The sequence below is a fragment of the Ixodes scapularis genome, unplaced genomic scaffold, assembly GCF_016920785.2.
Source record: "Ixodes scapularis isolate PalLabHiFi unplaced genomic scaffold, ASM1692078v2 PGA_scaffold2__306_contigs__length_199485367, whole genome shotgun sequence".
NCBI classification, from domain to species: Eukaryota; Metazoa; Arthropoda; class Arachnida; order Ixodida; family Ixodidae; genus Ixodes; species Ixodes scapularis.
This window is the reverse complement of record NW_024609857.1, coordinates 9,079,507-9,201,402: the sequence shown is the minus strand read 5'-3', so window position 1 is coordinate 9,201,402 and position 121,896 is coordinate 9,079,507. Positions and strand designations below refer to the sequence as shown.

Sequence of the window (121,896 nt, the reverse complement as noted above, 5' to 3'; positions counted from 1 at the left end):
TTAAAAAATTTTAACCATTTTTTTTTCATGGGAACTGGGATTTTTTTTATTTAATACTAATTTCTAGATTTGTGTTTGCCATAAAGCATGTGGTTGAGCGACATAGATCCGCCTTTTTGGAAAAACGAAGGAGCAAACGAAGCCAGAACTCCCCTAAACAAAACATTCAACACGCCGTCAATAAGTGCCACAGTTGAACCTCGATTTAACGAAGTCACCGGGACCCACCAATTATTTCGTTAAATTGGGACTTCGTAAAATCGAGGAAGGTAGACCTTGGAGCATAGGCTGCGCGGGAAATCCAAATTTGTTCGTTGAATCGGGAAATTCATAAAATCAGATTTTGTAAAATCGAGGTTCAACTGTATTACGAGGCAAAACATAGCACCACGTAAAAATAAGATCGGCAGCCCAGTTCGGAGAGGTAGGGAGCTAACAAAAACAAACCTGCACGGGAGCGCGCCCAAGTATGCTTGGGTGTGGCACTTAAAGGGTTAAAAATGGTCTTTGGTGAGTTCAGCAACCTTTTAAGCTGAGTAATGAGGCTGGGGAGGCGGCGGCTGGTTTGCACACTTGCCCTGCACTGCTGAGAGGTTTTATTGAAGGGAGGCACATACACTGGCAATGAACTGGCCCAGTGGCCCCTGTGGACAGCTCTGTGACCACTGGAGCTAACACGACGGCTTGCGGGGCATCAGCTTGATGCAGGCTGTTCATTCAGCTGCTGAAGACGTGGCTGGTGGTGTCTGGGACGCGCATTCCATGCTTTCCTGCCTCCAAGGTCCTGCGATGCGGGTCCACTTCAGCGCTTCCTGCGTACAAAGCCGGGAAGGAAACGGACAGCCATTGGCTCCAGGTTTTACCCGTTCCCACGACTGTGCGACTTTCCTCTCGTAGGTCGGATATAGGCAGAAATATCGAAAGTATTTGTAAATTCAAACTCTTCCGAAACAGCACTACGTGGCAATGACAGCCGAAATAGATTTGCGAAAAATATTGCTACACGCATAAAACTTGCATCTGAAAAGTAGGTGAAAACACCTACCAAAATGCAGGAATATCTTTTGTGCATGACAGAAATAGTGATGCAGAAATACATGCTTCAAAAAAGTATTTAAGGCATATGTTATGGCACTAAGAAGTTGAAGGTACCTATTCACGAAAGACAAAACTAAAAAGGGGACCCGGCTCCCGGTATCATTACTAAACTACCATAGTTTACTTTGAAGTTAAACCTCAAGACACTACCACGTTCACACAAAATCTGAAGCATCCCAGATTACTTTTTTTTTTCTGAGCAGTCATGATTAACCCCTGGTAATTGGGAAACAAAAATAAATGAAGGCCGACAACATAGAAGCTTAGAACTGCTACAATTTATTCAAATAGACACAGGTGTAAGTGCCCAGAAAGTACAAAGGGCCCATACACATCAGGTAAAAAAAAAAAAAAAAAATTCTCACAAGTTTTAAAAAACTATATATAAGAATGTCATAACACATGTCTCACTGTCATATGTATCACAGACAAACAGCACTTGTGACACTGTTAACCAGCAATAAGCACACAGATACACAGAAGCAAATAACTGGAAAAAGAAATATGTACATATGCAAGGTAAATATATCTGAAATACCCACACAAGAAAAAATTGTTGCACAAAAAAAGATATCTTAACACAAGTGGAATAGTACCTAAGCAGCAATTAAATGGTGTATAAAAATGTGAGTGCAACTCCATGCAAGTTTGGGTTTGAACACTTCGATAATTTCTTTCTTGAAAATCAATTTACCACATAAGGAACAGCAAAACTAATCACCTCAGATTCATACAATTTGCTTGCCTTAGTTACACTTTCCCACTTCCACAATCTCATTTGTCGCTGATTAAGCTACGAGATACACACCAAAGTATGAATGCTAATAGTAGGTTTTGTGTTTTGTCATATAACAGATCAATAAGGTCCATTCCTCTGTTTTTAAACATGACCTTAGTGAACCAAAAATTTTCAATGTGGGTGCTTTGTTCGAGTTCATGTCAAAAAGAGACACAGCAGCTGTTGCACCAGTCCCTCCAAGATTCTCCATGGGGCATTCCAGTACCCCACGACAGTCCTTTCTCCATAACTCACTTGTTTCCAAAGATGAGGTCTGCGTCAGGAGCTCCTTTCGGGTGCTGATACTTGTGTCTTCTGTCCCTGTTCAGATTCAGCACAACTGGCCTTTGCTGTGCTGCCAGCATTTCTAGAAAAGAAATCACAGTGCAGTTAAATGAAAAATTCTCGTTCGCTCGATTATGCTGACAAAGACCAGGGAGCACAGGCGTGCGGGACACTAGCACAAACCACAGATTGTGTGTGGTTTATGCTAGTTTTCAATGCAGAATGTGTTATGTGCTTGGCACCTAACCATATCCGGTGAGGTGCCAACAACGGAAGTTGACAGGCCGACTGCCAAGCGAACGCTGACTCAGCGCTTGTCTCGTCACTGACTGACACCACTGCCGGCCGAATCTCTTCCTTGAGTGCCTCCATATTACTCCCGGAGGGGGTAAAACATCACGTGTCCGGACATACAGCGGCGCTCTGCTCCGGGCTTCCCCAGAGAAAGAACGCAAGAAAAAGAAACAAAGAGGTAAAGAAAAAAAGCAGACTCCTTTGCTGCAACGGGTTGAGGTACAGTTCCGAGTGTTTGGTTCTCTTTTGCTGCAAGGTGGTGCCAGGGGTCTGCTTAGCGCTACCGCATTCCAATTGTTTTGTTTTCCGTACGCTCCGCCTTCTGCGTGTCACACTCAAACAGGCTCTGAGAAAGTCGCATTTCGTTTAATTTCATTTCATTTAATTACCTCAGAGTGCCGCAACCACAGAATATGGCACCCACAAGTAAGATGTCCATGGTGCGCTCATGCGCTTACCTTGCACGACGCAGGGCTGCTTCGTGCCGTTCAGTCTCCACAGTGTACAGTTTTTCCACCCTAACACATCACATTCTTTGTTACCACTGCCTTTGTCATGCTAGTACAGCAAAAGGGCGGCTTGTTTTCATTGTACACCACATATGTTAGCCAGAACGAGATAGAGCGAAACGAGCGTGCCGCACAAGCGCTACCCAGTATTGTGCCGACATGGACGTCAAATTGGAAATATTGTGCCGATATCATTTTGACCTACACGATGTCTGTGAAATGCTCGATAGATTGCGCCAACGCCATCCTGACACACCGTACCCGCCGCCATTTTTCGTTGAGTCATGCGAGTGTCGTTTGTGAATTGGCCATGCTGGCAAGGTATTCAAATTTCTTGACCGATTCAAGGCTGACATTGAAGAAAGAAAAAAAGATTAGGCAAAACGGCACCCGCTTACTTTTTGCCCGAGGGAAGACAGCCAAAAAGGCAGAGGAAGCTTAGCTGCATTGTCTATGCCCTTTGACCTCGCCTTTTGTTAAGCTCCCCCCCCCCCCTGCTTTTGCGTCTTGGTGTGACTATGAGCGAGCGTAACGGCCACTTCAAGCAAATCAGAGGGGTTGAGCGAGACACGCGACTGCTCTCCGTAGGACAAAAATACTCGGACGAAAATTTGCCATGTGACTCGCTCTGACGGGCTAACTTGAGCCGTAGTCTTCGCTGTTTGCCAAGCTATGGTGATGGTTAGGGGGCCATGTGGGTTCGGTTCCCGAAATGCGCTCTTCAGTGTTCTGCTGCTTTCGCGAATTGCAGTCACGGCCGTCGTATATCATTGTAAACGGCCAGAATATTGTGCTGCGTTCGTTGGACGCACTTCGGCAAAAAACTGCTCATCAGCAACGAGACTTCCGTTGAATGTAGGCGACCTTCTTCTTTCTTGACTCTGTGTTTGCGTTCTCTGTGCTGCCCGAGTCAGATTATGCATCCATCATGGATTACACAATATCACCGTTTTATTCGTAAGTACTCTGCAAGCATTCTTCTGAGAGTAGTCCTGCTTCCCTCTCAATCTCCACGGTCCTTCGTGTTTCATTTACGAGTCTTTCTTGGCATGAAAACACTGCAATTATATTTAATAATTTTCTTTCCGTTACACAGGGAAGCATCAATTTTGTAAATGTGTCAAGAATAAGCTGCGTGTAAAAATAGTGGTTTAGTAAACTTCTGGGAGAAACCGAAGACAATTCTGTTTGTCAGTGTCTGCGATTGATATGCAACGGCCAATGCAAAACAGACTCACAAGATGTCCTGCCGATACAGAGCAGACGCATATGCGACGCCTGGCTGATACATAGTGTATCGGCATGATATCATGCCGATACCTGGGAAGAAGTCTGATCCGTAGAGTATGTGCACAATATTGTGCCAATACTAGACTAATGGCGAAACGAAGGCACGCCAACGCCTGCCAGATATCGGGCCGTGGTGCAAAAGTGGACATTTGGCCGATATTGGAACGGGTTTTCGGCAGGCACAGGCACGACGCTGGCCAAGTATCGCCGTGCTGCCTGGGTACCTTATATGGTTCTCGCGCGATGCAGGACATCAATGAGGCGAGCGGTCACACGGTATGACGTTGGATCACTCTCGCCGGCAAGATTTTCCAGGAGCCCCTTCCAGAGCAGCTGTGTTGCACAGCTTATTGGCTATGGAATCCGACCTCCACCACATCGACCAAGGTTCGAGCCCTGCAAGGACTCGAATTTTATTTTTAAACTTTTGTTCATGACAATTTGTTCATAGAAAACATATCATAAAGCGCATTCTGTGTTACTAGCTTACTGAATAGACCTTCTGACGAGACAGGAAGTGACATCCATCTTTTTCCCCACTGTGCACGGAGTCCTCCCTGCTGACTTGCTATTCTCCCAAACACCGACTTTAATGGCAGTGCCCATCGAGTCTTTACGACATCTTGTATGTACAGGTTGTTTTTCTAGGCTTTACAGATTGGTTTTAAAAAAAAGCCATGAAAGGTGCATTAATGCGGTCTGTGCAGGCGAGTTTTAGGGCCCGGGGTACAAATTATAGGGTAGAAATCTTCATTACAAGTGGGATAATTAAAAAAAATTTGTAAACTTTTTAATTTGTGAAAATTAACATCTTTTCCAATTAGAAACTTGCTGAGCATTATTGAAAACTACTAAATCAGTAATCTTTAGAAAGATTTGGAGTATGTGGGAAACAAAGTTACCTCTTGTGCAACAGGTGCGAAGCCGACGGTGTGAAAACGCAGATGACACGAGACGAAAACGTTGAGTGGGTGCGTTTTCGTGCCCACAGCTTTGCACCTCTTGCAGAAGTGGTAACTTTAGCTCACTACAGTGCTTCCCATATGCTCCAAATCTTTCTCAAATTTACTGAATTAGTGGTTTTCAATGATGCTCAGAAAGTTTCTAATTAGAACCGTATCTACACTACTTAACTAGAAAAGTTAACAATTATTCAACTTATCTTGACAATTGGCTCCCCATGTAATGTCCCCCTAGCCGTATAACTTACCTGCACCGACCGTGTTAGTGTAGCTTTCACAGGTGTTCAGAGAGTTTTTAGTGGCACGAGTGTGAGGACTCGTAGAGCCTCTTTTATACCTTGGTAGTCTTCCTCTTCCTGGCGTTCGTTGATGTTGAGAGTCAGCATCTTGACTTGTTCCTTTTCCGCTCTCTCGGCCTAGAAAGGGAAAAAGCAGAATTACAGGTGTCGGCCACTGACGTACCCCCACAGACAATACAAGCTGCAACACTCGTTTTAGCATTTTTCTTGCCTGCTGTTTCCACAACCTCCTTTTGCTCTCGATTCGCCGAAGTTTAAGGAATGGGACATAAACTTCGCTTTCCCTCCCTTGCTAGCACCACAGGTTCTCAAACTAAATTCCTAAGAACCAATGTAAAATGTAAACCATAAAAAAAAAAGTGCTTAAATTTTTTTTATTTGGTATAAATTATTGTAGCTAGAAAATAGTGATTCTTTACCACTACAAGCATTTTTCAACATGGCAGATTTATTGATAAACTCATCCAATCACTGATAACAATGCAAAAAAAAGACTGTAAATGTAAAGCACAGTTTAATTAAGAACATTTTATTGCCATAATCCCACCATACTAAAAAAAAAAAAGACAGCTGGCTGTTATAGGACATTACTGTCCTAGTTTTCGTTTCTTCTATGTTGTTCTGATTTTGTTGACGTTACATAGCTGACAAAGTACAAGATAAAAATCCAGCTTAATGCTTGGATTTGCTCAGGTGAGCACTTCTTTTCATTGATGTTCAGTCTTCTACAAATCTTTCTTGCTTGGCGATTCTTTGATTTAATTCTTTATTGACTTGACGAGTGCAAACTCCGCGCAACAAACCACATATCGTAAAAATCTCTTTTCTCGTAATACTCTCGGTTTTATTATGTTTAGTAGTCTGGCAACAGACTTGAAGATAAAAACTACAATGCCTCTAGTAAATAGATATACAAATAATTGACCGAGAACGGTGTTTTCCCAGAATTTCGAGCAAAAAATATGGATAAGCGTATTTATTTCTCTTGCCACTGATATTTTGTGGTACATGATCGTTTTACTTGAGGCTACCGTACGCGCAGAAATTATTCAATTTTCATAGGGACCCACAGAGGTTACTCAACGAAGCCTCCTTCGGACTTTTGCCCGGTGTTGCCCGCAGGCAACAAAGCTACTATAACCTGCAAATTCATCTTACAACTGTTTTCTTTTTAGCTCTCTTCTTTTTTCTATTTTGTTAAACATGACCATCTTAAAAATAAATCTTAAGCTATTTTTGTACTACCGTAATATCCCGAGTCATCGCCCACCCCCCAACCGCCTGAAATTCTTTAAAAAAGTGGGGTGGGCCATGTCTCGATGGGTGAACACAAACACTTGAAAAAAAGCGGAAAAAACCGCCTATTTTTTTCTGCGTATCTAGCGCTGATGCACAAGAGATACATCAAACTCAAAACTCAATTTAGTTTCATTGTTCTATAGAAAAAAATGCTCAGCGTAGTCCGATGCTTGCATACGCGCTAGAAACACCGCCGGTCTGCATATAGCACGAACCTTTGTTCCGTGAAAGAATGTCACCATTATGTTCTCCTAGTTAGTAAAAAAAAAAAAGAAAGAAAAGTCTACAAGAAAATAGAAAAACCGACCAGGCACAACGAGCGAGCGAGCGGACCAAAGAAGCGACCAAGAGCAATGCTGGGAAAGCGACCAAGAGCAATGCTGGCAAATACTTTGGCGTCGGGCCAAATCGTGCGCCTTGTCAATTGCAAGCTCTTGCGAAACTTTCTTGTTTGGTGCGTACATATGTGCGTCCGTGCACGGCGGGCTATCAATGCACGGTTGGGACGCTCTGCAAACGTCTGTGTAGGACGTTCCAGCAAAGCTTTATTTATGCTTTGGCTTTGCCTAAAATATTGCACAACCGCGGTCGCGACGGGCGGGAAGAAGGAGCGGGTTCGCAGTGACCTTACTTCGGCGGAGACATACTTTGACCTAACACTCCGCGGTTACGTTAACAAACTCTTATTTTGTTATCTCCATCGTTTTCTTTTCGCACGGACACACGACCACTTTGGGGTCGCTCACGGAGGAAATGCGTAAACAAAAAGAAGTGTCTTTCCCTCCTTCGTTTTATTTTGTCACGGACGTCCTCCGACTGTGAGGTCCCCGGCCTCGTCATTCGGGTAGGATGAGTGTTCGCGGATCCCAGAGTCTGCGCTGGGGTATTTGAAGGGGTGGGCGATGACTCGGTGTTTTTTCGGAAATCGATATTGGCCCAAAAAATGGGGTGGGCGATGGCTCGGGGATGGGCGATGACTCGGGATATTACGGTATATCTCATCAATACAAGGTTAAACACAAAACAAACACACACAAAAAGCATCAAATGATAGACAAACGGTAAATAAAAATATATTTATGGGATTATTCTTGCAAGAAGGGAAATGATCGTAGTAAAACTGGTCCAATTTAAATCCTAATGATATTTATTTTCCATTCTGCTAGGAACCCACGGTTACCCCAGAGTGACCCCCTGGGTCCCTGGAGCTCTCAAACTTCCTCAACCATCCCTTCTCCCACGTAGAATTGTTCTCCCAGTTCAAGCAGCACCTTGACAGATCAGAGCCCCCCATCGATACATATATATGTGGCAAACACTCTTTTGTATGCGCACTACTTTCGACAAGGTCTGTAGTCTTACGCACTGCTTTATTACATCAATACGAGACCGCTGCCACTTGATGCGGACAGGGCTTTTTTGAGGTCAGTAAGTTTAAAAACCCCTGCCACATATTTTGAAGAAAAACTAGCAGGTATGCCAAAGAAGCGTGAAGGATTTCATATTGACACCACGTTTTGATTAGTGAGGCTACCGGGCAACTACCAATGCTTTGAGAACCTACCTCTTCCCTGTCCTTCAGGTTCTGAGCAAGTTCCGAAGAGACGGGTACCTCCAAACTCTTGAACTGTGAAGATAAGCAGAAAACCACATTTGAATCCACCGACCACTATGTTTAGTTTAACCTTTTTCCTTACCTGCGGTTTGTTTCCCTTGCGAGTCATCAGAATGAAGTTCATGGTATTCTTCTCTTCTTCGTGCTTCTGTTCCAAAAGGTTGCTATCTGCAATATACAAGCAACTATAGTTCACTGATGCCCTATATCCAGTGTTGGGTAAAGTACATCTGAAAAGTACTTAAAGTAAAGTACAAAGTAAGTGAGAGGTTATGTACTTCAAGTAGTAAGTATACCGGGCACAATTTATTTGAAGAAAAGCATTATAAATACAATATACAATGTACTTTCAGAGCAAAGTACTACCGTAACATCCTGAGTCGTTGCCCATCCCAAGTCATCGACCACCTAACTTTTTGGGTGAATATTGATTTCCAAATAAACACAGAGTTTTCGCCCACCCCTACGAATACCCCAACGCGGACTTTGCGAACATTTATCTTACCCGAATGACGTGGCCATGGACCTTACGGTTAGAGGACGTTCGTGACAAAATAAAAACGAAGGAAGAAAAGACACTTCACTTTGTTTACACATTCCCTCCTGATTTCCGCGACCCCAAAGTCGTGGTGCATGCGTGCGGAAGAAAGAGGAAGAAGATAACAAAATTAAACATTGTTTTGCTTACAAAAAAGTTTGTTCAAACAGTAAAAAGAAAATGGAAAGATAACACAAGTCATAACTTGATCGCGAGGTTAGCGAACGCCCCATATCCTGGAATGTAACCGCGGAGTGTAAAATCGAAGTCTGTCTCAACCCAAAATAAAGTCACCACGAATACCCAATCAATCTTTCAGAATGTTGCGACCGAGGATGGTAAGGTTGTGCAATATTTGAGACAAAGCCAACGGGTAAATAAAGATTTACTGGAACGCTGCACACAGACGTTTGTAAAGCGTCTCATTTCGAGCTCCGCGTTTGTGATGACGTTCACATCATGCAGCAACGCCGCCTCAACCCGCGTTGATAGCATGCCGTGCACGGAAGCACCCATGTACGCACCAAAAACAAAAATTGCACAAGAGCCTGATCCCTGTGATTGAGGGAGCCCAACTTGGCCCCAACAGCAAAGTATTGGCCAACATGATCACCAGATTTTCCGCTTCCCCAGTATCGCTCTTCGTCACTTCTTTTGCCTGTTCGCTCGCTCGTTGCGCCCGACTGATTTTTCTATTTTCATGTTGACTCTTTTTTTTTTTTAACTAACAAAGAGAACATAGCAGTTTAAGAAACATGCTTTCACAGGACAAACGTTCGCACTGTATGCAGTTCGAATCGTGCATATGCAAGCAACAGACTTTGCAGTAGTAAAACATTCTTTCATGAGCGTTTCTTGTATAAAAAGTTTGAACTAATTTGAGTTTTGAGTTTAATGTATCTCCTGTGCAGTTGTGCTAGATATGTACAGAAAAATGGGTGTTCTTTTAAATTTTTCTAAAGTTTTCTGCTTACCCACTGAGACATGGCTTACCCCACTTCCTTTATGAATTTCAGGTGGCAGGTGGGCGACCGGTGACTTTGGATATTGCGGTAGTAGTACTTTTTAACACTATTTTTCAGGATGCCCTTTCATTCCCCTTTACATTTTTTTTAACTGGTAAGCACTGCTTAAGGGGTAATGGGGGTGCACCAGTTATTTTTGAAAATCGCAGCGAATACTGAATAAAGTCAAGTGGCCACAGAGTTGTAGTTTTACTCTCGCTGACCAACTATTTGACACAGTCAATTTATAAGGCACTTATTTGTATCAGCCTTAGAGACGCCATCAGTTCATCCGGAAAAATGACAAGATGATATCTCAACAGACGATAGCGCCTTTTCAAATAAAAAATACATGTTTTTTCTTTAGATCTGGAGAATGCATTTTGATGTTGGGAGCTGTATTTACTCAGAAAGTACCCCAAAAAATACTTTAAGTGAAGTACAAGTACCTACTCAGAAAATGTAGTTCAAGTAAAGTACACATTTTCTAAACCTACTTGAAGTAGTAATTTAAGTACAATATACTTAAAGTACTTCCCAACACTGCCTAAGTCACCCCTGATATAATAAGGCCATACTTCGCTGTACTTACAGGTCTTTTTTTGGTGGCCACCTTTCAAGCTCATTGGGATGACAATGTCAGCCTGAGGTTTCACAGAATCCTGGCTGCGATGCTGCAGGGAGAGGTACGTAACTTTAAAAAAATAACGCACACACACACAAAAAACAAACTCGGTTTCCTGTCGTGTTTCGCAAATGAACTGCAGTGATGAACTCCAGGGCGCTGCATGCTCTGCGGCACTGTTACACTGTGTGTTAATTTATTGGACTTGCATGTCATTAAATTTAGCAAACGGTGTTGATGTGACACTGTGAGTCACATGCCACCATGACATCATGTCACATTATGACATCACACTGCAGCGTCGCATGACACTGCAATGTCACATGACACTAAATTTCTGCTACATATAACGAAGAAAGTTTTCTCCTAAACTCTGCGGGCCACGAGTAACACATGAACACACCCTGGGTTGCGAAACCTCGCAAATAACGGGCATCGCCTTTGAAACAGCCCCAAGAGCCTCCGGTTAAACGCTAACGACCCATCTTGTCTACGTTTGCATGCACCGGGAAACAATTGCAGCACGCGACGCCAACTGCATCTCGAGGGAAGCCGAGAGACCACTCACGAGGATGCTTTCAGACAGCATCTTGTCGAAGGCAGTCATGAAGTCGTCGTCCTCCGGGCACGGGGCCCGCTTGGTCCGCCTGCCCAGCAGCGTGACGTCCTGGGAGCACTCCCTGTCATCCTCCAAGGCCGCGTCGTCCTCGCTGCTCGAGGCCACCTCGTCCTGGAGTGTCGGGGCAGGCACTCAGCGGGGGTGCTCTAGAGTCACTGGATAAGCTACGCTTAGAGTACTGACACTCCACTTCCCAACCGTTTGGTGGACTCCCGCCTTTTTGCTGCTTAGTGCAGGGCGGGCACAACCGGCGATGGTCGCCATTTCGAAATGCTACTTTCCAACCTTTAGACATGGCGCCGGCAAGCTCCGGCAACATTGTTTTGTTTGTCCCGAATCAATTTAATGTTCCTGGAGAATCGAAAAGTGTTTCCTTCAATTTCAGAAAAAGCTTTGGATGACTGGCAGTCACGATTTTAAGCACAAAAATGGCTGAAGTGTCACTACTCTGAAGCGTTGCTGCAGCTGTACCAGGCCGAGAATGTAGCGACGGAAGAGGAAATACTCAGGGCCTTGAAGGACGGCGTCTCTCGACAACAAGTGATGAAAAGGTATGACGTCAAGAAAAGCACTTTGGCCACGTACGTGAAAATTGAGGCCGAGATCCTACAGGCTTTCGAGAGCGAGAAGTTCGACGCGAAAAGAAAGCGGCTGTGGAATGTGGTGCACCCTAAAATAGAAGAGGCCTTGCTGTGCTAAATCGTCAGTGCACGGGATGCACAGCTCTGACAGTGCAAGTGCGGTGGAGCACCTGACCGCGCTAAGGAAAGTTGTCGTCTCCGCCCAAATGTCGTCCAGAAAGCAGGCGGCAATAACAAATTTCTTCTCAAAATAAAAGTATGTCACAGGGAAACGTTTTCACGCAGTTTTCTTTGTCCTTTCGATATTTCAACTTTCGGATAATTCAGACATTTTTGCCGGTCCCATGAAATCCGAATTTACGAGGCTTTACAGTACTATGCCTAATCCTGCAAGTTGGCGCGAGTGAGGTCTCACTCCTACCCGTCGAAAAGCAGCAATTACTAATATACATTGCAGGAACCTGCAATTTTCTCATATAAAGTATGTCTGTAAACTATGCACTGCACAGTCTCACTGTCAGTGTCAAGCAAAACAAATAAAGCCCCAGAAGTTATTATAAAAGAACAATTCCTATGCACCAAAAAACTCGAAACAACTTCCACGGTCTTTTCCAATCTCCGTTACACGACTTATAAATTGTGCGCGACTTTCTGGATGGCGCGTGGCAATACCATTTTATGTAGAAAACATTCCTTCATGATTGAGCTTGATCTCACAGCCGTGACTTTAAATAAGACACACTTCTAGCACAATGCCACGACACAATTCTTCACTGAACAAACACTTAAAAGAGAGAAATCACGTGCAGAAGACGCCAAAAACCTTATAGTTTTAAAAATAAAAACGATGATAGTCAAAAGTTGTCACAGAACCCGTCATGCAATAAAAGAAGCCTACCTCAAGCGGCTGGCTTTGGCTGCCGCTGAAGACGTCGGTGTCGCCATCCCCCTCCATCTCAACGTCTGGATCACTGCACTCGGCACTGTGGTTCTCTTCGTCTGGATCCTCTGCAAATGCCAATAACCCTCTTGACACGAGAGCTGCACATATTCCAAATCGCTAATCTGCTTTAGGTCTTTCTTCATTGCTGCACACAGATACTCCATGCAACCTGCTTGCGGTACACTTACATTCCATTCCAGTGAGTGTCAGACTAGGAGCATCAAACTTTGTTTGACCTGTGTAAGTGTTGATCCCTTCAATACAAACTACTACATATCACCCTTTGAATGAAATGTGGAGGTTTTTGCAGGATTGTTTCAAAACAATATGAAACCAACTAGCAATGTCCAAAGGTGGTTCTCCTTGTACATGGCGTAATATGCCGTAGAAAGCTTCAGTTGCAACGGTACAATTTTAGATTTACTTAAGGTTAGTCTCGCACCCCTCTCTACTGTGTACAAAACTTAAGATATTGGGTGGTATGCACGAGTAAACATACCTTCTACTTCCTGAATGCAGCCAAGGCTGTCTTGATCCTTTGCCCCCTTGCTGTCAGACTCCTCAGAGTCTAACACTGCCGGAGAGAATGAGAGTTCTCCTAGACACAACTCACACTTTGCACAGGTTAACTTAAGGAAAACTTGTAGCAGAAACTGCTATTGCCCTGCTTAAAAAGAAAAGAAAAAAAAAAAAGGAAATCTTTATACTTTACATTTGACTACAGCGGACGCTATGAGCCATCCCGGCCAATCGAGCTGTGTATGCAGCATGTGACACGCACTCCGCTGCACCCCCTCCCCAAGGTCGAAGGAACTGATGCGGCCTTGGATCGGGTCCGGTGGCTCATAGCATCTGCTGCAGTTGGTCGTAAGGTGAAAAGCAGTATAGCGAAATCGACGTGGCTTAGTTGAAGTCTGGAATGCAAGTGCTGACGAGGGAAACATTTACTTCAAATTTCTCGAAGGAGCTGCAAGAACAGCGGCACACTCACTGAGCTTAGGCTTCAGTTCGGACATTAGGTTCTCCACAACGGCCGTGGACTCCTCCAGGCTCTCGCAGATCCTCATCTTGGGACGCAGGGGAGTGAGCACGTCCTTGATGAGAAAGTCCACCGTCACGGGAAACGGATTCTCCTCCCCGTACGTCTCCGAGGACTTCTTCTGCCAGTAGTACCTCTGACGGAACACGATGACAAAAGCCACGAATATCAAGGGAAAACACGAGAATACCATATTTTTTTCACTACAGGCCACACCTGGTGCATAGTTTGAACCAGGTGTATAGTAACCCCACTTGGCATCTAGTTCACACATAGAAAATTCTGACACACCGCACACCTTGAGAATCGCCCGAGTAATTACCTCACAAAAAAGCTTGAATCGTATATAAATTATCATTAAATACTCCGGCATTCATAAAATTTGTCGCAACTCAACGTAATAAACGATCTAGAAAAATCTGATTTTCGTATAGCCTGCGCCTAGACATTAGTCAGCAGTGCATAAAAATTTTAACTTTTAAACACGTATAGTCTGTGGGCTATAGTCTGGAAAATATGGTAAAACACCCGTAGCTTGGATACTCGTCCTTGGTTTCTGGACTGCACATAAACGTGGGAAGCATCCACATCACAAAGGTTTAAAGCTCGAAAAGGTTTAACGCAAGCGAAAATGATTAGGGGTCAATCAGGTAGAGACATACTTGGAAGAAAACGAGGAAACAGTCCAGTTTCTTCTTGGACGACCCGGTGTTGAAGTATTGACCGCAGGTCTCGAGCAGAATGCAGACAAGCCGGATTCGAAACAAACTGTCTGGCGGATCCAAGTCGTTCAGGGCTCCCGAAGAGTACGGCCCTAAAAGAAGGAGCACCTTCTCCGTGAGGATCATGGGGCTCCAAAGCCCATCCCGGTTCAACTCACCGCTGAATGCGACGCCAAAGGTGATGAAGGAGTAGAGAACCTTGAAGATGACGGACGATTCCACCATGCGGTAGTTGTACAATTCGCCAAGGTAGTGCACAATGCTCACCCTGCGCTGGTTGTACTTGGGGTGATTCACCTGTAGAGCAACAGCAAAGGAGTTGTGTGCTGCTCTGTGTTCCAACCTTAAAGCTGCTCTATTTAACGGCCAACATGAGAGCCACCCTTATGAGAGTATAGATTGGGAAACCTCTAGTTTCCAACAAAGTTTCATTATGGAATGTACCGTAAAAAAAAACTGCTAGAAATTTTTTAGCTACCTGTGTAGAAAAGACTCTTTTTCCAAATTTGAAGTAAACCAAGTAATATTATTACTCTGCATACATCATTCATGGACGTGTTCAGTTGTATCTTACTACTTCTGGGACAAAACACTGCTAGAGCTGAAAACAAACGTGTCTGAAGGTACCACATTCCATATCAGGTTTACTTTCTCTAAACTTGCATTGAAAGAGCTCTACCTCACTCTTTGCTTATAGTATTCCACTGATGGTAGAGAACTGCATTTGAAATGACAGATTTTTCTATAACTTTGGAGACATTGTTTGTGCTGTACTAAACATTGCACAGCAACTAGTTTAGCCATATTTTTCTAGCTATCATATAAGGGTACCTATTACATTCTTCTAACATGCATTAAAGAGAAAAAAAAAGTAATGTACTTTTCAAAATACAAATGTAAAAAAAAAGAAATCAGGCTGAAGATTGCAGAAAATATAAATATCCCATAAAAGTCTTAATTGATATATTGAATGTTAAATGAAAAATAAAAAGATCCTACAGTAACTTAATAAGCAGAGGACAAAACAAAAAAGAGGTTTCTGTGCATGTCGCTAAAAAGGTAACCAGGCAAGTGACCCATTTCAGCCGAGTTCTCTGACCCCAACTACTTTTAGGGCAAATTTAAAACAAAATTCCCCAGGACCACACAGCTTTTCCCTGTTTTCCCTGTTAAGACATATCAGATATAGAGACATGCTAAACCAATGATGAACTCACATATAAACTGTCATTGCCATGTTTCAACTTCATAGCACTCAAAGTTAATAAAACAAATTCAGACATTTCATGATAGTTTCTCTCGTTCTAATGCAATGCTAAAAAAAAAAATTAAGATGATGGAGGTGATAAAGAGGGCAAACAAAATGCTAGGTAAGCTATCAGTTGATGATACAGGCCTTATTTTAATGCTGTATTATGTGATAAATGAGAAATAGTCTGCTTGCAAGATAGTACCTTCATTTAAAATTTTACACTGCCATCTTTCTCAGTTTCAAATAGTGATGAGACCATTTTTATTAGGTCTACAAAACAAAGTTTCCAAAAATTATCTTTTTATCCCATGTCTTTTAGTCAACATTTCCTTCCTGCGAGTATCCTGATATGCCCAGTTCTTTGCGACACCATTATAATACAAACTACCTTCCCAGAAGAAGTGCACACAATGTGAGCCATCTCAAGTGTGTTGCCCCAAGCTATAATACACATACTTCCATGCCAAGCCTGATGTCTTCCAGAACTCCATCTACAACCTGAGGGCCCACTGTTTCCTGAAAAAGAAAAAGAACTATATATTACACTTCTATGGTTGACTGTACAATTATCTACATGAGCTTACCATTTTCCCTCACACATACCATCTCAAAAGTAGCCTAGCTTACAACCTCCCCATAAAGCAACTTGACCATAGAAATATGGCATCGAAGGTATAGCTCATGGTAGTAGCATGCTAAAATAGCAACAGGTATGCAATTCAGATAGAAAGAAAAAAAGCAGAAACTACGCACCTGGTAAGCCACCAATCCAGCTAGCAGGTTGGCAACGCAGCGGATGTTGTAGTACTTCACATTCCAGATGGCGATTAAGCACTTGGTCGCATACGCGCACACGTCAGGATCTTCCCAGTCAAGCTTCCGCATTTGTCGTAGGATCTGGATTAGGATGCAAGGTTTGGGAGTATCTCACAAAGTTCAGGAGTATCTTACAAATCCAACAGTCCAAAAAATACTCCCAAACGCAAGGTTCAGGTGCATCTTAAAAATTAGAGTCCGAAAACTTCCCGAGATCTTGATGGATTACCCACTAACTTGCTGCTTTTCGGAAACATTCTATGGTACTTGCCTAACTTTTCAGATCATGTGAGAAGTTTTCTTTTACTCTTTTGTATATGACATCTGCGATAATCACAAGATTGTTTATTAAAATCGGTCCTGACCTTTTCTGTGTTGCTCTTGGTGAGGTCCTTGTACAGAAGCTTCCTGATGTAGTCATGCAGTGGGGGACGCACCTTCTTGACAGACTGGACAAAGGTGGGAAATAAAATTAAGTCTGCTCGGTTTTCATCACGTGCCCTACGCCCTGAAAATTATGTTTAGGCATTGCACAGGGATGCAAATTGTAAAAGCTATGGGCTCTCACCAACGTCACGGTAGAAGTGCTGTCTATGCAGAAAGGTAGCTTTAAAGAGCGACTGAATATCAACGACAGACCTTCCTCTCAGCATTATAAAAATAAAACGTGCGAGTCTCTACACCAGGGGTCTCAAACACACGGCCCGCGGGCCGCATGCGGCCTGCGACGCTCCAGGAAGTGGCCCGCAAGCATTCCGCGCCTACGAGCCCTCGTTCCCATGCCTTGAACACTACATGCGCCATAAATAATAGTTTTATGTCGTTAATTCATTTCCGCTCAAACGGAAACTCTGCTTTCACGCATTTTGCGCTTACCATTTGGACGGAGAATTTCTTCGTCGAAATACGGCCTTTTTAATCTTTTCCCATGAAAATCAACCTATATGGTAATAATACCACTACTAGGCTACAAGCACGAGCTCTTTGCCCAAAGAGGCACCTCGGCTGCACAAACTCTTCCTCAGCAGGAGCGACAGCCAAAAATAAAGCTATCAGCTCGGGCTCCTGGTGTCAAATAATACGTTTACAATGAAAAGAAAGTTCTAATAATGTTGCTATAAAAATCGTCAGGAAAGCAGAAACTGCCGTATGATAAGGAAGTTTTCTATGCCTGTGGAGCCTAATGAATTGCGTGGCAGGGAAAGGACGGTTTGCTCGTTCTCGTTCTATTGAAAACTGCCAGTACTGTGGTGTGGCAATGTTTTAATTCTTCTTGTAACGAAAGTGTGGGCCTAAAGTAGTCATATATGCGAATGAAGGCTAAAGATGGCAAAACGGTGAGTTTACAAAAAGCAGACGGCACAATAATTTGTGCCTAGAAGATCTCTGGGTTGTCGCTGGGACAGTCGGCTGCTTTCCAACGCAAAACACCACTGCTGTTGTGTTTTTTTGTTTTTTTCTTAAAATAGCAATATTGTCCCCCCCCCCCCCCCCCCCCTTGGCCCTCGTCCATTCGGGGGTGGGCTATCTGGTCCCCACACTCGAATGAGTTTGAGACCCCTGCTCTATGCACTTAAAAGTTTAAATTTAAAACTCAAAGAGTAATGCAACATCCACATTCATTTTTTTGGGTACTCTGGTTCTTTCACAATATGTGGCAGCTGCCACACTAGCACATACATATACATGTGCTCTTTCACTTGTGCTTTGTTGCCCTGCCCATTCATTTAGCCTGAGCTTTCCCAATGGACTCTTTTAAAAAGTCCATCAGGCGACATGGGCGCCTTTGCTTGGACATGTAGCCCGTGATTGGATCAGAGTCCTCGCTGAACACTGACGCAGCACTCGTTTTGAATAAGAGCTGAGCCGTGTTCACACCAAAAGCCGACACAGCCCTCGCGTCCAATACATACTAAGAGCATGTGATCGAGCAACGGCGGACAGGCGTTGGTGCGGACCTCTGAAAAGGGTCTATTGCAGCTCTACGTGCCTCTTCAGAAGGCCACAAAAATGTTTTTTTTTTTTTTTTTTTCATTCATGTTTGAATCCCCTTACTCCGAGAACGACATTACTGCCGAGCAGTTTGAGGCAATCGGAGTCCATGGTTCAGACCGATGTCCTGACACGAGTTCCCGATGCAGATTTGCAACTTGCATGGTTGTGTCGTAGCCACATGAATGATTTCCACAAACTCCCCAACATCCCTACCCAAAATAGGCGGTACTTTAAAAGCAACAGGCATTCTTCCCAAGTTGGCTAACCTTGTAGGGGTGTGCCTCGACTATAGTCACAGACAGAATCAAAATGGCAGGGAGAGTCTCTCGAGCACCCCGCACGTGCTTCGTGCAGTGACACATTCCAACACCCATACTGAATTTGTTTTTCTAACTTTCTTTCTGATTTCTGGCACACTATAGAATGCTTCTTAAAATTCGGAAAAGCAATAGAAACACTTTACAGGCAGGCTAGCTCATTTCAGCTGGATGATACTTACCATTGGTGTCTCGGGGGGATTGCAGTAATAGAAGGCATTCTCAATCATTGTGGTATAGCGACTGTCCAGGGCCTGCACTGCCTTCTTCCTCATCATTTGTTCCTAAGATGTGGTGAAATAAACAGAAACTTACTAGCGGTAAATTCTACCACCGGAGTAAATAGTCCGTGTCTCTTGATAACTCACAAGATAAACCTTAGTCCTCTGATGCGCATCAGGCGACCGAAAGAGAAAGCGGCCACAGGTTTCGAGAAGGTTGCAAGCCATCTCGATGTAATGATGCGTGAAATCAAAGAGCAACATCTGAGGGAAGAAAGGCACGGAGACCCCTTTATAGCATAGGAGTGCTGTGGATACCTAGAATAATAAAATTACAATCTGATGAACATTTCAAGTTCAGACCTTCAAGCAGAAGAGTGCCTCAGACTTGGGGAAGATGTTGAACTTGACCAGTTCACCTATAAAGGAGACAAGTTGAGAAGCTGAGACCCAGAAATGACTGACCAGATTGGTCAAGCGGAAACCCAGACAAACTACTCACCTATGAATCGCACAGTCTTCACCTTGGACTCAATGTTAATCTGGTCCTTCTTCTTGATCTGAATATGGAACAATTGAAATGAGTAATTAAAGATGAAGAAATACTGGATAAATGTTAAGAAAAGCAACTGTAATATATCCTTTTATTGAGGGGATGGCTATGCTTATTCCAGACATCAAATAATGTGACCTGGAGGCCAAGAATTGGAAAAGAAGTGACTTTTGTTACTTGATCATATTCTTTTATTAGGTAATATTGTATAATGACCTCAATAGCTTTAAGTAACTTTACTGCAATAAGGCAGGCATTAGACAAGCAAAAGTGTGGAGCAACTTGGCAGCGTAGCTAACAAATCACACAGCACTCACGTGAAACTTGAAGTCTTGCTTGAGCATTCCGACAAGGTCGTTAGCAACGTCTGGCATGCAGGGTGTGAGAGTAGCAACAAAGCGAGCATAGAATGGAAGAAGGTCCAGCCTGGCAAAAAGAAAGGACAACAATGAAGCACACACAAATTGGGCTGGGTAATGTGAGTCTTACAGCACCATCAGTTAGCACATTACCTTGTTCTGGGCACAAGGAACAGGGCCTTGATGAGCTTGTTGCGGTTCGGTTTGGTGTTGAGGTTCATGCAAAACTGTTCGGCTGCCTGAAAGCAAGATGATGAGGAATGAAGAGTCATAAGAACTGCGAAGATCGAGTCCTCGGTATGGCAAGTGAATATGCTAGTTCCTGTGGAGGATAGTTACGCTTGGGACAAGGTGAAGACGTATGCTACAGCCCATCTCGCATACCTGGTCGACCATTTCCCTGCTGACACAATGCAGCAGCGACGAGATGAAACCGTCGAGCAGGAGTTTGTTGGCCATGCCGGGTCCCGAGCCTGCAGAGGCCTCTTCCTCGGGGGCTACAAATCAAGTTTGAAACCAGCAAATTGAACATGAGTAAAACATGTGCAAATACCACACCTACTAAAACACACTGTGCACTGATCAGGAGCAAGACATTTATGTTTAGTTTCCTGCAGAGCTGGCAAACAGCCAATCATTGCATTCTGTTCAATGAATGACTGTATGCCAATCACAGCAAAGATTTGCAATGGTTGCCTGGCATACAACGAGACGGTGGTACATAACAGAATAACATACTTGGGCAGAAAAGATGCCTTCACTGTGACGCTGACCACAATTAAACATGCCCAGAATTCAGCATATCGTAAAATCCCGTAAAGGCGCCATCCCCCGAGAGATTGCCCATCTCGGTTTTCTGGCTAAATATCCGTAACATAAAATTTCCAAGACATCGCCCACCTCCCGTTTCCATTTGACATCAAGCGATGTTCGGCGGAAATCACATCGACCACGCGATCTGCGGTACTGGTACGTGTGACAAGCTGGTTCGAAGCAGGTTCTCGTGTTCTTGTACGTGATGTGCGCACGCGATATCAATTCCCATGGCACGTAAGTTTGTATCCGGTTTCTGCGAGTTTATCGCACCGTGAAACACAAATCTGTAGCACCCGCAGTCTGCGGTATACTTCCCTGTGACGCGGGAGTTTGTAGCAAACTTTCACGCATTAATCGCGTTGTGAAAAGCGAATTAGCCGTGTCCACAATCTGCGGTATCGGTTCCTATGTCGCGAGGTTTGTAATGGGTGCCCCTGTGATTATCAATGCTTTTTTTATCAAGTTTTGCAGTCTCATCTCCAAAGATAGCCCACCTCATGTTTTCCACCGTTTATCTTTTCATTTTGGGTGGGGACTCAACGGGATGTTACGGTAGATCAATTTTTACAGAAGAAACACTTTCTTGGCTTGATTATGTGCTCAGTTGTTCCCGAAAAATCAGAGACTAGCTATATGCACGCTCTGCGGAAGAACGGATGTACTGGATTCGTTCATAAAAAAGTGAGCAAAGCATTCAAGCCAGTAAAATATTACTATATAACGATGGCACTAGACCCTCCTCGTGGAGCAACACTATCCGACATAAGAAATGAGTGAGCAACAAGCACACAATAAATATGTAATTACGTCTTTCTTTCCCTTTTTTTTTTTCGAGCATTTCAGTCGAGGTAGAAACTGTCCATTCTCTGAATGCAAAGAACAATTCACCTTCAATTTCCTGCAGCAATGTTTCAGTGAGGTCTTTCTCTTCAGTCTTGCCTGCATCTGATTTGCCCTCCTTGTCCTCTTCAATTTCCAGGATGCCTTCAATCTCCAGCTTCTGCAGGTCTAGAACAAAAGCAGTGTGAGATGAACGACACAACGAAGTTACACATTTCCTTTCTCTTCCTTCTCGAAAGATAACACGGCAAATTTTGGAACAGGCCTTCACCTTCTTCAAGAGACACCTCTGCAGGCTCCTCCAACACAGTCACATTATTGGTAGCTTGAGCACTGTCTTTGAATAAAATCTGTAAAAAAAAAAGGAAAAAAGATGCACCAAACTGCAGAGAGTGAGATCCATAACGAAAACAGTAATCCATTAAAAGAGCAATAAGGGCTAACTAATAATGGCTTAGAAGTATAGCACTCTGTAGTCATACAGACTCAATTTCAAAACTACCAACTCGAGAAGCATCTATATGATACCTGTCTATCTGTCAAAATATTATCGCTCTAAGTAATGCAAACTTGAACCCAACATCCCGATTTGAAATATGCTTTCTTTTCAGATCAGTACAATCTTAAAGCTTGAAGCTCCATACCCCAGGTATAAAGGCCTTGAGGTCAGGGAGGCTCTCGTAAAAGCTGCGCGTCTCTTCGTCCTCCCACAAAGAGGTCGTCCCATCAAGCTGCAACAAAATAAAAAGAGAAAGTAATTTAAGTGTCCCAAGCTCTAAAATAGTGGCAATTCTTACCTCTCCGCCCTTGAACCTGTTGTGAACATCTAAATTGGCTCCGTCGCTATCCAGCGTTGTCATTTCTGCAGAAACACCAAAATAACCTATGAAAAAACTGTCTACGACTCAACCTCCCGTCAATAACAACTTGAAAATCAATGAAACGAACCTTCGAGAGGCAAGTCTGGAAGTTCTTCATCAAGGATATCCTGTTCAGAGTTAAGAGAGTTCATAATCAACATTTGAACTTGCTTCATCAGATGCTAGCATCCGATAGGCAACAGCATACGTTTGGGAGAATTCTCGTGAATTAAACAATTACCTCTACAGGGCATCAGAGCAAACATACCGTGTTCGATAGAAAAAATGAAACCCGGCTTTTCTACCAGCATAAATAAATTATGCATCGCAGAAAGTTGAAACTTTGTGAGAATGTGACACTAGTGGTGGTGATAAAATGTGAAAGTTTGAGCACATGCATTACCTGTATAAAACGAATCAAAAGAGAAACAAAATTTATCTACGAGCCGATGTCCAACTAGGTCTAATTACTATTCATCAAACAGGGGTTTGAGATTGTGGGTGCCTGTAACGTTTATTTCAATGGAAAAAAACTTGTTAGCAAGAAAGACAATATTGTTTTCTTTCCTGCTGAAACAAATGCTACAGGCACCCATAATCTCGAATTTATGTTTCATAAAAATCATGGGCCATTCCACTCTGTGAAGCTGGATGAGCAGGAAAGCTGTTTAGCTCACGACACAGAATTTTGTACAAAGGTACAAACATTTTTTTTCATGATCAGGAGAGCGGAAGGAAAGGAAACTAGGCATGCAAGCGCTTGGAATGACGACAAAGAGAGGGCGGTGAGAGCATAGACATGACCGACGCGGGTCACACAGCTGCAAATCTTTGAGAAACCCTAATTATCTAACTGAGAGTCTACAGATCTTGAAAATGGTGCCTGTGGATAACTAATCTGCTGAAAATACATATCCAAATGAGACGTATAAGCTTTTGCAAAGAATGAAGTGATTTTGCATCAAATTCAGGACCCGAGTTTTTGTTGATGCACATGGAAAATCCACGGAACCCTAGCCATAAACAGCTTCGCTGTAACATTAGGCCCAGGTGGACGTCAGCTCATAGAACTTTTTTTTTTTTGCTTTCGATCTAGGTAATGTCATGTGCTCGAACTTTTGCATTTTATCCCCACTGCTAGCGTCACATTCTCACAGAGTTTCAGCTTTCTACAATGCATAGTTTACTTATGCGGGCCAAATAGTAGGGTATCATTTTCTCAATCCAACCCGGTACAAGGCTGCACGAGAAAAATATCTTTCAGCTCGAAGGTAACTGGCACCGCGCGAAACAAAGAAAACAAATCTTGGCGTAAAAAGTTGGTAATCCCGAAGACAAAGTCTGAACCAGAAGCAAAAGAGCCCTTGCTTCCTCATCGCCATCCCCTGCCTCATTGCCCCCCAGGGGGCGTGCGACACCACCCGATTAAGAGGGTTCTGCCACGTTCGTCCGTCTAGTGATCCTGCCGAGGCAAGGAGAAAAAAGGGGGCTCACGGCCAGCTGCTGGGTGCCGGTCAGCAGCTTCTGAAAGGCCAGGTGGGTGGCCTCGCACTTCTCCCTCTGGTCCGTGCTCAGCTCCCCCTTGGTCTGCAGCACTCTGCGGTTGTGCCTCTCCAGGGACTGCAGGTTCTTGTGGTCCCGGAGCAAGTGGCGGCACAGGGACCGAAAGTACTCCCTCAGCAGGGCCTGCACCCCCTTCTGCTTCTCTGGGGCCAGAAACTGGGGGAGGAAGGGGGGGAATCGTGATCACTCGCAGGATGCTGCAGACTTAAGGGTAGGGTTCTGCGTTCATATCAATTCTCCCCAAAAATTAAACCCCGAGCCAGTTTTATCGAAACCGGGGAAAACCGAGAAACCTGGGGTTAGTGCTGCCCTTGAATACCCAAGCTCCAGGGGATTTAACCCATTTAGTGGCATGCCCGAATATACTCTGGACGCTCTTCTGCGGTTTCAGTTTCGATTTGATCCCTGCCCCTCCCAACTGGGCTGTCAATTTTATTCTTACGTGTAGAGCCTATGTTTTGTCTCGCAATAACGGTCGTTAGCGGAATGTGAAAAATTTTGCTTATGGGACTTCTGTCCCGAGTTGTTCTTTTCATTGCTCCAAAGAGACAAACCTATGTCGTTCGACTTCGCGCCTTATGGCAAACACTGAGATCTCGAAATTAGTAAAAAAAAGTATCTAATGTAGTAATAAACTAAACGAGAAAGTCCCAGTTGCCAATAAAAAAAGCTCCAGCTAAAGCCACTTTAAAAGGGTGACTCCAGGGTGCAAGGCAAGGGTGCCACTTTGCATAGTACCGTGTCTCGAAAAGTGTAATTCGAGAAAAAGATCCTAGCTTCGAGGCATGAAGACATGATTTAACTGTGAGGCTATAGATCAATGTGTCTTCAATCAATAAACATACTTCATAAAGTATGCTAGAGTTATTTTCGTCTTTCATTTCGGTCGGTAGGAGGTCGCTTGCTAAAACCACATGGAACGCAAACATTTAACGTTAATATTGCTTATATTTTGCAACCATACTACCCGCACCCCACTTTGATATTGCTGTCAGTGGCATCACTAGGGTTAGTGGCACCCGGGGCAGTAGTCGACCGCCAAGTTGATTCTCACAAAGACGTCGCCAGGTCGTCACCATCCTCTCTTGGCTGAAGACATCGCTCGTCTTACGAACACAAATTGGTGAGAGCTTGAAACACGTGCAAATATCAAGCACGAAGTGCTTGACTTTTGCGTTTTTCGTGCGACCTGCGACGTGCTAGTTTTTCGCTTGCTTCGCACAACCGAGAAAACGAAAAAAAAAAAAAAGAGAATGCAAATGCGGTTGGGTGTAGCCATGTGACCTCCGGCAACTCTCTCCTACTCTACTTTTCTTCTTCGTCCCCAGTCCAGTTTCGATTTCAAACAATTGCATGTTTTTTTTGTTTTTTTTTATTGGTTGCGCATTAGTCACCTAGCAGTGTTTGGAATTGGAGATTTGTGTTTGTCCTTTGTCCCTCTTGTTCCCCTTCTCCAGGGATTATTTCCCTTTAAGAGCTGCTTGCTGACAGGCACGATTACAAGAGCTGCATGCTGACAAAGCACCACGCTGGGCTTTGCATCAATTCTGGCACTAATGAGAGAACACCAGGACCAGACTGGCTGAATATCTTTCTGTGCCAGGAAGCTTCGTTTCTATGAATGGCTACAGGAGCTCTTCTTATCTAGAAGCAAACTCAACACAACCAGTCATTGTAGATGCAAGAAAAAAAAAGTCGCCATTCAAAGTTTCTAACTCTGTATTGTGTCTGCATCCCTTGGTGGTCCCTTGGAAAACAATTTGCAAGAACTAAACAAATATAGATTAAAAGCAGCTTACGTCACTCGAAGGCAGCGCATAGCGGTGTTTCTCGGCCAGCTGACGCACTCTGCGAGAGACCAGCCCGGCGAAGTCATCTCCACAGTGCTTGCAGAAACTGAGCAGGATGTTCAGGTTGCTGTGATCGTCGCGGTCGCTGGTCGTCAGGAATGTCAGCAGGTTCTTGAGCACTGGAAGCCCTTCCTTTTGCGTGAATACTCCGGAAGACAGCAACTGGCAGAAAGTAACAAGCTCTCGTGACAATCGTAAAGCGTCAGAACTCAGGCATACGACAAAAAAAGGCGTAATAGTATTAAAGAACACTTATACTCCTGTAGATGGTTGAGTGTGTTGGTTATTAATTTACGATAAGGAAAGAGGAACATTTAAGACAAACATTTAGGACAAAAAGAGGAACATTTAAGACAAACAGACTGTCTTGTCTGTTTGTCTTAAATGTTCCCCTTTCCTTATCGTAAACCTATACTTCGTTTCACCTTACGACGGACATTGCATGTGACTTTTGGGAAAGGTGCACCGGTGTGCGGGGCAAACAGTCACATGATACGTTCTTAGAGCTGGATTGGCTCCAGTGGCTCATAGCATTTGTCGCGATCCATCGTGAGGCAAAACAGGGTTTAGTCGCTGTTTAAAAGAAGGATACATGAAGCGATTGGAGCAAAACCTCCGACCGTATAAACTGACCTCTGCGAAAAACCTCAAGTCCACCCTTATTTTGCTCAGGTTGGTTGTCTGAAAAAGAGGAAGAAAAAGAGAAGAAACCAATTAGACGAAAATTCACGTCCCACTTGCTCTCCAACGGACATAGAGCTACAGAACGGACATAAACAGTACCGTTGGAAAGAAAGAAATTGCAGAGTAATGTTAATTAATTACGGGGTTCATTGAAATTTTACAAACCTTGTCATCTTTCTTCAAGGGCAGAGCCTTCACCCAATTTTCAAGTAGTTGCGTGGAGAACTCGGCGTACCGCTGGTGCAGTGCCGAACATACCAGAACGGCAGTCTGAACATCAGACATCTGCAAGAAATTATACAAGAAACACGATGCCACTGTTACGCAATCCATAGTGCACCACAAAAGGATGCTGGTTCAATCGACTGTCTAGAAATGCTTCTCAAAATTTCAAAGTCAGAACACAAACCTTTAACTTTGCTTCCACAATTGCAGCAGCCTGAAAGCATAAGGGAAGTATTCCTGTTGAAATTTTCCACATCCAAACACCCAGGGTCCAACAAAAATCGAGCACACCGGGCTTAAAAGAATCCACATACTAGCGACAAACCATTAAAACTGCGGTACTTACAGCTTCACTGATGTACTTTGTTAGGTTAAGCCCGGACATATCTTTCATTAACGAGTCGCGTTGAGCCTCGGTGATTGTTTTCTGGAAATAAGCGAGGACATTACTTTCACTTCAACAAAATTCTGTACAGACTAATCTGTATTGCTCAAGACATAGCCATAAGACAAACTTACCAGTTTCTTAACAAAGGCAGTGTTTTTGCGCAGGTTTGAGTCAAGTTTACTAAAGAAAGCTTCCTCGGGACGGCCACCTGCAGATATTTGACAGCTTAGAATCATGTTTCAAGCTTTACAAGTGCTTGAGGAGACATTGTTCACCTAGTTATCAAAATATGCCATCAAGAAAACAGTTTGTAGCCCCAAGAAAACTTGCCTGCTGCGGCGAGGTTCTTATTCCGCAGATCGGTCTTCAGGTGATGTCTTTCTCGGGTTTCAGCAATGTATAAGTCAAGGAAGGTCTTAAAAAAGAAAAAAAGCATATTTGTTTTTAATTAATTGTTTGTTATGAGCATCAACACTTACTTTTTCGTTCTCTTCAATGGAAGCAGCCTCCTCTTTTGCACGGGTGTCCTGCACATGAGTCACACACAACTGAAGATATTTGGGGTGATGTCCTTTCTACTGAGTGATCCTCCACTGATTGCACCAATCGCAGATGATGCCTCATTCAAAGATATATACACATGCTATAAAATACTAAGCTAGCACCCTCACAAAATTAGGATATGATAAGAAAGTTGGGGCTTTGAAACTTGCTCGAGCCCAGCTCAAACTTGATTTATACATTTTTTGGGAAGCTAATATTACAAAAAAACAAATATGGGGTCAGCACTTGCATGAGCATGGTGGCATGCCTAGTACTTAACAGGGGAATTGAGGTGCTGTGAACCAAGGCTTATATTCTTGCACAAATGTCTATGAGGTGTAATCGACTCTGCCTATCCTACATCAACATTTTGCAGTTGTGTATTTCAAATATCAACTTTTTCAGTTACTGGCATTGATTTGGCTATACCAATTATGCTTTTTCAAATTTTTTTTATAATTGTTCAAGCAGACACAACATTAAATATTTGTCCTGGTTTTAACTTAAGCTACTGTGGGCCACTGTATGCCTAACCTTTCTGCGAATCATTACCAAGGTCTTTGTGAACACAACAAATAAACAATTGTATTAACCCCTTAAGTGCCTTGGACGACCTGAGCTCGTCGGTCACTTTCTGGCTAAAAATGCCGTGGACGAGCTCAGCTCGTCCAGTGGCTTTTCGGTAGCCCTCAATTCCACGGACGAGCTAGGCTCGTCCAAGTAGTTTTGCGGCGCTGATCATAGATGGCAGCAGTCGTTTTAGTTGGCAAATATTTTTTTCGCCTCCGCTGATTTTTGCGTAATAAACTTTTCAAATTTTTTGTGTAATACTAAAGGAATAACAATTCAAAAAAAAAATATGGCACGTTTAGGTTACTTTTGGAAAAAAAAAATTGGCACTTAAGGGGTTAAATTATGTTAAACATTGCATGCTGGAACAAGTAAGGTAATTGAAAGACGAGGCCCAGAAGCCCCACAAGACAACTGGGTGGAAGAAACAGACAAATATATCTCAATCTCGGAGAGTGGAGACAGAAGGCAAAACGCACCACAAATCTCCAAGCTCTTAAATTTTATTCCACAAAGTATGGCGCACTCAGGAGTTAAAACGACTTTTAAAGTATGAAATCTCAATCTCAAAATATTGTCCGTCCGTCCGTGCATTTCCTGCTAAATTTAGTGTGGAAATCAATGTCGTGTGACCTATCCATATATTGTCTCCACTCTAAATTTAGCGGAGGAATTGACGAAACGTGGCCTAAACACCAATTTTGTTTTCTGGATAAATATAGCGGGAAAACTGATGTCACATGACATCACGTCACGAGACATACACCCCAATTCGGTTTCCACACTAAATTTAACGAGAAAATTGATATCATATCACCTGACATCACGTGACTTATGCACAAAGTCAGTTTGCTCGCTAAATTTGGTGGTGAAATTTATAAAAATATGTCCTTTTTCACTTCCTCCAACAGCTGTTTAATGTCTTCTAAACCAATCTCACCAATCTTGCCTTAAAGGGACACTGACACCCCCCAAACTTTGTTTTTCCTTTTTTGTCACGCGATTCATTATGGTGTCGGAATACTACCCAATGAATATTTTGCTACAGAGTCACATATTTTTTTAATAAAGCCAAAAAAACACAACAGCTCGAAACCGAAACTCCCGCACCCCACGGAGAAGTGGAGAGGATAGAGTGAGTGGCGGAAGTCACGTGGCTACACCCAACCTTGCGGGTTTTTCTTTTTTTTTCTCCGCACATAGTAAACGAATTGCGTTCATTCGCCGTGCGATTCCATTGCAGTTATGTTTGTTCCGCTCGCTGTCCTGTACTTCAAGATGAGTTGTTTTGTATATTTAAGTATTGGCAATTAGTAGTGAGTGCCCGTGGTGAATTCCCGTGATCGGCTCCGAAAAGAATACTCCCAAGATGTTGCGTGAAGAGCTGCCCCAGATGTCCTGCATCTGAAAGTGGCATTGTGCGGCAGAGTGCACAAGTTTCCGAAAGATCAAAGGGTCGGGATCATTGGCTGGCTGCAATTCCTACAGAACAGTTACACGAAGCTCGGAAAGCGGACGCTACCCGATTCATATGCTCCTTGCATTTGAAAGTGACTACATTCAGTTCGCAGGTGTCAAAAATGGAATCCCATACCATTTAGTTCAGCGACGTATCGTCCACAACAATTGTTTTTTTTCAGTGATAATTGTAAAAAAAAGAAATGTAAACATCAAAAAATGTTTGACAAAAAAAAAAAAAAAAAAAAAAAAAGGGTACACCCACACCAGGGATTGAACTCGTGCCCTCCGCGTGCGAAGCGGACGTCTTTCCACTGAGCTACTGAAGGAACTCTTTCATGCGTAGTAATGAAGCAGGCCGACTGTATGTCGGAAGTTTGCTGCCGATAGTAATGAAGCAGGTCGATTGTATGTCGGAAGTTTGCTGCCGATTTCCCTTCAATACATGCATTCTCGGCTTGAAGTCGGGCAGCACCACGCATAGGCCACATTCGCACCTCGTAAAGAAACCGTACGCGTGCGTATTCAACTCGAAGTACGCACTTCGTGCTTAACGTTTGAGTGAGCGATGTCTTCAGCTTCGAGAAGGGACGACGACTCGGGGACGTCTTCGTGCAATCGGCCTTGCTGGTCGTGCGTGTCGTACGGGATGAATTTCAGTTCTTTTGATCGACCCAAAATTTCTCTTTCGAAGGAAGACAGAATTCGCCGGTATCGTGAACGACAGTTCTGAAGTAGAGGTCTAACGCCCGTCGTCCGCTGCCATCCACTAGTTCCACGATACGCGAAACGACGCCATGTTGAAAATTATGCAGTGAACGCACAGAATGCTTCCACTGTCTATGCTACCTTTTTTTTTTCGATCAACGTATTTGCAGCTTTTTGGAAACCACAAAAAATAGGTTTTATATATTTTTTTTTTTTAATATGGACTGTGTGCCTTCAATGGCCCACGACTTTGGTTAAATTTGGTAGTTGCATCGAAACCTTAGAAAACGGCCCGTGACCACAGAAAAGACAGTGAGCGCGACTGAAACCGGCCAGTTCTCGATCGGCGGTTTTCGGGCGGAAAGAAACCAAATTTCGAGCCGCAAATTGTGTTCTGGGTAGTTGGGCTCTCCTATGTCACGTACAACTAAAAACCTCGGCGAGCATAAATACCCTGTCAGTGTCCCTTTAAACACTACATTTCATGCATTATAGAAGCTTGGAGATAAAAACAAAAGATGTAAATGAGCTGGTTTTTAAATAGGGACTTATAGCAAACCGTTACCGTGTTCCGCACAACTGGAGCCTTTGAAACACGCTTTTAAGCGAGCACCTCACAGTCACGGTATCACCTGAGCACGAGCTTAAAAGCACGCTTTGAAAGCTCCGGTAGTGTGGTGCGCGGAACACGGCAACGGTTTGCTAAAAGTCCCTAATGATTTCTCAATCCAGCTCATTTGGATCCTTCGTCTAAGCTCATCAATAGGCAAGTTTCTTTGCAACTTACCCTTTGGAATGCCCACACAGTATGCCCATCTATGACTCGTGCTAACAAAAATTTTCCTGCAATGCTGTTTACTCTGCTGCTGGAACCACAGCTTCTACAGTGGCAACATGACACGGCAGAGCTTGCTGTTCTATGCGAGCAAGGACTAAAAATCATCACAGTCGGAGTGAAACTCCTGTCAAGATTAAACAGCATACATGGACAATTGACTCTGCTTATACACCATGACGACCCTTATACCTTTTCTCCTCACAGCAGATTCTGGCTGTATTTCTACCATGGTTATGAGCTTGAGGTGAAACTAACTTTGTAGCCATAGCCTAGAGTTCACCATGTACGAATGTTAGGAAAGTGAAGGCATCATCTGCACATAAAGCTTCGAAACAAAACTTGGATTAACCAGCTTCGCTTACAGCTTCCGTGGTTTCCAAGACATCGCCAGGCATCTCAGCCACCGCATCGGCGTCGGGATGTCTCAGCTGAGCCTGATCCCCATGACTATTGTTATTAGTACCTGCCATGTCCTCTGCAAAAAAAGAAAAAAAATACTGGTTGAAGGTTGAATACGAATGAAGCTTAATGTCGAGCATAATCTTGATGTGGCAGGATAGTGACCTTTTTTACCGTGTCCATTGTTCGAAGGACTGTGGAGCATGTTGTTGTTACAGTGTACTCCGGTTTTTTGGTCCCCATGTTCGACCTGCAACGCCTTTGCCTGTTGACGTCGGCCTCTTTCCTCCCTTTCACGGCGCCAGCTCTTCCCTTTGATTTCCGTTTTCTTCTCGGAATCCTGGCAAAGTGGAATAACAGATCCGCATTTTGCGAAATACGGAACTTGGAAAGCGCTGGCGCGAAAAGTGGCGGCGCGCCGGCATCTCAAATGGTGTTCGAGAAAGCGGCGAATGGTACACGAGCTTACCATGATTTGAGGCGGTAGTGACGGGGTGCCGAAGTTGAATCCTTGCCACCTGTAATGCAGAATTCCAACTTGCATCAAACCGCTCGTTTTGTCATAGTGCGAAGATGGAAGATCAGCGGGTAACCATGAAACGCGAACTGCGGTAGGGGCAAAATAGTAAGCAATTTCAGCGTATGAGGGGGCGATTAGGAAGTAAAAAAATTGCAAGATCGACTGAAGTATAGAGAGGCAGCAAGAATTAAATATCGCGCGTGCTGCTTTTCTGCGAATCACGTACGAGACGTACAGGACCTGGTGCCGAAGTCGTCACATAACTGGTGGCTAAACCGTTGTTTCTTTTGTACGTTCGATGTTCGCTTTCGTCACAGTGCACGTAGCAAAACTTTATCGCATTCTGAAACGATCATGCTCCAAAGCAACATCAACACACGACCATGTTTTCCAATGCTCGCCGCCTAGCGTGTGAAATTGGCCCGCTGGCGTTGGCCCTGTGCCCGCCGCGAAATAGTAAAACGACAACCCAAAAATAGTTTATTTTTACTATAACTTTAAAAATATTTGTCACAAGTTAAATAAAATCAATAAATAAAAATACATTTGCTGCTGCACCACTGCCAGTCTACAACTATTGTCGCACTCTATTATTGCTATCATCATCATCGTTGATAAGCGCGGGAACTGTGTGTGTCCTCCTGTAGCCGGAGAAACATCACTCATCCAATTTTTTTTGCGCAAACTACTAATCCATGGAGGGTGAGATTTTTAACCGTTCATTGTTTACAGCGTTCCACTTCATAATAATAATCCTTATACTTCCATTTTTGTCCGACCCAGAACTGGACCTCGACGCATTAGACGAACTGCTCAACGAAGAACTACCCGAAGAAGCCGATATCACCGAACCTCCCACTCCGATCGTAAAAGATCCCCGAAGAAATGAAACCAACGATGCAGTCAGTTCCAGCGACGATCTTGAGAGAGAACTACGAGAGATGCAAGAGAAGATGGACAGACTTCGTGAGCAATTAAGTAAGAAGAACGCCTCGTCCCCCGCCTGCCGTACAGAGAATAGCTTCGCTGCAACGAAGAGCACACCTCCCGCGGTGGATCCGAACAGCCTCAAGAAACCTCGTGCTAATACTTCGTTAAAATTGCTCGACGAGGACATTTTTTCGAAAGGGAGCGAGCCAGGTGTTACGAAAGCGCCAACATCCGGTAGGAGCGTCGTCCACTCAGGCGACACGGATTCTTCGGACGATGAGAAGCGTTACCCGACGGAGAGTGCCTTGACTAAAGGCGGAAAAACCATAAAGAGAACACTGGAAGCTCGGACGTTTTCTTCCGATGCTCCGAGAAGACCGGTAACCACGTGTAAGATATTTTGTTTACAGGGTTTTTTGGTTCGTGTCTTATGATGGGTTCCCATGTTGTGTTCTTAGGGAGCAGCAAGCGGACGGCAATGTCTTTGGACCAAAGCGGTGGTGTCACAGACCCTTACTCGGGAATAAGAATCATGTAAGTTGCCTTTGTTTGTTTTATGTCTCCAGTATAAATTTACTGTGATTATGAATTAATGCAGAAGCGTGTTTTCGATCGCTGGCACATCCTTTTGTGCCCACAAACAGTTGTTCGGTAAGCACTATAATGAAAATTAATTTGGGAGGTTTACACACCAAGCCAGTGACCACCTAACATACAACTGAAGTGACCAGAATCAGTTTCTTTCACCTCCTTCATAATTCTAAACCTCATTTGGATCTTACAACTCGCATTCTTTTCTGCTTCGCAATACAGCCAGGACTATCAGCTTAGTACCACACAATTAAGTCTACGTTCAAGGCATTGGTTCATACTCTAAACAAGCAGCAAGTTACAAAGGACTGTTCCCTCTGCCTTTATATATTAGTCTCATTTTACTTAGTTTCCAATCTTTGGGTACCTCTCTTCCCATAATTATTTGATTAATCACATACTGCAACTTCAATTTGCTTGTTTTTCATAGTGTCTTTATGAACTCCACGGGTAAGTCATCTGGGCCTGTCGCTGTACCTGCTGGAACCTTACTTTCTGCCTTTTCCCAATCTCTTGTGGTCGTCTTCATTGTTACGCATTTCTGCTCTTCCTCTACATTGCTGCTGTCAGTGCTGTCCACTGTCCCCCTCTGCTAAAGCTGGGAGAAGGTCTTTTTGATTGTCTGCCTAATATATTCCCGTGCCTCTCCCCCCTCTAGTCTTCTCCCCTTCTGTGTGGTCAGTAGGTGTTGGAAACCCTCCGTCTTTCTCCCCTCTGCCTTAATGTGCGCCCAAAACCTTTTTGCCGGATTCCTATCTTTTTTTATTTATTTTCATCATCCACTGCACTCCCAATTTTGGCCTGTATTAAAGCTGATGCCTCCCTTTTCTGCTTTTGGAAGTTTTCCCATTTTGATGCTACTTCAGCTGGCAAGGCTCCCCTTTTCTTTGCACACTTAAGCTCCCTAGATGCCTCTTGGCGCTGCGATATGGCTGCTTTGACCTCCTAATTCCACCAGCTTTTTAATGCAAAATCATTAACTGTCCCATGGAGTGAACCGACGTCATCAGCTTTGAAGTCGCGTCAAACGACAGCTAAACTCCCTTGTCCTAATGAAATGAAGTGAAACCGCGACCTGATGGATAGGCTCCCATTGGCTGGTGTGCGTCATCAAGGAACGAGGCTCCCATTTGCTCTCACACGGCATAGTTCCAAGAGATGCCACCAGAGAAGCACTCTCCATGGTGGCACAGCGCACGCAGTGGCTCGGCCACCGCTAAGAGGTGCGGCGGAGCGGGCTTGGCTGCACAGCCCGCTCGGGCAAACTTCGGAGAGGCTGCACGGCTGAGCTCGGCGCGGCCACTTTTTGAGAGCGTGCGGTCGGCCGTTGGCTACTACTTCAGCAGTAGCGAAACGTGGCCGTCCACACTACTACATCGCAGACGAACTAAGGGAGCAGAAGAATGACTTTCATGCTTTCGCATTCACAACTCATGAGAAGTGCTTCGGTGTCTTTGGTCTTTTGGTTTGTGTCTTCGTTTTTCTTTCCTCTTCGTTTAGTTTCGATGCTTCTCTAATTCTCTTTTAAAGATTTCTATTAGATCCTCATACGTCCATTCCCTTTTCTTTGTTTCGACACTATGTTCTCAGTACTTTTAGATACTTTTTGTATTTGAGCTTCACTTAGTTTCGGCTTACCCCCCTCAATGCTTAGCTTGTTCTGGTTCGGACGTGCCAAATTTAATCTTTATTCTTTCGTGGTCACTCCCTAAGCTTTTTGTACCTTCCTCGTCTATTTCCATACTTCCTAACTTGTCATACAGTTTGGTGTGCATGAGGCAGTAGTCTTTTGTTTAGTTAGTGTGAGTTGTTTCATTTCCATGTTATTTTCCCATCACATTTTACTTGTGCATTAACTAACACTAGGTCCAGGGCATCACAAAAATCTTTTAACAACTTTACAGATGTATCTGTGAACCCGTCGAACACTTTTAAGTGGGTATTCATGTCTCCTATGATAATTATTTCCTGATTGCACTGATGACGTCATCAGTGACGTCACTGATGTCGTCACTGGCATCCGCATCGTCATCATCACTGATGACGTCATCAGCGACGTCACTGATGACGTCACCGACATTCGCATCGTCATCGTCATCATCACTGGTGAAGTCATCAGTGACTTCATGACGTCATCGGTACCCGCATCGTCATCGGTACCCGCATCGTCATCGTCACTGATGACGTCATCAGTGACGTCAGTGATGACATCATCGGCGTTGGGGGTCACGTGACCCCCCCTGGTTAGTTTAACCCCCCCCCCCCAGTGCCCTTCCCTCCTCCTCCTCAAGAGCTGCGCTCCAATTCGGTGTTACAGGGAGTTGTAAACGGCTTTCACTTTTTTTTGTATTTGAGCTTCACTTAAGCGCGAGACACATGGACGGCAGAATCGTCCGATCCGACGTCCGATCCGACAGTCCGAACGCCGCTCCGAATCGCCGCACGCGACAGTTTGAGACACACGCTTCCGACCTTGCATGCGACACGACAATCCGTTTGGCTCCGCCCAGGAGATCCAAGCACCCCAGCGGAGGTCCGCGTTTACAGATCTCTGGTCCCAGATTGACGGTTTAGCTCACACGAACGAAGTTAGAAGCTCGTTCTCGTTAGCGCGTGCATTTTTCGCCGGGGCCATCTTTCTCGAATGGGTCAGTGGGATCCACACGTCCGGCCTTCCGTCGCCCGTCCCGTTTTCTTGTTCGTCCCGCCAGAGCCAGTACGTCAACATGACGCTCGCGCTAGCTGTGCTCTCATTGGCTGGACGCATCCGACAATCCGTCCGCCGTGCGAAACTATCTGGCGCGTTGGACGTATGTCGGATCGCCGATCCGACGTCTGAAGCGACCAAATTTTTTGGATCAGGCAGTCGTACTGCCGGATCGTACGTCGGATCGGATGGGTTTTTCGCCCATGTGTCTCGCGCCTTAGTTTCGGCTTACCCTCCTCAATCCTTAGCTTGATCTGGTTCTGATGCACCAAATTTAACCTTAATTCTTTCGTGGTCACTCCCCAAGCTTTTTGTACCTTCCTCATCTATTTCTATGCTTCCTAACTTGTCATACAGTTTGGTGCACATGAGGCAGTAGTCTTTTGTTTAGTTAGCGTGAGTTGTTTCATTCCCATGTTATTTTCCTGTCACATTTTACTTGTGCATTAACCAACAGTAGGTCCAGGGCATCACAAAAATCTAACATTTTGGCTGTATCTGTGAACCCATGAAACACTTTTAAGTAGGTATTCATGTCTCCTATGATAATTATTTTCTGATTAAGGCCAATTTGATGTCCCTCGATATACATGAAAAGTGTTCTGTATTTTCCTCTCTCGAGTCATTTCCTGTTTTCAGGTGAGCAATCCCTAGAAGAGTGTTCAGAGCTGTTACCCTACCTTTCAGTCAAGCTTCATGTTTTGGGTGTTCAATGTTGCTTACTTGGCTGAAGTCGTGGGTGCCCACACCAGAAGACTCCAACTGAACATCCAATGCCCTCTGTTTTGACAGCAACCCCCTTGTGTCGTCAACAGTCATGGAGGCCCGAATGGCCTCCCGGAAGATGGTCAAGATGTCCTTGGTACCTACCTTCGCACAAACCAAGAAGATAGAAGACGACTGGGTGACAGTCGGCGTGTTGGTCAACAAGTCCGCTCCAAAGACGTCAAAGAATGTGAGTGATGCCAACTTGTAGCGAGGCTGAGAATCTGCGTGCGACCCTGACGCATGTGAGGACAATGTTTTGCGACCCGCAGGGAAAGCCGTTTTCTATCTGGAAACTGACGGACCTGCAGGACTGCGAGAACCTCGTGAGCATCTTCCTTTTCGGAGAGGTCCACGAGAAACACTGGAAGACATCAGTTGGGTCCGTTGTTGGATTCCTCAACCCGTCGGTTATGCCAAACAAGGACAGCTATGTGAGTGAGACACTGCTTTAAAGCCACCTTTTGCTTGTTATAAAATATGAACACCTACATGAATATATTCACATTGCCTAGTGTCAAGGATCTATTGGGTCATGGCCTGCAACTTGGTTTAGTTGAAAAGTGCATACCAAATATTCTTTTATTTCGACTCGGTTAGCTAAGTCATTTGTCATCCAAACTGTCTAGGCAAGCAGCAAAAGTGTATGATAAGCGAATCTAGACAAGTGCTCTGCAAGGAGGAGGTCAACCTGCTCACCTTCCTAGGCTAAGATGATCAGGCTTACTGGAACATTAATGGAGGGTGTTGTGGGTCGTGCTTTCAGAATGGCAGGTCTGAGGTGTGCTTGACCATTGACCATGAAACATTAATGGATGGTGTTGTGGGTCATGCTTTCAGAATGGTAGGTCTGAGGTGTGCTTGAGCATTGACCACCCAGGAAAAGTTATGCTCATGGGCACTTCAAAGGACTTTGGGACATGCAAGGGTATCTCCAAAAGCGGACACCCTTGCACGATGGTGGTCAACACGTGGGTGCCTTTTTTATTTCCATTTTTACGTGGCATCTGAGCCAAACGAGGGCTAACTCTAAATGTTTTACACTAAATTTCTCGGGTGAGTGCTCAAGTTTGCTCGGGTAGATGTCGGATTCAGCTCGGTGGATAGACATGCAAAACCCTCAAGTTCTCTAGTTTTTGCAACTTGGGGAACACGAGAAAGGCTCTTTGCTGCAAAAGGATTTCAAGCTGGACTAGCTGGTACTGACTTATAACAATAAAAAATGGTGCAAAAAGATGAAGACAAAAGAGAAACAGCATAAAGAAGCACTTACTCACAAAGATTTGAGTAAGCACTTTAAAGGGACACTGGCAGGTTACTTATGCATACCAGTGTTTTTATTTGAACATGACCTATGAGGGCCCAACTACCCAGAACACAATTTGCAGCTCGAAATTTATATTCTCTCTGCTTGAAAACCGCCGGCCGAGAATTGGCCAGTTTCAGGTGCACTCACTATCTTTTCCACAGTCACGTGCCATTCAAACTGATGCATACCAAATATATTTAAAGTCATGGGTCATCTAAGGCACCCATTCAATATTAAAAATGGAAATGAATATGAACCCCACTTGCACAGATCACAGGAAGTAGTAGATGTAAGGTACACGTCATCCTTAGTACGGCGACTTACTGTGGGTTGGACGACGCGATGGCGGCGCTCGACGGGCCAAAGTTGCGACGGACAAGGAGCTGTTACTTCGGAACTGTGGTTTGTGGTACCAGCCAATCGATATTCAAGCACAGAGCAGCGAGGGGCGCAGCTTATTATGGCGCTTTGAAGAAACGCCTAATTGAACACATTTTGAAAAGGGAGGGGAGGTTGTCTTAGCAGGCAACACAAGGAAACACAAATATAAAGATAAGCTAGGGACAGCACGACTTTATATGCCCTACAAAAGAGCAGCACCGCTGTACAGCCTTTGTTCAATCTAGGAAATGTCTGTTTGGAGCCAATGTCGTGCAGCAGAGCCCCTATTACAAAGACAAGCTAGCTCAATTTGAGTGATGGTTTGTGGTCTTTTTTCTCTTTTAGAGATAATATGTTACTCAATGCTTTGCCATCACAGGTTAGTTAAGACACTGCAGATGATTAAGGAAAGTGCAAGAAAAAATAAAAGATGGAGTTTTTTTAAGTATTGACATGCAATTTTGCCACATTTAGAGAAATCTGAATTTCAACATTAATAACAGCTACAATATTGGCTGAGCATGTTTTTAATGTATTCATGAAATGCATTTAAATATGCTAATTTTTATACATTTTGCAACATTTTATATCAAGTAGTTTGTTATTATATAGTTTTTGAATGTGTCTCTAAAGCATGTTTGCTTGACATGTTTCATTGCTTTTTTTTGCATAAAATTTTTTTCTTGTAATCTTTAATATTTTGTCTACATGTTCTAAGCCTTTCATAAAATAAGTAGAACAGCCTTTTCACTCTGGTGAAGAAGGAAGACCAGCGAAGGTGTGCGCTCGTCCAATATATTTCTTCTTCGTCCTCTGTTTTGCGCGCTGTTTCCTACAATGAATTCCCACCAACTCGCCCAACTATCCATTCTTCTATGATAGCTGGAAAGGTTGCTGCCATCTATGAGCGATGGTGGCAACCAGACTGGTTGCCGCCGTTGCTCAAAATGATGGTAGCTGTTCAGAGTTATTTGTAGTTTTGTGTCGACACTTGTTTGGTACCAGACACAAAATTGGGGAAACTAGCCCTTGACAGCTCTGCTGTAAAAATTAATACTATGTGCATGCTTCGATGCGAAATTGACTGCTGTGTAAAGTGCCATAGTGAAGCCTTGTCAATCTCCACGCCTCGAGCTTTGAAATTTTCTATCTCGGGTAGAAAATAAGCTACAATGCTAAATATAGCTGAATTTTAGCTGAACAGCCCCCTCTAGAACATGGCTTCGACATATGTTTTTTACATGAATATAAAAAAAATGTATGACCCTTGTCATGATTGTACGATCTGACCATCCTGTAGTGTTTGTTTCTTTTTTGTCCTTGTCTTTTTGCTCACCTTTTAACATTATAGAAAGACATGACCTTGTTCCACGAAGGTCCATGTAATTTTGTATTCATTGAGGATGCGTTTCCAATAGTCTTTTTGGGGACAGTGATTGGCTACACAGCAAACAAGCACATCTGTCTGCACAAACTGTGAGCACTGCACTTCTACACAAACTTGGTTTTTCGAGTGTGTCTTTGCATGCCCCATGTGTATCTCACTCAGTACCACCGCTTTGCCGTGTTGTCAAAGGCCGGAGTTAGTGTATGGTTGTTTTTATTATTATCAGCTTTCATGCAATATTCTTTAATCACTTGTCTGGTTTAGTCATTCAGTTTTGCATACTCTTCCTTTTGTCCTAAGATACATAGCTTGCAAGTGTCGCCATTGCTGGGCACTGACGGTTATTTCTACTTACCGGCTTCTTCGTACTACAACTTCTGCTGGGTGCAACTAACTCAGCAAATTGAACGCTCGTGGCGTATGAAAAATTGGCGTGCTTGTGAGTGAGCTGTGCATAGCATGTATGGTGCATAAAAAAAGTTATGATGTAATTCCTCAGTCTTTGCAGCATGAAAATATTTTCCCAGTTTTATTGCACCTCATCTAGCCTTTGTAATTTTTCTCACTGTAACTTCTATAAGGGCCTAGTCAAGCTAATACACTTTAAATGAGTAAACATTTAAGATTTTCTACCCTTTTCTTATTTAGGTACACATGTCCATACTGTGTGTATCACGTCAAAGCAGAGTACAGAAAAATGAGTTCCAAGCGAACAGAGTTACAAGCATCGTAAGTTTCCAACAACATTCTTCATGATATCTGTATTCTTTTTCTTTGAGAGAAACCAGCGGGCCTGCGATAATACCTTTAGAAAAGGGGGGAGTGCACCTAAAATCTGACCAACCTGATGCTTCAAAAACCTTGAGGTAAAGAATTTCTAATAGTAATTTTATAACAAGCAGGTATGGACTTGTCAGCTTTTCCTGCATAGTCAACTATTGTTTGTACAAAAATTACCTTTGTCAAAAAAAGCTCTAGTTTGTGCACAAGTCATCACAGAGTGACATCTCCTTACTACTTGTGGACTGCTTGGAGACTATCCATATCCAGCATGGTATTTTTCAACCTACAGACTTGTCTGACATTGACCTAAAGTTCTTTGACACTCTGAAGCCTCCATCATAGTTAGTGCTACAGTATTCCATATATGCTACACCTTGCGATATGTTTTTTTTTATCGCTTTTTCACATTTTCTTTTTCTTTGAGAGTTTGTCACGGGTGTTTTGGTAAATAATTTTCCAAGACCCTGTATCTGCATGGGGAAACACAATTCTTATGGCGAGAGTGTTGTTGAACTGTTCTTTGCATAGTGCCACATGTCTGATTTGCAACGTTTGTCTGGTCCGCAGATATTCAGGCGTCGCACCGCAAGGGATCAGGCAGAAGATTCTGCAGAAGAGCCAAATAATGTACGGTGGCCAGATGTACATAAACCCCTCGTACGTTGAACTTACACTCTCCTACTACTGTTGCGAGTAGCCATAGAATGATGGGGCACACTTTCTGAGTGACTTTTCTTTGGCGCTGGTCCACAGTCTTCAGATGTGCTTCGTGGCACGAGGACAGCGTCCGAGGTTGTACTTATACTAAATGTCAAGCTGTGAAGGAACGTTTGCCATATTTTTGAGACTGTTGAGAGTTAAGGCTCGTTCACACACTCGCGTTTGCTTAGGACCAAGCTCTCGTGATGTCTTAGGACGAGAGAACTCGCTGACACCATTTGTGAGGAGACCTTGGAACTGCATTTCACTAGGGCAAAGGTTCGGGGGGGGGGGGGATCAAATGTATATACTATCATGAGAGATGGTTGTTTATAACATTGACAAAAAGTTTTTCAGGCAAAGAGAGAAAGATTGATGCGCGAAAAAATAGGAAATATATGGAAATGCAATGTGTTCCACAGCTTCCCAATAGATGGCGCCCGTCTGTTCTCTCTTCGCAAAAAATATTAAGAGGTTTTAAGGCACATGGTCCTAAGCCGTTGTAAGTGTGTGAACCCGCCTTAACACGGTATGAGAATGCTTGCAACACACATTTGCGCTATTTTATTGATCCTCGAGGTGTGACTCATCTATTGTATTCCGTATTTCCTCCCAAGATATGTGTGGTATGTATGTCTTGGAGCAGCTTGACAGGGTTTATAATGACCGTCGTGCTGTTTAGGCTCGCAGGAATTGTGGGCTTTCCTGCATGTAAAGCTTTACCTTTGTTTTTAACTTTAGGGTACAAACAACGAAAGCACTCAAAGGAAAGGACAAGTTTACTCTGAGCAGCCTGAAAGTTGCTCGACAAGCAGAAGATATAGAGAAGGCTGTGCGTCTCTCTGGTGCCTCTGCCATCAAACTTCAGCATCTATCCTCTCGGGAGAATCAGGCCATCAATGAGATTGCAGCCAAGTCTGACTTTTTGTGAGTCTGTGCTTTGTCTTCGTTTGCTCGTACCAAAGTCGTATCCTACTCATTCGACCTTCAGGAAGCCTAATGTTTGCTTAAGCGTTTTGGCTGCAAAGAACAGGCTTAACATTTTTACCTGATTAGCTTGATATACCTTGTAGGTCACGTACCGTATGTGTCATGAGCAGTACATAGTTTTATACTAGTAATACACTTTGTGTATGTACACATTTCAGTTTTCAGGTGAAAATCAGTAGAGCTGGAACTGGATTATGGAACTGGTCCTAGCTGGAAATGAAACTTAATCTGGCTAAATTCATCTAGATCAAGCAGGGGCCACATCCATTAACCAGCTCGAGCTGGGCTTATTTTTGCCTCGGGTATTATATTTGTAATCTGAACATGCCTGCCAAATGTTTGCTCTATTTTTATGCATCATAGTGAAAATTCACATTATCTTGGGTGCAGTACAAACATGTTAAAAAAAGTAATTATTACTCTAATAATACCAGCTGTTTTAGGGAAAAAATGTGTTTGTCTGTCTAAATCCTATGTGATAACATATCTCTTTGTGTTGTAGGTTGAGCTCATTTTGTTTTTGTACTTTCATGCTTTATCTCCTCTCAAGTGCGAGCAATGAACGTGATTTTGTTGACAGTGAATAAAGCTGCCTTTCCATTTCAGGGGTCAGGCACTTTGCAAACCCGGAGCTGGCTCCAGGAACTTTCTCCAACATGTGGTCAAGGAAAAAACGACTAGTGCAGCACCTGGTTAGTACAACTTTACTCAAAAGTTGAATTGAAGAAAATGTGCTGACTTATGTCCTCGTGTAATTGCAATAGAAATTGCACAAAGACATGCTGGTACAACATGCATAATTTTTAAGACCAGCAGAAGTGGGATTTGAACTCAGAATGGGGCCTGATTCTGCAGCTGGTGTATTAACCGCTTAAGTGCCCCTTTTTTTTTTCGGAAAGTAACCCTAAAAGTGCCATATTTTTTTTTATTTAGAAGTTTTATGCCTCTAGTATTACAAATAAAATTTCAAAAGTTTATTACGCAAAAATCAGCGGCGGCGAAAAAAAAAAAAATGCGTCAACTAAAACTAGTGCTGCCATCTATGATCAGCGCCGCAAACTACTCGGACGAGCCTAGCTCATCCATGGAACTGAAGGCTACCGAAAAAACCACTGGACGAGCTGAGCTCGTCCATGGCATTTTTAGCCAAAAAGCGGCCGACGAGTTCAGCTCGTCCAAGGCACTTAAGGGGGGACACTACCCAGAAAAAACAATTTCTGCAAAAAAAAGTTGATTTTGACAAATGTCATATTTACATCCACCAACATCCAGAGAGTATTCCCAGAAAGTGTCATTAGTTTACACTGCATAATTAATTTTTCATAAATTTTTTTTGGTCCACTAATGGTAAAGAAAAGGGAGAGGTTGGAGCACTTCAAATGCATTTTTCTCCATTCCAGTTTTTGGCAGAAATTTCACTTTAGGAAAACTATCGTTTTGGTATTACGTAGCTTGGATTCACTTTTAGAAATTTTTCTGGGGTGAAATTTTAAGGGGAAGATAACTATGAACTTGTATTTTTTATTTTTGTCATTTTTCATGCTCAAGAACTAAAAGTTTGGGCAAAGGATGGAAATCTAAAAAACAGTATTTGTGTTTCTCTGGCTTTTCTGTCATGAAAGATGGTATAATATAGAAATATAGCTCCATAGTTATCTGCTCTGAACTGTTCTAAAGCAATATAACACATGGAAATGACAAATTTATAAGTAATTTCAAAACGATAGTTTTCCTACACAGACACGCCCACTTTCATCTTTGAACATTTGCAATTTTTTTTCTACATCACCCAGGTTAACAAAATTTGGCAGAAATGTTCTCAACGTTAACAGAAACAAGCTCTGTAAATCTAATTTAAATCAAACAAGCCGTTCAAACATTCACTTTTTTGGGTAGTGTACCCCCTTAAAGGGTTAATGACTTGCTTGAAACTCGCAACGCTGCATTAAGGTGCATCGATTGGAGCTTGTGCCATTTTAAGGGCCTTTCCGAGTGCCACTGCTTCGTGCTCCTTGAAGTTGAGAGTGGACCAAAGGACATAAGGTCCATATAAATTGTCTAAGCATGTTCTTGCTGCCTATTTTTTAATAATCATCTTCACGTTTTAGGTAGGGTTTTGCCCTGCACCTTATGGTAGTAACTCCTGGTTGGTCCCCATCTAATTAATGACAGTGCCTACAGATCTCATGAGCATCTGCAGTAATGTAGATGTTTGCTGTATCCAAGCACTGAACACAGAGCCACTATGCAAAAATCAGTTTACCTTGGCAAGTCAGACATCATTTGCTTGTCACAAAAGTGAGAAATTGAGGACTGTTTTGATTTTTGGAAGAAACTAAGAGCTTTTGCTGAGATAACTGAGGGGTTATAATGGTAATAATCTTTATTTTGTTTTACATTTGAAACGGGAAATAGGTAGTTAGAGCAAGCAGCCAAACAATCCCTGTTTATGTGTTCCGTATAATTGGCAAAGGTATGGGCAGGGAGTTAGTTTTGTGTGTTTATTGGTTAAATGAAGCCTATAACATGGAACCTCGTGTATTTAATACCAGGGAGCAATGTTTATTGTCCAAAATAAATTAGAATGAAGAAGTGGAGTGTGTTGGTGAGGCGATCTTAGTCGAAGTTCAACTGACGTAATATGCAGCACAGAGTACCACTGATGCCTGTTCTGTGCCTCTAATTAATAGGTTTATGAAACTCCATCCAAAGAAGAGATGCTATTACCCTCTTTTTGTATGAACCTCTGATATTTGCATTGAAGTCTTAAGTTGTGTCATTGTACGAAGATCATGGCAAAAATGTTTCTGTTTGAGGTGGCCCTTTAACCTTTCGGAATTGTGTTACTCTTTACCTTGTTGGCCTATCAGGTAAGAATTATTTCACACCAAAACAATACCTTTACTTAGTGGGCGTAAAATAAAATTAATCATCAAAGCATTCATTAAAAACAATTGAAAATGTGGGATCATGGACTTTCCAACAAGGAGTTTCAGAATCTTGGTCTGCATCCATGTCCAGCATTGAGAAATGCCAATGTCTGTAAAACTCTCCACCTCACTCTCACTCGCAGAACTGTCACAGTCATCCTCTGTAGACTCATCACGAAAACTTTCAGAGCCCTCTTCAGGGTTGTCTTCTCCGCTAAAATCAGCTTCACCGTCACCTGAATCGCTAACATAGTTTTCATAAAAAGCGAACAGAGAAAAAGCTGCCACGATAAACAATGCGTGAATGTGCATGCAGAATTCCGCTTGTCCATAAAATTTTTAAAAGTAGTTTACGCACTCGATGATGAAAGAAAATGAATCAAGTTGAAATTTTCAGGGCGCACGCGACAATTGACGGCAAAGCAGAAATGAGACGGGAATGTTTCTTTGTCGGGTGACATCCGACACATGAGCTTAGAGGGTTAAGGAATCCTTGCTGACAGTGATACTCTTTTCATTTGGTCTAGGGCCCAGCAAGGATGTGGTTTCCATCACAGCCAAGGACCTCCTCAGGATGCATCAACAGAAGCTGAAAAGCCTCAACGGCGGAGCGGCACAGCCACAGAAGATGAGCCCAGTTTTGGGCAGAGGCCTTGTCAATGACAGAGTTGTGGACCTGGGGACTGCGTCCGTGTCAGGAATAAAGCCACTCGCTGCCTCCGACATTGCCAAGGTGCGGGGGACACTGGGTACTTTTCTTAAAGTTGCCAAGAGAGTAACTTTAACAAAAACACAGTTGTTGAGAGCTGCATCCTTCAATTTCGAATGAAAAGTGGAAAAGTAAAGAAGTGTAATGAACAATCGCACCTGCAGTTTTAGTAGTAACCACTGCATTTTAACCCATTTCCATCGTGTTGTAACACAAATTACTGGTGTCGCATTACTGTCAAGACCGGTCATAACGAAGTCAACGGAAATCAGAGGTCACTTCACTATATCCGCTATTTCGTTATAACTGACTTCCGTTTTAACCGGTCTAGACAGTACCACTTCCAATGCTAATGCTAGTACTCACTTCTAGGAGAAGCAAAAAAGTGTGAAAAAGTCCTGCATCTTAATGAAATAGGGTCTAGGATTTAGAACAATTTTTCATTATATTTTGCTTTCGGTGATTTGGGTGTTTTACTACACATAAAAATATTTTTATTTATACCTGCTCATCCCTGTGCATTTTGGTCCAATCAAGCAGGCAGTAAAGAGCAAAAGAAAACTGAATGGAGTTAGAACAATTGGGTAATGTATTTTGTTTCCTGCTCGCTACATATATAGATAAAAGCTATCCAGAAGGTGAGGGCGAAGGGGCCCTTGGTTGCTAAGGATCCAAATGCAGTCAAGCAAGACTTCACCTCCCCTGAGGCTCGGGCAAGGATCCAAAGGAAGCTCGATCAGCTCGAGCCATCAGGTGAGTTGTTGCACTTTGGTCTCATTTTTCGTTCTGGTTACCTTTCAAACGTCACCATAAAACAAGACTTGTGAAACATCGGGAGTGCCTGTTGCACTTAGAAACTGAAATGCTCATGTGCAAATGCTAGCAGACATGTAGCATACTAAAACTTAGCATCTCTTACCTGCATTTTGCATTTTTGTTCCACGGACAAAAAGTTTAGAGCTGCTTAATTTTAGCAGTACTGAGTTTTGATTTAAAATCTTTTTTTGTGCTGCAGCAATGGTTGCAAAAGAAAACTGGGTAAGTTCCTACTTGATTTGCAATGTCACCGACTTTCCAGCTCATTTCAATTTTGAGGGTTAGTATAGTATGTGCTACAAAATTGAAAGTCCTTCAAAAGGTCTCCTTTACTTAGCTTCCCAGTGGAGCAGTTGTACGTAATGATTTTGTTCACATTAAAGGAGCTTATGCTCCTAGCTTTTGCTCAATATCGACATCAAGTTGAAACCCAAATTTTTGAGAGTGCCTACAAAATGTACACTAGTAAGAAAAAAAGTTTTAAAATGTGTGCATGGTTGGAGGGGACAGTGAAGTATAGACCCCTTCAGGCAATATTTCATGGGCGCCGCCATCTTGACGTCACATGACCCTGCCGCCATAGCCGACCTTCAGTTGCATTATCATCAGTTCTAACATGACCCTTAAAACCAATAATTAAAAAGTTAATGAAGGGGTTTTACCTGATTAGTGAACTTACTGTGACAATTATTCCCTCCTAATGTCCACCAAGCCTGATAAACGCATGGTGAAGGCAGAAGTCATCTAACTTTCACTCCATTTTCAAAAAGTCTTATGAATTAAGACCAAACACCCTCAGCTTGTGTATAGTTCCCTTATTCATAAGCCAAGTTAATTTTTTTAATAAAAACAGATACACGCATCACCACTACTGCCATTTAATGCCGTCCTTTAGATTGTGCACAGTCATGTCTCATTTATATGAATCCCGTTAATATGGATACCCCACTTTATAGAAGCCATTCTTGGGGACAAACTGGGGAAATACATGCATTTTTGTCTCATTATTATGAACAACTCGCAAGGCGGACGATTTCTTGGCGGAACGGAGGTGTCCATATACCAAGACATCACTGTATTACAATTGTTTTATTTCTTATAGCCACTATGCACCTTTATAAAAAAAAAATCATTTTGCTATGCACCTTTATTTTATCTTACATTATACGTAGGAGGTGACCACAGCAAAGACGAAGAGGGTGGTTCTCCTAAAGCCAAGAAGAGTCGGCTAGGACTGGCGATGAGCAAGGACGAAATGGAAAAGTTGCTGCGCCAAAAGTCATCCCACGCGCATCAACTCGACGATGTGAGTTGTCCGTGAATTCACGACGATCTGGGTTCGGTGCTACATAAACCATTAGATACTTTATCCGAAGCCATTTCAAATGTGACATTCATTTGCATTTTATCCTGTGTTACTTCGATCTTCATCTAAGCACCTTACTTGTTATTCCCTTTGTTTTAGCTGGAAACGGAGGAAGAAATGCAGTACTTCAGCGTCCTCGAGAAGAAAGAACAGCTGGAGGAGAAGATGCTGTCTGTCAAGGAGATACAGTGTGATGTTGTCTCCTGCAAAATCGTGAGTCATCAAAGTTTCTTTGCCCACTGACGGCACTTGCACATTTCTTGCACATTACACACACTAAAATAAATTAAGTGTAGTCATCCAGTGTGAATTCTTTTTTTTATGTTTAGCCAAACGTAAATTTCCTTTTTTTATTGCATATCTAGGTTTGCTTATTTAGTTTTTCCTCGTTTATAGTGACCTATTTATTTTCTGACCCTTGAGACTGCAAATGATCCCGAATCCGGCCCCTTAGCTAAAGAAATTGGAGACACCTGGTTTAGCCAATGAAATAACATATACAAAAATATGACGAATGCCATGATGTCGCGCTTTTGACGCCGCTTGATTGGTCTCATTGGTTCGTAGCGTCGGCGATGCTTCGACCTAAAGTGAAATAAGGCATAGAGATTGCTCGTCAAGCACATTCCCCCTGTCATCGTCTGGATTACCAGGCAATGTCATCAATGTCAGGAGAGAAGAATTTGCAATATCGTGGGACACTACCCAGAAAAAAAATTTTCTGCAAAAAAAGTTGATTTTGAAAAATGTCATGTTTACATCCACCAGCACCCGGAGAGTATTTTCAGAAAGTTTCATTAGTTTACACTGCATAGTTAATTTTTTATAAATTATTTTCGGTCCTCCGATGCTAAAGAAAAGGCAGGGGTTGGAACACTTTGAACAGATTTTTCTCCGTTCCACATTTTGGCTTAAATTTAATTTAGGAAAACTATTGTTTGTTAATGGGACAAGAGGAAAGACTCGCTTATTGTTTTTCCTAAGTGGAATTTTATGGGCAGTGCAACTATGGAATTGTTTTTTGACTGTGGATGTCTTTTATAAAAGATATTAAGATTTTGTGCTTGACATAAAAGGCAAAAAAATTTATTTGATTTTTCACTGCAATGTTAGCATGAAGTAAATTCCTTTTTGGAAATTTTCTTTTCACAGCTGCACTCTCTAGGCATTCTGCTGCAGATCTAGAGTAGAAAAATGTTTGGTATTACAATAGTTTCCTAACAACAGTTTTCCTAAACAAAGTCTGTGTGTTCCTGATAAAAATGACTACAAGTTATTTTACAACTCGTTTACATGCCGTGGCTACAGTGGACCTTCGCACTTGCTCCGCTTCACCGCCTCTCACCAGCACGTGCATCAAGCTTCACCACTTTGCATCGGTGTTCTAGGAGCAATGGCTGACATGGGGGAGCGTGTGCGTTAGTGCAATCAGCTTGGAAATTATGCTGAGTACCATTATAGGTCGATCATCTTTGGTCTTGATTGAAAGTTGACCTCTAGTTCTCAAAAGCTATGCTAAGAAAACAAAAACAAACAAAAAAGCTTGTGTTTTTATTTGAATAAATTTGGTAGTTCCCTTGTAGCATGCAGTCAATCGAAAGGGCATCAAACTTTGACTCAACTATAGTTCCAGCACCGCTAAAGCAGTGTCAGTTTTAAAACACAAGTGTAGGTTTTCATCATAGTCTTGGGTGGTGGTTTTTGCGGTTTATGATATTAGAATTTTGAGTTCTTGGGTTCATAAAAGTTGGAGGAAAAGGATTTTCATTGATTGACGTTTTAGTGCATATGACGATTTTTGCCGGCATTTTGTAGAAACCATCTTAACAGCCTAATAAAAATAACCCAGCATAAGAGGGGGGGGGGGGGAGCTGTTATTGCAACTGAAGTGTGCTGTGATTTATTTTTCAGCCTTTTTTAATACCCATTTTAAACATAACTACTCTGACCTGAATCTTATGAGGACTGTGTTCTTTTTGCATCCTATCTATTCTTGTCACATAGGTAATTGTAGATGTAATGTGCTTCAATATTGTCCATGATCTCTCAATTGTTACCGAAGATTGATTCCCATTTAATAGTGCAATCATTGTTTAATTTTTGAGTGACAAGCTAACAGATGTTGGCATCTGCTCCAGAAGTGTCAGTGGCTGTTCCAGACTAATATTTTTCCAACAAAAGAACCTGCTAGAAAAGCTCAAATGCTGCTTCCTTCATTGCATTTGTGCAGATCTCTGTTTTCAGTCATGAACAAAATAGATCTAATTCACTTCTAAGAGACATATCGTCTACGGCTTGCTTTGTCCCCTCACTAAAGTACCGAATTGCTACCTGCACCATAGGAGATTTCTATGGTGCAGGTAGCAAACTTTTCTGCTGACAGCACACTGGCCCCGTGGAAGATAGCTTTACCAGCAGATAAGGAGCAGGGGCTGCATGCAGTCAGCAGAAGAGCCTATACTCTGTCTCACCGTCGCCTGAAAAATGTTGAAGGCTACGGTACCAGTCGGCCGATTAGCACGTCATTGAAAGACACGTCACCATACTCTACCTTACTAGTTGCATGCGGTGCTCTCGAAGCCGCGAACAGGAGAGGGTGGAATGCCACATTTGTATGAATTTTGAGTGGCGGGCTAATCTTCTAGGGGAACAAAGGCAATGTCTAAGATACACAAAAGAGGGTCTGTGTAAAAGGGCAGTTCCTCCTACTCATTTCTCCAACTACTTGGGTTGCACTCTTGCTTCTGCACATGCTTCATCTTCATCGCTCTGATTGACCCGAAGGAGCGGTAGCGTTTGCTGCTTGCATGGCAAAGTTTGCAGCGCACGGGGCTGCCGCACAGAGGAATGGGGTACTCGGCTCGGTTCTTCTTTTTATCAGTCTCTGCTCTCCTGGAAAATTGGAGTCGATTCTCGGTTGTCATAGTTTCTGATTCAGAACCTTCCTGAATGTACTGCATGTATGAAAGCGGGGGTAACGTGCTGCTTCGGGGCAGTCACCCTTCCGTCGCCGACACGAGATGCGTGTTGTGGGAACAAGTTGGCCTTGTTAAAGCCCGACCAACAGAAAGCTTTTCCGGAGGGGAGAAAAATCTTCCTCGCCACTCTTCACCTTTCCCCCTGTCCCACTGCTATCTTGACGGCGAGGGTCTTCTTTTGTTGCTGCTTCTTGAGGCTGAATAAACCGGGATGTTATCCTGGCTTATCCAGCCCCCAATAAATATTATTATTAGTGATTGTTAAAAAAAATTGGAGAGCTGTACCTTTGATGGAATCTTTCCAAGTTCCTTGTGCCTCTTTGATCAAATTTTTATTTTTTTATTTTGGAACAGTGCAAGTACACAGCACATCAAGCTTCTGACCTGTGTAAGAAGGAAAATCACCCCCTAAAGCACCACAAGGCAACAAAGCGCTTTTTCAAATGCAAGAGCTGCAGCCACCGTACCACTACATTTGCGAGAGTGCCGGCACAGAGCTGCAGGTATAGTTTTAGAAAATACTCTACCAATGTCTATTTCTGATTACAGTATTGCCATCTTTATCCAAATATATGATTACTCTAAATGCGAAAACATTAACTGTCTGATGGAGCGAGCTGACGTCATCAGCCACGCCAAACGGCAGATAAATTCCCGAAGCCGCGATTTGAGGCATTCTAGCTTTGAAACCATGCAAAAAGCCACGCAATGCGGCAGGGATATGAAGCCGTCGCGCTTCAGTTTCATTTAACACCACCCCATGGCGCTGCGTGCCCGCGCCAAAGCAGGAACGGCCAAGGCGCCCACTGATCCTTTCAGCGCTTCGGCCGTTTCTGCTCCAGCGTGGGCACGCAGTGCCGAGAGGATCGGGAGTGACTTCAGCGCCGAGAAGATCAGAAGTGGCCTCAGTGCCGAGAGGATCAGAAGTGGTCGCTGCGTCAAGAACGACATTCATGCTTTCGCATTCACAACTCATAAGAAGTGCTTAGGTCTACCTCGAGCCTTTTTTTTTTTTTCTTCAAATATACGGGGCACTATTGAAATGGCTGTCTAAGAATCTGGTGCGAAAAACGCAGTTCGTCTCGCATCCAGAAAGAGACCAGGCAAAGTAAAACATAACAATTCTACCACGGAAATGGTCCTCAGAAGCTCTAGAGCTACTGGAAAAACTGAACATGAGATAACCAAAAAATAGACTCTGCTGTGCAAGTCATGGCTGGGCTATTTTCTATTTAGGGAAAAGTTCCATATCCGTTCAAAAAACAAAAGGAAAATTAAAAAAGGCCTTTTAGAAGAGAGTATGTATGCTCTGCTGAAGGCTTAGGTAGATATGAAATCTGATTTTTATTTTTGTGTTTATACAGTGCAATCTACATAAAACGATACCAGATTAAACATACTGCTTATAACAATCAGTTTCTAGTCTAAACACAATCAGTTTCTAGTTCAGATACGATAATCGGTTATAACGATTGAATTTTTGGGTTTAATCATTATCGTTATAGATGGATTGCACTGTACAGCTTTCTCATTTGCAAGACACAAAGCAATAGCAATGTTTTGAGACTGAAAATAATTGCACTCCTAGATAATGGAAACCTTGGTATAACTGAATGTTTCTCCATGACTTCCCTATATATCTAAGGAAAGAATTAATTTTTTTGCCCAAGTTTTGGGGCTGAAATTTAGAGGGCTGCTCCTATTTGACTTAATAAGGTATATATACTCCAGTGCTAATGCTTGATTTCGGCAGACATTGTGTTTGACAGTGTCACAAAAAGGGGTTCCTCCTTTCAGGAAGTGCAATGGGTCCAACTTTGAAAGGACATCAATGGGCAAGGTACGTCATTCTGGTTTATGTGAAACCATTGTTGCTTTGATACCTGTTACTGTATTTTTTCTCGTACAATAGAAGCCAGATGAATCAAATGTGCTGTAACAATTGAATTTACAAGTTCTGATCTGATTGGTCCCTTTCTTGGGTGAAAACATGAAGGGATTATCTTGTCTGAGTCAAAAGCCACAAAGAATTCTTCATTCTATTTAACTCGGGATGCCAGATGTTCACAGAGGCAGAGGAAAGAAAAACACATAGGCAGATACATGAATTGTCTCCTCGGGAGCCCTGCAGTTAAAAGGGTACGGAAACAAAATGACGTGACTGCAAGTTCTCTACCTCTCGCTTCAAAATTGGCCACCAAGATGTGCAATGCATATCGCGCTCATGAAGTCAAGGGCCTCTGCACGGCGAAGCGTACTGTAGTTGCGAGTGTTGCCGCCACAATCTCGAGTAGTAATATCCAAGGACTGTACGCCCTATGGCCTATACATAGCTTGCCCTTACACATCAGTGGCCATGCCGGTATTTTATGTGCCACAAGCATTCGCTCACTGTTAGTTTCACACCGCAGCAGTAGTACCTTGAGGGAACCATTAAGTAGAAATAACCGTCAGTACCCAGCAATGGTGGCACCTGCAAGTTATGTATACAAGGTATTCACTTTGTGCCATATTTGGCACCCAGTGTAAAAGGGGAGGGGGGGGGGGGGTTATGTAGTAAATCGGCATTTCACCTTGTAAAAACCATTTCGGTGCTCTGCACATCATACTTTTCATTCTGGGTTGATCTCTTGCTCCTCAGCTACATGTTACACCACTGCCTGTCACAGTTATAGCTAACTATTATTCTATGCTATTCAATTAATTTGTTCATTATTCAATCTCGAGCCCTTTGGCCCATCCATGATTGTATGCTTTGTCAGGCTGCCCTTTCTCCTCGCAAGGGGAAATTTCTAACTTATTTTTGACTGTTCTCGAGCATTATGCAAACCCCTCGCTGTAGAACATGGCAGTTTTGAACAATGTTATTAGATTAACTCATTCGTGGAAGTCTGCATTAGAAGGGGCTTCATGTGTGACACTTACAGGTGCTCTGCATTAGGCAAGGTTATCTTCATTATCACCAGTGTTTCTCCAGCATGCTTTTTCTTTTAGGGCAAAAAAAAGCTCTCGAGGCATTTGAATTGGTTTGCGGCAATATATTTGTTGTAATGTATAGTAAAAACAGTGTTCTGTACCCACTGTTGCATCTTGAAATGCTTTTTCCCTGGTCTGTTAACTTCCTTGGTGAAATTGAAACTGTTCAAAGGACACGACAACGGCTTTGGACAAAAATCTTACTGAACCTGTTACCTCTGGTTAAGGCTCGTTGCATGAACCGTCATCTTCCTTCACCCCTGCAGCTATTCATTATGAAATGTTAAACAGGCCCAATGCATTGACACTGAATTTATGTAGATGTTTCCAGTCTCAAGGGAAACAAAGAAACTTGATGCATTGAACTTGTTATAAAAGCAGAGCTGCTAGTGTAGGTATTTCTCGAGGAAGCTTACTGACAGACAAAAATATCGTAATGCGCTGACAGTGCCTTTCCTGCCTGAAATTGGACGTCGTTTAGGTCGCCACCGTTGCACGGTATCTGTGGGAAGTTTCACGCCGAGTATATAGATATCTCATAATGCTGCTTTAGAGTATGTTTGTAATAGTAGATTTGTCACAAGCTCTCCTATTGCTTGAAGTTTTCTGCTCAAGAAACTTTATTTGCATCTTGGCATGTACTCCACTTTTTGAGGATGGCATCACTTTCTGCATGTTACAAGACACTTTCTCCTAATTTAATTGTTATTCCATTTTTTACTCCACAGCCTAAGGAAGGACCCAAGTTGCCAGAGGAAAAACTGGTCATTCGTGGGGAGGAGATAAAATACATCAACAAATAGTGATTTTGATTGTATAATTGTAGTCTTGCAAGCCATTGTTGAAAAGTTGGCACACATAGTTTTAATTGTGTATTATGACTCATTTTAATTGTGTACTATCTGCATCATGGCTCATTTTGGCAGAAAGTATTTGATGCGATTGAATGTAATTTTAGTCTCGTGAAATGAATCTGTTGGTTTTATGATGGTACTAGTATTACGAATGTTCATGTCGTAGTTGGGAAATCAGAAGTTGGAATCTGTGGACACCTTGTCGCAGTCGTTTGCTTGGTGAATAAACACTCTTCTCTTGCATTTTGGTCTTGCATTCATATCTTTGCTTGGCATTTGTCACTTTTTTTTGTGTGGGTCAAATGTCCATCAGTTATCAGTGCTCAAGTCAACAGGAAAGAAGCCGTTTGGGCTGTAAAAATTTGAAGATAATCTCCACCTCCTGTTTTGGCTGCTTTTGGGCACCGAGCGGCTTGGAAAAAAATGCTACCTTTGTCATAGGCTCAGTTTATTTCATGCATGTCATACTCATCCTTTAGCCAATTGTCTGGTGAAGCTCATCTGACTTTTCAATGGATGACAAAGGTAATGCTTTACATACTATTGACTATTTCAACATTTAGCTGTGTGTCATCATAATTAGACACTGGCAATTTGTCTTGATCGGTCTGACTGTCATTTTGCCTTTGCCAGATTCTCACTCGAAGATCGGACAGTGGTGTCGAAAGGATTCTGACTGCATAGCAGAAAACTCTGGGTGTATTGCAGACATTTGCAGCTGTCTAATTGACTTCATTTTGATCCAAGATCAGTGTGTTTCAGGTTAGCAGTTTTGACTTCAATTTGCTCAAACATCGGTGTGTCTCAGGGTAACAGTTTTTCTATCTTCTGCTACATAGTAGTGACTTTGTATTAGTCTAAAGGCTACACAATTCAAGCTTGGAAATAATTGTTTAGAAATGTCTTAGAACTCTTGGAAAAACACCAAACATTCATTTGCTGTTCTATTATGAAGTTAAGACTTTGTGCCAAAGAGAAGTACTCTGAACTTGCAGCTAGTATTAAGACCTTGGCATAATAATTGGCATTGTCCAATTGCAGCTCCACAGAAGGCATCGTCGAAGGTCTATCTTATGGCAATTGGATGCCTTTTGTCCGTCCTAATTTTTTCGTTGTCACTCTGCTTCCTCTACTGGAGACGGTATGTGTTCCTATTATTTTTCTTTCTCCGAACACTAAACTTTAAAGATTGCATGTCTCAATCTATACTTTGAAAATACCATTGTACTTGTCCCCCCCTCCCCGTAGGCAGCATCAAGGGGAGCAAGCGAGTTTAATCCATCCAACTAAACATTTAATCTTGAATGGTACAGTCATCACAAATCGTTAAAGCCGGAGTCACACTGCTTCTTCATTATACAAAAGATAGTCTGCATACCGATTCGAACGTGAATCGCCGCGAGATCCGTGCTTCGAATGCCACATGGCAATAAGTTCAAGGGGAAAATTTGGCATTTTTAACTGTCTTGTATAATGTATGAACAGTGTGGCCTAACCAGTAAAATTGACCGACACGAATGTTTCATATAATACAGTATACAAAAAATATTTCACCAACGACCGAAAAAGAAAAAAGCACTTGAAAGGATTCCTTTGGGATACCATTGTGGAGCGTGGTGGACGATGGGTTACGATTGTAAAGTGATAGAGAATTATTTACTTAAAATTTCCTAATCACCTTTGAAATATTCACCTTAGCTGGCAGATTCTAACGAGATTTGTTAGCTGTCGTGACTATAGGGACTTTTAGAAAACCGTTTCCGCATATCGCACAACCAGAGTCTTTGAGGCATGCTTTTAAAGGCTTTAAAGATGCAGCAACAAAAGGAGTCCCTCTGCAGTCAAGTTAATTGTGGGAGAGGGTGAAGGGTGGCAAGAAGGATTTTTACCCAGGTTGAAAAATATTTTGCAGGTAGGCTTAAGCGCGCGGTCCGCGGTCACGGTATCCCCCGTGCGTTAAAGGGACACACCCCCTAAGGGGGTCAACTTTTGAACCCTTGTGTTAAAAATAATGATATTTACAGGGTAGGCTGGTAGTCATACTAGAGGGTGTATTGCAAAATTTAAGGTCTGTCGGTTAAATGAGAAGCAAATTAGAGTAGCTTCTATCAGCAGCACGCCTACCTTGTTTAGTTAATCTGCCGTTAAAAAACTATCAATATTCAAGATTTTTATTTGCTAGATATGTAGTAGAATGCCTAGGGAATGTGGCTATGGAACGTTTTTTTCTAAAAAGTAATTTATTTCTATAAGTTTTCTCTTCTGCAAAACTGGCAAACTTTTTGTTCTTGTGTGTCTTCGACAAAATGTCAAAATTTTATAAAAGACATCCGTAAAGTGACAAAAAAATTCCATAGCCGCATTCCTTATTAAATTTCAATCAGAAAAAGGAAAGAACGAGCCTTCCCTGTTTTGCCATTATCAAACGATAGATTGACTAGTGGAACAGAGAAAAATTCGTTCAAAGTGCTCCAAACCTTGTCTTTTCTTTAGATTTGGTGGACAGAAAATAATCTATAAAAAATGAACTATGCAGTGTAAACCAATTAAAGCTTTTGGGAATACTTTCTAGATGTTGGTGGATGTATATATGTCATTTTTCAAAATCAACATTTTTTGCAGAAAATCTTTTTTTCTGGGTAGTGTCCCTCCTTAAAAACCGACTCAAAGGTTTTAATATAGTGTGGTACGCGGAACACAGTAACGGTTCGCTAAAAGTCTCTGTAGTCGGTGACAAGCTACGAGTTCAGGGCGAGGAAAAGAAAGGCTGGGGAGGAGGACGCAGATAGATTGCTTGAGAGGAGAGGAGGAAACATCCCCTCTCCCTAGCATTCCGCCTGCTTTCTCCTCCCCAGCCTTCCTTTCTCTCGCCCTGAACTCGTAACCTGTCACCGACTATAGTGAATTGTTGGAATTGTGACTATGACAATTTGCTCTGCTCTCCTACGGAAAATTTAAGCCGCGAGGAGGCTGAGATACCGAAACTATGAAACAAAAGAGCGACGGAAGTCACTCGTGGAAGTGACTAAGGCCTCCGCAGCGGAAACGGCCGCGCGGGTACCGAGTATTTGGGCTAGTCATCGCGAGCCGATCTTACATTGTCGCGCTATCTACGGGGCACGTGGTCACAGAAAATGCGCTCCCTCCTGACTCTACAGTCTCAAATCGGGCTTGCAGCTTTTGGCGCTTTCCCCTCTATGCCTTTGTTTTTATTGCACAAGCGACGTCGCAACTTCGAAATCGTCAAGTAAAATCCCATCATTGGAATCGGGTTTCTTTGCCGTTGAATGGTGCAGAGAATTGTTTTTTTTTTTTTTAGAGCGCAGCTCTTAAGCGCCTGTCGTCGCCGTCGGCGTAAATGTGCGGTGCATTATGGGTAAATTTTTCCGAAGGAACCCGAGGTCCTCCCAAAGGATCTCGGGTTCCTTCGGGAGGACCTCGGAAGAACCTCGGGTTCCTTCTGGCGGACCTCGCGTTCATTCGAGAGGACCTCGGGTTCCTTCGGGAGGACCTCGGGTACCTTCAGTGACCTCGGGGAGGGGGGGTCACGTGACCTCCCCCGAGATTACATGACCCCCCAAGGTCACATGACTCCCCCCCCGAGAATACGTGACCCTTAGTACCCTTCCCTCCTCCTCCTCCTCCAGAGCTGCGCTCTAATTTGGCGTTACAGGGGGGAGGGGAGGGGGGGGGGGGGCAGGCTGAGAAATTTTCCGGGGGGGGTTTCCGCGCAATTTTTTTTTACACCGGCAATTATCAGTAGTTTATTTTAGGGGGTACATTTTACAGCGTATGTGTCACGCCCGTTAGGGAAAGAGGAAGACAGAGACCATGTGAATTGCGGGAATGAGAAATGCGTTATATTATTTAAAGGGGCGGAGAAATTATTATGAGAGAGTTAAAAGTAAACCGTCAGAAAAGAAAGAGAGAATTAGCAGAAAAGAAAGTACAATAAAGAAATCTCTACACGAGTCTCAACACTGATCAAAGTTCGGTCAAGTCATAGACACATCGGGTAATTCTCGCTCATGAGTCCTCCGTGGCGTGTCCTCGGGAACGCGGTTGCCTTCGCCTCGATGGCTGGAGGTCGTAGCGCAGACACGGCTAGGAGCCGTGCATGGCAGCCCCACGTGTCGGAGTCCGGCGAAGGTTTCGTCGTCCAGACCGCTAGACTCAGCGCTCCGCTGACCGTGGCAGCTGCTGAGCGATTTGCAGGCCGACCGTTGCGATCCGTGCTCAGCTTCCAACTGCCCGCTCGGTCGCACGCCCCCCACCTTGTCCTCATCGTATTCTTCGTCTTCGATCGCGGCCGCGGCGCAATCATTGTCATGAGGATCATGACAGTATGTATATTGCCATGTGTACTTCGCTGTGTGTCAATGTCAATCACCGTGCAAGCGTAGCCGTGTGTTCATCGCCGGTACCATGACGCATGCGCCGGCGAGCACAAATCTGAAAAACAAAATGCTTGTGCCAGCTGTGAAGTTGGGGGGGTAGAACCCAGGTTCCTGTGCTTCTGAAGTATTAATCCACTCGGCCACGAGTCTTTATATTCTCTTTAATACATGGAAATAAAGCCTGCGGCTGCAGAGTATCAGGTCAAACGCTCATTAACAAGACTTATGGCTGGGGGGGAGGGGGGGGGGGGGGCACGAGCCTCGATGCCCTGTAGTCTACGCCTATGGTGGTGCCCATGCTCAGCTTTTTTATAGAAAGTAGATTTTCAGTTGCCCTTTTTGTGGCGTAAACTGAATCTGTGTGCCCTAAGCACCTCAGAAAATCTAAAAGTGAAGTCATTTGAGACCCTTTTCTTTATTAAAAAAACGACCAAACATTGTGGCACACCACGACGTGTCGGGATGTTTGGTTGTGTTTTTAATAGGGCAAACAGTCACACTTAATTGTAATCTTGACTTTTTTTAAAAATATGTTTGGGGGGTATACCGGTTGAATTCGCATCATGAAAAGATAATCACAAAATCTAATTAGTTTCCCTTTAAATAATCTTAAGTTTAAACTGCCGAAGCCTGCCTATTCCCCTTTGTCTGTTAACGTTGTATGCAGCCACGGCTCACATTTGGGGTGTTTTACGCAGGAAAGTGCACGAACGACGCGAAGAGAGAGACTTGGCTCTGTCGAGAGCGCTCCGTCATACTGCGGAGTCATGGGTCACATTCTCACCTTCAATCGCCGATGACGTTGTATACGGGCGCCTGACACCAGCCGCTGATTCTGTGTGCTATCTGCAAATGTTTGACAAGCCTCCGTCGTACGAGACACTCTGCAAGGGCCACCTGATGGTGAACGGCTCTCCGCTGCGGCTAGAAGCACAGGTAACAAACACCACATGGACTTCTTGTAAAGGTGTTCATTTTTTTACAGCGGAGCTGTTAAGGGCTAGGTTCCCCGGGATCGTGTCCGGTATGTCGACACAAACCTACCTGGAGAGTTACCGCCAACTATAAGCGACGGCGGCAAGCACACAGCCAGTCTGGTTTCCGCTGTCGCTCGTAGATTGTGGCAACCTTTCCAGCTATCATAGAATAATTGATAGTTGGGCGCGTTGGTGGGAATTCATCGTAGGAAACAGCGCGAAAAACAGACGACGACGAAGAAGAAGCACACGTAACGAGCGCAGCGCTCGTCACGTTTGTTTCTTCATCCTCGTCTGTTTTGCGCGCTGTTTCCTACGCTCTTATCAGTTTCGGTTTAGACTCACGATGGGTCGGCCGCGCGAGGCGGCGGAAAGAGCAACGACGTACGCAGCAGCGCGAATGGGTCCGCAACCGCCGCAAAGCCGCTGTCGCCTCGACTTCCACTGCGTCCGGCGCTTCAGATTCTCTTGCCAAAGAGCACATCGCTCGCCTGGAAAGCCGCCGCCGAGAACAGAACCAGCGATGTAAATGACGCCGGCGGGCCAACGCCACGGACGACGATCGTGCCACGGAGGCCTAGCGCAAGCGCGAGGCCCGGCGACGACTGCACTCCACGCCGGCTGAACTGTTCCTGGGTGCGGCGGCAAGGTTCCGGAGGGAGTTCGTGGAGAACCCGTTTGGCGTCACGTGCGCCGTGTGCGACCGACTCTGGTTCGCCGGAGACGTATCCACGATCGGCGGCGTGTCGGACGAGAATCGGCCGTGTGCGCGTTGTGGCAGTGTGTCGAGTACAGCTCCGCTGGTCTTCCTTCTTCACGAGAGTGGAAAGACTGAACGTTTATGCTGTTGTGCTTTGCCAGGTGTTCGCTCAGCCCGCTTCGCCTTAAAAATGACTGCCTTATTTTACCCAAACCGGAGCAGAATGATTCCGACGAAAGATGTGCTCTTCTTGACGTACCTTCACTCCAGGAAGCGAGATCGAGTAAATTTTGGAACCTAGGTGATGCAACTTGGAGGCATCGGCACTTCCGTGCTTCGTATGCTGCTTGCGGAACTGCTCCTTGAATTGGTTGCCAAAATCTTTGTGCGAAGCACGGATGTCCCAGTGACCCGCGGTCGTAACTCGACGTAGGCCCTCATAACTACCGTGTTTTCGCTAAATACCGATACACCCCGAAAATTGCCTCGGGACGGTTTTATCAAAATTGGGGAAACGCCGAAAAACTCCGAATTCGAGCTGTTTTCGAAGGAGAAAAACCTAAGCTTCACGTGAAGAAATCTTTACCTACAGCTTCATGTTGTGTTGGGCCGGAGCATAGCCCTCACTGAATTGAGGCTGCATCTTTCTTCAAAACCACGCATTTTATTTCGGTATGGGGACGTTTTCATAGGGTCACGCGTGTGTTTAAGGAATCCTCTGCGTGAATCCTACTTTCTCCGACATATAAGTCCCGATTTAACGTCCGACACCAGAAATCAACACCAAAAAACACAAAATCTGTTTTAAAAAAATTGAAGAAAAGAATACCCTTGAATTTCAAGAAAGATATAGTCAGTTACAGGTTAAGAAGGTAGCGGCAAATGCCCCTCAAAGGGAATCAGATATCCCTCCACCACCTCCGCATCCAATAGCGTCCCACCGTTTCCGTGACGTCGCGGCCAACGCGCGAGGAGGGTCTTGCCTTTCTGTACATATTTGCTTTATCTTTCGACTTTGACTTAGCATTGTGGAAGCCACGAGAGGGAGATTAGAGTTTTAGCCCACCGATGGGAACAAATACGACTTTCGGGGATTAGCTTCCCCCCTCCGATGGATACAAAGGCTGCTTTCAGGGGCTCGGTTCCCCCTTCAATGAATACAAAGGTCGCTTTCTGGAAAAGTGGGATCGGAGACAAGTTGGAATCCATTGAAGCGGAACAAGGAGCGTTTCCAGTGAACTCTTCTTTCGACTGCGGAGAGATTTGAAACGGGCGCATCACCGCTTATGGGAGGAGCTTCTCCTACCTTCTTGACCTGTAACCGACTATAGACCCCGAAAACACGAAATCCTACTCATAGCGTATAGTCAAAGGAAGTGAGACACTGATGTGTGAATGTACTTTTATCTATGAGGTGTTTAGCTATACTTGGTTTTAAGTCCGGGCGCAGACGACGCTACGAGCTGATCTGGGACCACTGAAGGAACGTAGAAAGTGCAAGTCACTGGGCCTTTTCTGTTTATGACTGGTTTAGTGACGATAATACTCATACAGAAGCGTGACAAACTCAATTATGGTTAAACAACCGGAAAGAATAAACACAAATTCGGGACGCAAACAGACGATACAACTCTTTCCGGTTGTTTAAGTATTTACCAACACGCTCGTTTTTTTAATGTTAATCAAGTTTTGTGAGCTACATGCAGGGCCGTAACCAGGGGGGGGGGGGGATAGGGGGTTCTGACCCCCCCGAAATTTTTTTCTGTGTACGGCCCTGGTCAGTGCACTGGCAGCCAGCCGATTTTAATCTCCACCTCTGCGCACGCGCAGTGGCGCCGGTCGGCTACCGGGTACCAAACCGGGACCGGATCTCCAGTTTGCTGTAACTCTCCATTATATGCCACCGATACACATGATTCATAGGCGAAAATAAGACAATAGACACTTTCAAAATGGCCGCCGTTGTCCCCGAAACCCCCCCCCCCCCCCCCCCCCCCCCCCGAAATTTTTTTCTGGGTACGGCCCTGGCTACATGTCTTGTTCTCGTCCGAACGTAAATGAAAGAGTTGTATCGTCTGTTTGCGTCCCGAATTTGTGTTTATTCTTTCCGGTTGTTTAAGTATTTACCAACACGCTCGTTTTTTAATGTTAATCAATTATGGTGTTCTTTATGTACATGTATTTCAAATGAAGTAGCAAGTACACTGGGTGCAACGTACTTGAAGTAAAGTACTATAAAATGTGCTTTCAAAGTAAAGTGCAAGTAGCTTTTAACGCTGTCCTTCCAATCTCCTATAAGTGTTTTTTTTTTCAACTGATATACATTGCCCTAGGGGTAACGGGGGTGCATCAGTTATTTTAGGACATGGCGGCGAATTTCGGATAAAGTCAAGTGGCCACAGAGTAGTTGCTTTACTCTCATTTACAAACTATTCATTAGAATCAACTTATAAGGCTCTTATTTGTGTCGGTATAATGTAGCCGCCATTACTTCACTCAGAAAAATGACCCAATGACGTGTTGAAAAACGATAGTGTGTGCGCATAACTAGTATACAGTGTATTTTTATATTCGACCTCGGGGAAGTTGTGTACAGTACTGGGAAAGCCAAGGGCGCGAGCGCGTGGTTCTTGAAAGAGCTTAATTTCAACGAGACCAAATTTGGGGAATGTAGTTTGAAGTTGGGGGTTATCAACGTTACTAGAAGCACTCAGTTGGGAAACTGCCATAGAGACTGCTCTGAAAAAGTGGCCCCGATCTGTCCTTCAGAACCGAGCTAATGGCGAACACGACGCCGCCATTCCTTCCGCAGCTGCCACTCGAGGAACTGCTTGTTACTTCCATTTTGGCTTTAATCGGCCGTTTTTGCGCCGAAACAGATACAGCGGAAGAGGTTACAGGGGTGCCACCACCGTCTCCCCAGCGGACGCGCCGCGAATTACTACCGAAGTTAAAATGAACCTAGGGCGGACGCGCTAGCTGGAAGCGCCGCTGAGGCATGGTTGTATAAAAACAATATTAATTGTTCCGCAAAACCTTGCAAACTAAAGATTATAAAAACATCACGCGCCCTTCATTTTGTACTAAACTCCAACAAATTTCATACAAAAATTGTCTTTTCCGTTTGTTTTTACGCAGAAACATGCTTTCTAAGAGCTCAAGGTGACCACAGTACAGACAAATGATAAAGAGTGGCGCTGTTGTCGTATTTAGCTTGGTCTCGGTGGACGCCAGCGGCCCAGGTGTCGACGGCGAGTTTCCCAACTGAGTGTTTTAGTGACGTTGGGGGTTATATAGTGTGGTCCAAGTCACCAGGCTCAACCTAAAATGGACCGTAAAAATCGACGCCTGCACGTAGCAATCTAAACTTCTCGTCAAAAATGTAATTCACAGGTCGTTTCTTTTTTTTTTTTTTTTTTTTTCTTGTAAAATTACAAAGCGTAGCCCTCTTTCTGTAAAAAATAAGGCCAAGAAACTTGCCAGGGTCTACGGCGGGCAGCAACGCAGACGGCAGGGGTCCAGTAGTGGGTTGTGCTTGGCGTTCGTATTGATAGATGGCGCTACCTCCTTATCGCGACTGGAGTGGGCTCATTTTCGTCTTCTGCGCACGAGAAAGAAAGCAGCGGTGACGTCAGAACGCCGAGCCCTGATTGGCTGATCGCGACCCCCTATCTGAGCGTCGTCTGCTCCTTTGTAACGTCGTCTGCTCGCAACGTCGTCTGCGTCTGTTTTACCTTTCGTGCGACTTCGCCTTTCAGAGAGGGCAGACGAAATAACTCGAGCGGTACGTTGTTTTTGTCTAAACACTAGCAGACGCGCATCAAGGAGGGAAGTCAAAGGACTCACTGGCGAGGTGTCCCGAGGCGCCGAGGTTTGTTTGGTAAGAACCGAGAGTGCGTGTTAGTGTCCGCAAGTCCCCCCCCCCCCCCCCCCCCCCCAAATACTTTTTCCCTCCTTTCGTGTGCGGCGAGACCCCTCATTCTTTAACGGCGTCGGCGGGTTGGCGCAGTTAACGTCGTCTGCTTTACGTCTGCTAGTCAAAGCGATGGCTGCTTTACCTTTCCTGCGTCTGTCGGAGATTCACCGCTTTTTCACCGGCGAGAGTCACCGTTGCCTCGGGAAGCAAGGAGATAACAAGAGGAAGAAATTGACCTTTAATCTAAAACTGAGGTCAGCGATCAAAGTATAATACGGGAAGGGTTCACGAGGGTCGCGCGGGCATATTCCATTCAGCACACGAGCCGATCGTGGGCAGACGGTCGCCGAGTCGCGGAGTGCCTGCTAGGCCTAACTGCCGTGCTCGCTTGGTCGCGTTCGGTGGAATCGTGGCCGATGGAGCTTTTCCCGGGTGTTCGTGGATCCAGCGTTCTTGTTCGTCGTGGTCTGTTTCAAGTACTTTTTACTTTTTTCTTGCTGCTTGAAGTCGGAACGCGTGAGAAGCGCACGTAGAAAAATAAACGTCCGTGGGTCGTCGCGACCGCGACGCTGTCGGCCATGCTGATTTGATCGTAAGAAGTGCGTAAGACAGCTTCGGAGCTGTCGTAGGATTTCGTCGTAACCTGGGCAAAACTTACGAAAATTTCGTTTCGTGAATACGAATTTGCTCTTCAGTTATGTCTTACGCACATTTTTGGCGTAAGATCGTTTCGTGAATCTGTCCTCTGCACTTCCGAAAGTCGCAGGAAAGGCAAGACACACGCAGACGACGTTGCAAAGGAGCAGACGACGCTCAGATAGGGGGTCGCGATCAGCCAATCAGGGCTCGGCGTTCTGACATCACCGCTACCCCCTGCGCAAGAAGCAGATGAACTTACCCTCCGCATATGCTCCGCTTAGCCTATTCGCGACTCCAGCGACCTATAGGGGGCGCCACCACCAAACAAACATGGCGGCTGAGTCCAGGTCGCGTCGGCTCGGCCGGGCCGCCTGAACAGGTGGCGTGTTCAATTTAACAGATTTTCTTTTGTTTAATGCCCAATTTTATAGGTATTTGAACTGAGACGGTTAAGTGTAGCCGGTGAACATAAACTTGAAAAGCATGGTTTTGTTTTCCCGGTGTTTTTTGTTATTTTCATGTCAAACTTTCGTTTCGGGGATTTCGTCCAAAACCGAAACTATGGGCTCCGGAGAGACGGTAATACACTAATCAGTTTTGATCATCTAAGGAAATAGGCAATGACTACAGAATTCTCCCACCGAGAGTAATATCCAGCTAACTCGCATGCCTCGACCATGCGACTTTTCTGTCCGCGAAATCGAGCTTTTGTGCGTATCCGCGTTTAAGAAACAGCTCCAGTCGTCTGCTCGGTCAACAGCACAGGCTGCAGGAAAATTACGAACATTAAGCAAGCGCTTCTTGAGCCAAGGAGCATGTTAACTCGCCGGCACCCCACTAAGCAGCTGATACTCGTATTTCAATTCAGGTTTTAGTAGCAATCCAGAAGTCATTTTGACGAGCGGGTTATGTATTATATTACGTGCTATGTCCCACTAAAGCGATATTAGTATATTCTTCGGGTTGAAATATGAGCTTAGTTGACTAGATATTAGGTGAACTGCCGAATAAAAGTCTATTTGACAGACAGAGAGACACTACTTAAACTTAGCCAAATGGTTCTAGCCGGCAGCACGGAGACAAACTGAAGAGAGTCTTCATTGGAGTTCACGCAGAACCTCTCTGCATTGAACTTTGCTTCAAATCCTGAACGAAAAAAATAAGTTTTTTTTTTTTTTTTTTTTTTTTTTTTTTTGTGGCCGGTCAACCTGAGCAATGTAGACATATAATGCTGCTGGCTTCGACGGGGGTATAATATAAATATTGGAGGCACGATAGATCAAAATGCCGTGACAGCTTCTAACGTTGTGAGAAGCGTCCCCCACCTTTTGAAAGCAGATAATTTCCCTCATTCATTATTTGCAGCGAGCAGGTTTTCCTGAAGCAAGTAATTGCGAAATCAGCCCAACTCCTTCAGAGTGGTCCAGAGGCGTTTTCGGCGAAAAGCAGCCAAGATGAATAGCCAACGCACCGACCGGCGTGGGTAGCTCAAACTTGAAGCTAATCGAACACAACCAAACTCAAGAAAAGCAGCTATCGAACCTTCCCATGCACTTAACTGAAACATTGATGTTCCCTCCAGTGAAATGCCTCGTCTGTCGTCCCCAGTCCACTGTTCTACATCCTTATAAAGAAACCCCTTATCAGTTATCAAGTAGTCGTCACTTTGAATGTGATTCGAGACAGACAAGAAATCAAAACGTTTTTCCGTGATTTCTCCCCATCCGAAAAATCGAAAGCACGAGACCGTGTGTTGTGGAGTAAACGGGCTTTCAAACACGTGATGGAAGGAAACAATCTACTGAGGCTTCACCACACTAATGAACACTCAGGCGAACTTGAGAAATTTTCGGACCTTCGTCAAATTACACTGTTCGGCATCGCGCCGACAACACGTGTCCGCGAAAGTCACCAGAGACGCGGAGGGGCGCGGAGCGACCTGGACCGGCTGGTTCCCGGTTTTCCCGCTTGGCGGCGTCCGTTTTGCTGGAGTCGCGACCACCGGGTTTTTTTTTTTTTTTTTTTTTTTTTTTTAAATCGAATATAATCCTTTTGAGAAGTACCTTCGGTTAAAAAATAAATGTGAACAATAAAAGCAAAACTTAAAAGTAAAAAAAAAAAAAAAAAAACGCGTCTGCATAACGGCGGCGCTTTTGCTGCCGATGGATTTCGTCTGCGTGCCGTCTGCTATCTTTCGCTGGTCGGCTGCACCTTCAGACGCTGCTCCCGACGCCATCTATCAAAACGAACGCCAAACACACCCCGCTACTGGACTTGGTCGTCTGGGTCGCCGCCCGCCGTAGACCCTGGCAAGTTTCTTGGCCCTATTTTTTACTAAAAGAGAACTACGCTTTGTAATTTTTCAAGAAAAAACCGACCTGTGAAATACACCTTTGACGAAAAGTTTAGATGGCTACGTGCAGGCGTCGAGTTTTACAGTCTATTTTAGATAGAGCCTGGAGACTTGAACCACCCTCTACTTTCATCGGAAAGTGAAAGAAAAAATACTTTAAGTAAAATACAATTACATACGTAGAGAATTTATACTTCAAGTAAAGAACAAGTTGTCTAAACTTGAAGTAGTACTTGAAGTATCAATGTATACATTGATGCTTAAAGTACTACTTCAAGTTTAGACAACTTGTACTTTGCTTGAAGTATGAGAAAGCCTCTTCCATCCCAAAGCCAGCGTTCCAGCGGGAGGGGGAGGCGAAGTTCGCGTCTGTTGCCGTTTCACATCCCAGTTTAGCAGTGCTGGGAAGTACTTTAGGTGAGTACTTTCCAACGCTACTAAACTGGGATGTGCGACGGCAAGAGACGTGAGCTTCGCTTTCCCCTTCCGCTGGAGCGCTGGCTTTGGGATGGAGGAGGCTTTCTTTAGAGACGCTACGCACGATCGCCCTGACCGGCCCGCCGGTCGGGGCTCCCGCGATATTAAAAAAAAAAAAAAAAAAAATTGAGAACTACATTTTGTGTTGCCAGTGCACTGCATTTGCCACAGTGGTGCGGGAGAGTTCGTGAATTTTCAGCATACCAATTCCGTTCAAATATGGCGGTGATTGGAGTTCCGGATTAAATAAATGCGGAGCGCAAGTTCGTCTGCTTCTTGCACAGGGGTTGCGACGATGTCGGAACGCCGAGCTCTTACTGACGAAAAAAATCCCTGGAGAAGGGGAACTAGAGGGACAAATGACAAACATATTCGTCTTTCTTGTCCAGCTCGCTTGCACCTTTGCATTTAATTGTATTATAGTCAAAGCTCTTAATGATCGATTGAAAAAAAAAATAAATAGTGGGACCTCGAGGCATCTAGCGTTGATGTCTACCTACTATCCTTCCAATCAAAGCCAATCAGAACTCGGCGTCGTTTGACGTCACCGCAACTCCTGCGCAAGAAGCAGACGACTTGTTCTCCGAATACCACCTAGAAGATAATGCCCCCCCCCTCCCTCTTCCCCAAACATTATCACTGGTGGATTCCCGCAGCGCCGCTTCAGCGTCGCCGCCGAAGCGTCTTGCAGCGTCTCACAAGGAGTGCGACGCTAGCATGTGGCGACGCCAAGGCGGACGTGCCTGCCGCTTTCTGGCGTCCCTCGTCGCGCTTTAGTGTGTTTGCCGCTCGGTCGATGATCCACTACCAATGACGTCATACACAGGCCTTGTCTTCTAGGCGGTTCGCGTTTTTTTACAAGCCGACAACCATTGTTGTACGAACGCGAGAGACGCGTATTAAGGGGTATCCACACGAAGGAGAAATCCGCCACGTTCCTCCGCGGATCGCGCATCACGTGAGACATACGTCATCCCTTTTTCACGCCTCGCGGCGCGTTCTCCTCCGTGGCGGAGGCGCGGAGGCTTTGTGCTGACAGCATGAAAGCTCCGCAAGTGCACGCGGCGGAGCCGGGGACGGAGTTTCCCGGGATGTTGACGTCACGACATCCGTCCGCGGAGTTCTCCTTCGTGTGGATACCCCTTTATGGGGTATCCACACGAAGGAGAAATCCGCTCCTTTCCTCCGCGGAGCGCGCATCACGTGAGACATACGTCATCCCTTTTTGACGCCTCGCGGCGCCATTCTCCCGTTCTCCTCCGTGGCGGAGGCGCGGAGGCTTCGTGCTGGCAGCACGAAAGCTCCGCAGGGGCACGCGGCGGAGCCGGTGACGGAGTTTGCCGGGTTGTTGACGTCACGACATCCGTCCGCGGAGTTCTCCTTCGTGTGGATACCCCTTTAAGGGGTATCCACACGAAGGAGAACTGCGCGGACGGATGTCGTGACGTCATTAACCCGGGAAACTCCGTCTGCGGCTCCGCCCCGTGCACGTGCGGAGCTTTCGTGCTGACAGCACGAAGCCTCCGCGCCTCCGCCACGGAAGAGAACGGCGCCGCGAGGAGTCAAAAAGGAATGACGTATGTCTCACGTCATGCGCGCTCCGCGGAGGAAAGGGGCGGATTTCTCCTTCGTGTGGATACCCCATTAAGGGGTATCCACACGAAGGAGAAATCCGCTTCTTTGCTCCGCGGAGCGCGCATCACGTGAGACATACGTCATCCCTTTTTGACGCCTCGCGGCGCCGTTCTCTCGTTCTCCTCCGTGGCGGAGGCTTCGTGCTGTCAGCACGAAAGCTCCGCAGGTGCACGCGGCGGAGCCGGGGACGGAGTTTCCCGGGTTGTTGACGTCATGACATCCGTCCGCGGAGTTCTCCTTCGTGTGGATACCCCTTTAAGGGGGATCCACACGAAGGAGAAATCCGCCACGTTCCTCCGCGGATCGCGCATCACGTGAGACATACGTCATCTCTTTTTGACGCCTCGCGGCCTCGCGCCGCCGTTCTCCTCCGTGGCGGAGGCGCGGAGGCCTCGTACTTTTAGCATGAGAGCTCCGCAGGTGCACGCGGCGGAGCCGGGGACGGAGTTTAATGGGTTGTTGACGTCACGACATCCGTCCGCGGAGTTCTCCTTCGTGTGGATACCCCTTTACGAGCGGGTGCTGCGCTGTCATTCGCTTCCAAGAGCTGCTCATTTCAGCGCATCGCCGCCCGCCACGCGCGATGAACGCATCGTGATCCGGTCTGGAATGTAGGTTGCAAAAGAACTCTGGAAGCTCGCTGTCAGCACGCGCTTAATCACAGAGTACACAGCCGCCGCGCGATCGAAAGCGTCGCTGTGGTCGGCCTATACCACGATTGGCCGACTGTTGACTATGACGTAAGCGAAGGATTTATCATCGTCAGAAATAACAGTAATGCAATAACTTTAACTGTGACGGCGTTGGCAGTGTTTATTTCAGAACGCTATGTATTCAAGCTTCCACCATGCTCATTACAAACACATGCATGGAACTTGTTGTTCGCAAGGTAATGACGTCACGAGAAGGAACCATATATAGAGTGCGCCACCGAAACATCTCGCCGCTAATAGACCCTTTTTTGGCAGCTGTAGAATCCCTGCACAATGGCGGACTAGAACCTCAACGTCATGGCACACTGGAAAAAACACCCACAAAAACATGATGAGCGCAGTGACGTTGCACTTTCGGCGCTGTTTAATTGGCTCGTCGGCTCGTATACTCTGTTTCACCTCACGTTGTACCGCGGAGAAGGCTACAAGCGCGAGCTCCTTGCTCTAGGGCACATCTGGGCGGCATAAGCTCTCGTGCGTTAAAAGCAGCTCCTGACGCTATGAGCTCGCGCTTCTAGCCTTCTGTGCGGTACAGCATAAGGTGAAACGGAGTATAGTGTTTGTCGCGCTCCGTCGTTCGCTATCATATCGAATGGCTTGTTCCGCCGATGTGCAGTGGTTCCGACCTCCTAATAATTAGAACGTTACTTTCAAAAGCACTCTATTAGTGGCGAGATGTTTTAGTGGCGCCCTCCTATGGTTACCTTTCGTGACGTCATTACCTTGCGAACAACACGTTTGATGGTGTTTGTGAGGAGCATGGTGGAAGCTTGAAATCATTGCGCTCTTAAAGCAACACTACCACCACCGACGAAATTGAAGCTCTTCCATTCCTCCTATTTCCGTCGATGAGAAATGAGGGCGCAGCTACATGCAGGTTTTATGCCCTCACCTGGCCACGGTCCCCCCCTCGTGGAAGAAGACCCGGGCGTCCCACCCGACATTGAAGAGATCAAAAAAGAGGAGAGGGCTGCCAGGAAGCTCAGACTCGGCGCCCCTCTCCCACCCGATGAAGACCCTGTCCCTCCTGGTTACAGCAGGTGGGAACGGGTCTGCAAACGCAGGCTTCAAACGAAGACGGCAATTACCCCCATCTGGCTGGCGAGGTTTCACCGCCCGTCCACACCCGAAGACGTCGGCCCTGATCCGCTCTGCATGCACTGCGGGATTCCAGCCACGTGCACCCATCTCGTCTGGACGTGCGAGGGGGTCGCAGAGCATCGGAACGACGCCATTAACTCACTCCCTGAAGAGGCAAGACCAGCTACGTACGAGGACTGGACCCGCCCCAGGCTCGAGCACCCGCACCGCAAACACATTCTCGATTCCCTGATTAGTTTCGTCCGCTCATCGGGGATCGCCTGTTACATTTAGCCTCCTCCCCCTACCCTTCCCATAATCCCCTTCCCCCGTCACGATTGGATGACTTTATCAAGAAATCGTGATGTATCCCATTCCTTTAATAAATACGTTTTCTCACTCACTCACCTTTGCTGACGTCATAGTCAGCATTCGGCCAATCGCGGAAGGCCGACCACAGCGACGCTTTCGATCGCGCACGTCACTGGACGCCATATTTGAGTGCGCTGTTTAGAGCGCATGCTCAGAACTAGCGCGCAATAATACGCTGCTAAAACCGACAATCTTGATGGTGTGGAATGCACGTTGCAAAAGAACTGTGGAAGCTAGCCGTCAAGCACGCGCTCAGCAGTCGCGCACACAGCTATGGCCGCCATGTGCTTCCGCAGTCCTTTGGGAGCGTGCATTTAGCACCATCAAGGTAAACATCGCCCTCAAATATGGCGTCCAGTGAATACCTCTTATTGGCGACGTGCGCGATCGAAAGCGTCGCTCTGGTCGGCCTTCCGCGATTGGCCAAATGCTGACTATGACGTCAGCAAAGGATTTCTCATCGACGGAAATAAGAGGAATGGAAGAACTTCAATTTCGACGGTGCTGGTAGTGTTGCTTTAAAAGCGCAAGGATTTCAAGCCTCCACCATGCTCCTTACAATCACCATCGAACTTATTGTTCGCAAAGTAATGACGTCACGAGAGGTAACCACAGGAGGGCGCCACTAAAACTTCTCGCCGCTAATACTCACCTAATGACTGAACTCTGGCACTGTTTTGGTGGTTATTAATAGAATGAAACGTTCTTTTTTCTTTCTCCTTCTCCAGGCAGAAGTGTCTTCGCCGCCACCGTATCAAGAAGAGTCGTCGGCTCACAAAGGATGTCTGCTTCAGCAGGGATTTACCTCACGGCATCTCAACAACTAATTACCCTCAGTCGTCACACATAAACAAATATTTTCTTGTTTCCTTTCTCTCTCTATCTCTCTCTTTGCAACTGCCAGTTTTGGAAACTATGAAAAAATGTAAGTAGTGCCAGATAAACTCTCTTCGAAATTCAGTCTGGCAACTTTGATCACTATCATTATCTCAGTGAATGGCGTCCCATGGTATCTGTGCCAAGCTAATGGTGGCCTTCATGAAACCCAGCAGTATAAATGGACCAGCTGTATAAATCAAGGAAGATAGAAGGGTAGGAGAGGGCATGGACATCAGCCGCGTAGCCCCCACAAGCCATGCTCCCTTGACTCCTCGCCTCTTTCTCATTTTCCTGAAATAGCATAAAGAATGCTATTGTAATAAAACTGAAGGTCGGTTATGGCAGCGCTCATGCGCTGCTGCTGCAAAGCGTCTGAGTTGAAATGTGGTGGCGCCAGTGTGCAAATAGCCCCCAAAACACTTCCGGTTTTGAACTAGATGGCAGGTTTCGCTGTATTTCCGAAATTAAACATGCGCACTATCTTCTGGAAATGGCAACTTATAACACTGTCAAACTTAATTTCTTCTTATGATAAAATAATGATGAGTAAGAAATTGGGAAATATACGTGAACCGGAAGTGTGACGGGGCAGCCCAATAGATGGCGGCACTGAGCTTGTTGCCAAACAAAAAAAAGGGGCGCATACACTATACTCAGTTTCACTGTTACTAGGGGCTCTAACTTTTACGATAACTTGGCGAACTGTGGAGGCTGCGGACCCTGCGGCCCAATAAGGGCGTCGGAGCAAGGCATGTAACAATACTCCATGGTCGAGGCCACGGAGGCCTCGTTACCGTTAGAGTCACTCTATGTGGCAGCGTAGCTGCCAGAGTAGCGCCACGCTTTTCCCTGTGCCGCCTCTCACCGTGATTGGTCACACGCGGTACCATAGCAACGAGCTGAGCTGGCTCGGTTTCCTTAGCAACCGAGTGACTACTCGTCACGTGACCTCCCAAGAGCCGCGATGTCACCGGTAAGATGGCAGCGCCCAGAGCTGGTGGATACGAGTTTGTTCGGTGCGCGGTAGTCCTAATGTGCCGCTGCTTGCCGACGATTTCGGACTTCTTTGTGCTCTCTGACGCAGGTATAACGTCAAGATCTGAAAGAATGTTACTTTATACCTTCTTTGTGCAAGATCTTTCTGAGTATTAGCACCTGTGCGGCAGCATCAGTCATATTGCCGTAGCGGTGCTCGGATTCCTAGATGTGTTCGAGGAACGATGAGACATTTTCAATGCAATTTTTGCATACTCCTATTCCTGTTTGAATGTTGGAATGTCTGAGAATCGATGCGAATTGTATGCGTCGCATGTTGGACCTTGGGGAAGTTGTGTCAGCCCCAGGTAACCGCGTAATCACAGAAACTTTTAGCGAGGAAGCTCCTGCGATCATTACGTTTTGTACTAATCAACGATTTTACAATATAACTTTTAGGATAACATTTTCGCATTTTCTAGCTTCCTTTGAATGTTGGAATTTCTGAGTATCGAAACGAAAGGTATACGTCGTGTGTAGGGCCTAGGGGAAGTTGTTTCAGCCCTGGGTCACCGAATAATTACAGCAACTTTAAGCGAAGAAGCGCCTGTGATCTTTAACCTTGTGTACTAATCGACGATTTTACGAATTGACAGTCCTGAAGACTTGGATAAACGTCCTTTCGTTGCAATAGCTTGCATTTGATCGCAGTGTGTTTTGGTTTGTTTTTTGCAAGCGACAAGCTGACGTTTGCTAAAATGACGTATATGAAATGACCTGCTCTATAGCAATGCCTCAACACATACTATTAAACTTATATGCTGAGAGGTGTGTTCGTCTTTGTAATTAACAAGTTACAGACAATTATTTTTTACGACTGTAATATTTATTTTCTGTAGCTGGGCCCGTTTTGTGCTCATTAATGTCCGTATGCTATGATGTTATCATCATGTGTGCATGGTTCAAAATAACCTCTTTGCAGTGCCTACAAAAGCCAAAATGACGTCAGCCGACCCCAGCTCACGCATTTGACACAAAAACTGCGTCACTCGGGCGTATGCGCTCGTCAACAATCAATTCGTTGATGAATATTTGAATTCGCGTTCGTGGCCAATGAGTGCACATGAGTGCACTTGCGAATGACAAGTTCTATGGTGTGCTTAAAAAGCACGGCGGAAGCTTGGGGTCATCGCACCGGTGCCCTAGCATGTCACGACCGCGTGATTCCACTGTTCTCTTTTGAGTTGGGGATTAAAGCTGAGGAAGAAGAAGATAACAAATCAATTCATCGCCCCTTTAGCACGGGTATTGGCGAATTCGGGTGGTCAATCGCCGGCGAGCTCACGCCGGCGGCACAGGCAACGAAAACCGCGCCAGCGGCGCACCACGTGACCCTCTCCACCCGAACACAAAGCGCCTGCAACTGGCGTTTTCGTCTGCCTGGGTCGCTCGTGAACTTCGTTAACTTCTTTCACGATTATTTTATGATACAATAGGCACGCTCTAGGCATCAGCAACATATATTCGGACTCTGAGATGTGGGTAAACAAATTGTAATATATTTTGTTTAGATTCTCGAGGAACTGTTGCCATCTTACAAGGATCCTAGAAGGCTCAGCAGCGTCGCCATTTTATATTCCATTTTCTTGTTATTACCTTTTTGCTGGAATCCTCAGCACTTTGATTTGACCCAGCCCTCTAAAATAGTAATGCGCGTTCAAGTGTCGAGCTGCAGCACTATCAACACATTTTTTACAGCGGTGTAATAACACGCTGTGTCCCATAGGAAACTGATATTGCGGAAGCTTCCTTTAAAATATTTTATCTTTATCTCCGTTGTTTTTGCTGTCTTTCTCGGACCACAGAGGGGTGTCTGTCTCAGTGGCTTCGTTTTCTACTAGAACACGCTCTCGGCGACCATTGTTTCGTTTGGTTCCCTTTCCCGATTCGGATATGACGATACCGGATACAGTCTGGCAGACAAGCTGCCCGACCTCTTGGAGCTCGGGCAAAAATTGTGCCGGTAAATTGCCAGCACACGCCTGAGAACTGCCACCCGAACGGCGCGCACTCGCCAGCCTTTGACCACGCGAACGCCCTTGGCGGAGATATGGCAAAATATTTTGCCGGGAAATGACCACGCGAATTCGCCATATGTGTGCTACACCAGATAAAAATATTGACATTTTGCATGCCGGTAAACTTCCGGGCGACCACTTGGCCTGTCGGCAAGAACACCTCATATCCGGCATCCTCCTCTTTTGATGGCGTTAACAATCCTCTGTAGACCACCGTGCTGTCCTTCTTGGTTTAACCCCGTGGACTGTTCATCGCCCAAAACGAGGGTGATACCGTCGTCGACGTCGTTCCTCGCCAGTCGGTGAGATAATCTCATCTTGAATGAATGAGTGGGTCTTGAAGGAGTATGGTGCTAAGCATACATTCTCTGGGGCAGTCGAGCAGCAGTCATGTCCCAAGGCCTGGCAATTATGGCGGTCCTGTCGTGGCCGGCGTAATAGGATTTTGTTCCATAGGAGCGAAGTCCGAAAGTACAAGGACGGTACGTTCGTCCCACGAAGCGGCCGCCATCCCGGCGGCGCGGAAAACCACTCGCCTTGTCCGTGCACGCTGCTAATCGTCTCATTTCCCAGAAGAAACAGGCACGGCTCCTCCAGAGGCCCGTGCCATACCGCCATGCAAAGCGTCTTTTAGGTCTTTTACCACTTTTCAATTAACGAATCCCCCCTTCCCCTTCTTCCCCACTGCGGCCTCGAGCCATCCTTGTCATTAAAGGACTTCAATCAATCAATCAATTAACGAATGGAGATATCAAATAGATAAAGGCTGCCGCCCGGCGTCGCTAGCAGTACGGTTACCATAGAAACCTCCCAGGCCCAAAATGGAGATCACTATAGGCGCTTCTGACGTCGTGTATCTAGATAATTTTGCGTCGTGTCGCTACTCTGGCAGCTACGCTGCCATATAGAGTGGCTCTAGTTACCGTTAAAACAACAGCGCCGTCCGCGACAAAAAAAATAGTTATAAGCTTTTTTTTTTTTTTTTTCTCTAATAGCAACTGAATTTGCGCGATTGCATCTCTATCGATACGGCAGGAAAGAAAGACGAAGACATGTTACGTTTCAACGATACTGGGATCAAACGCTTTCCGAGAACAACATGGTTTTTAAACGATGTTTAAACAATCGCAGCCCTGTAATCGACCGCTTCCGCTCAAAACTTCGCCATAGCATTGACGCCCGCCCGAAATTCGCCATTAAATTCAGCGTATGGTTGTATCAAACTGTTCCCGAAGAGCTAGGTACGTACTTGGCGGGCGGCAATGTTGCGGCAAGGGACGTGCATCCAAAGATGGTTGGTGTCGCAGCAGACGACCGCCGGTTCCTCCGGGCCTCGCACTTGGCGCAGTGATACACACACTCCCGTGACTTGGTGACACGTGCCTCGTTGCGGCGCTCTTATTGGGTCGCAGGGGCCGTAGGCTTTACAGTTTGCCAAGTTACCATAAAGCGGTGAACACAAGCGTCGCTGCGGTCGCCGCGCCCTGGTTGGGTGAGGTGTGCCGTGACGTCAGAGGAAGGACTCCGCTTTGCGATCTCGCATCCGGCTTGCTTCTGTCCCCCGTTACCTGGTTTGCGATCATGCTCGTTAGGGAATTGTAGTAGACCGTTCCCGCAGCCCGCTAAGCACCCGGATAGCGCTCCGTAATCCGTCACAAGACCTTGAAATATGCAGAGAATGCTGGCGGCGCGAATGCGCAGCTGCGGCGCTTTCTTCGGGGATACCGTAGCGGAGGAGAAAAACGATCTACTACAACTCCCTATTGCTGAGCTACTGTTTCCCGAAAAGAAACGGTTTCAGCTTTCACCAACCGAAGATATGGAGGTTAAAGAGGGCATGGACAATCAAACTATGGATGGGAGAGGCACCGTCAACGTTGGCCGTTGTGTGCCGCAAGCACCTCGAGGAGCGGGACCTCGTTTACCCGGTGTACAAGACGCTGGGTTAGGCCGACACCGGCCTGCTTCCGTACCTTTCCTAAGAATGTTTGTCACTTAGTGGCGAAAGCTATCGGCGGAAGCAATTCCGCCGATGAAACTTTTCGTCCGTCCACACGACACAGGGCGATCGTGCGAGGGGTCAGTGAAGCAGTGGCGTAAGTGTTTCAGACGCTGGAATTCTGTTTTTGCACGTTCATGAGCAAGGAAAATATAACATTCCGCTTTGCACGCCTTTCCGATGGCATTTATAGGAGGAGGAGGAATAAACGTCTTTATTTGCCTGCAGAGCTAGGTCAAGCCTAGCCGGTGCGGCCCACACCATCCGACGCCCCAGCGCAGGGGGCCCGAGGTCGGACCTGCCTGCGCAGTAGACGCCGGGCCTGCTGGACGACCGCTTGAAAGATGTTTGGGCTGTCGGCAAACTAGCCCGCGACCCCGACTCTGCGCGTGCCGCTCTTCATGCGCTGGTTCGCAGATGCTTTAAAAGACTTGGGTCTGAAGGCCTCTGAAATGCTTGTGGAACAGAGTTATTTTACATAAATGTAGCTTATTCGTATTTAGGAATTTTTTATTTTTCGATGACGAATAACTACTGGAAATTAGTTTGTATTGTAGCAGATAAAACGGCCGAATTACTTCCAGTAGCCTGTATGATATGTATTGAACTGCCCAAAATATGCACAGCAATAGTACCATAATTTGGAATATTTACACGTTTTCCTGACATTCTTCCTTTATTCCAGCCTTGAGTATTCGGAAAATACTCCGTTAAGTTTGAATTGTCACTTCAAGTAAAAGATACACTGCTGCAGGTCCCCCAAACCTTCCTCAGCTGGACTTTCTGACAACAGGGGTAAACAGGAGGAACAGCAAGCATTCGAAACGGCTGTCCCGTGAGAGAGAGAGAATAAACTTTATTAATTCAGTTTTCTGAAGGGGGGGGGGGGGGGGGGGGGGAGGGGCCCTTAGTCCAGGGCTCCTGTGGCCTTAGCCGCCGAGCGGGCCCGGTCCACCAGCTTACGCTGGTCATCCAGGCTGGAGCTGAGCAGCACGGCTTCCCATTGGGAAGGGGTGGGGTGTGGGATAGGGGGAATCGCGGGGTTTCGTTGGCATGCCCATACAGTGTGGTATAGGTTGGCGTACGTGCCGCAGAATGGGCATTCTTTGTTGTATTGTTCGGGGTACCATCGGTGAAGTAGACTTAGGTGTCGATATGTGTTGGTTTGTAGTTGCCGCCAGACAACAGCCTCCTCTCGTGTGAGCTCCTTGTGCGGCGGGGGGAGCTTTCGGCGTTCTAGGCGATAGTACTCTGTGATTTCCGCGTACTGGGTCAGTGGGTGTCCGTCGCTCTTGCTCTCTTCTGTTTGCCTGCAGTCCGGTGCTCGGAAGGTATTTGCTCGAGCGACAGCGTGGGCGCGCTGGTTGCCGGGTACAGACTTGTGTCCAGGGGTCCAGACCAATTTGACCGGTGAGAGCTTATCTTGGTGCTTCGTGAGTAGAACGTGCGCCGATTTAGATACATAGCCCGTCCGGTAGGCTCGGCACGCTGTTTGGGAGTCTGTTATAATTGTAGTAAGATGCGGCACCAGTAGCAGAAAAAAATGTGGAACCAGTGAAGAGTGACAGTTTACGTGAGAAAAGCTTAAGGTATTTTAGCTTCATGACGATTTGATTTAGCTGAAATCTCACTTTTAAAGCCTGTAAAACGTAAATTGTCGAGAAGGGACTAATAACGCGCTAGACACCTTCACTTACGTTTTTTGTACATTATTTGAGTGATATTAACAAATACACAGATACCATCAGTGGAGTCCATTGAAATACTATACGAATCCAGCAATGGCCAAATGCGAGCACAATAAACGGACGTAAACAAATAACTGGTACTATATGCCAGTGTTCCTTATTTCTTTACTTTGTCCTTGTACTTGGGCTGTTTCACCTGTGATTCTCTCTCCATGGCCCAGACTATATTTAACATGCTGCTCGAGCAGCATGCAGTTTTTCTGCTTCGGTGTTTTTGTTTAAAAACAGAGATACAAAATAAAAACACGAAATAGTATACATAATCTGCCGATTCATTCAGACCATCAGCAGCATTAGAGAGTTTTAGTGGATCGTTCCGATACCTCCGATAGCCCCGATAACGATACTATTCATGCGCAAGGGAGGCGGTGACGGATTATCGGGTATCGTTATCGGAGTCATGGGAACGATCTACTAAAACTCTCTAATGATTGCATGAGATGTAAATCTATTGTTATGCTCCTGCTATTGTGTCCGTATTTCTTCTTTTTCATATACCAGCTGCGATTCATCGTTGCTTGCCCTGTCAACCATGCCTGAAATGTTGATTGAATTTTCGCCTGCAGCTACAGGCCATACCTCAATAAATCCACGTATGCAAATATACACTTCATACAAGAAACGCGCACAAACGAAATCGAATTAAAAACGAGCGCACCGACAGCTGACATCGTAACAGCCTCCACAGTGCGAGCAAGGCGAGTCAAAGAAAAATCCTATCCTCGCCGCGACGTCACCCGTGTTCGCCGTAAGGGGCCGCCACGCTAATTTCTCGGGGCTAATACTCCGTTTCACCAATTATGTTGTACCGGAGCGAAGGCTGGAAGCGCGAGCTCATAGCGTTGGCAGGTGCCCTTGGTGCACGAGAGCTTGTGCCGTCGAGATGTGCTTTTGAGCAAGGAGCTCGCGCTTGTAGCCTTTCCTGCAGTACAGCACGAGGTGAAACAAAACCAAATTAGTCGTTAGTATTTTATACAGCAGGAGTTTAGTCTGCCAGAACATGGCGACATTGTTACCCACTGTAGATGAGCAATCTAGCCAGTGCGGTAGAGCCGCTAGCCTGGGGTCTTTAACGTGCATCACGCAGTAGTGATACACGACCGCACGCCGGTACGATGCTCATCCAGATCGAAACGGGCAGGGGTGGGGCTCGAACCCAGGATCCCTGGGTTCTGCAGCGCGAGCTTTCGCTCCACGCGCGTCGAGCTGTGTGTGCGCTTGAGCCCACTCGGCCACCGATCCTTTTTTTTTTTTTTTAAACAGTTTAATTTTGGTTTGCCGTAATATTTGAAAATGTTCAAGTACACAAAGCATTCACCACACTATTTACAACATCCTAACACGAATGGTGAAGTATGAAACACGTGAGGTATGATACATGGTAGACTTACACGCAGTTCTCACTCATTCCAATCAGTACATAAAGAATGCACATCAGCGTCGTTGGCTTGTAAAGTTCATCACGAACATGTCACTGACACTTACAAAAAGTCATTTCAGAAAAGTCCCAAACAGTGATCTTTAACAACTATAGCACATATGTGACCGATTGAAGAATTACTTTTAGAAAGGTTTCATTACAATGTTATTACAGCTGCTTCATTTGAATGAAAGTGTCTAGTAAAGGTGCACGCTCGGGGGGCCCCTTCGGCGGGGGCATAAATACTCTTCATCTGCGTGACAAGTTCAATGAAATATACATCCACGGTGTGGGCGTTTATGTCCGCGTGTCTAACAGCCATGCGGGATTTCCAAATACTGAAAAGCCCCAGAAGCACAAATAAGTCGTAAGGGACCAACTCATGTTTGTCAACTGGAAGAAAACGAATGTAATAGTGTGTGATAATCAGACCTTTTTTTCAATGTCCGCTTTAAGATGTCCCAAAACAGTACGGCGTCCCAACAATCAATGAAAACATGCTCAACACTTTCTGGTTGTTTACACAATAAACAGTCAACCGACCATAGAACAAACATCCCTCTTTGTTTCATCCATACGTTTACAGGTAGTGCTCCGGTGTGTAGTTTAAAAAAGAAAGTTTTTACTGCAGGAGGGATATACATCTTTTTGACTCGACATAGTACATCCTGGCCTGGGCCGTCTGCGAACAAGGCGTGATAGACAGATACTGGAAAAAGTGTGTCCAAGAGTGCCCGTGTAAGGTCTTTTCTGTTGACACTGGAAAGGTACTCCCGTGAAAATCGTGCAGATAGAAAATTAAAAGAGTCGACGACCTCTTTCAGAAAACCTACGGTGACCATAGGTTTTGAATTCTCGGATGAAACCAAAAATGATGGGAAGTGACAAGCCAATTTTGTCTGAATCATTGTACGAAGAAATGGCTGTTCCTGATCTCGGAGGAAGAAAAACCTCGACACAAGTTGTCGAACATACAAATGTGGTAAGCCAATCCCACCAACGGAAATACGCCGGAAGAGGTTGTCTCGCCTCATCAGTTCAGATTCGGACTTCCAAACAAATAAAGCACAAATTCTATGAATTTTTTGCACGTTCTTCCTGGCACAATCCAGAATTTGCAATACATACATAATCCTAGCAATAAGAAAAATATTGCATGCAGTCGCTCTTGCAAAAATGGACAAATCTCGATTCGGCCATTTTGACACTCTCCGTTTCAAATGATTAGTGACCGCATGCCGGTACGATGCTCATCCAGATCGAAACAGGCAGGGGTGGGGGTCCCTGGGTTCTGCAGCACGAGCTTTCGCTCCACGTGCTTCGAGCTAGTGTGCGTTAGCCCACACGGCCACCGATCTCCCTAAAGGTTAAAAGAAAAACAACACACATGAATGGCGCAGACCACGGTGGAAGACGACGGTGTTTTTTCCACTGTGGCGCAGACTAACAACTGTGTAATTTCTTTCTCATCTTTCTCCCCCCACACCGTATTTAAGAAAAAAAATTATAGCGGCTTTGTGGCGGTGTGGGGATAGAAAGATGAGGAACAAATTACACAGTTGTTAGTCTGCGTCATTCATGTATAATGTTTTCTTCTATCCTCTGTTCTAGTTTAAATTTTATCGAGTGCGTTTTCCTTGCATCTACGCAGCGCGGCAAACCATCCCAGTGTCTAACCAATTAGCCCTTATCCAAGCTTTATCTTTATAATTAGCATCCATGCTGTTACCAATTTTTATATGTCATTTACGATTTAAATCTAATTAAACCCTTCACTGTGGAGCGTAGGGGCAAATCGGAGCTACGCTGGGGAACTCGCCGCCGACCCGGAGGGGAGGGGGGGGGGGGGCTCGGAAATGTTAGAGGAGAAGGGAAAAGCTCGCCGGGGCGGAGTAAAAGGAATCTCCCCTCCCCGTTATGTGGCATCGGAGAGATTCTTGCCGAAGTCTAGCTTAACCCCCTTCGGGAGAATAAAAGAAACATAAGGGTGGCGATGTGGGTTAGTTGGTTCATACTGACGAAAAGGCAAACAGCGCACAGTAAACGGGGACTAAAGGAAGTGCAAACAGGACAAGCGCTGACTCTCAACTGAAATTTCAGTTGAGAGTCAGCGCTTGTCCTGTGTGCACTTCTTTTAGTCCCCGTTTACTGTGCGCTGTTTGCCTTTTCGTCAAAAAAGACATGCATTTCTGGTAGTTCGAAGAGGCCATCCTCATTGAGCCTTGTGGTCTGTGGAGAGGATTTCAGGGAATCGGGTAAAGCTGAGGCTTCTTTTAAATAAATTTAATGCTTCTCGTTTTCTTTCTTCTTTTTTTTTTTAAGTACTAACAATTATTGTTGTGCAAAATCGCGAGAGACATGCCTCGAGCGAGTTCTGTACCGCCATTCGCTTTCAAGGGCCGCTCATTTCAGTGCTGTGCCACCCCTTGCTTCCAAGGGCAGCACGATGCACTGGCCGCGTGGATTGGTGCACTTGATGCACTTGCAAGAGAAACACATCAAGGAGCTTTAGGGCAAGCAGTGCCATAGGCGATAAAGCCTTTATTGCTCAACACGCATGGGCTACAACTGTCGGAGGTCCCTACGGTCCGCGGGCAAGTATGATCATGGTCAATGTGCTAGACAAAAGAGCCAGGTAAGATGTGGGCGTCGAATCACCTGCGCCGCTTTGCGGCGGAGGCGATAGCGCAGTGCTGGCGGTCGTCTTGTCGCTGGCGTCGTTAATCATGGCCGCTGCTACGGTGAACCTTGTATCGTTGTGTATAGACTTGATGCTGTCCTCTGCCCCGAGGAAGTTTGTCCCGCGTAGAGTTTCCAACCCAAGCTTAAGATGTGCCAGAGGAAGACACAACCCTCCCCGCTCTACCGTATTGTTGGTGCACTTGCAAACGCTGTTGGCGCAGGAAGCCCCAGCGCTGTGGCAGTCGGCGTTCTCCTTGCACGCCGAGCCGATCAGGTTACCCGGAGTCAGCTTGTCACAGATCTTGCCGTCCAGGGACCTGACAAAGCCCAGAGAGCAGATGCAAACCAAACTGTCCGAGCAGACCGAGTTGGGCTGCACGAAGGTGCACTGTTCGCTGTAGTCGCAGGGCCAGCCTAGGTTGGCTGCGGCGCGGCACGTCAGGTGCTTCGACTTTAGGCTGACCGGTTGTGACGCCTTGCAGAGACAACGTCCCTCGCTGCATGAAGCGCCACGAGCCTCGCACTGACCGTTGGTTGTGCAGGTGTCTTCGATGATTGAGCCGAGTGCGATCGTTGCCTTTGTCACCTGGGCGTCGACCAGTGCCGTGCACTCGAAGATGAACTTGCCGTTGTCCGACGGCAGTCGCTCGAGTTGGTTTATGGTGATCTTCGACACCTTGACCGGAACTTCGTTCTTTATGGTGGTCAGGGACGACCTGTCAATGAAGTTTTCCAGCGGGCGACCGTTCACCGTCCACGTGATGCTGGCGTATTCCTTGAAGCCCACCGTGCAGAGTAGTTCCATGGGACCAGAGTCGTTGTCAGGCTCTTCGGCGGCGATGTATGCCCTCGCATACTCGACCTTGAGTCCCGCAAGTACTTCGGCGCGACTCGCCGCTTCACCGGACGGCCTGGGCATGCCTGAGTTTGCGGCTTCACCTAGGCCAGTGGGACCCTCAAATCCGCGTTGTCCTCCAGGTACATTGGGCCCGACGAGATGGGAGGGGATTCGGGGCGAGTCGTCTTCGAGCAGCCTCTGGAACTTACGTGCCTTACGTTCCTTGAGGCCCTTGCGGTGCCTGAGTCGGAACTTCCTCCGCTGTAGCCTGCCCAGGTCTTGTTCAACGAGCTGCTTGGAGGCCTCGTCGCCTCCGGTAGGTCCCATGGGGTACACTGCGTTGTCCGGGCCGTGTTCGAAAAAAGCCTTGTTCGGTGCTCCTGCCAAGTTCTGTAGCCCGTGGGCGCCTGCCGCAGCCGTAAGGTTCGCCGCCGTACCTACCGCTACGTTGTTGACTGAGACGGCGGGAGCCTGGTTCTTGGCCGATGCGTGTTCGAACGCGGAGCTGTTAGGGGCTTGTGGTGCGAGGTGCTGCGGAGGTGCCCGGTTGAATGCTGCAAGGGGCTCGAGGGCCCGCTGGCGGTCGACGTCGTAAGGGGCCCGCAGCCCGTCGTTGACCCGGTACCGGTCCTCCGGGAACTCCATGGCCCCAACCAGGGCGAGGCCTAGGCCAGCCAGCACAAGGCGCACTGCCATTCTTGCTCCGGGACCCAAAGAACAGACGTGTCACCGGCTTGCACAGCGTGCGCGTTATGACTGCCGAACGCTGGAGCGCGGGTCGCGCGGATCGCGTGAGCTCGCCCAGTCATAGGTCGGTCTTTTTCAGATCCGCCTGACGTTTCAATGATAAAAATGTTTGCCGGATGGTCCAAGAGGCGAGGATATTTCTCAAGGAACCTTGGAGCAAATCTTTCTTTCGTAATTAAAATTTTAACTAAAGCAATAATGCAGAAATATCGAGTCTTTTTTTTTTTTTTCTTTTTCTTCATTTCGGTGTTGGAACAGGGAAGTGTGAGAGCAATAAAGACAACTAAACGCCACGGTTCTCACATGCAGCAAAGCGCTGATGTAGCGCTGCTCACGTGCCGTCAGCTACTTGTCGTTTGCCATGAGCAACAGTTTTGACGGTGCGATACAAAGCTGGTGAACGCTCCCGTCGGCACGTATAGCGCGTAGCGTAGCGCGAGGTCAGCGCTACGCTTGTAGCGCTCCGCTGCATGTGTAAACAGGCCTTAAAGGAGCGATGCAACAATTTTTGTACTTTGCGCAAATACCGCTTAAAATGGATCCCTAAAATTAATGACCTATGAAACACGCGTTCGTTTTTCACCCCACGCAATAGAAGTTCCAGAAAAAAATTAAAGAAAAACGAACAGCGTTCACCCCCTCAACTCACAGCCAGAACAAGCAGCCACGTAATCTGGAGCCGATTATATGCCGCTAGTGTTGATCATAGCCACGCGCTGGGTTTGGCAAAGTGCAGGACACGCGCTGAGTTCCAGACATCGTTATGGCTCGGCTGTTGTCGTCGTTGCAGCGATTGGACACGGGTCACTACCCGAATGCTTCTCGAGCTAGCAATTATCACGAGCCCAAGTCGAGTGCCCAAGCAATGCTCGGGTCCAATCTATGAACCGCATTCAAATATCGTCACTTGGGTGTACTGCGATCCCCACGTTACGTCATCCAATTTTGCAAAGAAGAGATTGAATGAAAATGATCGCTTTTGTCCTTGAAATTACACCGCAACAAGGGAGTTTCTTGGCCAGTGGCGTTGCGTGTGAGTATAATTGAGTCCCAGGTGTGCCAGTAAGCTCGTGCATAGCCTCCTCTATACGGAGAAAGCCTGGCGCGTCGCGTGAAAAGACGGCCGCCGTAAATGGGAAAGGAGGTGCGGAGAAACGGGAGCGGGGAGAACCTTGCCTGCTAGCGCCACAAAAGAGCAAGCGACTAAACGCAGAATCAATCTTTTTTTTCTCTCTCTCTCTCTTTTCTTGTCGCTATCGTGGAGAGGAGAAACTCAACGTCCATCCTTTCCCGTTTCTCCCTGCGCCCTTTCGAATCGCCGCGTCCGTTTCTCCCGGAGTACGAAAACGACGGTGACGAAAACACAAAAACAAGCGTGGTTCGGGGAGCGGCCGCTCATGACCCAAGCGCTCGCTGTCTAGGTCTGCCCTTTCTGCTCTGCGCTACCATATTGGTCACCGTTCGGCGCGCTCCTCCTCTCCTTTTTCCTGCGGCCGCGCGCCCTATGGCCCCGTCGTCGATGTGCCAGGCTTTCTCCGTATAGAGGCTATGGCTGGTGTCAAGTGAAAAACATTCCAATAGATTATAGACCGATTTCACCAGCCTGTTTGGTTACGCCACCGCTGCCGCAATGCGTTAAGGGAACCTTAGTCTTTTTGCACGTGCCACTACCTTGCTGGAGCTCTGCGCGTGCCGAGCACGAGACTTCTCCAGCACTGCCGCGTGCCTACCGTGAACTAAAGTTATGGCGGCTTCACGCATGCTCCGAACGCTTGGTGAGATCGGTCTATTGAATATCGTTGCACAGCTCCTTTAACGTCGCCCGTTGAGGCAGACTAAGTTCAGGGTGTATAAACATGCACAAAACCCAACCAGGCAATAAGCACAGCTCCCCTTTCCAGCATACAGCCAATCTACGTGGTGTTGCTCTCGCGCTGCAGAACCCAGGGATCTGGGTTCGAGCTCCACCCCTGCCCGTTTCGATCAGGATGAGCATCGTACCGGCGTGCGGTCGTGTATCACTACTGCGTGGTGCACGTTAAAGACCCCAGGCTAGCGGTTGTACTGCACTGGCTAAATTGCTCATCTACAGCGTGTGACTCGTCGCAACTTTAAATGGCTGACCAACTACACGCTGTATAAGTATCCCCATAACCGAATTTTTTGTGGTGTTGCTCCAGCCCACGCTCCAGCCCACCTCACTGATTGGGGGGGGGGGGGGGGGGGGGGGGGAAGGGGGGGGGGTGTTGTGGGGATATTTATGCGGAGGGCAAGTTCGTCTGCTTCTTGCGCAGGGGGTAGCGGTGACGTCAGAACGCCGAGCCCTGATTGGCTGATCGCGACCCCCTATCTGAGCGTCGTCTGCTCCTTTGCAACGTCGTCTGCTCGCAACGTCGTCTGCGTCTGTCTTGCCTTTCCTGCGACTTTCGGAAGTGCAGAGGACAGATTCACGAAACCATCTTACGCCAAAAATGTGCGTAAGACATAACTGAAGAGCAAATTCGTATTCACGAAACGAAATTTTCGTAAGTTTTGCGCAGGTTACGACGAAATCCTACGACAGCTCCGAAGCTGTCTTACGCACTTCTTACGATCAAATCAGCATGGCCGACAGCGTCGCGGTCGCGACGACCCACGGACGTTTATTTTTCTACGTGCGCTTCTCACGCGTTCCGACTTCAAGCAGCAAGAAAAAAGTAAAAAGTACTTGAAACAGACCACGACGAACAAGAACGCTGGATCCACGAACACCCGGGAAACGCTCCATCGGCCACGATTCCACCGAACGCGACCAAGCGAGCACGGCAGTTAGGCCTAGCAGGCACTCCGCGACTCGGCGACCGTCTGCCCACGATCGGCTGGTGTGCTGAATGGAATATGCCCGCGCGACCCTTGTGAACCCTTCCCGTATTATACTTTGATCGCTGACCTCAGTTTTAGATTAAGAGGTCAATTTCTTCTTCTTGTTATCTCCTTGTTTCCCGAGGCAACGGTGACTCTCGCCGGTGAAAAAGCGGTGAATCTCCGACAGACACAGGAAAGGTAAAGCAGCCATCGCTTTGACTAGCAGACGTAAAGCAGACGACGTTAACTGCGCCAACCCGCCGACGCCGTTAAAGAATGAGGGGTCTCGCCGCACACGAAAGGAGGGAAAAAGTATTTGGGGGGGGGGGGGGGGGGGGAACTTGCGGACACTATAGTCGGTTGCAAGCTAAGAAAAAACCGGAAATGCCTCTCAGAGGAAAATGTAATCCTACGCCGAGAAACGCCAGCCAATCGTTTTCATGACGTCACGATTCCGTGGACCAATCGCGATCCTTTTGAAAAAAAAAAAAGCTCAACATGGCTGCTGGCCTTAGCAACGCGACGCTAGTTTCTTGTGACAATTATTCTGCTTTTTTGCACCGTGTTTTACGTGCCCGAGGTTACGCCACGAAATCTTAATGGTATCGGTTTGCGTTTGCAGCAGTTTTTGCGCGACAACGTGAGAATCCAGCGACGCTATCGCCAACGAAAATTTCGAAGCGGGCGCAAGGCCCGCTTCGAAATTGCACGTTGTCGCGCAGCTGAGAGCTGGAAGACATACCGTCTTCCAGCTCTCAGCGAAACTGCTGAGAGCTGGAAGACGGTATGTTAGACAGTATCTTGGACAGAAAATGAATTGGGAAGACGGTACATTGTACATGACTTTCTTTCTTTACTAAACAGCTTTTTCGTTGACAAAAACGTATTCTAACTTATTTAAATGTCCTGAATGAATTAAATAAATATTGTAGTAGTTTAAGACACGTTTCCTGGAGGAAGAAAAAGCAACGTTGCTAGCGAACTACTTTCTCGACGGTGGAGGCACTTCAGATGGGCGCAATGCGCTTGTGGGTGGAGCTAAAAGATTGTTCTTAGCTTGCAACGTTCTTACCAAACAAACCTCGGCGCCTCGGGACACCTCGCGGAGTCGCCAGTGAGTCCTTTGACTTCCCTCCTTGATGCGCGTCTGCTAGTTGTTAGACAAAAACAACGTACCGCTCGATTTATTTCGTCTGCCCTCTCTGAAAGGCGAAGTCGCACGAAAGGTAAGACAGACGCAGACAACGTTGCGAGCCGACGACGTTGCAGAGGAGCAGACGACGCTCAGATAGGGGGTCGCGATCAGCCAATCAGGGCTCGGCGTTCTGATGTCACCGCTACTTTCTTTCTCGTGCGCAGAAGACGAAAATGAGCCCACTTGCGAGGCGTATACAGCGTGTAGTTGGTCTGCCATTTAAAGTTGCGACGAGTCACTCGCTGTAGATGAGCAATTTAGCCAGTGCAGTACAACCGCTAGCCTGGGGTCTTTAACGTGCACCACGCAGTAGTGATACATGACCGCACGCCGGTACGATGCTCATCCAGATCGAAACGGGCAGGGGCGGGGCTCGAACCAGTGTTGGACAAAATACTCGATAAAAGTATTTAAGTTAAAGGGAAGCTGAAACACTTCTTGAAAAAAACGAGTTAGAGGTGAATTCTGGCGTATTTTTATCCCGTGAATCTGAATATCACTTTTGCTTTCCCTGAAGATGCAACTAAAAGCGAGAAAAAGCGAAAAAACATTCGACCAGTCGTTACGTCATACTAGGATCTTCGGGCCGCCAAGCGCGTGTCGCTCGTGTGGGCAGCGCGTGCAACGGCAAGCTTGCCAGGTATATTTCCCTGCACTGACACCAGTCGTGACGTCTCTTTCTGACCTTTCTGAAAATAGCAAGAGTGCGCGTGCATAGCTTTGACAGGCGCTGAAGATGCGCGAGAGCAGAGATTCCGAAAGCTCCTAGTGTGACGTCACACCCCAGGAAGGAGGGGCTTCGGCGGTACTTTAAAAATTAATTTCTGAAGCCTCCGTGCACCAAATTGAAAAAAATAATTTTGATATTCCTGATCCTGGAGGTAGAATGAAGGCCATTGAAATGTTTTTTCTCAAATAGAGAACCGCTTCAGTTTCCCTTTAAGTTACTAAATACCTGCTTCATGAAGTTTTTAAAATACTACTCAAGTTGCTTTCACTGTGAAGTATCTTGAGTAGAGTGCAAATACTTAGAAATGTAATTCAATTATTTTTGAAAATACTTTCGCATTGCGTAAATTGTATCGACGTCAGTGACAACGACAATTATACAGCCGCGCAAATCTGGGTTACCAGAATGGTGTATTAGCATATGCAACAACACAAAACGGGAAAAAAAAAGTATCATAGGGCTATTTTATGCAGTCCGACTATAATGAGCAAAATATTGTCACGAATGGCAAATGATGAGGCGGCGAATAACTGAACAAACTAAAAGTTTACTGGGGCGAACTTGTGCCCAAAGCAAAATATACAAAGGCTAGCGTCGCAGGAGTCAATGTCGGCGAAACTAGAGCACTATATAGCTCCTACGGAGCAGAGTAGCGCAATCCTTTGAACCCATAGAGATCATACATACTAACTCTAGAGGAAAAGGTCCGCCATTTTCCCATGCATTCTGGCTGCCGCAAGCGGCGGAGTATGCAGGCAGACCCTCGGGGTCCCCCAGATTGTTACCAACTGCCTTCGATTTCACAAATATATCATCAGTGCAGTGTCATGAACTTCAACAATCCACGAACTTACCGGTGGAAAGATATTCGCGTTCCTTTCGAAGCTTTCTTTTTGCATAGCGCGCACATGTACGGCCTCGAGTCAACGCTAAGCCAGGGTGTCGAACCGATATTTTTATCGGCTCGGTTCCGGTTCGGGTTCACGGCTTTCGGTTCGGTTCCGGTTCAGTTCCGGGGAGCAAAAAATAACACCGGTTCAAACCGGTTCGAACCGGTTTGAACTGCTAAATTGAGAATACATTTTCCGCGTTGTTCTGGCGATATACACTATTTAAGCCGTGAAACGATTAACTATATAGTTTCTTCGATCGTCTGTGCAATTTACTTTTGTTTTTATGTACCACAAATATTAAATTCAGTTATTTAATTTCGACGCAAGAGTAGAAGAAAATCGACTTTAACATACATAACGTCGTGTTCATACGACTCAACATCCCTTTGTCTACCAGTAAAATATATTTTACCTGAATTAAAATGTTTAAGTACAAGAGTTGAGTTTTTGGTACATACCTGTAAATAGATCAGCTACTGATTTAGAACTTTACTGTATTTTCTTGTCCTTTCTCTGTGTTTAAATAAAACTCTAGCTGATCTATTTACATGATATAAAATGTTGTCTTGAAGTGTGGTAGGTCGTCTAAAATACCCGTGACTGGTACAACTTTGTGTCGCAGTATTAAAAGTGAAATCGTGTCCTTGAACTAAAGGAATAATTACATCATGGAAAATTATGAAATGAGCACCTCGTGGCCATATATATCATGAAATGATGTTTACGAAATACACTTCACAATATATATATATATATATATATATATGATGACGACCCAATTGAGCTAAAAGCAATGATATTTTCAAAACGTAACAAAAGTTTTAGGATAATTTTTTTCAGTCTATTTTTTATAGAAAGACCGAGCGGCAATCCAAATGCCTGTTGTTCTAACCAAACATTGTTTACACTCAGCACAGCCTGCATGCGACTAATCATGCAGCAAGTAATTGTAATTGTTCACTCTTATATACGCATCTTCGCACTCAGATCGAATCTGGTCCAAAATGGCGCTTGCGCAACTGAACATTTTCTTATACAGAATAAGCTGGCATAGCCTGGCTGTTGAGGTTTGTTCTTGACAAGATGCCGGACAATTTAATTAGCAAATGAGCATCGCCCTTGCTAACTGATGATTTTAACACGATAGCGTTAAGGAGCTCATGTCGCAGAAAAGCCATTGTCGGTGGCGGGACTGTAAAGTCTTGATTGGTGGGTAGGTTCATGACGTCAGAGCTACATACTCTCGCGCAGGAATTTCCAACCCACATTGCTTACGTGAAACGTGACATCGCGCGTGGAATGAGTGATTAAAACATGACATGTAATGGGAATTAAAGATCGCCGTATGTTTCAAATGATTTCACTTTTAAAAGTAATTCCTTTGCCTTAAAATAATATAAAGAATTTTAGGCGGGATTTGAACCCACGACCCCTTAGTTGCGAGTATAAGACGCTATTCACTAGGCCACGCGAGGCACGCTAGCGAGGCAAATGAGAATGTGATGCGGACGATGCCCGTTGACGCTATCGCGTTCCACTTTTAAAGGCGAAGCTTAAGCGTCCTTCAAGATTCTTTTTTGTTAATTAAAATAAAGTAGTATTTCACGTTCTACTCGACATGGCAGCTACGTAACTGGACACCTTCTGGCGGTCTGCGTGCGTATGTCATAGTTCCGTCGCGCGCCCCTGTTTACGTTCTTTTCGTCCAGCCCCACAGACACATAAAGGTCATGTTCACCACTTAAAAGAGGCGATAGCAGACTTCTGTAGGTTTGAGATGTTATATGTGTGAGGAACACATAGTCATTTAAGGCCACGGTCCCACTGAATGTGTCAGTTTAGGTACTTTTTGGCAGATCATTACTCATCTCCTTTTAAATACTGTTTTGTGGGATTGATGTCATTCGAAAGGCAATGCAATCCTCTTTCATTTGATATTATGTATGTGTTGGTTTTTACTGTACATGCGCATTTGTAGCGTTGCGAATATGATGGCGCGGACCCTCACTTGCTCCGCTAGTTCATGTTTTGTGAGCGATTCATTAAAGGTAACATGGTTCCAATATAGCAGTTTTGTAAAGATGATGTCGGAGCAGAATGTAACGATACACTTTTTTGGTATTTGCACTACTTTGTTTTTTTCATCCCTCCAAAAATTGTCCTAAAATTGACATTTTACAGCACAAATATGTTTTTAATGAAAAACGCTAGGGTAATGAAATTAGCTACAGATGTAGTGCCTATAATTGGTAATATGCACAAAAAAATTTAGTGTTGTGTAACATTTTTTTGTTTAGATACTTTATATCAAACGTAGCACTTTTTTGTGCTTCGAGTCATGGTAGTTCAAATGCCGCTGAGGAAATAATTAAACTATGATAAAATCTTTTATAACATTTAGAGCTACAATGGTTGCCCAAGAGGTGGACGATGGCTTTTCTTCATTTTCAAAGTCATAACGCTCCAGGAGCGTTTCAAACTTACCTGTTTTGACGCATATCTTTTTTGGACATCAAACAGATTCATTGGAATCTAATAACATTTATTGGTTGGAATAGATATACATTGCGATGTATTACATTTTTACAATGATCTTGCTTTGGTTTTTTAATAGGTGTAGCCCTTAGCTAATTTTAAAAGCAATTGAAAACTGTTTGGGTGTTTTGTTGCGCTACCTGGCGGATGGCAGACAAACTGCTGATTTCTAATGTTCAAAAAATTTTCGAGGGCGGCGTTGGCGTCTGTATCATCATCAATCTCCGTGTCTTTTTACCTTCACATTTAAAAAAATATATTGAAAAATTTACTATCGATAAATGAATGGCTTAAGTACTGGGTCAGGTTAATAAATCTAAGAAAAATAATTACACAAGCGCAGCGTGATATAATGTGTTCATTATTCGATGTGGTTGAAATTAATAAACAATAAAGACGAAGAGGAAAAGAATACACCCGAGTTCACTTCATGCCTAGAGTCACTAAATGAGCTTTAAAGTATCGGCACGCCGTTCCCCAAATTGTTTTGGGCGCCGCCATTTTGGGTCTTGTTCAGAGCAAACGCAACTGCCGATCGTCATGATCCAAAAGTACGACTTCCTCAGCATTAGATGCGGTGCTAGGAAGCTGATGCACTATTGCAATGCTCTGTCGCGGGTTGTTTAAACATTTGTGGAGGACGGAAAAGCGTTTCCTCTGATTTTAGATAAAGCTTCAGATAACTGGCAACCATGATTTTAAGCCACAATATGACCAAGTGTCGTTACTCTGAACCGTAGCTAATTTACTGGCACAAGCGGGAACAATGAGGAAGAGGCAGGTGTCAAAAGGTAGTGGCTTGTGGAATCCACGGGGCTTACCTCATGGCTTCTACAGGTATTACAAGCCTCTTGAACAAGAGCATGAATAGAGTCATTAAATAAGCTACGCTTCAGAGTAGCAACACTTGGCCATATTGTGGCTTAAAATCATGGTTGCCAGTTATTTGAAGCTTTATCTGAAATCACAAGAAACGCTTTTCCGTCCTCCGCTTTAAACAGTTTGGGACAAAGCAAAGCAACATTACATGAGCATCCTAACACCGAATCTAATGGTGAGGATGCCGCACTTTTGAATCATGACGATCGGCAGTTGCGCCTGCTCTGCACAAGCACCAAAATGGCGGCGTTCACAACACTTTCGGGGAAGAGAGTGCCGATATTCTAAGCGCAGCTCATTTATTGGCTCTAGTTCCCGCAAAACTCCTTTTCCCTGACTGAAACTGAAAGTAAATATGAATAATACACCATTATTATAGCTTATTTAGTTATAACCAACTACACATAATGAGAGGAGGAAGCGGCCGGGTAGGAGAAACGCGGGTTTTATGTGCGACCGTTCTAACCGTCTCAAAAGAGAGAACGCGCGAGCTTGCGCTGGCTTAAAAAAAAGGCATCCAAAGAAAAGAGGCGGCACGCTGTGTTCTTTGTTATTATGCCTCTAATTGCAAATTGTGTGTATGTTTACACAGCCGGAAGTTGGTCCGCCTTAGTGGGCGTCTGACACTCAGCTGTAGATGAGCAATTTAGCCAGTGCGGTACAACCGCAAACCTGGGGTCTTTAACGTGCACCACGCAGTAGTGCACGACCGCACGTCGGTACGATGCTCTTCCAGATCGAAACGGGCAGGGGCGGGTTGGGTTCTGCAGTACGAGCTTTCGCTCCACGTGCTCCAAGCTGGTGTGCGCTAGACCATGCACTCGGCCACCGACCCTCCCCCCCCCTTGTGCGTCTAATTTATATACAGGTATAACTATTTGAAGATCGACGATGGACGTCGATCGTCTCGAGGTAATGTAACGTAATAACATTATATAAATAATAAACTTGTTTAAGGACTGAACGACTCAATTTTTCAATTTTTGGATTGTAATATGGCGGTAGCCTATTGCACTTACTGTTGATGAAGAGCAATATGAGGTGACAAGGTAATGATTAAATGATGAGGCTCTATAAGGACGACGACATTGGTGGGTGTCGAACCACAACGTACAGTGCCAGACTTGTTTCAAGTATCGTATACCCAAAGACTCTCTTCACCCGCAACAGAATATGGTAGAATCAATGAGGATGCTGCTTTACAACTGCACGTGGAACAGGAGAACTGCACTGTGCAGAAGTGCGGCTTATTCGTTAATATGAGGGACGGATTTCTAGCAGCATTCCCTAATTGACTACTTGGAACAATTGGCCTCGTTGACGTAAAGTGTCCCCGTTCCAAAAGATTCTTGAAGCATACTTAAACCGCAAAGGAGAATGAGGCGAAAAATAAGAAAAAGGAGCCTCGTGTGAAAGGTTCAAACCACCACCATAGCTTCTGCTATCAAATACAAGGGCAGTTACACGATACGCAAAGAGAGTTTTGTGAGTTAGTTATATTTACACTCTAGGGCATTGATATCCAACGTATTCAGAGGGTTGACACCTTCTGGTCAACCAACATAGAGCCTTTTCTACTCAAGTTTTACATGGAAGGCCCGACTTACGCGGAAATTCCTCACGTAGACGAGTTGTCCGACCGAATAAACTGCCATTACTCCCGATCTGGGAATCTCTCGATCTTCGTTCGTAGGCCATAGTATCATGAGATCGAGTGGTGTGGCTCTTCGTCCGCCGAATATTGCTTCGGCGGGTGTTTTTACCATGTAAGATGAGACCGTCGCGTGCTGCTGGAACAAGAACCTGGCGATTCTTCACTGAACTGCTCCTTCCGTAGGCTTCAAAAGGGCTTTTTTTCGTTTCGCACACCATCTGTTCTGCTTGCCCGTTAGTTGCAGGATGCTATGGTGCACTAATGTGATGCCTGATGCCGGTTTTTTTTCTTCAAAAACTTTATTTTATTTGAAGCAAAATTTGGCGCGTTTTCAGAGAAAAGTATTTTCGTTAGGGCAAAAGTAGGTAAAAAAGACCGTAGAACGTCAATGACGTGTTTGGACGTCGTGGCAGGCATCGTGTAAACTTCCAGCCACTTAGAGTACGCATCGACCATGACTCCGCAGATGTGGATACGTTTCGCCACACACCGACTGAATAGTGGATCGTTTTCAGTTACCGTTCATGATGGCGTTGAACCCAAGGAAGACCTCGGGTCTTTCCAGAAAGTTAGCCCAGGTGCCAGGAGTTTTATCGAAAGCGGTAAGTGTTCGAAACGTCGACAACGTCGGTAGCCACGTGTTGTGCTTGACACTGGACACTTACCATTTGCTGAGAAGAAACTTGCTTGTTCGTCTGCCACGAGTCGTCCGATATCAGGTCATCAACGCAACACCATCTCCCGACAAAACTGGTCTTCATTGTCCGCATGTCCATAGTTAGCAATCACGTGAACTTATAAATTCCCGAAAGCTCGTAACTTGCCGTCGATAAACGCCGTTCATTCATAGCGTCTTCATTGCAAATAAACGTCTTCCTATTTCTTCTGATGGTTTTCATCATATTCCTCCTAAGCTGTACTTACAACATTATGTGTGTCGGTACCTCCGAAAACATTGCAACGGCGTTTGTTTTGTGGGAACCCTCTATAATGTAACAACCTTTACAACATCTTCCGGACCCCGTGAAACACAATATTTCGTGACGTTATTTTAGTCGTCATTAAAATGGTGAGGTAAGTACCGTAAATCGCGAAGCAGTTTACTTGACGTCCGTTTCCACTGGTGTCTTGGAAGATAGAGTCTACTGAGCGTGCATTCCTGCAGAGGAAATTTTCATTGATAGAATATTGACACGTCAATCAACATTTGATTCCTTTTTGGTAAGATTTATTGCGAAAGCCCATTACAACCGCCGAACCGCATCTCCCTATATCAGAGAACAATTTATACCCAGCCTGACGTTCTCGCATACATCCGTTTGATGGGCCACGCTACTTGAGCTAGCTGAGCACAGCTGGTAGCGGCGCGAGCAAGGCCACGAGGGGAACGTGATGGTGCTCGAGCCATCCCACTGTGAACCAATGTTTCGGCCACCCCACGGGTGCGTGTCGCCATCTATTGGTTGAACTAACGCCTTGTTCAAGATGGCTGCCGTGGGACCGCAGGCTTAAATTAGCTTCAAAATATGAAATGTATGAAAGGCCGTCCCATATCACTTACAACGTGCCTGTCGAGGATAAAAACGCCGGAAAAGATTGGCAGAACACCTTTCAAATAATTTGGGGGGGGGGGGGGGGGGGGAGGGAGGCAGTGCTTTAGGTTGGTCGGCCTTCTATTTATGTTGTCAAATATTCAGTTAGTAATTAAATATCTTTTATATTGACCAATAAATTTTACTTTATAAAGTTCACATAACCGCTTGAGACCGACGAGGAAGGACGAGGGTGTATCTCAAAACATCCTATTCGCATTTGAACCGTGCACATTTCGACCCCTTCTCATTTGGTACTTCTCGTTTGAACCTTCTCAAAAGATCCGAATCGTGTTTTTCGCAACTGGACCCATTCTCATTTCGCCCGTTCGCGCTACGACCGAATAACACTAGTCCGGCGTGCCTCTAACGTCGTTATGCCTTCGCGGCTTTGTTGATGAGCCTTACCTTAGTTGGGCCCCCAACATACCATCAGATATATGTTATCTGTAGAGGTACGCACTGAGAATCGTACATTGACGCCTGCTTCCCTTCCTCTAAGCAAACAAGAAGAAAAAAAAGCGATCAACATTTAATTTGGAAACTTTGTTTGAACAGAAATAGCATACATAATATCAGTGGTTCTCAACCATTGACGTTTCGCAGACGCCTTGTAGAAAAGCGGAGATGATGGAGGACCCCGTTCGGGGCGAGGGGAATAGAAAGGTACAGGTTAACATGATAATGATTTAATAAATGAATATAACTAATTCATAGTGTAAAGCAGACGTATCTCATTGACATACACACGAGAGTACTCTCCCGAAAATTGGAACGTTTCTTCTCAATGTGAAGAAAGACAACTAGTATTGCCGTGCTTGACTCATCAGACAGGGCTTCGCGGATTCCTAGGATGTCTACGCAGACTCCCTTTTGAGAACCACTGCATTATAGAAGTGGTGGCATAGTCCCAAGTCGAGAGACCTCAAACAACGTGACATTTCGGAATATGATCTGGCTGCGATAAATAGTTGGTCTGTTTTATTGTCAGCTAGTAGCTTTTTACGACGACCTCGACGCACTGCTAAAATCCTTAGCTGAGAGAGTCTGCCTGTAGTGTAGCACACACACACACACACACACACACACACACACACACACACACACACACACACACACACACACACACACACACACACACACACACACACACACACACACACACACACACACACACACACACACACACACACACAAAGTTTATCAATGTATTATTATTACCCTAAAAAACGATTTTGGTATAGAAAGAGTCAAGTGCGACGGGTCAAAGCGAGATATTTTTGAGAATGGCCGTTTTGAAAAAGGCCGGGTGAAAAGGGCGAAACGAGAACGGGCCCAAATGAGGAGGGTTGGAATGCGAAAGACGAAACGGGAAAAAGCCAATTACGACGGGTCAAAGCGAGAAGATCTTTTTGAGAATGGTTGTTTTGAGAAGGGCCAAGTGAGAAGGTCGAAACGAGAACGGGCTCAAATGATAACCACCCGTAGGACGATACTCGAAACTACGCGACCTGTGGAGTCTGCTTAAAAGTGTTTTTCTGTTTGCTGATTGGCAGTGTGAAACATCGGGTTACAGGGTTCGCTAAAAAGGACTCTGTTCTCACATGATGGATTGGAGTCAAATACACGAAATGTTCAAAAAGAGAGAAATAATTAATTTTATTTGTTTCAAATAATCCCTTGCAGAACGCCTTACCGCAAATAGAGATGTCTAAAGATGCACGCAATGAAATTAATGATTTTACATAACTAGCGCGAAGGACAGCCAAATATTCTTAAAATCTTAGTTTAAATTACATTTCATCAGCTTGCATGAGCTCGAAACTTCGCGAAATACTGCCTCGGGAGGCTAATGTTATGTCCGGTTTTACCTGCACTTGTTTTGGGCCCTCACTTTACAACACTATGCTAGTATAGTCATGCGCTCTAACATTTCACTAGGCTGCCATATCTCATCGCGAGACTGCTATAAATACTGCAAAATTTTATAATTAGGACATCTATTGCTAATGTTGTGAACATCACATTTCACCAGAAAGCTGAACTATTTACTATTTAGCATGGTATGTACGTGACGTCATCACACTGTAGGCTGGTGGTTATTCTATTTCTTCTTGCTGAGAAAATTGAATTCGACGGTGCAAAAGGCACGCTGCAGGAGGTTCAAGCCGAGTGAAAGCCAAGTATTTGAAGGCAGGTATTATTATTCTTAGTGCATCGTCGTGAAGAACGGCGCGAGCGTCTGGCACGACAAAAACGTGTTTTTTTGGCAAGAGCGTTTTTGCAAACAAAGTAGTTTCCGGGGTAACGCTTTTTGGTCTGCGGCAAAGATGCAGGGAAGACGAACCTTTACAACACAGTATGTTTTTAAAACTTCCCTCTCTCCCTCCCCCCCCCCCCACGCACACATACAGACGCACTTCTGTATACAGCGGTGCTGTTAAGGGCTAGTTTCCCCAGTGTCGTGCCTGTCAGCAAACAAATGATGACACTAAACTCTGGAGAGCTACCGCCATCTATAAATGACGACGGCAACCAGACAACCGGCTTGCCGGTTGTCTAATTGCCGCCGTCACTCATAGATGGCGGCAACCCCTCCAGCCTTTCCAGTCTTGCTTGCCGACTAGCGGCCGGCCATTACTTCATTCCCACCATAGTACAGCTTCGCTGCTCTTCCTTCTTCACCAGAGTCGAAAGGCTGAATGTATTCCTGAGGAATTGCCTTCTTCGTTTTTGTTTGTTAATTCGACAATTTTATTTGACACTTGTTAACCGCACCCTTTCATTGCTTTTATTTTGCACCCTTTAAAGGGGTCATAAAACGATATGGGGTAGGAATGTTCATGACTTTTCCGAGGCGTACTGGTCCCCTGGCCCAAGTGTACTCGCACAGGCCGCCACTGATTCAGAAGCTTCTTTGTCGCGGTGAAATTGCGAGGATTAAACGTGACTATTTCGTTTAGTCTTGCTTTCCCAAATATTGATGTCGTAATTGTGGGATCAAAACCACCCGCCTGTCGACAGTCGAGCGCGGCTCATGGATTGGACGGGAGCACTGCGTGAGCACCGTACATCGGCTCGTAACAATCAATGCCTCGGCGGACACTTGGGCAGTGGCTCGTGTCCAACCACTGCGGTGATGAGAATATTCGGACTCTAACAATGCCTGGAGCTCGGTACGCGTTTTCTTCCTTTAAAATCCCAGCGCGGCTGTATGATTAACTTTGGCGGCATAAGATAAGCAACAGGCCACGTGGTCGCTTCCGGCTAGGCTGACCACCCGTCCCGCGACTCGCGGGACTGTCCCGCATTGAGGGCTGGTGTCCCGCGTCCCGCAAGAAATTCCCAAATCTTCAAAATGTCCCGCATTTCACATTGTCGTAACATTCACTGCTCAAATTATGGCGCTTCCGAACAATGGGCAACGGGGAACCGCGGAGGTCGCTGGTAAATATGTGAATCTCGATGGTATGTCATTTTCTTGCCAAGCACTGCGGGAAGGAACTGTCGTTCTTGCAGGAGACTGACGCACATGCGCCGTTGTGCCTCTCCCCTTGATGGCAAAATATTGCAACCGAAAATTGCTCGCCAACAGCTGAAAAATAAACTATTGTAATTAGTTGCAAATCATACTGTATCATAAGAAAAGTTTGTTGTGGAAAGCTTTTTTTTTTTTTAGTAAAGACGGCCAGAGAAGAGAAAAAACCTGCAACTCACAACGGTAAAAAAAAAAAAAAACATAAGGTTTTATTTTTGTGTAGGAGCATGTTAATATAAGAGTAAGTATCGACAGGAAACAATAAGCCGAAACATATTTACTCTTTTTTTATTTCCTTTTGATGGATTGGGGTCTGGTGCAATCGATCTTTATATTTTCAACTTAGATACTTTTAATAAAACATTTACCATTACAAATAAGCAAAAGTATATCACTGTGAGTGAAACTTATCTTAGTTTAATTGCCGCGTAAAATTTTCAGGAGTATGATACGCTTTCGGACAGCACAGAATTTCGGGGTGTGCGCGTTGGTGAATTTCCTTTAATAGTTATTTCTTGAGTCGCAAAAAATACCGTCCTCTACTTAACCCCCCCCCCCCCCCCCCTCCCTCCGCCCGGGTCAGGGTGTCCCGCATTCCACCGGCAGGAAGGTGGCCACCCTACTTCTGGCTCCGAGTTGAGGGGATGAACGATGCTGATATTTCTCTTATTTTTTGGCGACTGCCATTGCTTAGAAAAAGGAGCAAAGTCAAGTTCGATCAGTTATTAAGGTTAGGGAGTTATCCTGAGTAGTATTTAGTAATGTAATACAGAAATATTTTTATAGCTCATTTAAGCAAAATGCAGAAGGGGTCGAAACTTGGGCAATAACTTGAGAATGACGCTCGTGTGAGACTTACAGCGACTGCCAATGTTCGGCTGTCCCTCTGAGGTCACTAAAATCATCTTTCTTTTTTTAATGTTTTCCTTCCGTACACATGTGTAGTTGTATGTCATATTAATAAGTCGGATTTAGTCATTTCACAACTTCTATTCTCAGGGACATCTTTCGGATGCAGTTCAGCAACAACGAAAAAATGTTTCGGTGCCTCAATAATGTAAAATTGGTCTTGCAACATTTTTTTGGTACTTTCAATAAATAGTGTTAAGAAATTACTCCTGACGTTGATAGCTTCCGTAAACACCCATTAATTTTCCCCTAATAACGGATGCAGAAAAAATAAAGGACAGAGACAGCTGTCGATATCTCTTCAACTCGCAATTTGAACAAGCCGCCACGTGATCTGATACCGCCAGTGTTCATCACTGTCATGCTCTAGGCGGCTAGGGTTTGGAAAAGTAAAGCTTGGGCTGAGTTTCAGATATTCTGGGCTATTATCATATGTAATTGACATGAGCCGTTACCCGAATGTTTGGCGATGCTGATTGTCATGTGCCCGAGCACTCGACTAGGGGTTATGAAAATCGCTTACGTCACGGTGTTACGTGACTCTCGGTGCGAAATCGTGATGTCATGTTACGTCATGCTGTAAACAAGGTTAATACATCTAGTGACTTCCTCAAACTAAATCGAGTAGACGCAGTGAGTCACGTGACGTCACCAGGCCACGTGACATTACTGGACAATATGTATTGACACCATGACGTCCCGTGACAACGTGACACATGGTTACACCTAGTGTCAATACAAAGGTGCCACGAAAACCCAAAATTTATCATACATTGCAATTCTCTATATGACGATTTGATCAATAGATAGAAACACACCCGCCATTTTTTTATTCCCATATGTTCATTTTGTGATACTAACAAAAAATAAAAAAAGAAATATTACCTTGAACCGTTTTGAACCGGTTACCGTTATATTTTTTTTTCGGTTCGGTTCCGGTTCAGTTCCAAGATGGCGGCGAAGATTTCGGTTTGGTTCAGTTCCGGTTCGGCTAAAAATAACGGTTCTGTTCCGGTTTTCGGTTCGGTTCGGTTCCGGTTCGACACCCTGCGCTAAACTAAACCAGATACCCGGCTTCGCCGGTGGGGCGTGGGGGGGCGCGGTAGAGGAATACGAAACCGCACAACCACCAGATTTCGGAGATTTCGACAGAAGGGAAGTTAATGCAGCTTAATGACTATATTGCTTTTGTATAAGCGTTAGAATAGCTCAGAATTTAGTTTACAACGTTAAATTATCACTGTTTATATTGCTGAGAGTTTTCACTCTTCGCGTTTACTATCGCGACTGTCGTCCTTCAGCTGGCAACGCTGGTTTCTTTCTCTCGTGTTCTGTCGTTCTCTTTCGCGATCGTTCACTCGGGACCCAGGATGTCGGCGCACGGGATTTGCAGCTCCTCCTCACCCACCTTTACCCCCCTGTTTGAACCCCGTGTTTTGCCGACAACATGGCCGACAGAGCGGCTCGGCGCGAGTCACGTGGTACTCAGGGTTCCAGGAGGCGGCCCGCCCTATGGGAGAATACATGGAGATCGACACAACACGGCTGATTAAAAAATGAACGGCGAGTTCACACTTTTCAAAACTAGTCTGTCGTGAAGTCAGTAAAGCACTAAACACTTTAGCAAAGTTTTAATAATATCGGATGCGTGTGCAAATTTTGAGAAGGCAATTTCCGAGGCAATGGCGTTTGAAGCAGACGATTTTTGCTCGCAGCGGAGATGGGCTTTTCGGGTTGGCCGGAGCGGGTCACGTGAATGGTATGACGTTGCCGTGTCGTCTGCTGTATGATGCCGCTCAGGCAATTTTTTAAAAAAAAGTTACGTCCTTACGAGGCACAAAACTTAGCGAAAATTATTCTAAAGTGTTCCATTATTATGTCAAAAATGTTTGCGATTCCGTACATTCCCACAATACTGGAGAAGCAACGATTTTCTCACGTTCTCCCTGCATTTCTGACCGCAGTTGGAACCTCCGGGCGTTCGCCGCTAGTCGCCGAGAGGCGGCGTTCTAGATTGCGCTACTCTGCTCCGAAGGAGCTATATAGTGCTCTAGGCGAAACAGCAGGATCGACCGCTGGGGCGAGACCGACTCCGGACCGCCACGTGGAGCACCTTTCGTACCCGCGTGTGTTTCTGGAACATTCGGCGTAGAAAGTTCGGCGCGTAGAACATTCGTAACTCGATCAGACGACAAGGTTTTTGAACTTACGAGAATGTCAAGTTGAAAGAATGAATAAAAGAGAAGTCTGCTCCCTGTTATCGAACCAGGAGCCTCCGCGCGAGAGCCAAGCGCGGGAGCCATTCGGCCACGCGATTGCTGGGCAACGCGCGTGGCAATATCACTGATAGATATTGCAAAACATTACTGGGACAACAAGAAAGAGGTCTCTTTAGCTGTTGGGGAGGAGATCAGACCGTGGCGCCCCAAGCGGTTAACTTTAGAACTAGATGGCAAATACAACGGCTCAGCGCTCGGCTGACTTAACGAACGCGGCGTCAACGTTGAGCTGGAGTTCGTGTTCTCCGGTGAGGGGGAGGAGGGGCTCTTTTTTTACCACTCCGGCCTCCATGAACAATGCAGCATGCAGGGTGCCCAGCTCAGCACAAAAGCTCAAGTCGGTCAAGCTCGCATCTTCTGACGACTGCTTTCGGGGGGAGATCCGGCACTTTACGTCACTTCACTAATTGTTGGTATTTTTTCATTACACTGTGCCACACTCTCTATTAAAAAAGCTGACATAAACATGCCCACAAGGCCTGTGGGCATGTGTACAGGCCTTGTGTTGGGTAAGCACCGAGGTATGGGGGTGACAAACGGGTCAGAGCGCTTCGCCAAAGTGACATAGCTGAATATGACGTCCTGCGGCGCACCTTAGACGCATCGTTTAAGCACAATCTGCACTCCCTATATGGGGAGTTCACTATAAACTAGGGAGCCTTCATGTGCGCTTGGGACACGGATATGAGTGAATGGATAACAAAGAGAACCCACATAATAGCCACGGCAGTGGTCGCACCTTCTTCAAGCAGGTTGCGTTCAGAAAAGCACTCGACGTTGGGGGACACTTCGTTGGCATATTGAGAGGTCATCCAGCTCGTGGTTCGTTTTCTGTACTGTTCACCGCTTATCAATGTTCCCATACAGGCAGTGTTCTTTGCGAGAGCAGTAAGTGCCAGACTGACAACACAAAAAGAACCAAACAACCTCGACGTTTTGCCTTAGCGGGGTCAAATATACAAAAAGCAAAACAAAAATGTCTACTTTTTTGTGTGTCCGCTTTTCATTTTCTTCTATTTGTTATTTTCTTGACACTCAAGTCTGCATTGTTGTCGTAGGTCATTTCCCGGTCTGCGCTGCGCCTCAGTATGGCATCTTTACTTCCCTAAAACCACCCGTTTTGTTTAAGGATTTTTTGGGGGAAGCTCTATAGAAACAAAAGGTGCCCTTCGGAAGGCGAGGGGAGAACCTCCATTGTACGAACTTTGGGCTGAAATATGAGTCACAATCGGCAAAAAAGCGATGTTTTCACGAGCTCAGTCAAAGTCACCGTAGCTAATCAGAGCTAGCAACACGATTTGGTTGCTCGAAATAATGTTTGCATTTGCTCGTGCCACGTCCACGCCCCTTCATACCGAAAAACTCGGAAAATGGCGGAATGTCAAAAATGTATTTGAGATAATGAGTGCAAGATACTCGGAATTGTAATTAAAATAGGGTATCAAATACTCTCGATCAAAGGTATTTGCAAGATACCAAGATGCTTCAGAAAGTATTTAAGATACAGTATCTTGAGTAGAGTAATTGAGATAGACACAAGTCTGGCTCGAACCCAGGATCCCTGGGTTCTGCAGCGCGAGAGCAACACCACATAGACTGGTTGTATGCTGGAGAGGGGAACTGTGCTTATTGCCTGGTTGGGTTTTGTGCATGTTTATACACCCTGAACTCAGTCTGCCTCAACGGGCGACGTGTCTGTCAGCTGTATAGGTGGAAAATTCAGCCAGCACAGTACAACCGCTATCCTGGGGTCTTTAACGTGCACCACGCAGTAGTGATAGACGACCGCACGCCTGTACGATGCTCATCTAGATAGAAACGAGCAGGGGTGGGAACTGAACGCAGGATCCCTGGGTTCTGCAGCACGAGCTTCCACTTCATGTGCTCCGAGGTAGTGTGAACTAGCCCACTCGGTAGTTTTGTCACTAGGGACGTTTGCAAACCGTTACCGTGTTCCGCGTACCGCGCTACCGGATCCTTTGAAGCATGCTTTTAAGCGCGCGCCCGGGTAATAGCAGTTTAAAAGCATGCTTCAAAGACTCCAGTAGTGCGGTGCGCGGAACACGGTAAAGGCTCATTCACACTGCCCCGTTTTCTTACGGTAAGTTACGTTACGTATAAGACACCGAAACATTCTTGTCTCGAATGTTGCGCGTCATGCTTTCTTCTTGAACTGGTAGCCTCGCTTAATATGAAGCATAGAGGTCCCGGTGACTTCAACGTAATGGGGCAGTGTGAACCAGCCTTAACGGTTTGCTAAAAGTCCCTTATGTCACTGAATACTGTGTCAGAGTAGCGCATTCCGATTCTTTAATGCTTGGCCGACAACAGTTTCACTCGCCGAGTATGTTTTGATCTGCGGCATCATCCAACGGCGGCAGTACTGAGCCTTGTTCGGCACGAACGGTGCTTCAAAGAACGGCTGCGTCTGAATAAGATTTCGATTTCACCGATTTCTGCAAAATGCCCCTTCAAAAAAATGTATTTCTTTTTTTTCCAGAGAAGTAAACTATACTTCGTTTCAGCTTCGGTCCAGACGCAGCCAAAGCTACAAGCGCGAGCTCCGGGCTTTCAGCATCCCTGTCAAGCATGCGCGCTCGTGCAGTGCAAGCACTCTTCTGGGCCACATGCTCGCGCTTGTAGTCATCACCGAACGCTCACTCTCCGCCCAAATGTTGCCCTAGCGATCCGAACCAGAAGCCAAAGTTTCAGAACTAAGCGTTATCAATGGTCTTCTGAAATTTATAGTGGGAAAGTGGGGCCCGTTTTCGTCCGTTTTCGGTAACTAAGCGCCATAGAGCTCCGTGTATTGTAAGAGGTCCATTGGTCGCCATTTCCCCATTGAAAATTTACGAAAACCGCTTATAACTTTTGAATATGATAACGATTGGTGCTGAAACTTTGGCATCTCGTTCGGATCTCTCGCGCTACCTTCGGGTAAAGAATGAGCGTTCGGCGACGACTAGTTTATTTTTGTGGTGAACAAAAACCCTGTAAAAGTTTTTCTGGGGACACCCTGAACTCAAAACATGCTTCGCTTGTATGAACAATAAAAACCAACGTAAGGCGTAGCTTTGCATGCGAAATATACATTTCCTGAAAAATGTGGCGTCCCCACCGTCTGCTGGACGCCAGAGCCGTTTATACTGAGAGAGTTTGGCCTTCTTAAGGAGATTTTGGCAGTCTGACAACCACAGCAGCGTAGTCTGACAACCGGGGGATGACTACTTCCGTCCGCCATATTGTGGATCTGCCTCATAGGAACTCTACGCGATTTCACAGGAATGAACAAGACAAAGAAGTAACGCCATATTGTGTTATCGCGAAATCCGCTGGTTCTAGCGGCCAACAAGCTCCGCCCATCGGCCAAACTCTCTCAGTATAAACGGCTCTGCTGGACGCATTTGTGATTTTATTATGCAGGAATTAAAGGCGAAGATGACGTCGGTTTAACATTTCGTGATTTCAAAACGCCAAGATGGGACTAGAAAAAAAAAAAAAAAGAGGCACGCACTAATTTTCTTTTGTGTTGGCTTTATTTTTTGAGTGTTCTGATTTCGCACTGATAAGAAAAAATAAATGGCGCCAATGAATCGTGAAAGAGAAAATTATTAGTGCATCGGCGTGTACATCTGAACCGCCCAACAATTCCCCTCTCCGCGATGTCTCGTAGGATTTTCCGGAAGGTCTGTTGAAAGCACAGATGTCCGGGTGACTGATAACGCAATTTAAGCAAACACTCTTGTGTGAATGGGCGCTTAAAAAGTTGTCCCTTGAGTTCCATCTTATTTTTTTTTACTTCGTTGCTTTCCTTTTTTGAGGCACAAAAAAAAAAAAAGAGAACAAAACATTAATGAAGTTTTGACAGTACGGTCTTAGGTATGTCATTTAAATCCTCAAGTGAGAGAGATGAATCTTGCAGGTGTTTCCGATTTAGAGAGTTATGTAGAATATTTGTATGAACTTACATCGGTTTCATTGAAGACAAAGAAGAGGACAAATACTTGGTCGCGAAATTTCAAACGGAATGACGAGAAAAATGAAAACGTGATCGCAAAAAAAACAAAAACAAAAAAAAACGCCTCAACGGATTTCAACGCCTTCCAAATGTAAATATTGTATATAAATCCTTTTGATTACTCCTCCTGTACCGATATTTTACAAGTTATATCTTCATATCAAGCCGCTCTCGTAACTCACCGTCAGTTCAATTCTTCTTCATTAACCACTTGCAGAGATTGTGTCGACTGCCAACTGCCCTGAGAATCGTCACGGGGAAATTATTGCTGGACTCAGAGCCGTATATTGGGAGAGTTTGGCCAATAGGCGGAGCAAAGGCTTTAAGCAAAGGTAAAGCTTTCAGCAAAGGTAGAGTGCCTTCATACACACACGCGAGCAAAGGTAAGCAAAGGTAGGGTGCCTAGATGTCTGTCTGTCTTAGGGTGAAGACATCCATTGTTGTCCGGAATGTGCCAGCGCGTGACGCTCTCGCGCACTCGGTGCGTGACTTGGGCGGTAAGATGGCGTCTATGCATCAGCCAAAGCTACGCGCTCGAGCTGAGTGACACCGGATTGCGCGCACTTAAAAATGCATAAAAAAACGATTGGGCGGAAAAATGGCTGAGATGTCACCACTCAAGCAAAAGCTCGCGTGTGTATGAAGGCACTCTAAGCAAAGGCAGCCGCTAGCTCCGAATATTCCCCCCGCGGTTACAGCGTAAACTAAATATGCGACAGCGCGTCGACCAATCAGCAAACCGTGACGTCACAATATTGCAAACGACATTTAAAGCGCGAAATAGAAGCGTTTAATCTCGCAGCTGCACGACGGCGGCGACGACGTTGAGGGGATGCCACACCGGGCTTCGGCGGTGCCTGAATCTAAGCCCTGGGCCCCGGTACCTCAGAGGCGGCAGCTTTCTACTTTGACTGGGCTACCCCCTTAGAGCCTGATGCTTTGACCCAGTGAGCGACAGCGCCATCATGTTCTTGGGGCTCCTTTGTGCAACCGTGCACCGATCGAACGGCAGGCTGAAGATTCCCTTGGCCCGCTGCTGACCCGCCTCAATGAATTGTGGACATCTTCAAATTGGACAGACATCGTCCGCAATAGCAACAATCCATCTCGTCGTCATCTTCCATGTATATCGCATTATCATGCTCCTTCGACGCGGCACCGCGGGCCTAAATGGTAGGGGCTGTTGCCTTTCTGCGGTGCCGCGGCGCGCTCTCCAAATCCGAATAAAGACATTATATTACATTACATTACATTGCATTATATTACATTACATTACATTAGCAATGATCGGAACCACGCAATTTGCTTTGGTTCGGAACGCGCGTTTATTCTACTGTTGAATATGGACTTGACAAAAACCTCACACGCGCCAAGTTTTCAGTCACCAAGAGTTACATATTTTCACTCTAGCGACGCTAAAACGGCTTAAATTAGTCAAGTTGAATTTTTAGAGCTCACGACCACCGCTTGGGGCTGTTTCGCGGAATGAAGGAAGGAACATACTTTATTTACAGCAGCTCATTGTCCGAGTCGCGTTTTTTTTATTTTACCTAGTTTTACCACTCCTGTATAATGTTTGTAGTCAGGGTACGAGAAGTGTCCGTCCTAGCTTGCATATTCGTTGTTGTTGCTTGGTGTTAATCCGAAGACATGTTCGACATAATTCTTCAGTTGTTGCTATAAGGTAGCTTGCAGGTCCCGTGGCGGTGCTGATCAGCTCTCCCACTTGTGGGGGATGTGGAGTGGTAGCTAAGTTTTTTTTTCAAAAATGTATGGCGAGGCTGTGGTTGACCACGAGATGCTCGCCTATTCAAACCAATGAATGGCCAAACTCTTCCAATAAACGGCTCTGGCTGGACTTCGCTACAAATTTCATCTGGCTGGACTTCGCTGCAAGCTTCATCTGGCCAGCAAAGTAATTGTCAAGCTGTCACAAGAGCTTGAGACTAGTTTTATTCCTGTTGACTGAGCAATTAGTAAGCAAGTGCAAATATATAGATGAAATGCTGCGGCGCTTATACGACGGTCTTTTGAATGCTCAAAAAACGCTAAAAGCGTTAAAAAATTGCCAGTGGCTAATTAATGTGATGTCAGAAATAGGCGGCTCAGATCTAACCCAGTGGTTCTCAACCTTGAGGGTCTCGTGGACCCCTTGTGAATCGGCGGAGATAATGAAGGTTCCTACTCGTGGTGAGGGGAAGGGAAATGGTTAGGTTAATTATGATAATAATTTAATAAGTGGATATAACTAAGGGCTGGTGTGAAGTAGACTTCTCTCATTGACATACACACGAGAAAACTCACCCGAAAATTGGAACGCTTTTTCTCAATCGGATAAAAGACAACTTCTAGTGCCGGGCTTGACTGACGAGGCTGGGCTTCACGGACCCCCATTTGAGAACACTCGAAGAGCCAATCTCTGCGATCTACGAAATCAGATCAACGAATGATGAGGCGGAACATCTGTTTACACCTCAAAATTAAGTCTGCGCTGTGGCATTACGCAATGCAAGCATGACGCTTTGCATTGCGTAATGCCACGGCACAGACTTCATTTTGAGGTTTAAACGGATGTTCCGCCTCATCATTCGCTGAGCTGATTTCGTAGATCGCAGAGATTGTCTCTTTGACCAGTGTTTCACGGGTAGGTAGACACGCAGGGATTTCTTAGAGTAGTAGGCTGGAGCTGACGGTGGGGTGTTTTTTGCTTCTCCGCATTGTAGCAGTAACGCCGGATCATGCATGATCCGCATGGCGGCGCTGATGCTACCAGTAAAGTGTTTATTTGGTGGACATAATGTTTTGGACGCATATGTTACCGACCTTCTCTTTTCATTTGTATTTTTTCTAAGACTGGCGTGTCTATTTTTATACTCTCGAGGCAAAGAGATGGCGCCGCAAATATACACACATACATACAAGTCACAAGTGGCACACGACACCTTGTTTGTCAATTATGGTATTTGTTGAATTAAAAAGAGAACAAAAAGAGATTGAAATTGTTTTGATATCTGACTTTACTGAGGTTCAGATATGTTTAGTCTCCAGCACCCGTGTGTACTGCCAACGCTTTTATAGACGTCTGCACTTCGTAGCGTGAACATAAGGACCGTCTCAATTCTGTTACATTAAACTCATCGCACTGGGGCAGGCTCCGGTTTATCATGAATCGACTGAAGAACCCTCCTCCAGATATGACCACACGTTTCCGCGTAGCCAACTTTAATTTGAGCACATCGAGGCAAATAATCCACGGCTTCAGGACCATAGGTCGGCATTTTAAGCTGTCCTCACTCAAACTCACGATCACTATTTTTTCCTCAATCAGAACTCACGCCCACTCACGATCACGATTCATTCAAAATAGGATCATCACCCGGACTCACCCTCACGGCTCAACGCAAAACCAAAACTCACTCGCCGTCATCATCACGGTCGTCACGCTCAAAGATCATCACGGTCATCACGCTCACAGGTCATCACGAATCATCAGACTCACAGGTCATCACACTCACAGTTCCTCACGGTCCTCACACTCACAGGTCATCACACTCACAGATCCTCACGGTCCTCATACTCACAGGCCATCACGGTCCTCACGGCACTCACACTCTCAGCTCCTCACGGTCCTCACTGTTACAGGTCATCATGCTCATCACACTCACAGGTCCTCACACTCACAGCTCCTCACGGTCCTCAAACTCGCAGGTCCTCGCGGTCCTCACACTCACACAGGTCCTCACGGTCCTCACACAGGTCTTCACGCTCATCACACTCACAGGTCCTCACACTCACAGGTCATCACGCTTGCCAGTTGCTTTCTTTGTGCTTTTCTTTTGTTTCTCTCAAGCCTTTGGTTTGTCTTCGCGTGAGTCGTGCGGCGGGGAAACTTCTGAGCCACTAATCCAATTTGAAAGAAATGTACTATGTTAATGTTTATGCTCCGCACATTTCTACCAAATTTCGTAAACCTGGATGAATTACGAAAGAAACTAAATGCCAGCTGACTAAAGTGGGTGCGTTTAACTTTCGCCTGCTGACAAGGGCGGCGGGAAAACAGAAACGCGCCTTCCGACAGGTTACACAGACAATGTCGCAGTGAATAGAACATCGCCTCGCTGTGCATACCTCGCTCATTTGTACACAGATAAACAATTACTACACATATCACCTCCGTTTCTTTTCTTGTGCCACCCACAGGAATTTCTACGGAAGTTTATGCAGAATTTATATATAGTAAACATAGGGGCATCAACCCATTTTTTTTTGTGTTTGGGGGGGGGGGGGGGGGGGGGAGAACGGTTATATTACGTAGGGTGGTTGCACGTGACGACAATTTGAAATCTCACCATAATCCCTGTTGACAGTGGTGTCTGTCAGTCGTATGCTATTCTATGAACAGAGGCCGCTGTGGCCGAGTTTTCTTCTCACTAGAGTTGCTTCTGATTTTGTTGATCGACCGTGCTTGCCGGAGTAGGCTGCGAGTTAAGGAGAATCATCGGCTGGCATTGTTTTTCAGTCATCTCGGCCTTTATAAAATACTGTCAGCATTCATTATCTTGATACATGCAGCCGTCCTTGAATTGATTTCGTTTGGATTGGTTTGACTTTGGCATGACTTTGCTTGGTTCGGTTTGGAGTGGTTTGGGGGTTTGCGGCCGTCCCCATGTGGTTCTTTGTCGCGCTCTCGATCATGTAGGGCGCGCCACTTTTCATGCGGCAAACCGCGTCATTCTTGACGCGCAGTTTTTTAATGGGCAATCAGTTCGTCGAACAAGGCTCCATAGACAGATTGTTTCATCGACACTGCGATGTTTCATCGGCAGATCATTTCTTCGACATTTGTTTCATCGACGTGTCATCCGAAGATTGTTTCTTCGACATTCAATGCTCGACAGAGCTTATTACTCAGCCACCATATTACTACATTTCGTCGACACTTTTCTTGTTCGTTTTGTTCTACTCGTACGTCTAACGACATTTCTCTTTCTCTCTCTTTCATCGACGCGGCGTTGGCTCCTTGACGTCATGCGTTCTTCGCGTGTTCGCAGCGCACTACGGTGTCCGCTTCGGACAGGGCGCAAGTGGCGCAAGCGCAAATGCTCCTCACTCTTTGTACGCATGCAGTGCAGTGTGCTGTGCGTGGTGTTGGCTGTGCGCTTTCGTCGCTTACGTTGCTGGAGTGGTGCGTGCGGCGCGGCGGCCTTTTGCTCACGTATGGCCGTTTGGCCGCGTGCTCGGCCTGTCTAGCGGATATTTGTTTACGAAAGGAGCGTGCCCTACAGGGGGGGGGGGAGGGGGGGGGAAGCTGAGGCTCGGCGCTCGGCAGCCAGACGGTCGGACGTAATTGTTGCTTTCAGTTGTGCTTTTGGCCGCGTGCACACTTGACGCTCGCGAGATGCTGAATCATTCCAAACTTTTTCTAAAAGGAGTTTTTCTCGACGCAGTGGTGGCTTAGTATACCGCTCATTTTTTGTAGCGACATGTGAGGCTTATTTTGTGCCCAGTAATGCACGCGAAATTCCAAAACTGACGTTTTGCAAGTGTTCCGAAATAGGTAGTGACGTAGACGTTAATCTGTCGGTTTCGGTAGTCTTTAAAAGTCCAATGAACGAGGTATTTGCATTGTTATAGAGTCGGAGCATAAGGAGTTTGAGCGAATATAGGGGGCGCTCCGATCGATCCAACATGGCGGAAAAGAGGAGGATAGATTTGCGACGCCCGTAGATCGGTAGCGTATAAATTAAACAAAGCGTGCTGTTCTCTGTTTGTTTACGTGTGCGAGACGATCATCGCTTCAACCAAGACCTACCGTGATGCTACAAATGAAGTGTTCAAGCCAGTCGAAGGCAAGCAATCTTGCCATAGTCAAGATATGTGTGCAAGTGTTCGACGTGAGCTCTCACGCTGGTGCAGCTGTTCTCAAGTTGAACCGAATGTACTTGGGTTCAAAGAAAGGTGCACATCAACAATGTTGGCGCGTTGAAACTTTGACGCCTACTTTATCTAAAACTAAACTTATCGGTCTGCGGCTACAAACATTTTCGTTGACGTTGCTTAGATGAAGTAACCATTCAGGCCTCGCATTAAACGGTGTTGCGAACTCTTCGGTTGTTCTAGTTAATTGTGCTAAAAAGCGGTTGGATGGAAAGTATGGCAGCTACAGCATGCAAGGGACGATTGAGGTCTTTATCCTGCGTTCTATGTATGGAAACATCGGTATCCTTGGTGTTATATTGCGATCAGCTGGTCGCCGATCGTCCTGTTTTTATGCATAATGTAAACAAGCCCCGGAAGCGCCAATCTCATTTCGATGTGCTTGTGCACCCCTACAAGCCTCCTTTTGGCTCTTGTGGAAAGCTTTATTGTCTCATCGGCCGTTCGAGTTGTATGTACCACGGTGATATCTGCTGTGAGTGATCTGCAAAATAAACAAGTCTGTATTAAATGCCAGAAGGAGAACAAAGGTAAAGCTTTTTTTACTTTTTTTTTTCTTTTTACAAAAGAGGGCAAAGCTTCTGAAACAAGAGCAACCTAAGCTGATATTTGAGTGTGCTCAAGAATGAATGGCAAAAGGTGCTTATGCTAAGTGGTAGATGTACACAGTTAATTTTCTTTTGCCTCTGCATTGTAAATTGAAAGATGTGCATCAGCAGAAGGCACTGTCCTTTTGAAAATGTATTTTATTAGGGCAAAAATAGGTTTTCATACACAACCGAAGAGTTCGCAACACCATTTAATGCGAGGCCTGAATGGTTACATCATCTAAGCAACGTCAACGAAAATGTTTGTAGCCGCAGACCGATAAATTTAGGTTTAGATAAAGTATGCGTCATAGTTTCAGCCTCAAACGCCAAACATTGTTGATATGTACCTTTCTTGATGACAACTGCACCAACGTGAGAGAGCCCACGTCGTCGAACACTTGCACCCATATCATGACTAGGGTATGGCAAGATTTCTTGCTTGAAGTGAAGATCATCTCGCTACGACCAGCTACGACCACACACCGCAGCGATGCAGGCGTCGAAGGGGTGCACCGCAGTCAGTCGCCGTCACCCGACGCTGCTCGTTTGACATTCACGGCTTTCCGCCCAGGTGCTTCGTTTGTACTTGGAACCAAGTGTTATTTTCTGTGCTTGTGTCTGTGCTCAGTGGCTGAATATGGGCCTCAAGAGCAGTTCTTCAGGCTCAATAGCATTCGCCGAAGAACTTGCGAAGAAAATGCCACCCAGGAAAAAAAGCACGAAGACACAACGCACCAGCTTGGTGGACTATGCACTGGTCGCGGAAACCAGGCCCTGCGGAGTATACACCAAATGCAAACTATCTAAAAAAAAACATTTTTAGGCTCAAATTGACTTCTGCGGACTAAACGCCTGGACACTGCCTGTTATCATGCATTGTATATTCACCACTGTTTGTTGCGGCTTGAGACTGCCTTCCTGTAATGATGCAGAGGGGTCAACTGAACCTTGAAATAAACATATTTAAGCACATCTAGACACAATGTTCCTTAAAGCCAGATGGTCAGGGAAAAGGTGTGCCATTACCGAATTTGCCAACAGCACACCAATGGTCACAATCAAAACTCACCGAGTCAATGGGCAGTTTTCCACCGCATTATTGCCGTGTAATCACACCCATTTGGTCCATTAAAAACCTTGAGGCTGTAGCCACCAGCACACCCATTCTAGATCTGGAAAGCTTATGCTGTAGACGAAATTCTCGTATCATCACATTTTTAGCAAACTGAATGGTCCCACCTGTTACACTTTTAGCTTTGGAAGTAAACCAGTTCACAATACCACCAGTGGCATACATCGTGCCAAGCATTAGTGCCGCGTGTGGCAGCAAAATGTCCTAAGGAAGCAAACTTAATCGATCGTGTTGATTAAAGCACCTAGATACGGGAGAAATTATCAATCAATCAAAGAAGGACCCTCGAAAGGGAAGCTTTCTCGCCGAACGAACATTACTTTTTATTGGGCGTTCCGCAATGTAAGGCCGAAGACAGTCACTCCGTGATCGGTACAGAAGCATTTGCTCAGTAGTCGGTCGTGCGTGATAAAAACAACAGCAAAAACAAAGGTGGATTAGAAACGCGATACATTCGCCTTCGCACGGAGTACTTAAACTTGAAATCGTGTCAACATAAAGCGACTATGGCCCGCCATGCTAGCAGCTATCTTAAATTTTACCCGTGTAGTCGTCACACCCGTGCACCAAACGAAAGCGTTGCTGCAAGCCCCTCCGCTGTCAACTTTGAGTCGCTGTTGAGTCTGAAAGAACTGCTCTATGAGGTCCATATCCAACCACTGAGCACATACACAAGCACAGGAAATAAAACTCGGTTCCAAGTACAAGCGAAGAATCCGGGGCGGAAAGCCGTGAATGCCAAACGATCTGCGTCGGGCGACGGCGACTGACTGCGGTTGCGCTCCTTCGACGTCTGCACCGCTGCGGCGGGTGGTAGTAGCTAGTCGTAGCAGATCGTGTCAGCTCTGTTGCTCGTACCGGAACACTAGAGCCGCGTAATATTCTTGCTGCCGAAGTTTATAAGCCTACGTTCGTGGCCAACGCATTTACACAAAGCCAACGCCCAGCGAACCTATCCCCCTCTTTCTCTTTCGGCGACCGGCCGCCAGGGCGGTGACATCGTCGCTGAAACTCCTCAATCGTCTACGTCGTCTTCTTTGCCATAGGGCAGCTGACCGATTCTACGTGCGCGAGCTCTCGCTGGAAGCGTAATCCTATTTATATAGTGCTCATCCGTGTGTACTGTAGCGAATATTTCAGGCCCAACATATCAATAGTTTATTGTTATCAACCAGGAAAACGCAATATCTGTAAACACCCCCCGACAAAGAAAGAAAACGAGAGCTCGCCGTTCGCTTTGACCAACGTTGGCTTTGACCAATAGACCGATCTCACCAATCGTCTAGAGCGTGCGTGACGCAGCCATAGTTGTACTTCACAGGAGGCAGCGGTAGTGCACGAGACGGCTCGTCTCGTGCACTACCGTGGCGTTTACCCTCGTGCGGAAAGACCACAGTTCCCGCAATTCATTGCGACAGAGGAGGCATTGCGAAACTGGCGATGAGGTCGGTCTATTATCCCAAGCCCGGTTCACAAATCTGCGTTTCGAGCGACAGAAACGACAGAAACAACACGAACGACATGACAAAGGGGACGATTATGTTCGTATTGCAGAGCGTGACAGATAATGCAATGAGCAGCTTTGTCAAGCAATCATGTGTCACGGTTGTCCCGGTGTCATGTCGTTCATGTCGTTTCTGTCGTTCCTGTAGCTCGGAACGCAGATGTGTGAACCGGCCTTTACGAGCCTACTCTGATGGTACGCTTGAACGTCACGGAAAATCGGTCTCCTCGCCTTTTCGAGGTGTCGCCAAGGGTAGAAATACTGGCGGGGTATTAAGTGATTTGTTCGGCACACAAGCGTCACTACAGGTTATGACTCTGTCAACATTGCCTGAATCCTATTCTAATTGTAAAATAAAATATCGAAGGTGTCTTCCCGGGCACAATGTCCGCCTATATCAAAATCGAACATGGCGGTTTTTTTAAATACAATATTTAGCATTATTTCGCGCATTAAGTTCCCGGAAATTAGCATGCACATTCGGAAAGTTGAAGTTGTGTGTTTTTTTTTTTGTTTTTTTTTCCATAACTCGCGCAAATGATGACAAACGGTTTCTCCGGACATTTAGTTGCACATTCGCAAGATATATTATAATTTATGTTGCATAATTATCAAACCCGCGGCCTTTCTGTAACCATCGGTTCGAGACAGATTCTCTGTCGCTCGGTTAACAAGTGTTCATTCAACGCAGTAGCGCACTTCAACGACCCGCTGATCAATCTTGCCGTCCGCTATACCATTGTAAAAATTCATTACGGGCTTGAATCATCGCGATATGTGTCATATGCCTTCCAACGATAAGAAGTGTTTCAGAATTGAATTGTAAAAAGTTGGTTATCAGATATATTATTTTTGTTTTACAAGAAATTCTTGCCTCACTCTGAGCACCTCTGCATTCGACCATAACAACGTAAAAAAGAAACATGAATAAACAACGGCCAAGGGGAGCACAGCTTCACGCACGAAGCCCGAGAAGCCCGGGCAATTGGCGCCTCGGAGTCGCGTCCAGCCGGCGCGCCGGCAACCCGGCAACCCGGCCGTGGCCGTGGGGCAGGCGCCGCGACGTTGCGGCCACTGCGCGCCTCCGTCACCGAAGGCACACGGCACACGGCGAATTCTGCGAATCCCGATGAGCCAGTAGATTTATTGGAGTAAGACACATGGCAGCGTGGCAGCGTCTCACAGGCGTCCATTCTAGATGCCACTTGTCTCTATGCGACGCTCTAATTGGCCCACTGAGTCGTAGCTTCCACAGTTTGCTAAGTGTGCCCTTAGGCAACCAGCCCAACCAGCAATGCAGCTTGGAAGTTGGCACGACACGTTGCGCCATCTAGCGACTGAAAAATAAAACAAATTGGATAGTCCAGGACGGCCTGGGTCGCGAGGACTGTGGGCGGGCGCATTTAGAAACCACGTGTGAACGTGGCACTTTGGATCGGCGTGAGCCTTTGTAGAACTGTTTTTTTTTTGCATAAAATTAAGTCTCAACTTCACGTCTCTATGACCTTTCCGGGTTCCTGTGACGTCTCTCCTAAGCCTTGAGTTTCCCCAAAAATAAACGCCGCTATTGCTGCGTGAAAGACTGCCACGGTCGTGCAGGTGACCCAAGCGTCAGGCTTTACCGCTTCCTTTTAAGACCTTGGGAAGCGACACGGCGACAAAGTGGATTACTGGAGTGCGATGCATCAGGTAAGTGAATTTTACATTAGTTGTTGAAGTGAACAAAAATAAATGTGCAGGCTTGAAAAGTGGTCTGACAGACTCCTTTTGCAAAATAACGTATTTATACTAGTGTTTTTTACGAGTCTCTGAGACAACCATTTAGAGAAATACAGTAGGAAAAATTGGGCCGATTGTTGCTTCGCTTTGACGTCGAGAATCAGGCGATCAGGTCTTCAAGCGAGATGCCCTTCGACCTGTTTTCGGCACTCGTAGTTGTAGGCGTGCATTTGGTTGCGACCGCGCGCGCCGTTCGGCACGCGCGGTCGCAACCAAAACCTTTTAAGCATGCAAGTTTTTAAATAGTGGATTTTCGTAGAACAAATTTTTGTTTGTTTCGGCTACCAAATTTAATGCTGAGTCTGGTAACAAATGTGATTGCGTGCAGAAAACAGTATGCAATTTTTTTTTTCTAGAAAAAGCTCATGCGAAGCGTAAATATCCTTCTCACACGCACACTTTTTTGCCTGTCGCCAGACTTGTGCACTGTTCTCTAGCACGGAGAGTTTGGTTCTAATTACCCACATTTTATTCTAGTGTCGTGGGGGCGCCGGGAGAAGAAGAAGACGGTCGAGCAAAGCGCGAGCGGGGGGACCAGCCGGCGAGGAAAGAGGAAGAGCGTGCTGCACGAGGCTGGGGCCGGGCAGGAACGATAGAGCCGTTCTGGCTGGTCCGGCCCATGTCGGTCCCCGGAGCGTTCCACCAGCGAGCTTCGGATCAGGACCGGCGGAAACGGCGAGCCTGGCCTTATCGGCCTAGTCCATTGCGATCCAGGAGTGGTTCTGCCGCGAAACTCTGGCTGTGATAGCCCGGAACAGCTAGCGTACGCAGTGCGTGGGAAGGACGATCCGCAGGCGTGGACACGGACTCCGACTGCTAGCTATGAACGACGGGCGACAACTAGGGTCGGCGGGTCCGGACTGCCGGCTCTCGAAGACGGGCAACCGGGAAGTACAGTAAACCCATTCGCTGCCTTCTCGTTGCGTTGTGTCACTTCCTGGGAGACGAGCGAAGCACAGACCGATCGGTCGGCGATTATTATAGAGCGACGCCGCAAGCGCACGAAGACAGTTCAAACAGGTGTCCAAATGACAGCTCCAGATTATGCTCTCAACACTTGGACCTATCAAGGCTCCCGATGGTCTTAAAAAACCGCATAAAATAAAAAGGGACATGGCGCGCACGTGCACACGGGGACTGCTGAAATCGGGTTCGTCGTCGCTCGCCACGGCCCGACGGGCAGACTAGCCACTGGCCGACCCATTAAGAGAGACCCCTCCGCTTGTGGCGCCGAATGCAGCACTCTCGTGGCGCCGCCTGGCCATTGCCGGCTGGCTGTCATGCACTTGCGCCATCTTGCCCCAAACAACACTTGAAAGCATGGTATCGCACAATGTGAAAGACCTCACTCGAAGCTTCGATCGATCATGACACCGCCTTTGTCGCACTTCCTGAGTGATGTCTCATTGCGAAAGGTACGTTGAGGTGCGCGGAGAAATAAAATTCCGGGTGCTGATGAGGATCATGCGAGTCATTTAATTTTATTGCAGCTGTGCGAACGTTATAGTTGACGCAATCATAAAATTTTGTGCCCACTGACACCAACTTGACAACACGAACCAAAATCCACACGAACCTTTCTATGCCACAGAGAGAGGAGCGCTAGCCGTTTGGAGCGCTTCCCCAACTCCGACGTTACCGCGCCGCCTCGAGGCGCCGTCAGTCCGTTGGCGTCTCGCAGTCTACCGTGAAGCGAAGAGCGAACGCCGAGGAGAAACGAAAGCGACCCCCCCCCCCCCCCCCCCTTTCCTCATACCCCCTCTGCCCTCTACAGCTGGTTGAGACATTGCGGAGGGCGCTGGCAAGGAGGAGCCTGC

At 45.6% G+C, this 121,896-nt stretch overlaps 4 protein-coding genes across 8 annotated transcripts; 2 read left to right on the top strand and 2 right to left on the bottom strand.

Moving 5' to 3' along the window:
- Positions 1 to 561: 561 nt before the first annotated feature.
- On the bottom strand, positions 562 to 32,684 carry LOC8029472 (regulator of nonsense transcripts 2). 4 transcript variants are annotated; one of them, XM_029984118.4, is made up of 40 exons: positions 32,511 to 32,684; positions 32,225 to 32,273; positions 31,921 to 32,095; positions 31,719 to 31,831; positions 27,719 to 27,766; positions 27,570 to 27,654; positions 27,371 to 27,447; positions 27,198 to 27,278; positions 27,036 to 27,065; positions 26,792 to 26,911; positions 26,576 to 26,623; positions 25,892 to 26,104; positions 24,024 to 24,248; positions 22,618 to 22,657; positions 22,467 to 22,531; positions 22,314 to 22,400; positions 21,941 to 22,019; positions 21,718 to 21,837; positions 20,398 to 20,510; positions 20,167 to 20,252; positions 19,972 to 20,080; positions 19,604 to 19,661; positions 19,465 to 19,520; positions 19,249 to 19,365; positions 19,063 to 19,164; positions 16,934 to 17,017; positions 16,506 to 16,649; positions 16,209 to 16,268; positions 14,659 to 14,797; positions 14,441 to 14,592; positions 13,731 to 13,914; positions 13,239 to 13,313; positions 12,695 to 12,804; positions 11,165 to 11,326; positions 10,564 to 10,645; positions 8,512 to 8,597; positions 8,379 to 8,441; positions 5,554 to 5,632; positions 2,132 to 2,243; positions 562 to 812 (listed from the first exon to the last, which is right to left on the bottom strand). In XM_029984118.4, exons 2-40 carry the CDS (start codon positions 32,225 to 32,227, stop codon positions 803 to 805), a joined length of 3,792 nt encoding a protein of 1,263 aa, XP_029839978.3. In that variant the 5' UTR covers positions 32,228 to 32,273; positions 32,511 to 32,684; the 3' UTR covers positions 562 to 802. The 4 variants fall into 4 exon arrangements, with proteins under 4 accessions (XP_029839978.3, XP_040361013.2, XP_040361014.2 ...); XM_040505079.2 differs by having other exon boundaries at positions 32,516 to 32,681; XM_040505080.2 differs by having other exon boundaries at positions 32,502 to 32,672.
- Positions 32,685 to 32,867: 183 nt separating this feature from the next.
- LOC8029473 (protein MCM10 homolog) lies at positions 32,868 to 55,689 on the top strand. 2 transcript variants are annotated; one of them, XM_029984116.4, is made up of 17 exons: positions 32,868 to 32,977; positions 33,059 to 33,595; positions 33,664 to 33,739; positions 37,296 to 37,458; positions 37,541 to 37,702; positions 38,109 to 38,239; positions 40,994 to 41,074; positions 41,696 to 41,785; positions 42,569 to 42,754; positions 43,424 to 43,509; positions 46,275 to 46,480; positions 47,077 to 47,209; positions 48,445 to 48,578; positions 48,738 to 48,851; positions 51,971 to 52,119; positions 53,414 to 53,456; positions 55,321 to 55,689. In XM_029984116.4, exons 1-17 carry the CDS (start codon positions 32,971 to 32,973, stop codon positions 55,393 to 55,395), a joined length of 2,373 nt encoding a protein of 790 aa, XP_029839976.3. In that variant the 5' UTR covers positions 32,868 to 32,970; the 3' UTR covers positions 55,396 to 55,689. The 2 variants fall into 2 exon arrangements, with proteins under 2 accessions (XP_029839976.3, XP_042147623.1); XM_042291689.1 differs by lacking the exon at positions 32,868 to 32,977 and having other exon boundaries at positions 33,508 to 33,585.
- A 416-nt stretch (positions 55,690 to 56,105) lies between these two features.
- LOC120849599 lies at positions 56,106 to 73,534 on the top strand. The gene is made up of 4 exons (XM_040221840.3): positions 56,106 to 56,208; positions 56,488 to 56,587; positions 60,542 to 60,779; positions 73,434 to 73,534. Exons 2-4 carry the CDS (start codon positions 56,520 to 56,522, stop codon positions 73,530 to 73,532), a joined length of 405 nt encoding a protein of 134 aa, XP_040077774.1. The 5' UTR covers positions 56,106 to 56,208; positions 56,488 to 56,519; the 3' UTR covers positions 73,533 to 73,534.
- Positions 73,535 to 84,331: 10,797 nt separating this feature from the next.
- LOC8052882 lies at positions 84,332 to 86,177 on the bottom strand. Its single transcript, XM_040505075.1, has one exon. It carries the CDS (start codon positions 86,018 to 86,020, stop codon positions 84,386 to 84,388), a length of 1,635 nt encoding a protein of 544 aa, XP_040361009.1. The 5' UTR covers positions 86,021 to 86,177; the 3' UTR covers positions 84,332 to 84,385.
- Between the last annotated feature and the right edge of the window lie 35,719 nt (positions 86,178 to 121,896).

Bases quoted from the DNA above. Each gene is read 5' to 3' on its own strand.
- LOC8029472 (XM_029984118.4), bottom strand. The intron at 22,401-22,466 runs GTAAGAATTGCC...ATTTTGTTGCAG, and splicing joins ACAGGTTCAAGGGCGGAGAG to CTTGATGGGACGACCTCTTT. The intron at 14,798-16,208 runs GTATGTGTATTA...GTTGCTCTACAG, and splicing joins ACATCAGGCTTGGCATGGAA to GTGAATCACCCCAAGTACAA.
- LOC8029473 (XM_029984116.4), top strand. The intron at 47,210-48,444 runs GTGAGTTGTTGC...CATTATACGTAG, and splicing joins CGATCAGCTCGAGCCATCAG to GAGGTGACCACAGCAAAGAC. The intron at 48,579-48,737 runs GTGAGTTGTCCG...CCTTTGTTTTAG, and splicing joins ACGCGCATCAACTCGACGAT to CTGGAAACGGAGGAAGAAAT.
- LOC120849599 (XM_040221840.3), top strand. From the start codon at position 56,520: ATGGCAATTGGATGCCTTTTGTCCGTCCTAATTTTTTCGTTGTCACTC. The intron at 56,588-60,541 runs GTATGTGTTCCT...TGTTTTACGCAG, and splicing joins TGCTTCCTCTACTGGAGACG to GAAAGTGCACGAACGACGCG. The intron at 60,780-73,433 runs GTAACAAACACC...CTCCTTCTCCAG, and splicing joins CGCTGCGGCTAGAAGCACAG to GCAGAAGTGTCTTCGCCGCC.
- LOC8052882 (XM_040505075.1), bottom strand. From the start codon at position 86,020: ATGGCAGTGCGCCTTGTGCTGGCTGGCCTAGGCCTCGCCCTGGTTGGG.